Below are 133,286 nucleotides of genomic sequence, written 5' to 3'. Positions count from 1 at the left end.
ACTAATGTAAAAAAAATTTTATCATGGTTTTTATTACAGCAGGTGATCATTATCAGTCAGTATCTGTACATATACATTAAACCTTTTATTATTCTGTGATTGAGGGAAAACATGGATTTCTTTTCAAACCTCACATATTCCATAATGTCATTGAAATCAGAAAGAAGAACTCTTACACTTACTCTGGAATAAGAGCTTTTCACACATAGTAAATGGATTTGTTCAGGGTCTCCATATGTATGTCCTCAATGTTCTCATACTTATGGCAGAATCCTTTTGATCCAGTCCATTAATACGCGTCGCTCATGTTTGGCTGAATTGTAGAATAGACAATCATCAGGGTATAGTGCGTGTGTGTAAGGGTAATGACTGATGTAATGTAAACATTTACTACCTCTGTCAAGGAGGTCATGGCTTTGTTCGCCTTTTGTTTATCAATGTCAAAGCAAGATATTGGGATTACATTTTTTAACATTGCATGAATGTTGTGCGTTTGTATTTGTCAGTATTTTTGTCAAACACCTGATAGCTAAGACACCAATCTGAATGAAACAAATTTAGAAATGTGTATCCTTTTGATCGATGATCAACAGGTGTGCAATTTAGTCGGATCAAAATATATGCTCATAATAAAGGTCTGTTTGGCCTTGGTGGAGGTATGTACGGTCCTTTCAAACCAATTTCATTATGTATGTGCCAGGTGAAAAGAATTATGATCATGTTTTTGTGTGGCCTTTAACCATAAATAAATACTTAAGCAGATCTGTTGAAAATCATAGATCAGCAATTTACTGAGTAACTTAGATACATTCCAACCATATGTAGATGCTTGTTGCCTTATACTGTATATACTTCTCCTTTACACACAGTCTACATGTGCAAATGTGTGCTGAGAGTGTGTTGGTCTGGTGGGTGTCAGCTTTCCACAGGTATGATTCAGCTGTGAGGAGGTGGCAGGTGCATGGGTGGGGGCGGGGGGCAGGGGGGTGCAGCAGCAGCAGGAGCAGCAGCTATATTCTCCTGTACAATAAGCTGCAGTATAATAGTGCCATGGATTACCTCAATTGCAGGTGATAACAGACGGGCAGTGAAGCGAACAGGCCGATACAGGACACCCACTCCTGTGTGGGAAGCCGTATGAATTATTTCTTGTTTGCCCACAGACCCGTCTATGGGTGCCGGGTGGGAGGGGAGAGAGGGGGGTTGGGGGGGGGCGTCTATGCCGTGAATCAGTTTTGACTTTACGGTTAGAAAAGATGACTTTTGTGTCAGTTTCTTGGTTGCGTAATCGTTTTCATTTCCATGTTTTTGTCGATGCCGATACAAAGCCTGAAAATCCACCAAAGTGAATCGACCTTTTGTAATCATGAGTAGCTGCTACTTGGATTATATTTCAGATTTGTATGCTGAATAGATTCGCCCTTGTCTCCAGTGCTGCTTTAACACGTATCCCTGCTGTGCTCCGGGCTGACGTAAAGCTTGTCCTCCAGCACGTCACGTCTGTCAAATGCTTGCTGGGAAATGTTCAGTGTGTATGTGTGCGTGTCACTGTGTGTCAGTCACAGATACCTTATCAAGCAGGAGGCCCGCTGCTGCTGCGCTCGGTGCAATGCAGTATGCAGGATTTGTTGTCAATGGTGGAATCATGCAGGAAGGTGATACCTGGTTGAAGCATGATTAAATTGACACCCCATAGAGTGTCTCAGATACGTTTTTGTGCTCTTGATACCGCGGCGGCAGCTTATTCAACGCAGTCTCGCATTTAGTCTCACCTGTCATGCTGACATCATTGCATTGCAATTACAGAGAGTGAGAGGGTGAATGCATTAGGCTGGCACTGCGGGCAGTATCATGGCTGTGTTATCTCTTTGTTTCTCTGCATATCTCTCCCTTCCCTCTGTCTTTGATTTTAAAGAGCATATCATCAACCCAGCGCTGCGTTAGTTCTTTGTGTGAATTACAATCACCAAATGTTTAATTAAAATGGGTGGTTATCACATGCAAGAGAGCCTCAATTGTCTATGCTGCGTTTGTCTTCTGATGAAATCATAATAAAAATGTTGGTGACCACTTGCCAAAGAGCAATCGGCTCTTTACAACATTTTGTATCACTTTCTGCAAAGAGATACTTTGTAAATGGTTTATTCATTTATTTTACCTTTATTTTTTCAGAGAGCAGCAGAACAAGTTTGACAAAGAGTAAAAACGCATCAAAAACACCTTCACACAACAAAACACGGACAACAAAAACCGAGAATCCATGGAATTGAATAAGAATTTAGTAGATATACAACTAACTAAAGCAGTGGTAGCCTAAATTGTTCTTCTCAAAGTCCTTTAGCAGATACTGAACAGTACCATGGGAGAGTAATCTATCAATTTAAGAAACTTTTTGTTCCAGTCAGAGGGAGCAGCATACTTAAGAACTTTTTTCCTGCTCTGTACTTGCAGACCGTGACGGCAAATCCTGTCACAGTAAATATATTTATCAGAATGTTTTGGCAAAATATAGGCACAAAGATGAGGAGGAAGCAAACCTGAAGCAGCCTTAGAGATAAGCTCTAACCAATGCATGCAGCCGACCCCAGAATGAAGACAAAACTGACGAGATATTGTTTTACAAGTTGCTTTAAACCTTATTTATAACACTTAATTATCAGAGATTGGCTGCTCATGAGAAAGACGTTTGGATTGCCAGATTGTAAGATGTTAGTATCTGATCCAACCTATTGACTTTCACAGCTATAAACTTACAAAAATGCATTTTAGGAACATTGTTTATGATTGATATGATGATGGACCATTAAGACTTAAATCCACCTGGCTTATAGAGTACGAAAAGTTATCTTATATTAATGTTTTACAAGCACTGATGCCTTAATATAGAGAAACCCTTTGATGATTTATTAAACAAAAAGTCACCGTCGATTCTATCTTATCCTATCTTATCTAATGTTAATGTTATCTTATAAATAAATAGAGCTGGACAAGGACCTACCGGAGAAACTGGCAACCCCAAACATTGTGGCTTATTGGTAATTTATAAAGCATAAATAAATATTTTTTTTTAAAGGAAACATTAATTTTGATGATTCATTCATTTTAATTCATTCATACTTACAAACTGATTGAATGCCAAAACGAATGTGCGCTCATGCAGTAAGAATAGCCCTACTGTATACATGGCAGCCTTCCCAAAGTGACTCCTCCTCTTCATCATCATCTGTTGAAGACTAAGACTAACTTCCTGAACATCTGCTCCCGAGATCAGAGCTCTGCGAGACTCGTTTGGTGTTTGCAGTTGCTCAGAGGTTTGGAGTTCATGCTCTGTGGCGTATTTATTATTTACATAATTCACATGCAGACCGTATTTATTTTCGCTTTGTTCCCTTCAAATGTTCCCTCATTCTCAGGGCACGTGCTTCCTCCTCAAAGAAGACTTCACGCTCGGCGTCCAGCTAAGTGTGGGATCTTAGCGTCAGACCAACAGGTAGCAAGAAGGTGAATGTTAGGAGAGAGAGAGAGAGAGAGAGCACTAGAGAGTGAAGAAGAGCCACAAAGAGGAGCTTTGTTTATGGCCGTCGCTCTTGACCACACACGGGGCTTAGCAAGAGAGCATTTCCTGTACTGACTCATTCTCCACTGTGTCATTTGTGTAACTCAACATCTCTGTTAACAAAAGGAAGAAAATACGTCCGCGGCTGCACGCTTACCTGCATGCATTTTTTTTTTTTTTTCCGCTGACCTTCTCGTGTTGCATGATTTGCCTGCCGTCCGTTTTGATCTCTCTGACGAGTTATGACTCACCGACAGCACAGCATAACGTCAACGCGTAAGGACAAACGCTGCTTATACGACAGTGATAACCATCAGCCGCACACTGCAAAAAGCCTGCTTAGTTTAAGATTTTCCACTCCGTTGTTTAGTTTTACAAAAAGGAATAATCTAGTAGCTTTTACACTACTTTATTAGATTAGAAGTGAATTGGCTTCTCTCCATGATTGGGGCTTTGAACCAACCCACTCACCTGATTTGCCCCCACAGAGTTTCACCTCTTCCCAAATGTCCTTGTTTGGCCTCAAACGTATCAGGAAACAGGAATGAAACCCTTTTAGCATCTTTGGCAGTCTCAGGTTGGAGCAAGATTATGTTGAAACGTTTTGCAGATCAACTCACTTATTTCTACACTTCCACTGCGTATTTAAAACCCTATAAGCTTAAAATTCAATTCTTAAATACTAGTTTTAAGGTAAGGTCTTTATTGTATTATCAAGCTGGTAGATTTTACCTTTACTTAAAGAAATCTCAAGATTATAGAATCTTGAGCTTTGTTTTTTGTTTGTTTTTAGTATCCAAAAAACAAATGGATAAAGTCTTCACATATGATCAATTCTAAAACCGTTATAGGAAGTTTAACACTTTAATTTAACACTTAAGGGTCAAAGGAGCAACAACAAAAAGGAAATATAGCAACCAGCAACTTCTAAGAATTCTTGTTGAAAGATCACATAGCTTGCAAAAAAATTAAAGAGCTTATATTATATATTATGACAAACGCTGAGCTTTATTGGTGAACTTTAGGACCTGGCAGGTATGCAGGTCCTAAAGTTCCTTTTAAGTAGATGTGAATCTGCTCGTTTGCAGTGAGGCGAGCGTGAAAACGTGCGGGCCAGAGGCGAGTCAAGCTTTGCTCCGTCTCTACATTTTGGCCCAGCAGGCAGTGTGTCGCTGCAGCCTCTGTGTGTGGCCTCCTTGTTTTGTCATCATTTTCTATGTGTTTAGGATTCGTCTGCAACAATCTGACCACAGCGTGTCATCCAGTGAGTCAAACGTGGAGCAAACATACACGTGGGCCGGGTGCATGTAAACACACACGCACACATATGAACGTGCAGCTCCCTGGGTGTGTTTATGAAGGGAGGCCTGATATACAATAATTGCTTTGGTTACATATGGAGCATCACAGTGTTTTGGCGCCACATGTGAGTGTTGTAGCCGCTGCCCTCTGTGCTGCCGTCAGTCGTCCTCAAGCCGTTGAGGGGAACACCTGAGCTGTTTCCATATGATGCCAGCATCGGTTGAGGGGGGGAGAGGAGCGCACCAGGACATCGGCGGCTGTCTTGCTAATGGGACACTTAGATGTCTGGGCTTATGTCATTCAGTCCCAGCGCGCTGCATCCAATCACCCCCCTATCGCAGGGATCCAGCTCCGCCGCCATCGATCTGCGGCTAGCCTCCTCTACCCCAGCGGTCACGACTCAGGCAACCGGAGCCGTCAGGGTCCTGAGGCGTCCCTCTAACCGTCTACCTCCCCCAGCCCTTACACACACACACATCGCCGTCCCACTGCCCCTGCATCTCCTGGCCTGACCTTGATCTGCCTCTGGAGAACCCAGTAGCAGCACATCTTGAGTGCACAGACACAAGCATGAAGACTCTGATGAAAGTAGAGACAAAAGGGACAAATTCATTCCAAAGTCAGGCTGAAGATCATCCTGGAATTCATTCTCACTCATGTATGAGAGGCAGGTGTGTCGTGCAACCAGTGATGGAGTGAGAAACCAAGGAGGTGACTGACCTGACCGTGTTCTGACCTCCACCATGTATGGAAATAAGTTAGATAGATACTCAGAAATGAAGCACTGATTGAGGACTTCTTTTGAATTAAAAGGCCAGCATAACTTTTTTTTCTGTTTTACAGAAACACACAAGTAATCTCCATAGTTTTACTCTAATATACAGCCACATTTGCAACACAGGTACATATTGTATGCATGCACAGAGGTCTGCAGGTTAATTGGAAAGTATGTTATTACATCTACTCAAGTACTGTGTAGCCGGATTTGAAGCTACTTGAATTTAAGTTTAAATGAGCGTCACATCTTCTCTCAATGTAGTTTGAGTTTCTATACGCTGTGACCCCCCCCCCCCCCCCCTCTTACTGTGTTGCACCGCCATTGGTTATGCAAACCACATACCTCTTCTATTATTCATTCCAACAATACACTGCAGATTATTATTTCATCTCTATCAACAAAAGTTTTAATCTACGGGTCCTGACTTGCCATGACAGTCCAGGTCATCTGTCATGAGTCATAGCTTCTCATGTTGCGTGGATCTCTTTGCTTTGACGTGAACAGCGTATTGTGAGGGGAGGAGTGTGTGTATGTGTGTGTGTGGGGGGTGTATGAGTAGCCCTCCACCTTTTCCCATCATTGTCATCTAATATTGATGCCGTGTCTTCCTAGCTAAGCTCCGGTAATGAGGGGCTGATTTGAGATCAGGGCGGTGATAGTGATGATAATCTGCATATGCTCCTCTCATGAAAATGTAGAAGGGCCCTCGTGAAATAACCCTGCATGTCCGCCTGCGTAACCTTTCAGCATAATCAGACAAGAGACAGATATGTTAGGTGTGATTGGAAAAATAAAACTGAGGTGATTCCCGAATGCATCACTGTGACTGAGGGCGTCAAAGCGTGGAGGCCGCTGGAATACGTGACGGCAACGACACAAGAAATTAACCAAAAGCTGTTTATACTCATCCCATTTCGTGTATTAGTCATGTGTATCCTCTCTCACACACACTAACTAAACACACTTTGAAATACAGGATGTGAATTTGCTGATCCAAACCCAACGTTTGTTTTTTGTCTAAATGGAATATTCAAAAGACGCATTCGCAGTCACAGTGTTGTTTAGAAAAATAGAAACAGGCACATAAAGTGTGTTGAGTGGCTGAGGGAGGCTTGTTTGCAGTTTGCTTGTATTCTAATATCTCCTTTATGCAAAGCCTCACTGAAACACTGTGTGTGGTCCACTTGGGCTCAGCCTGCTGAGCGGATGGCCGCGGTGGCCGCGTTGTTGTCTTTTTGACTTCATTTTTTCTTCAACATTGGCCAGCGTTGCTTATAATAAAACCGGATTATGAAAACATTTAGGGATCCTGACGTGCACTGACAAATTCAAATATCAACAGGGTGATATGACAAAAAGGGCACCCAGAGCTCTCTGCCAATGCTCGTGTAAACAGCATTAGCACGTGAATTAAAGGTTATTGTGACATTCTTTGTCTATATTTCATCATTCTATTCTCAGGTTTGCTCTATAAACAGCTGCAATTCCACACTGAGCCAAGGTGGAGGGGTGGGGGAGGAGGGGGGGTTCAGGTTATTCCCAACTCTTTCTGTCAGCTGCAGAGTACGTCATTGATTCTGGATTTCCTTTTTTTTCTCCACACAACATAGGTAAGCTCTCTTTTTTACTCTCAATCTCACACAACATGGCAGCTAGCTTTGATTGTGGTTTGCAAGACAGACGGCATTGAAGACGCGGCCCTGATTGCGCAACATGACATCTTTTAAGAGAAACAGAAACAAGTATCTTTTGATAATGAGGTTTGATTCTCTCATTGGGTTTTGTCATTTTATAAAGGAATTTTCACAACCGCAAAAAGTGCTGCAGACTGAGATTCAACTGCTTTCCATATGAAAACATGTAAAAAAGGATGAACACCAAATGATTGCTTTGAATCAATCAGATTGTTCTACAGTTGGACTATTCAAATCTAAGTCATCTTTCTCCGCATTGAATTTTCCTCATCACCTGTTGCAGGCCTGTATCTCCATAACATGTCTGTCCTCATCACTCACTCCCTCACTCCACTCTTCTAGCCTGGTACTGCCGCTGCTCCTTGGGGTGTCTTCATTGCCTCCACCCCCCTCTCCCCAAACCTCCGACCGCCGCTCAGGAGAAGTATCACACTGTTGTGGGTGCTAATCATGTTGAGCGGTTTAGCCTTTCATAAACAAAGAGTAAAAATTAGGCCACACTAACAATCTGGTAATTCAGTAGCGGTCGGCGGACGTTGCTGCTATTCCATTTCAGGGCGGATTATGAATGCGTGTGCAGCGCCGTTGCCCTCTTAATGATGGCCCTGTGATATTACAGCTGCTCACAATTAGCCAGGACTCCCCCCCGGCCGCCACGGCTCCCCTACGTAAATAAACGGTGGGACTGGGGAGGTTGGGCACAGTAAGCACTGAAACAACACGGCTGATTTGGACATCTGGTGTGGTAATAGAAACGTCTCTTCCACACTTTGACGTAATGAATAGAGATCAGAGTCCTGCTGGTTAAAAACTGACTTGTATAGATGATGGAGACACAGCGTGCTTCATACATCACTGTTTATTCTCATGCATGAAGAAGGGAGGAGGGGGCTTAAACTCTGAGATGTTTCACTGTTTGAGCCACCCAGGAATATTTGATGAGTCTGTAACAGGGCCTGGCTAAAATAATGGAAAGATTACACCACAAAGGCCTAAATTTGAAGTCAATGAATCACAAACGCAGCTAAATTTGCAAAATGTGTAAATTGGAAACCAAGCACCTTCCCATCATCATGAGACAAAAAAAAAAGGCAAAAAACACTAAAACGTTGTCTAGCAGATCAGCAATGTGGTGAATATGTAATGAAATAATCTGCTAATATTCATTAGGTCTGATGATTGCTCTGTACGATAATAGCTGTATAATGGTCGAGGAGTTTGAGTCCATTCAAAGCACCCTAGGGTGCAAACACTCTTTCCTCATAATGTTCCCATTTTCCTAAATGATAATGTCTTATATACTGTGGCCGATACTGCAAGAGCAAATGGCAGTTAGAAAAAAAAAAAGTGCAGTGTGCAGCACCAAATGTATTATTATTGTACTGGAAGGTTCTCAGATGAACTTCAATGAACTATAAACAGGACAAAAAGAACAAAAAGACAACACATACAAATTAAATACACAAATTAAAAACAATACATTTAAATGTTTTTGAATTACATAGGTGAATTTAATGTACTTAAATTCAATTGTTGTCCAAATCAGGTCTTTTGTTGGATCAAACATGCCAAAAATGTGTATTTATTTGGTAAATCTGACAAATAAAGTAAAGCTCTTTTAATTTCCTTACAGTTGCAGATGTAGATGAAGGCCCCACTGTTAAACATTGAATCATCAGCTCTTCATATGTGTTCCTGATATTTTGTCCACCTTACATAAATCAAATCTGAGGCTGATTGTGCTTGACCCTCTCTGGGTGGCTGCAGAGTATTTAGCCTCAGCCTCTCTTCTTCAGTCCGGTGATCAGTAATCAATCTGCTTGGATACATTGTTTCGTAACCTTGACTTCCAAGATAAAGTTGCACCTATCCATTGGAAAGGTCAGAGCCAGATGTTAATTAACCAAGAGGGAAATTAACTAATGGGGGATTTAGAGTGGCATTTAACAAGACATCTAACCCCATGGAAAGAACAGTCACAGTATCACATTTTTTATTCGGTGTACAGTTCCATGTACGCTGATGGGAGACAAACAATTGAGGTGTTAGACATCTGAAATCATGCTTGTTATGCTGTAGAGATTTTGCTCAACTCTACTCTGTTTGATTCTGGGTGTGCTGATGGAATAGAATAGTGGGTCTTTACTTCTTTTTTTTCTTTTTTTCCCCCCATGCAATGATATCTTGATCATTGATGCCTCCTGCTGTGAGGATTGACCAATTTTACCTGTTGGCCGCAAGGAGCTTGTGTGGTTGAGCCGCTAACTGTTGTGATTGTGTGCAGTCAGCAGAGGAGATAAGTCCCTGTTTTCACCTTAAACCACTGCAACATTTTTCAAAATAAGAGCATTGATATCTGCCTTTGTCCCCTTTTAAATCAATCACACAACAATCACATGTGCAATCAAATGATGCTGTAGCCTAAGCAGAACTCTGGAAATTCCGCAATTTGCATCTATTTACTTTTGGTAAGTAAGTATTGTGCTTGAGTTCGTATTGTTTCAGACACAGTGTTTTTGTCCTGATCATAATCAGACCAATTTTGCTACAGCGCTGATGGGTGTTCTCTCCCACAGTAACGGCTGCTAAGGCTCATGGGAACTGTTGCATCAAGAGTCATCCACCATAGCAGCTTGGTAGGAAATGATTGCTCAGAAACAACAATAATATCAAGTACTGATGGCTCAACATAATAATATAGTGTTGTTAAATTATTTAGTAGACCTGTGTGTCTCTCTGTTGAACACCATTTGGCAAAAATGCTCATGACACTCAGCTACATATAAATGGGAGTTTTGAGTTTAAATTCAACCAGGTTGTGAATCATTCAGGTCTACATCATCTCTAACAGTGAACAGCAACAGTGAACTTCCCACTTAATGTTCCTTCCACTGCCTTACACCCTCCCATCGACTTCAAACAGCGAACATAACTCTCTGTGGTTTTGATCACGTTTCTGCTTCAAGAGCCATGACTGTTTCTGCATGTTGTGTGTATATGCGATTGTATATGCAAGCGTTTACCCCCTGGCACAGAGTTTACACAGTGTGCACAGGCTTTGAGCGCTAATGTGGCATGAAAGGCACATGTTCTCAATAGGCCGTGTAGGATTCACAGGGAAGTGGCGATTTTATAAGAGCAAACTCTCCCAAAGCAGTCGGCCTGATGTCCATCATGCTGATTCCACCGACACCTGTGGTTTCCTTTTTTTGCCATCCACTTGCGTATTGAAATGAGGCTGCTATTTCATGGTGTTACATACAAACAGACTTTTGTCCTATTCTCTTATCTTAGGTTTTTATCCCCCCTACCCCCTGCCTCCCTCCTCCCCACGGCTATACACGCATGACCCTTATATCACCATCTGGTCCGCATTGGGGACTGCCACTGTCATCTGCTGATAATTACTGTCACCTGCACATTGTGCAGTGCGATAAACACTTGCTGTTACCAGTGGCGAGCCGCGGCACCGCCACGCTTGTTTAGACTGCCGCAAAGCTGGCGGGAGGAGGGAGGTGGTGGGAAACAGAGGGAGAGAAGGAGAAGGAAAGTCTTGAAGACTGAAGTCAACACCCAAGGGGCCAATGAGAGAATGTGCCTTTTCACAAATCTCCAACATGACCTGGTGAAAAGAGAGCACCTGCATCAGGGTCTGTTGGATCTAAAGGGTTTATTATGAAGCACAAACAAAGCTGCTGCGGATATGCCTGACTTACACGTCTAATATTGTCTCTCTAACCGTAACAAACAAGAATAATCACCACGGTGATATTGCTTCATCCCATTTTGTCGTTACTGCCGTGACAGAGAGAGTTTCCCACTTGCATGTTTACACATCTAAATCACTGACCTTTGCTTGCACAGGAAATCCATTTGAGCTGATATACAGTATCTCTCTGATAAATACTTCCCTTCAAATATTTATAATAGGATCAGGAAACCACAAGAACATTATAGTTTAAATTAGACCCATCAAAATGCGAGTGGCTCGTGAGACAACATCCAATTTTTGAGGTTTCGGATACCCTTTCACACGCTGTGGTGGGTAAAGAAACAGGAATCTAGGGTTGCAATCATAATGATTTTGTGATGGCCTTCTTGTCTGCAGTGCTGTGTAAATCCTACCAGCCTGGGAATATAGCACTGTCCCCTTTGGTGCTTTATCCTCAAATGCTTTAGCCTGTAAATCTGCTGTGGACACTGAAAATCATTTGAGCTTTGTGAGAAACTAACACAAAAAAAACACATCTATCTATCTATCTATCTATCTATCTATCTATCTATCTATCTATCTATCTATCTATCTATCTATCTATCTATCTATCTATCTATCTATCTATCTATCTATCTATCTATCTATCTATCTGGTATTATTGTTATCCATTTTCCATCTTCACCCTCCTCTGCATCAGGGTGCAACCTGATCAGTCCAGTAGTATAATAATGTATTTTCTTTTACAATTGAAGATTGGTGGAGAAAAAAAAGGAACGCTCCTGATTGGAGTTCCTAAACTGTCCCCAGTGGCCTGAGAGGAGCTGATAATTGTGAGCGGGATAGATGTGTATATCAAATAGTTTACAAAATGAAGCCAGCTGTGTTTCCCCTGCATACTGTGGCTTCCTGACACGCACCATTAAACCTTATTAGCTACTTCCTTTAACTGAGATCCTCCTCACCCCATCTTACACCCCTCATATTAACGTTTTTCTGTTCCTCCAACTGGAAATTATTTGCTTTATTGTAGAGTGTCAACCTCTCGCTGTAGTTTTCTGACGCGACATAATTGGCACTTTAGAATATAATCATGGATGAGAGCTGTGTGATTGCGGTCTTTTATGCACAGATTTCAGCAGATTGTTGATCACTTTGTTCTGCCTTTGGATTTTTTCGGCGTACGTCTCGTCTCTGATTTCTCCGTCAGTCTGGGTACCTTCTCCCAAAGGTCCTCTCTTCACAGCGCCTCTCACAACCCATTAGCTTTGAAATGACTCATAAAGAATCAATTGAAAATGATCACAATAGGAAGTGAATATCAGAGGGGATGCTGTGTGGCTCATGAACAGATGTCTGCATACACGCTGCATGTGCCACACATTATTGCTTTATACCCACATTACCACCGCAGCCAAATGGGAGAGATAATTGTAGTGATGTTTAGATATGACAATAATTTCTTGGAATGAGAGAAAAGGAAGAAACAAAGTGAAATGACTCTGGGTAGTTTTACAGGTTGCTTGTTGAGTACTGCAGTCTGGATTCCCAGATGAGTCAGCCAATGACAAATCATCATATGCATACGTGTACATTAAAGATTATTTGCCGAAGGTTGCCATGTGATGCTCTAGACAAGCTGTGTACATGACATATGGCTCGGATGGGGTTGAGAATGTTGATGTAAACCAAAGTTACTGAGGTAATTTCTTATTGTACCTGGGTGGTCCCAGAGCCAATAGAGTGCATGCTACATATGTATGTTAGGGGGTGGGAGGGCGTTAGGCTGGTGAGTTGTGACCTTTTAAAATTGATAGCTTCCTATGTGGACAGATATAGCTACAGCAATTGTCTGATAATATAAAATTGGAGTTGTTAACCCCTGCAGCGCTGCATTGGATTGATGGAAACTTCTTTACAATGGGGCCCCTATGCAAGGCAGGAAGTTCAGGAGCGAAAGAGTCACAACACACCAAGTGATTAGTTATTACACAATTACAGGTTTTCAGCTTTTTAGATGAGTGGTTTGATGAATGATATTTTACTGCAAGCACAAATGCAACATGAGCAGCATTTTGGTGGGACTATTGATAAAACATACTAGGGTTAGGGTTAACATACTAAATATCAGACTCGAATTGTAGGAATTTAAGTTTTTCTTTACACATATACACAAATGATGATGTGTGTTTATTCAGTGTAGTGTGTAAAGTGTTCAAATGTAATGCAGAGTAATTCCTGTAGTCTATTTGGACAAAATCTGGAGAGTTGTATTTATTTCCCAAAATGAATTTCTGAGTTCATTTTCTTTTCAATATACTTTTAATGAATCACTTTGTCTTGTTTAACCATTATTTACTGAAGGAAAAGTCTGTAATTATTGATGTAAAACACTTCAGTCTCCATATTTAGTTTACAAAATTGAATTGAGGATAGTTCTTTGATGAAGCATCCATCCTTCATTTCAAGGCAGGAAAACTCAGTGCCTGAATGATGACAATAACATAAAATAAATGTTTTTCATAAAAATTCAGCGTGTATAAAACTACATGATGGAAGGCTTCTACTAAATGAAATCCTTTCATAACCATGGTGAGGATAAACTGATCATGGTGCATGTGTAGACGTAGTTAATATTATCATTTAATAAGCTCAAATCTTGCTCAAATCTTATCTACTGTAATAGATAAACAGAACAAAAATAAAGAATTGCCGATTGTAACATGAAATGAGGCCTTTATCTACATTTCTGTTTAATATAGGGCAGCAGATTAATGTGTGGCTCCGGTTGGAAACAGATATTTCTTCCCTTTCTCTCTTAGAGGAGCTCCACGTGTCCTTGAAGCTTTGCAACGTGTGATTTGTAAATGAGATCGGCGAGTATTACAGACCCTTGGTATTTCTCCTGGCGCCCTGTGATCAATTAAAGAGCGACAATAATAAATGTATACATTTAGAGGGATTTCGCTGTGGTGACAAATGATTTTACCCTTGAGCTATTGACATTGTCTGGGAATAAGCTGTGTCTGTCCCTGTTGTGTATTCTGTCTGAGGGTCCCTTCCTCTGCTCAGGGAGTCTGAGGACATGGCAGATGCATATTCATCATTAACATGTGAGCATGGCCACACACACACACACACTCACACAGGCACAGATATCCTCCAGGCGCACACACACTTGCGCATACATGAACATCCGCTTGCATGTTCCCGCTCAGGCGCCCTCTGCAGCTTGGTTCTCCATCTCTTGGCTCACAGGTCAAAAGAAAAGTTAGATTTAATCATTGTTCCTACTTATAATGAGATTTGGAAAGAAATATTTGTAGGGGTTTCTTGCTGGCTGATACGATCTTTAGATGGAGGTAATTGGATCGCCTGTAGTCAACTGAGTGATGATTGTGTGCTCTCTTATTAAGTAGAACAAGAAAATTGAAGACAGTGTGGTTACATGTTCTTTATTGCACAGTGGCATTTTCTTTACTCATTAATTTAACAACTATACTTTCAAATGTTTGTTTCATTACTCCTGGAGATTAAGGTGAAGACCAGGACGGCCTATGCTGCTCACTTCTTCAGACTTCAATTGTACATTACATCAAAATTGGAAAATGCATCATCTAATCTCCCTCTGATTTTATTCATGGCTTTGATATCTCACCTAGTTCATATGATTGATTGGTTAAAGGGGGTGATAGAATGGTAGTAATAGAAGTCATTAAGCTGGTGGGAATCTAATATTACCAATCTGCTAGCCCCTGAAAGATCCATCAATAGGTGAGATATTTTCTCCGGGAGAGGAGGGTGACACATTTAACATATTTCAATAACGTAATTTTCATGTGGGGCAGGTCAGCCTGTGAGTACAAAGGGCAATAGTGTTGGAGTATGTGAGTTGAATCGGGGCGTATGCTAAGCAAATCAATAAAACATTAAAGGCAGCATGCAGAGAGCAGCCCATTTGGTACCTGTCTGCCAAGGGCAATGGTCCAGCCACTCAGAAAAGAGAGAAGGATTGGAGTTGCTGGGCTTGAGGAATGCTCTGGCACTAACATAATTGGAAGGTAGTTGCCTTATGACTGCAAATTGGGTTTTTGCGCTTCATCAATAGGCATTTTGACAAGCGGCGTCCATCAAGGCTCATCTCACTCTTGCCACGCCAACCACAGAAAGAAGTGTCTCAATAATTACATTAAATCTCTCCCTCTCACCCACCCCCAGCAACCTTCCTTATTGTTGGACAAGAAAAGCAATATAGTATAATTAGGTTTGATTGGGGTGGCTGCGGTGGGAAGGGTGGGGGTTAGATACGTTTCCGGTGAGATCTGCAGATGAACAAAGTTACCATAGCAACGAGCATCTGTATCCACTAGTGCGTAAAGCATAAAGCAAGGCACGTGGGCACGTTGGACAACACAAGACATCTGTTAAGTGAGAGCATGCCAGGCGTATTGACACTGACCCGCTGCGCTAGATGAACTAATGGGGCCTAAATGCAGATTTGCATCGGTTATACATGATCTGCTGGGTGCATTTTAATCCTTCAGGCCTGCCTTTATGTACAGTGGTATAAATGTTGATTTGTGGGGTAAAATATGGCAGCATAAAGGTTTTAGTTAACATTTTAACCATGTAGTCCAATGAGCTGAAGCCTGGCTAATGTACTGTCTTCTTTTCTTTTACTTAATGAGTTGTTATAGCTTTTACATGCAACCACGCCGGCGTACATGCACATTACAAATCCTACAGACAAGATTCTATCAGCCTTCCTGTGTTCATTCCTTTCTTTCCTAGTGTTTTCACATTTGTAACGGCAATAATACCGTTATGGTATCGGCAAACTAGTGACGTCACAGTAAGACGTGCATATCAGCAGCTGGAGCCCCACGCCTCCAGCTGTTGATATGGGCTTCTTAACATAATAACATGCGCACTTGTTTATTGTCTGTCATAAAAAAACGTTGATACAGAAAAATGATACAGCGGCGTAACAGTAGCGCTCATAAAGTCAGCCAACTGAATTAGAGACATCAGTTAAACAGCAAACATCTAAATAAACACGGTCACACCTCACCGAGCTGATCTACGCCTGTGTTTGTTTTATTGGTTCTAAATTAAATTTTGCACTTCAACGTGGCGTCGCTTTAATACATTTTTAAAATGGCTGTAAATCAGTATTTCCCCTCAAGCATGTAAACACACAATCATCTCACAATCACCGTAAGCAATGTGCATCTGCTTACCTGGTGTGCTTTACTCTCTTATGAACCCTGCAGAGTCTGAAGTCATTTATAGAGGTTTACTTGTTTTTTGAATTCATTTGGTTTTCATTTGTCATATAAAATGCTGCACTGTGGGGGAAAAATATCGTATTGGATTTTAATTTGAGCGTATAGTGGTTTAACACAGCAAAGTAGAAAGTTTTAACCTTGCCAATGCTAAACACATCAAGATGGAATTGGTCTTGTTCTAATATTATACTGAACCAGAGAGACTAAAATGACAATAATTATAACAATAGGCTTATTTTTTTTTATATACCCAGAACAGAACAAATTGCACATCTTGAGTAAATATGCCAAAGAAAATGCAGTGGTGGAGGAGGAAGAAGAAGAAGAGGAAGAAGAAGAAACTTTATTGGGTCACATCACATGCAAATACGTCAATCTGAAATTTGCCGTGCGTGCCCCTCTTACACGCACACACACACACACACACGCATGCATTACAGAGGGGTCAACACGGGGCAGCCATGATACGGTTCGCCGGAGCAGTTTGGGGTTTTGGTGCCTTGTTCAAGGGCACCTCAGCAGTGCCCTGGCAACTCTCCAGCTACCAGTCCACTTTCTTGGTCAATACAGGACTCAAACCAAACAAGCTGAGTCCCTATGAACTGAGCTTCTGCCGCCCCTGATAAACACGATTCCATCTTAATTGGCACAGTATAGGGAAGCGTCTCATCACACTGACGGTAGATTTCAATGATTGGACACTAGTTTGTGCAACAAAACTTTCTAACTGTACATAATGTTCACATAAAAGCGTTGTAAGTAGAAATCAGCCCTCATCGGTTCCTCTGGGAGGTGAGAGGAGGGAACAGTGGGAATGTTTCAACTTAACTGCCCACAGGGGAGCGAAACCTCAAGACGCCACCGTGTTGAGCAATAAAGCGATGAGATGGAATTCTAACAACACAGATCTCTTCTGGATGTCACTTAACATTACGTCGCTTTAAAAGGGGAAAACAGCTATGAAAACCACACAATCTTTAGTTCCATTTGAGGGTTATCCACATTTTGTCTGAAGTGCCAGGAACAGTCTCGTCTTTGTGTCTGCCTCTTATAAACACAGAAGTGGAGCAACAAAACAACAGGAAGTGTATGACAGAAAGCTCTGTTTGGTGAACGGTTTGATGTGTCATCACATTTGGTTTATGGATGTCTCTCCGCTCTTGTTTTTGTTTTGAAATTTTGTAAACTTTTGTCAGAGATGTACACAGATAAGCGAATGTTTGGATTTCTGCTTGTTTAGTCATTAGTCGTGTAGCCTTGCATCTGTTATTGCCGCAATAATGACAAACAATAATAGCAAATATCATTTCGGTCGAATCCCCTCTTGAATGACGTCACATATTCTTACACAAACGTGGCATAGAATTCCACTTTTTATCCTCTTCCCCTTATCCGTTGCCTCGGCTCAGGTTTCACAAAAGCAGGGTTTTGTTGTCATTTGTGATTTTACTTTGAAGGAATCGTCCGAAAGGAGTAAAAACAATTATCCTCTCATTTTGGAGGCATATTTCTTGAAAATTGGACAGTCTGGGGATGTGTAATAAACCTAAGTGCTGGAATGAAGAAAAAGTTCCTTTTAAAGCTGTCCACCTTGGGGAGCGTGCCACTGGAAATCCTCTGGCTCTTTTTAATACATCAAAGCAGCAAATTAATCCCGAATACAACACATGTACAGGCAGGTAAATGAAGACAAAGCCACAGTGGACCTGGGCTACATGCCTCTTATTACAGACCCTTGATAAACTTCACCTCAAGCCTTACAAATGGCTTATTGGGAGGTGTGGGAGGAACTTATTCTTAATAAGCCTGTCACTTTACAAGGGAAAGCAAGAGAAAAATGGAGGTCAGAAAATGGAGACAGTCTCGGTACGGGGCTGGCTGTACTCTTAGACTTCTGGCGAAAAAAGGGCATATTTATTCTATATGGAGAATTGAAGCTCTAAGGAGGAAAATACCATAAAGTAAACACAAAAAGAGAAAGAACAAAAGCTGATTAACCTTCACGTCGTGATTAAACGTCACTCGTGCCAGAAGAAGTCAAGAATTCCAATCATTTTCCACTTAGCCTTCCAAATAACCAACATAAAGCTCCATAATTTCACACTGTTCTCCCTGTGACTGAGCTCTTACTCATTGTCATGGCAAAGAAAAGCGAGCCATGAAGTGTTGTGGAAGATTATGGTTTGGAGCAATGACTCAGGAGTGGCTGACATTTAACACCAGGACGTAAGAATCATCAACAGGCGCCTAATTCCAGTTATTATTCCGTTTTAATTGTTGCATGATGGGAATCAGTATGGTCGGTTGTCTAATGAGGGATGTTTAACCCACATATTATGCGACAACAAATGGAAAGTTTGTGTGTAGGAAGGGAACAATATTTTTTCGACGTTATTGAGGGTAGAAATGGAGAGAAAGTAACAAAAGCCTCTTTAAAGCCACGCTTGGCAAAATGTCAGCAGCAGCAGCAGCGCAAACAGGCCGTTTTAAGATCATTCACTGTGTGGTTTCACTGTGGTCACTTGTAGGAAATTGTGATGAATTGAAACTAAACCGATCTAAAACTGCCATTTGAAGTTTAATCACGTCACAATACATGATTATTTACTCATGATTAGGTCAAATATGTACAAATGGAGTGTATTTATCTGGTTATGTGCATGATATGACTTAAACCATGACTGCAAAAAGGAGTTGTACCTCTGTAATGTTTACAAAATCAGCTCTGAGTGTGAAATTGGCACACAGAGGTCAACAGGCAAATGAATCTAACAGCACATCAAACATTTATACTTTAATTGACTTGAAGTTTGAATACTTATGGCAAACTTATCCAGGGTTGAAGACAGCTTGTGCCACGCTCAGTCCTCCTGTGCGTTATAATAATGTAGTATTTGACACCGTTCTCTATTTCTGAGTCATTATTGACACAGTGTTGCAGCTGAGGTGACGGGTTTGATTCCCCCGTAGGCTCTGAACACAGCATAACTCCCCAGAGATGACTTCCTTTTGATAGCGAGCTCTGAAAGCTTCCTGTCACTTAGTGCGTTTTGACAGCATCATCACAGTGACCATTGATCTGTTTGCTTGACTCTGCGTTATTAAGATGACAGCTGTGTGTGTGTGTGTGTGTGTGTGTGTGTGTGTGTGTGTGTGTGTGTGTGTGTGTTCCCCAACTGTAATGCATGTCTCAGATCCATTATAACCCGATTAGATTCCCCTCTCCTGGAAGCACCGCTCTGTGACAGAGAGCATAATCTTTAATGGAATTTGTGTGAAATTAAATTATACGAGCATCAATAAACATAACATAATTCAGAAGAGTAAATGGGCTTAATTTATTGGATGGGCAGGCATAATGGCACCGGTGTGTATAGAATGAAGATGTCAGGGAGACGGGTCTGAAATAGTAGGACAAATACATCGTGTGTGTGTGTGTGTGTGTGTGTGTGTGTGTGTGTGTGTGTGTGTGTGTGTGTGTGTGTGTGTGTGTGTGTGTGTGTGTGTGTGTGTGTGTGTGTGTGTGTGTGTGTGTGTGTGTGTGTGTGTGTGTGTATCTTAGCATGTGTGACACTTTAAGCAAGAACGATAAATGTTAACGATGAGGCATTGCAGGCTTTTCCCTGCTCTTATTTGTGTGTGTGTGCGGGCGTGTGTGTGCGTGCGTGTGTGTGTGCGTACGCGGGTGTGAATGTGAACTTGTGTGTTCAATATTCCGGAGCAGGAATTTGGAACAGCAGGAGACTGGCAGATTCTTCATCCACATGAGTGGGTAAAGAAAGTTCAACCTTTTATTAGAGAAGACTATAATTTAATGGGCAGGGTGCACACATGGACTGAGAAAGCCAAGTAAGAAATGGAGACAGAGGGAGGGAGGGAAGGAGGGACGGAGGGAGGGAGGGAGGGAGAGAAAGAGAGAGGAAGACAAAGATGAGATTGAGGGACAAATGAAAAGATCGCGAGAAAGCAATGGAGACGGAGGAGTCAGACAGGAGAGGGAAACGGGATGAAAAGGCCGGGGTGAAAACATATTGAGGGACGGGGTAATAAAGGAGGGGTTGAAGTGTGTGTGTGCGTGTTTGTGTGTGTGTGTTGTGGTGCTTTTGAAAGGAAGATTTGATGGAGTGGCTCTGCAGCTGTAACAGTCAAGTGTTTGATTATGAATCGTGTGAGGTTGTCATTTTGCGTCTTAACCTTAACAGGGAGAACCTCTCTCTCTCTCTCTCTTCTTCTCTCTCCCTTGCTCTCTCTCTCTCCCTTGCTCTCTCTCTCTCTCTCCCTCGCTCTCTTGCTCTCTCTCTTTTTGGGTGGGAGGTTAATAATCAAAAATGATCTGCTTCACTAGAGCAGATAAATAGTGTCAAACACAGCTGGGACAGAGAGGGGCTGACTGGCCACCACAGAGCTAAATTGATGGTTGTAGCTGGAGAGGAGACGGGGAAAAAGCCCCCTCGCTCTACTGTATGACATGAATAGACTTCTAGGTGTCGCGTGTGTTTTTTTTTTTTCTTCCCTTTTTTTCCCCCCCTCTTTTTTTTCTGCTCTGTCGTGTTTGTGATGAGCCGCAGTCAGAAGGCCGGGAGCCACAGATGTAAAGCGTGTGTCGTGGGGGACGCAGAGGGGACTGCAGCAATGCGGCGGCGGCGGTGTTGGGTTTACAATGTGACACAGAGGAGAGGGTGACACTTATTATTGTGTTTCTTTCCGCTGTCAGTCCGGTTGTGTGTATTTAAGAAAAGCTCTCTGCGTGAGGGATAATGTCATAATCAGACTTGTGCGTCTCCAACACACACACACACGCACTCACATGCACTCACAAACACAATAAGACAGCGAAAAGACCCAGGCTGTTGTTGACATATGTCAATGGCACATTTTTCTCTCTCCTCCTAGAAGTCCTGACTGCTTTTGAAAGATATACAGTCCACAAAAGCCTCTTCTTTCTTTATCCCATAAATCTGCTCGTGCGGCAGATAAAAGGAGATGGACTGAGAGGGAAAGAAAGCAACTCAGTTTACTTTATCATCTTTCACCCCCCCCCTACCCCTCCTTCTCCCCCTCCTCTTCCTCCTCTCCCCCCTCTCTCTCCACGAGCAGATTTGTTGGCCATAATCGAGGATAACTTACAGTATAATCTTGTTTGTTCCTTTCTTAAATGGAGCGATAACATCTCTCCGGATCATGAGCGGAATGGCCATGCGGTGGAGGGAGGTGGGAGGGAAGGGGAGGGTGGGGGGGTCACGGGGGGGTGGGAGGTGGGTAAAGGGTGACGGAATAGAGAGGCTGTTGCACCTCCTTTTCTTTATGTGGAAATCCTACAGCGCTGGCGTTTATGACCGGCCTGCTCGGCTGCTTCCACTTCAGGATTTATTGCCCCCTCAACCTACCCCCACCACACACACACGCACACACACGCACACACTGAAGGCACAGTGTTATCGGGAGAAAGCACAGAAGGACAGTAATAAATATCAGCGATATCAGGGGTCAGCAAAGGTCGATCAGCGTGGAAGATCCCCTGTCATAATTTGTTTAAGGAGCTTTATGCCACAGCTGTTTTGTGGATTGTAGATGCTACAGGGAGGTTAAATGCAAACAGTTCATTATTCAGCAGAGTGAAATGTCATACGATCTCGCAGCGAGGCGGCCATGTTCACTCGGATACAAAGTACTTACGATGAAGCAATGCAGATTGTTTACGGAAATGAAAAAAGTGGCGAGCTTGGCGCGACTAAATTGTATTATTTAGATCCGTTACTCGCAGGACAACAATGTCGAGGCCAAACGCTTTAAACAAAGAAATATATATTAATGCATGAGTGATTTAACATTTTGACAGTAAAGTATTTCACAAACATTTATTAAACAATAAAATTACCTCTAATTATTACTTTTATTTTGCACTTGAGTATATTTTTGTGGTAATACACTCACTTTACGGCTCCATCCTGTCAGGACTGGGCCACCTACAGGGGACCGGGCACAGTAGGGGGCGCTGTTTCCTGTCTCACCATTGTTCCACAGGAAACGACTTGAATTAAAGTATTTGTTTGATTTGAATAGATTTGTAAACAGTGGTATTTTTGTAGCTCAAATGTTCCCAAATCACATTACATCAATAGGGGGCGCCACCGAGACACGGCAGTTTCTTAGTTTGTTATTTCTCTTTCTCTTATGTATTTGAATATTGTTAATATATTACAATACTGACGTTTCATTGGTTGTTGCTCGTGTCCTTTAAAGCCTTTTGTCTCTGCTCCTGTTCCTGGGGGAGAGAGGGCGCAGCTCTGCGACGGTCGCAGCAGATGCATGTCCCTCCCTCATCAGGAGCGCTATAGAAACGTACGCCTTGTTAATTATTTAAACGGCTGCGCAGACTCAGAAGCTTCACCGATAAAACGGATCAGCGAGGAAGAGGGCTTTGTGCGCTCGCTGTCGGGTCAGAAATGTGATAAAGAAGAAGAGAAGAGGACCCCAGCCTCCTATGTTGCAGCCCTTATACCTTGACCCCCCCTCTTATACACACACTCACACACACACACATACACTTCCGACCCCCCCTCCATCACCATATCTCTCAACCCGCACCCTCTCCCCAGCTTGGACAGGTGGTACGAGTGTATATTTATTTATTTCCTTTAATACTCTTCTTTATCTCCTTCATTGTTAGTAGGCCCGTGAGATTGATCAATATTTAATTTCCTCGGAGAAGGAGTGGCGAGGAATCAGGGCTGCAGTGACACCCAAGGAAACCTTCCTCCACGTACCGGCTTCATTCTTTCATCCTCTCCCTTCCCTCATTTCTTGTCTTTTCCCATTCCTCCATCACCCTGACACCTACTTCCTGTTTCTCTGTTAACCCTCGCCTCCCCGTGCTGACGCAAAGGACCCGCTTGCTCTATTCTTTCCCCGATAGAAAAAAAAAAGGGGGGCTGAGGTTAACCTCTAATGTAATGAAGGATCATAAAGGGAGTGCCTGTGCCTTACTGCAGGACGGCCTTGCTCTGAACAGGGCCCTTTTGTGACCTTTGATCCCATATGGTCATTGCTCAGTGCTTGGATATTGCCTTTAATGACTGAGTTGTCTAATGAATGGATCATTTTTCACCCCACAGACTGGGCAGTCTCCCTTAATGCCACGAGCAGAGCAGGACAGTGATGCAGCAAAGAGGAAGAATAGGGGAGGGAAAAAAAATGCACGGCAAGAGATGACGCGCACGTGTTTTGTATCTGCCGCAGTGTGTAAAGACGCTGTCAGTTTGAGTCCGTTGAGTCAGTTAAAGCCACTCCGCAAAAACCTCCTCAGTCGAAGCCGCATCCGTCAAAATAAAGGATGAGCGGAAGCAGAGCAGAAATAGTGTATTGCTGTGGATGAAAATGAGAGAGGTGAGGTATTGGTCTTGCCAATAAAGCCCTGAGACAACTGCTTAGTCAGGTTCAACTAATCATGTCCCTTTGTCAATGGATTTGGAGAGCGAATTGTTGTCAATGACATAAGCCATTACCTTCTTGACCCTAGAGCCCTCTTCAGGATAAATAACCAATACATTTGATTTAAAGCAGACATGCTATGATGTTTGTTATTCTTTACTCCTTGTTTTTATTCTAATATAGCAAGGAGTGTGTTGAATGTCTTATTTGCAAAACTTTTGGTTCCTTCCTATGGTTCTGATTAAGGCCTTCACTCCCAACATGTTTTACATCAGCGGACTGATTCAGCTGCTCAATCAGAACAGATGATGCTTTTTGAGAGAGCTCCCTCAAGCCGGAGTATCTTAACCTGTTCTCACTCAGTGTGCACCGTGCTGCTGCAGCAAGGGACTATGAATCAGGGAGGTTTTTGCATATTAAAGCATTGCAAAGGTTTGAAAATGACAAAACTGACAAACGCTTATGCATCAGCTTTTTCTTCTTCTGTGTGTTTTTTTCCGACACACTTGACGCCAAACTCTGCTTTGTACGTGAAATGGTTTTAAAGGTTTCGTGATGATCGCTTTGTAAACTCACGTTAGCCATCAAAAGGAGCAAACACATGTTGCGGTAGAAACGGGCATTTTTCCTCTCCGATACCTCTTTAGTCAGGAATGTTAAATGGTTTTGTGCAGAACTGAACGCTCTCCTCACTAAGAAGATGAAGCATCCCCGTTTTTTTTCCTCTCCCTTCTCTGCTCTTTGTATTATCAGCGGCACTGTACAGTAGATGATCATGAAAGGAAACTGATAGCTTTAACTGCAGGCCATAGAGTCTCTTGCAAGATAGAGGGCAGTGCCACTACCACCCTCATTAACCCCCCCACCCCCACCCCCACCCCCTCCTCACCCCCCACCTTCTTGATAATCGCCACCAGAAGGGAGCAGGAATGTCTGCGCACATGCTGGCGGTTTCTGGGCTCGTTTCAACCTCTGCTTCCCATTTGAGCCGAGAGGAATTTAAATTTTCATACACAACGAGGAGAAATGACTCTGGCAAAGTTGTTTTTTTTCCTCCTCTCCCCCTGTCTCAGAATGTCTGGTCTGACTTTGAAATCTCCCCTCCTCCCTTCGCTTTGAAATCAAGTGATAAAACGTTATCAGGAGAGCAAAAGAAAGGGCCTTTTTTCCTTTTTTACGGCTCTCTCTCGGTTTTCCCGGGAAGTGGCAGCATCCAGTTTTAGCTCTTTTCTGTCTGTGATCCACATAGCTGAATAATAGTGTGTGTTGTGCACCATGAGTTCTCTGGGGCTTCAGGCCAGGTGTTGGTGTTAATGCTGGAGCCCTCACAACACCTGTTAGGGCCAGTGCCTCACTCCACACACACACACACACACACACACACACACACACACACACACACACACACACACACACACACACACACACACACACACACACACACACACGTCTGCTCTGGTGGACCTGCTTAACCAACTTCACTTACAGTCGCCGAGGTGACGTTTAAACCACAACAGTATCTCCAGATTTGGATTGAATGTGGTGGCGAGGAAGTGACACTCCAGGCCATAATTACCATCATATGCTTTCATTTCCTCTCCCAACATTTAGCAGTTCATTCATTCATTTCTTTTCTCTTTGCCTGGAATATAATCAGGACTTGTGTTATGAGTTGTGGTTTGTGTGGTTTCCTCTTCTCACACTTTGATTCCCTGTTTTCTCTTTTACAGATTCATTTTATTTTATTAGAATGTTGAGGTACTTTACTTCAACATCTCAATGTTTCAGATAGCAATGATGCAGTAGCTGTAGATACTCGAAAAGTACTTTAAAGTGTTTGGGGTAAACTGCATTTCAGACAATAAATCGGAGGGAATGATTAAAAAGAGTCTGTGTCTAAGTTTGAGAGAGCTGTTATTGACTGTTATCACTGTATTTCAATGGTTTTATAGATTTTAAACCAAATAAATCAAAAGCTACCAAAACCGGAGAAAAGACGTTCACACTTTCCTCATATGAAAACATCAAATCTATCTGCAGTTTTGGGGATTTATTGTATTAGTGCCAATAACATATAGCAGATCTATATCAATATCTGTAATATAACACTGTGGGTTTTACTGCTCGTGCTTATTTACCTTTACTTCCTCTTTAAAGCAGAACTTTCCGCTGAATTACTCTGTGTCCTGAGTTTGGAAAGGCCCTCCAAAATAAAAAGTATCGGTGAAATAACTCCTCCATATAAAGTAAAAGCAACTCTCAGCTTGTTCACAACTTTAAAACTAACAACTAAGGAAAAACCGCGTGTAAAGACTGACAAGGAGGGTGTCAAGGGTCATCTTTTGTCTTCTCCTTATTGTGTCATTTGGTAGCCGACCGCTTCCGCCTTAATGCAACATTTATTGCTACCTGTTCATCTTTTATCCTGCACTACTCGACGCTGAAGTGGTGCTGAACATATTTTATTTGAAGGGAGACTGAATGAGCTAAAAGGTCATTTCAGCGCAAAGGCTTTAGATGGGACGACTCTATGTTTTATATGTTTACACATTTGAACAGGCCGGAGAGATGAAACGGAACACGTTTCTCTCTCTGACAAAAGAGAAGAAGGAGAACTTCCCCTGTTGGAGAGAAATGAAATGAAATCAGATTGTGTGTGTGTGTGTGTTAGACCGTTGCGCTCTCTCTCAGGTGTCATTATATAAGCCTGAGCAGCCACCACACACAGCTTTATAAGATGTTATGACCTCTTAAACAGTGGCACTTTAAAGTATTCCTCTCCTACTCACTCCCTCGCTCAGTGGTCCACAGAGGCCACGTTCTTGCCAGGGATTATCAAAGTTAACAGGATTTTAATGGGTCCGGGGAGACTGGTAAAGACCCTACCAGGGCCAGGTAGTGCTGTTCTCCCGCTACCCCACTCGCTCCCTAATGCGCACAGGCTGTACATCCGAGCGCGAGCTAAATAATAAACAGATGGCCGCTACCAAATATAGCCTGGCCCGGTTCAGACTACAAAGGGACCCCAAAATGAAATGATAGGGTATTAAAGGCGAGATACAATTTGCAGGTCAAAATGTAATGGTAACCTTTCGCTGTGCAAATTGAAAATTAACCTTTGGTGCTTGCTGAATCATTCACAGCTGATGGCGCGTGTTACACTGCTGGCGTCTTGGCTGTGGCAGGGAGAGCTGTAAGGGGGAAATGGAGAGGCGGGGGGCGGGTCTGACATATTTCTACTATTTGTCTTGCCGCTCTTCTTTAGCGCAGCCAAGAAAACCATGAGAGAGGAGCAAGTAACTACGTATTCTTTTCAAGAAGTCTGTCTTTTTCCCACACACGGCCAGAACTCCAGGTATTACAACATGAAATTCCAGCAAAACAAACTGCCAATTATGAAATCCTAAAACACATGAGTCAAGGTTCAGTGTATTTTCCCCCTGGATTAATGCATTTATAGAAATAATCTTTTCAGTGTTCCTAGGGAATAATCCATGCCATAACCCCTCCAAGTAAAGGCTCATAATGCTAACCTTGTCATATTCAGCAGCTGTCAGCGAAATGGCCACTGTACCGGGCCAAGCCGGTAAAGTGGCCTATTCATTATCCTAATCTCATTAGTTAAGATCTGTTAAGTAGAGACTGGTTTTAATGCTTGCTTTTCCCTTTTAATTATTGACCATAAATACATTGGAGTGCATTAGGGTCTGAGGGCAAAGAGCAGAGCGGCTCCTAATAGATTAGGGGACAAGCACATTATCTAAATGTACATATCTAACTAATCATGCATCAGCCGTAGCCATGTGAGCATTGTGACATTAATTGCAGTTTGACATTTGACCCCTGCCGTGGCCTCGCTCCTATCCAGTCACACAGAGGTCTGCCATGCTGTCCGTAAGAAAGAGGAGAGGGGGGAAAGAAAACTGACGTCATGATTGCAGTAAAGCCCCAGAATGCAACCCTCGTTCTCCTTTTCCCATCATGGTGAAGGCAGTTTTGTTATTACTGAATGCTAAGAGTATTTCTAAATTACTCCACGGTTAATCGTGTTACAGATTAAATCATTTGGGGATTAGTTTTGAATACATGAATAAGCGCTGTGTGTCTGCCAGCAGGCCGGTGATCTCATGTTGAAGAGAAAAAGTGGGAGAAAGAGAGAGAGAGAGAGAGTGGGAAAGGTAGAGAGAGAGAGAGAGTAGGAAAGGTAGAGAGAGAGAGAGAGAGAGAGCCCTTTATCTTCTCTCACCTTTTTGCTGCCTTTCGCTTTTGTCAGTTTTTCTTCCCATCTGTTTTACACAAGCATTCTTTCTTCCCTTCTACAACAAACACACACACACACACACACACACACACACACACGTACACAGAGTCATTCTCTCAGTGATGAGCGGTAGGAGTGTGCTGTTTGACACACAGAGGGGCTCTCTTACAGTTGTGAGAGGCTATTGTGTTAAACAAGAGCGACCATGCTGCATGGAAGTATCATCCCAGCTGAAGATCATCCTTGTCTTGTGTGTGTCTGTGTATGTGTGTGTGTGTGTGTTATTCTTTATTCACTGTCAGTAAGCATGTGAACAGTCCTTTAACATAGGACATTTAGGCAAACATCTTTATTTTGGCATAAAATGTACGGTGACTCAAGATAAGATGAGCTTTGAATGCAATGTTTTGTCAAAGCAGAAATGAGTAAGAATTTCCATCATCAGGCATCATAATGAGCAACTGATGTGAGTTTAAAGTTTAATGACACTACAGCAGCTTTCGGGAAAACTGCCAGATTTTTCACAACATAACATATTTTTATGGGTATTGATTTTTCTTCCCAATGTTCATTTCTTGCCGTGTTTTCTTTTACTGGAGCGTCAGGCTACAGAGCAGCTGTTGAACTCTGCAGGACAATCCTCTGTGTACTGCACGTCCATTAGAGAGACACAGAAAAGGACTTTTGTCTCGCCCATTAAATATCTACAATAGCATACAGTGTGTTTGTGTGTGAAATAAGAGCCTCAGTGTTACTTAGTGTAAATGCCTGGATGTAGAAAAAGTGTGTGTGTACAGTGTACGCGTCCACTGTCTCTCTGAATTTGTCTCTGTGTTTTTTATTCACAATTTCAGATGTTATTTACATGTTTTTGAAATAGTTTTGCGTCTTTTCAATTATTTTCCCACATCCAATCCCTGCAGGATTTGACCCCCCCCCCTCCTTATACAGTAGCATGTGTTCTTTAATGGTAAAGCATGTGTATGGTTAATAAGCTGCTTAAAAGGATTACGTGTTTTCAACATCATTGCACACGCAGATCTGTCGCTGAAATTACTGCGCATGCAAAAATAATTACTGTCTTTGTCTGCTAAATGCAGGTGATGCCTTCACTGTGTTTCCCTTTAATCCACTTAACCCTTAGATGCATAAGTGGGTCAAAAATGACCCGGTGAGGTTGTTTTCTTGAAATATCTTCGTAATGAAAAATTGTTATCATTTCATATTCCAGGTATTCCTCAAAAAACATGTTTTTGATACAATGCCATTTACATTTTTAACTTACCTTTTATACATTTTAAGAAATTGTAGTTTTTGTATTAGTACCCCAAGCTTCCATAAGTGGGTCAAAAATGACCCGCATGCATTTTCTATGGAATCCAATGGGAACCTTTGATTCTTATCACCTGTGGCTGTCAGGAATACATTAACTGTGGACCACACAGACTATATCAGAAGTGTCACCCCTCAGGAAGATTATTTTACACAGCAAGAGCTGATACGTGTAAGTATTATCTTCATATAATATATATAATATAATATATTTCTACAGTACATGCCAAGCAAGCCCGCCAAGTACGGCCTAAAGATCTTCTGGGTTTGTGATGCACGCATTCCCTATGCAATAGATGATATAGTTTACACGGGGAGACAACCAGGGGAAGAAGTTCAGAAGAATCTGGGGGAAAACATTGTCCAGCAGTTGTGTAGTAGATTTAGAAACACAGGTCGCAACATCACCATGGATAACTTTTTCACCAGTGTGCCTCTTGCGCAGCATCTCTTGGAGAAGGATCTCACTATTGTGGGGACTCTACGTCAGAACAAGCCAGACATCCCTCCTCTGATGAAGCCTTCCAAGTCCAGGGAGGTTCATAGCACAGAGTTTGGATTCAACGACAGCCTTACCATGGTCAGCTATGTCAGAAAGAAAGGAAAAGCTGTTGTGCTCCTGAGCACGATGCACCACGACAAAGTAGTGGATGAAAATAGCCACAAACCAGCCACAGGAAAGAAGCAGACAGGGCCAACCAAAGAGAAACAGGTGTCAGATCTGCCCAAGTAACAAAGATCGCAAAGTCAACAATAGGTGTGGGAAATGCAATGTACCTGTGTGCAATGATCACAGCCAGAAACAGGTAGTTTGTCTGAACTGCATACAGTGATTAGACAAGAAGGCAAAACAGGGAAAAGAGAGAGGAACTGTCAATGACTGGACAGTTACACACATACATACACACAAACACACACACACACACACACACAGACACACACACAGACACACACACACACACACACACAATGGATGTTCACATTTTTCTATTGCTGTTCTGGGTAAGTTTCTTTTTCAAAAATGTTAAAAAGTGAAAAAGAAACATGAAATCATTCTTGTGTGGTCCTAAATACAATACTAAATATTATACAAGTGATTATTCTTAACCAAATTGACAAAAATGGCATAAAAACACATTGATTCTAATATGGGTCATTTTTGACCCACTTCTGGAAGAGTGTAGGGTCCAGTCACTCGTGCATCTAAGGGTTAATTACCGTATGACAACATGTGTGTATGTACGCACGGTCTACATGTATGCGCGTGTGTGTGTGTGTAATTTTGTCCCACCCCTGCATCGTTAACATTAAGCCACTCAATGCATTATGGGCTAATTCAACTCAGGCAGTCGTTGCGTGGCCTAACATGTATGGATGTGTGGTCATAACAGTCATATGTATCGGCCATATTAGAGAGTCAATAAGAGCCCAGAGCAGGTTGATTTAATTACACTAGTGGCTTGATTAGACAGCGCTCCCTGGAGTGAGTACTGACTACATGTCATAATCATAACAGTGCAAATAATGAACATGTCAGGGTCGTAATCCTGTGTGGTTTGACATCACTAATCATACATTAGCGTGTTTTGATGTGTGTTTGCGCTCTGTGCCCGAGGTGCTGATTTTATTGGGTTTTTGACAAATTCCGACATGAATAAAAAATTACACCTGAACTGATTTGACCCATTTTTTTGTTCAAATATAAATGGAAAATCTTGTGTTTTTTGGTTCACAGGTGACAATGCACACTGGCCTGGTTACAGAACAGCCTGGAGCTCCGCATAGTCATATCAGTTGCGAGCACATGGGGAGGGAACAGAGGGAATGATTTGCCCTCCGTCGCGCTCGCAGCCTTAATGAAAGATCCCAATCAAAGCGACTTGACATTTAGTCTTTTTCTTCAAACAAGTAAACAAATAAATACAATAAGGTTCATGTTTTTTGTTGTAAATTGAGCATTACACCCCAAACCTGCAGCAAACCATCACAAAGGAATACAATTAATTTGGATATGCTATTTAAATATAATTTACATATAAATGTGTTTTTGTTTTAAAATAAATAAAAAATACACCATGGTGATAAATGATACCCTCAAGACTAGAATTACAATTAAAATGTTAAACGATTATATTCAGAGAACAATTTCTTCTTGACCTTTCTTCACTCAGAGAGTTTTAGCAGCACTTACCTCAGCTGAAATTTTGCATGTCTGCTGTTCCTGCTGATGTCCCGGTTCACTTTTCATTATGTCTATTACTTTTATATTTGCATGGAGTGAGTGCTGATAATGCAGTTCAAGGAATCGGAGTGATGAATGATGATTATAATAATTACACTGCGATAGAAATGAAGGCAAGCGGTACAAACATTCAGAAGGTTGAAGACTTTAATAGTTAAATAAAAAAAGCCGATGATATATTCACATAGTATATTCGTATAAGGTTTTGTTTTATAAAGTGGCATTTGAAATTACAATCAATCAATCAAATTTTCTTTGCGTGGCATGTTTTCTTACATACTGCGTCACAAAGTGCTTTTCAGAGACATAAGATTGACCCTGCAGGTGAAAATGGACAATGAGACCAATACACAGAAATAAAACAATAAAATAAAGAAGCGTCAAGCAATGAAATGGGGGATAGGAGTCACAAAAGAAAAAGAGTGAAATGTTTATTCTTCTTAGAAAGCTTGTCTGATATGTTCATCTCTGATATGGGAACTGTTCAAACTTGATCCCTAATAATGGTAATTGTACCTCAAATATGCATAAATGTAACTTCATTTGCTCTGGCTGCCAGTGTGAGGGTGCAGATGGACCACTGCCATCAACTTCTCAGACTCGGTTGCTTAGACGAGCAGATGTGTCAGTTCTTATCCACATGGTGGCAGCAAAGTAATAGACTTCTGAATTTGCATGTCTCCTAATACATTCTGTGTGTGTGGTTTGTGTGTGAAATTGGACGTGCATGCACACATGTATCTCATGACATGTTTGACAGGGCTGATCTGACCCATGCTAATGAACGCTGGCGACGTTGCTGACACAGACTGACACTGGGACAAGAAAAAGACCCTCTTCTCTCCAACGCCTCCATTTATGGGCCTTTAAATAGCCCCACATAGGCTGCTGCATGTTTATTAGTCATGTATCAGACCAGCAGCTGATGGACGCGGATGCTCATTACCAGTTAGTGTTGCTTCAGAAGAGACTAATCTGTGCTCTGTGAGGGTCGTCACTCACAAGCAAACAGGCCTGACAGAGGCATAACTTGAACTTGAATAGGAAATGAACTCCAGGAAGAGGCAGTTTTTTACTAAAAGGAAAGAGATCCAATCAGCCTGCATGGGGCGTAAGACTGTAGGTAGACTATGTTAACAGTACAGAGTGTTCCCATGAGAGTTTTGACTAATAATGATATCCCTGTCCTCTGTCTTACCCTCCTTTCCAGGTATTTTCTCAGCAGGTTGGGTTACCTTACATCTGCATAAGTACCACATGTCTATTTTTTTTGCTATATTCAGTTATCTGATATTTTGGCGGTTGTGCAATGTGACATACACAGGCCTGAGACAGACCTGCTCCACTTCTTCTCGTCCATGCATGACATCACCATGTCTGCTTTTAATTAAAAGGCACAAAATGGCAGAATGGGAAATATGAGCATAATATTTGAATTTCAACCACTATCACATTTCCTTCATTTCACACAGACTGCATCAGTGGAATGTGGCATACTGCTGTGGACCCAATGACGGAATCAGTCACTGAGCATTATGGGCCTGCGAGCTGAGAAGAAGAGGGAAGGCTGTGCATTGCCGTCTGTCTGAACCAACAGGTGCTTTTTATATATGTGGGTTTGGTGTGCAGTGTCAGTGACGTTGAGAGGCATTATGAGCCTCTATGCTGTCTAAGCTAAAGTTCACGGGGTTAATATAAAATCAGAGGTCACAAGTGCAAAACACTGAAAATTCATTGACTGAACAAACAATATTAATGACCGTGTTCTCCACCAGATGGCACAAGATACTCACTCTGTCTTTTCAACCCATTCTCCACAAATAAAGAAACTAACCATCTTTATTTGACTTTACATTTTTAAATGTCAATACCATAATACTGTCAAACTGTGAAAGTAGGTTTGTAGTCATAGGCAATCCCGATAGTTGTCTTATTATACTTAAATAAAATAAAAATAAAATAAACCTGCTGGTGGTTGTTACATGAGCATCTGCCCATATTTTGTACTGCATACATTCCTTTACTCATGCTATTATACGATTTTACAGACTAATATCAACAACGTCAGATAGAACACATTGATGAAATATAATAGGAAATATAATTATATTTGTTTAATTTAAATGTATTCAGCTGACTTTCATGCGTGTTTATGTAATACCCTTTAAACCCAGCAGGTGGCAGCAATAGCTCATAAACCAGGGTCTCTTCATCGACAGCTATATGGGCCTTGCAGCTGAAAACAGATGTAATACTTCCTTGATACCGTTAGTCAGATTCTGCCATCTATCAATCCAGAAGCCCAAACTTGTGAAGAACTCAGGACTTGTTTGGTTTCAATCCACTATCCAAATTCTTAGCACTTTCCCTCTTCTCATAACTATCCTGCTTCCTTTCTTCTTTTTCTTTATGTCCCAGCCACCGTTTTGTAACAGTACAAAATGGTCCATTGTCACTTCCTGGGATTAAATTAGAGGCCAAACCATCTGTGATGACATCCCTGACCCACAGAAATCCTTTTATTGTCATTTTCACAGTTGACCGCTTCCTTTGGCACATACTAATGTGAGCTATCTTAAATCTTCGCACATAACAGAATTCACATTTTCTGGTGGCACATGAGCTGACTTACTTTTACCAGAAGAGATGAATAACTTCCATAATAGCGCCGATGTCGTCCCATCATCAGATATACCATTACTAATGAAGTAAATAAGTACTATAATTGTATACGTCCACAAAATGAAACTGTTATTTTGTTTCCTGTGGTGAAATTGAGCCAAACAGCTGCCAAGGAAAACACATTTGTCAGAGGATAAGCGGGTAATTGTGATATACAGTTGCAGCAGTATTCCTTATGTAATCATTATGTGAAAGAGACGGAGCAAAGGACTCAAACAGACGTCTCTGGCCTGACGGGGATGTTTCAGGGAGATTCAAGTATGCCCAGATTCATGACACTAGCAGATGAAGAAAGAATTTGCTCGTCCAATTTTTCTTCTGCAGGTCTGAGAGAGACTGAGGCTGAAAATCCTTCTTTTCTTCATGATTTGCGCTTGTGACAGTTTCTGCTGTTATTCCAGTTTTCCTTGTATTCCTAATGAGTCTGGTTGTGATTTCAAAATATGGGATGCCCCTTGTTTGATTTGTTAAGCCTACACAATTCTGCCATCAGTTTGATACTTAAATCAGTTCTACAGTGTGTATGTCTGCGTTGATCGCCCGTGGGTGACACGGTGGCTCAGTATTCACATAGCAGGAGATTCCCGAGTTCCATTCCAGAAGTCTGTCTGAGTATTCATCTTTCTCCCAATGTCTGGATGCTTTCCCACCACCTGCAGGTGAAGTGAAATGGAAACTCTGAATTACACTGAGGTGTGAATAACTCTGTCTCTCTCTGTCTCTCTCTGTGTGTGTGTGTGTGTGTGTGTGTCTCTGTCTCTGTGTGTGTGTGTGTGTGTGTAAGCCCTGTGATAGGCTGGCAAAGTGTCCAGTGTGCACCCTCAGGCCCAATCAATGCTGGAAAGATGTGATCCTGCACAAGCTGAAAAATGTGTGAATGGATTCAGATCAGATTCAGTCAGTTCCCATCAATGGTTGGTATTTGTTGTTATCTAGGAACAGATGTGAACAAAATGAAGCCACAGAGTTGGATTTGTGATTTGATTCAGTGCTGGTGTCCAGGAGACTCACTTCTAAAATGTCTCTGATATGATCCCAGCTGATGATGTTGTGATTCAATCAAACAGATCTGATTTTATCAAGGCTATGCTTCTTTCACATTACTAGAGGAATTTTTTCAAGCCTTTAAGTAGTTGAGTTTGGGCTGCAAAAGCCTGTTTTTATGCGTCACAGACCCATCATAGCAGTTTAGTTGCCTGATTCTAATTTACAAGTTTGTCTGTGTATGAAAATCAAAATTTTTCATGGAAATCACTCCAAAAACCTCAACTTCTGTCTTCCCTGTTTGTTTTTGTATCATAAAAATCATGTGAATAAGTGTAAAAGTACCGTGAAATGTTTTTAATATGCACACAATCTTTACATTTCCTAGCATCTGGAGTGAGTGAACGATTACAGAGAAAGAAAATGTCATCGCTTCTCGTCCTTCCTTCTGGTATTCCCAATAATGAGGTAGTTTACAAAACACACAAGTTTTGAAGGAAAATGGTCACGTCGGTCTGTATTCTGGTGGCCAAGGAGGAACTCCATGTGTAACGTGGAACTTGAGGCTCCAGCTCCCTATGAAACCACATCATGGAACCATAACTGAGGTTTAATAACCTCTTTGCTGAGAGTTTCATAACCGTCTGGATGCTCTGACAAAGCCGCCGTGGCATTCCGTCTGCGCTTTCTACCTAATATGAAGCTCGCACATAGATCTGGCTCGTGTGATGATGTGTAAATACTTTCAGGGGTAATTTTCCACCTTAAGGATCTTGGGGCCCTGGAAATCCCACACGGGGACACACACACACACACACATACACGCATACAGAGAGACAGACGCAATGTGTTTTCCGAGGAGAGACCGATCTAAAGCCCCGACCGATGCAAAAGTGGGATTCTCGTCGGTCTGGAAGTCTCCCCGCTCGTACCCTGGCATGGCTTTCTGGGAAGTGCGGAAAGCCGAGGCACTGAGTCACTCTAGACGTTGGGTCAGGGTGGTTTCAGACGGCTGGAAGAGAATTATGTCGGAGGGGCCGCTATGGAGTGTGTATTCTCAGTCTGGCTAGCAGGGATTCCCTCTGACAAGACCTGAGATTTATTTTCTTGTGGGGGGGGGGGGGGTGCATGGGGGGGCGGCGGAGGTGGCGATGTGTGAAATTATATTGTCCAGACGTATTTACAATACAGCCACAATTGCAGACCCGTAAATGTTGGCACCCAGCCCCTCTTGACATGTGTGTGCTACGTGTGTGAGGCATGCGGCAGCTTTCTATGAACATACGGCCGCTTGTCCACGTGCATGTGTGTGTGTGTGTGTTTCTGGGAATGCGTCTTGTGTATTTATCTTTGGCACCGTTGCGACTCCCGATCTTCTCTTTACTGGAGGAAGGACGATTACGGGCCCAGGCGCTTTCCCAGAAGCTGTAGCTGTGTTGCATAGCTAGCTGACACATGGGAGATGCTGAGTAACACTGCCTCCTGCTGCCAGGGCTGACAAGCTAACAAAGCATGAAGCAGAAGTCCAGTGGGGGGGGACGTTATGTGTCATAACCCCTAATGCATGCATGTAGGTCCGATGTACAGTGTGGCTGTGTAACACCAGATGCTGCAGTGGAAGTGATACTAAACCCAAGGTTGTGCAATCCTCTACACAGTAAATGATGTCGTAATATCAGAATAAATGCAGCTATTGAATATATGTAAGAAGTGAGATATTGCACAATAACGTCTGTGGCACACATGGGACTCCACATTAGATATATTAGGCTATTATTCATCTTTATGCACACATATGATTTCACACTACAGCGTGTGTGGTCAGAAGTAAAATACAATGTCTGCTGCATACCATGTCAGTAAAGACACCCAGTGCCAGGCAGGTCCGGCTCACACACACACACACACACACACACCACCCTGCCAAATGGGGGTGAGTGCGTTGGGGGTTTATCCTTACTGGACACACACACACACGCGCACACACAGGACAGGAGCAGAGCATGGTGTTGTTGTTCCAGTGTGCAGACATTTGCTCTGTCTCTCGGCATAATTCTTCCCCGAATGTTTCCTTAATTACACAACATCCACTAAACCACAGAACAATCCGCACACAGCCGGCTTTTGATTTTCAGATGTGCCGTGTTTACGCGTCGGAAAAGAATTTGTGAATCATCCCATTTTGAGTCAGTCTGCAAGTAAATATGACAATGTTTTAACTGAAAATGCTGATTTATACTGCGGGTAGCAAATATGACTCTTAACATTGGCAACTTTAACTAAGGAAAACCTAAAAATGAATCCCAGAAGACGATCACTGTTGAATACAAAATGGTAATTTGTAAATTGAGACTATTACTTACTGAAATTGTGCTTTTATAATAAACCATATGCACTGAGAGGGCCTGTTGAAGAAAGTTATCAGCATGGAGCAGCAGCCAATTTTCCTACTTGTGTATGTTTCCTGGAGAGGGAACCCTCATTACACGATTATACTATTTGGTTTCAGTGTTGAGGGTCCAAACTGCAGCATCAGGGTATTCCTCCTGATTGGGATCACTGTCTGAGGTCAGGAACACCGCTGTCGGATTCAAGTGAAAAACACACCGACAGATTGGATTTCCAGAGCCTGGGCAGATGCTCAGGGCTGCAGGGTGGAAGGGAATGACTTCAGATGGATTCACAGCAGGGCAGCACACACTCTCCCGGTGGAGCTGTGCTTTATTATGTCTGGTTATATTTCAGTGTGTTTGGATGGACTCGGATTGGACGTTGAGTAAAGGAGAAGCGTCTCTGCTCTTTTCTTGATTTGATAGGAACTGTCAGTGAGCGTGTGAATATATAAAACACAGATGATAGCCTGTGTATCGCCCGAAATTGGCAGAAGTGATTGACTGTAAAATGACATATGTTGTGTCTGGCGCACTTACCAGATGTTTTGAGTGTGTGTGTGGGTGTGTGTGTGGGGGGGATGCTGTTAGACTTTGCCGAAGCCTTAAAAAGCAGATGTTAAGCTGGCATTAGTGCTATCAGTGCCCAGGTGATGTGAGAGACGTGAAGGTCAATGAGCTGCCTGAGCAGAGCTCTCCACACTCCACTGTCTCACTGTGGATTAGTCCTCATGTGAGACACGCTGGCTGTTGTAGTATCAGAGCCAGAAGGGAGTGAATCAAAGGAGAGGGCTGACTAATAATGCAGTGTGAATCATATTTAGAACAAAGTCCCGTGTGTGCTGTGTGTGTCCACGTGTGAAGTATGTTAACAATCATAACATTAATCTTACTTTAGATAGCACTGTAGAATCCAGAAGATGCTTAAAAGGCATTTATTATAAGTTTTTGGTGTAATATAGTAGGGAGCGTGTGTGGAACAAAACCAAAGATTCACACCCATAAAAAATAAGTCCTGGAGCACAAACTTATATTACATACTTTATTACAACTTATTATATACAAAACTATTATTCAATTATTTATGACACACCCACAAAGTCCAAGGCGACTCAGAGACAGAACCAAAGGCTTCATATAAGAGCATGGAACTGATTGTCCCTTCTACATTCTGCTTATTCAACTTGATGTACCTTTATATCTATCATATCTGTTTATATAACAGAAGGAAGTTTGTCTGTCATTTCTTTTATGTAGCACATATCTATGATACGCTCATCAGTTTTCACTTTTTGTGCCTTGCTTTCCCGCACGTTATCAAAGCCAACAAATAAACGTAAAAGTAAATCACCCTGCGCATATGTTGACCTCGTAACCTTGCCCCCCCCTGCCCCCTCGCCCTCCTCCAGTCACACCAATAAAAAGAAAAATCCCAACTGGACAGCTGCCATGGTTTCCAAGCAACCCACACAAACAGCAGGAAACAGACGAGGGGGGATCCCATCAGAGAGGCGCTGAAAAAGGAAGGCAGTGACCACAGACAGGAAGAGGAGAGAGGGAAAGAGGAAGAGCATAGGGGGTTTGTCCTGCATTGGACCAGGCTTGCCCCCTTCTACAGAAATGCCTAGAGGGGGGCTATTTTACTTGACTGGACTTCTGAGTTGGAATGACTGTCGGCTTATCTTAAAGCATTGTGTGACTTGCTGCTGCACTGTAAGCCAGGGGCAAGGCTATTTTTAATCTTTTTATGACATGTCAATACCAACACCAAGGGCAGGTCACAGAATCACAGTAACAGCAGTGTAAGTGACCTGCCTGAGGCCAGATCTGCCCCGCAAACTATACCGCCGCGCTGAAATCACCAATCTGTATTGACATCCTCCTCTGTCAGCTGTCACACATCGAGATTCTATCAACGATAGACTCGTATTTCCCCCGTGTTGGACTGGAGCTATAAGCAGTGAAGAATGCAGCACAATAACCTGATGGATGGGATCCTGTTTCAACTTGTCCCTGGAAATATTGCACTGCCTGAGTGGCCCTGCTTTGCCTGCTGCCATATGACTTTGATAGAAAGTGCAAGTGTAGCAACATTTAAGGCATTTTTAGGGAATCTAATTGGACAGAAGCATCAATCAGTGTGACGACACATCTAGTCTATATTTAGCCATTGCAGATGAGCCAGTTATAAACTTTCAGGAAGAGGCAAGGCAAGAGTAAACATGTTGTCCCTTATGAATGCGGATGTCCCCTCTAGACCAACTAGCAGTAAATATGTCACCTTGTGGGACAGGAATAATTAAAAAGGACCCATCACACAGTGGACCGCACCATGATGTATTTATTTATTGTTATTCATGGGTAGAAATGGAGAAGGGGCATTGGTTGTACCGCAGGCCTGATGGGTAGAAGACACAATAGGTATTTTGAGGTCACCAGAATTTGGCCGGATGGCGAAGATCAGTAAAGGTCACCAAAATCAATAGGTTTCTTCCTTCTGGGAGCTTAACTGTGCAAAGCAAATATTGCCTTTTTATGACTAAAAGCTCTGGAGATATGAAGTCATTTTAAAATTGAAAGGTTGGCTTATATGGTGGCACTAGAAGGTCATGGGGTCGCCAAAATCAATGGGTTTCATCCTTTTGGGAGTACGAGTATGGACAGTATGGGAGTTTAGGCCCCTGACAAACAAATAAGTAAATGGACCTCTGCTGTTTGTCTAAAGTAAAACAAGTATGTAAAGAATTATGAGGTCATGAAACCAGTCAGTAAGGTGCATTGATAGTACTGGAGTTAATTTGGTGGAAAGCAAAGTTAGGTGTTTGTACAAAATGTGATACCATAAATAGATTATTAGAGGATTTACTCTCTCTCATCGTAATTTGTAAGATAGCAGTGTGTCCTCAGATGGAATTGTTGTCCTTTAATACAATGATCTCAGAATTCATCCTTGGAGGGACTCCATTTCTATGGGAGTATTAATGGCAGCAGAATTAAGAATGTGGACACTGGATGGCAGTGTAACAGGGCAGTTCAGGACATATAGGTTTGTTATGACCGGTTCTGGACCAAGACCCATTTAGAGATTTAAAGTATTGTCACTTGGATTGGCTGAGCTCTTACATGGAATATATAGAAAGACATTTTGAAATATTATACCAAGAAATCTGAAAAATAACATAACCACACAGTAACATCTCCTTCAGTCTCCTTCACTGAGGTGTATGTGCTTAATGCATTTTCGACCAAAAAGCTTGACCACAGTGTTATATACTGAGGTCATGGTTTCTGTGTACAGTGTTGTGCCTGACTGTGTTTAACACACACTTCTTACTTCATAACACAAAACAAATGAAGAAAAGCTTGGAAATCTGAAATGTCCCCTTTAAAATATCAGATTTGAACGATGACATGTATGTATTAAATACATCAAAACAGGTTTAGCAGCGTTTGAGAGATTACACACAACAGACTAATGAATGATGGAATGATGCAGCATAATCAGTGTATTTATATCTAATAACATCAAATGCGGTGTGTGATAAATCAAGGTCATAAAACAGATTTCGGATTTTGCACCTTGTGTTGATTTTGAAACATATCACCAGATTTCCTGTCATGTCATCTTCTGGTTAGAGAGAAAACCCATGGAAACAATGGCTGCATGTGACACCTGGAGCCGGCTACGGAGGAGGAAAATCATCTTTCAATATTTAGTCTACAAAATGTTTCATGACATACAGGGCTTGAGCTCAGATTTTTCTTTTTTCTTTTTTTTGAGTGTCCATTTCACACCCACATAACCAGGACGCTGGCTGTGCTGGACTATATAAAGTGTTTTAATGTAGTTCAGCCAAAGCTGGAGAGCCGTGCAGTAAAAATGGCCTTGGCATATATGCCTGTGTTTAAATCACTGTAATGAACCTGGATGTGACAGTCAAAGGCTAGAAAAATGAAACCATCCACCCTCATAATCCCTTAACCATTAGAAGGATGGCAACTAAAATGAGTGAACACGCGTCTCAGTAAAGGGAAAAACACATTTTACCTAATGCTGTTTGTTTGAAACTGACAATATTCTCTTCCTCAGATGTCCTGCCTGAATAATTATCTGTGCTAAATGGGATGTAGGAAAATTGCCTCATAGGTCGTCTGTCTTTGACCTACAGAGACAGTTATTGGCCACAGGTTTTGAATTAGATACACATGTGCATAAGATACAGTACCCAAGGTGGAACTCTTATCACAGCTTTAGCTCACTATGTCAGCAAATCGACTTAGCTGAAGAAAACAAAACACAGTGCAATTGGTCATTAGTGACAGATAAATACTTTTGTTTTTCAGTTTCTGCCTTTACGACATTGCAAGGGGATATATTGCACTTTTTAATCAACCACAATTACAATATCTGGCAGTTACTAGTTGCTTTTCAGACAAAGACCTGAAGCCCAACGTGCAATTAATAATCTCAGCTTTCCTCCAGTTTAATGTTTTAATGCATTTCAGTTATTTTATCAAGACTATTAGAAATGAAATCAGTTGTTGGATTTGTTTGTTTCATTACTACAAATGCCCGGATAATCTGACATTTTTGATGTGTTTGTATATATTCTGGGTGTAGTTGCAGTTGTTTTTGATGAGTTTTAGGATGTAAGTGGTTCTTCACAGTAAAATAGTCCCTTGGACTGCAGGATATCTGCATTAATGGGGTAAAGTTAATATGCTTTTTTTTTTAATGCCAATTATCCTGCTAAAACCTCTATACTGGAAACAATTCTCCTCTAAATGTGTTTATGTATATCTTGTAAACAACTGTGATAAAGTCTTAACCTCCCAGAGTTCCTTCCTTGTTTTCTAACAGTGCTGAGGACTCAACCTTAGTCAATGACCATGTGACGATGACAGACGTGTTTCTTTGGCTTACAACCCAGACATGTACATTACTTCCTGTTCATAAGAGGAATCTCTGAAAAAACCTGTTCCTAAACATACAACAGTGTCCAGACATGCCTAATATAGCTCCAAGCAGTTCTCTATTGTGAGCATTGAAGTACGCACCTCCATACATCTAAATACAAACGCAGGAAAAGGAGAAGTGGGGAGATGTGTACAACCTTGGGCCTGTGTGTTTGTTACAGTCACCGTGAAGGAAGGAACTGATCTCAGCCATTCACAACTTGCCTGTAGACTTCATTTAACACTTCTCCAATCATATCAGACACTAATCCAACTGGCAGGAGCTGTTGTGCCGGCAGGAGTTCTCCACAACTGCCGCGGGGTTAAACATACTGTGTAGTTGAGTAATAAACTTGTATCAACACTGTGCACACAAATGAGTGTTTACAGCTATTAAAAATTGTCTTATTCAAGTCACGCCACATAGCAATACTACTATAAGTGCAGCTAGAAAATAGATAATAATAGGCTGGAGAATGCAAGATGCCACTGTGTACATGTGCCCGGATATGTCAAAGGGGAATTATATGTTGTTAGAAAGGGGAGGATTAACTATGCAGTTTTGTAGGAAGGGTTTGCAGCCTTGAATTGCACCCAATTGCAGTGATGTATCCAGAGTTGGGGACACTTTGCTAGGTGTACATGTCTCATTAGAGTCCATCTCCATATGTTTATGTGCCTCAAGCTATCTTTTCCTATTGGTAGCATTCCTAATGTCTAGACAAACAAATATGACAGCAACTAAGCCCAAAGCTCCTTCTCAGCTGGAAAACCTTAAAAGTGATTATTTATACCTGTCAACTTTTGGTCCGTGTTTTCTGTGTAAATCTTTTATGGGGAGTTCTAAGAAATGGTCCCCAGCCATGCCAAGACGTAGCCCGAGTCCCAGGCCAAAACCACTGGTAGTAAACATGATAGAAACTGGCATTAACCACAGGACTCGCACTGCAAAACTCTTGTCATTTATTATATCATCAGCACCACTGGCAAGAGCTCTAATCCCCTGACAGCCACGTACCACAAAGTAAGTAAGTTTAAGTAAAATAGACGTAAGTGTTAAAAGCTTCTCCAAACACTCCTCATTTAGATTTGGTCACATATTGATTTGTTTGTCTGCGACTGTTTGGAAGTGTCTGTGTGTGTATGCATTCACACACACACAGACACTTGTTGATGGAATAGACTAGACAAATACAAAGAGCAAAGAAAACCACAGCAACAACAACTCAACTCCATGTAAATGTTAAATCAGCGTGTGTCTGTTTACACAACGTGAGCGATGATCATTTTCTATGAAACACACAGATGAGGAGCAGGCCGCTTGTAAATCTGCGCGCAAGATATACTGCATCTCTAATGCTCTCTGCAGACGTGTTGTGGCTGTTCACCATGCGCAATGTCATTGAGCCAGATCTAGTAGTGCTATAAATTACATCTTCTCTGGAACTGTATGATTATAGCAAAGTAAATGAGGCCGCTGCTCAATTCCCTCTATCGAGAAACCTGTTTAAAGCTTAAACTTTACAGAGGATTTGCACCTAATCACAATTCTGAACCCTGCCAGGAGAGTCTAGAGCCAGAAACCTTCATGTTAGAGTTGGACGTTGGCCAAGAAAGAGATTCAGTGCCAAATAATGAAAGATTACCAGTAATAGCATGAGTGGTACATTATTACGTCAAAATCTGATCTGAGCTTACATATAAAGTGCAATAACTGGGTTTTAAAAGGGAGACAAAAGCAATAATCAGAAATATCATAAGGTGGTGTCGTGTTCAATTACTTGGCTCGTCTGCAATCATGAAACTAAACTTTGAGTCCTTTTTAACACAATGCTTTTGCCTAGTAGACTGCTTTGTTGAGTCTGACAGCTCTCATCAAATTCTGCCAATGATTTATATCGACCAAAGCCAGGTTTAGAAATGTATATTCATATTCAGTTTAAATATATTTTCATTATACAAAAAATAAAATAAAATATGATGATTTCCCCTTTTTATGATTGTATGTCAATTCCTGTTTTAACCATTTACCACATGCATATACACTACTGTAGATTCCTATTAAGTACAAATAGATGCTGCCAATGTCGGGGGATCCAAGTGCCAAGGCGGCTGTTATAATATGTTTATATGTAAATCAGGCCGTGACAAATACCCTGAGATGTTTCTTGCTTTTATTGTCAAACTGAAACTGAAACTTTGAAAACTGCTGTCAGCCATTTTGGCACATTTCCTTCTGCTCAACACACCTTTGAGAAATGTCCTTGCATTTATCCACCTCAAATTGGTGTTCAAATAATTTTTCACACTTGTGGATGAATTCAATATTGTTCATTTTCAAGCATTTTTTGATTTGATAAGTCCAAATTTGCATAAAAAATACTTGGTAACTGTTGAGCTTCCGGCAGCGAGTCGAGCATCTACACCCCTGTACTTTTCTTGGGAATTGATGAAGCCAAAACAGACCTAAAGGGCCCGCGAGTGGTAACAAAAAATCATATTAAGCCAATTTACGCTCATACAATAGGTGTAGAAACATTATCCAGTATTTCGTCACTTTACCAAGGATTTAAACTTAGTCAAATTACTGAGCAGAGTTAGAAGAAACGTTTTTACAAGTAGAATACATTTGAACCATCCATTTTTGAGATAACCTCCATTCTTTTTGCGAACTACAGAGTGCTTAATGGCTTAATGGCTACAATGTCTGTCGCAGTACTCTGATTGTTGTTGACACTGACCTAATGGTACTTCAGTCAGTAGCACAGAATCCATCAAGATAAGCCTTCAGACTCCCAGTGAACCATGCCACACTACATGGTTTCTAGTTGTTCACAAGTGGTGTGGGCCAATCTGACCGACACTGCCAATCAGACGTGCTGCTACTTTTTTCCTACCACTGCTTTGTATCATAATTCATCTTCTAAAGTATGTGATGCTGCTTTTTCATCTCTTGAGCTCACACGTGCACATCAGCCAAGCCACAGCTGACGCCAGAGAGCTACTGTAGGCAAAGAAAACACAGCGTACTATTACTTTCCCCTGTGCCGTCTGCTTACGTTTGCCCCATGGTCTGCCCCCAAAAGGCTGTCTGCTTCTGATTATGTGCGATCATCCTCAATGCTTAAACTTGCCAGCTACATTTCAGACTCACGGGAGTAGTGTTCTTTTTTTTTTCTAAACTTGAAATCTGGCCCTCGCTCAAAAGGAATTATGCCGTAGCTTGTTTAAGCCATTGTTAATTGCGCTCTCTGTGGGAGCCACAAGCACACAGTGTATTCATTCACTTCCAGAGCTTTTTCAGAGCTTTGGATTTGCCGTAAGCAAGTACTCTGTACTGTACATCATGCTGCTCATCAGGCTCTTTTAGCTCAAAAGGGCCCATCAAATAGCAAGACCATGCAAATTATAGCTTGTCATTCATCATTGTTAACTGACAGCGTCTATTATTTTGGTAATTGTTTCAATGTTTGTGCTATACATTTCACTCAATGTACTCATTCTGAGCACTGCAGTTAGAATTCATTTATAAATGCCGTAAAGTGTTTACAGTGTGATGCTCAATTGTATTTACCTTCAGCTGATCAGCCCAAAACATAACAGCATAATCCTCCTATGGGGACTCTTACTTTGATGAATAGGCTGCAATTAAATAAGAATCAAAGTCAAACTCAGTATTTTCCTTTTACATAAGCAAAGTTCAATGCATTGTGCCTATAGTATCATTGGGGATTACATGGATACATCATAGTGGAAGCATAGATGGGGAACACGGTCTGTTTGTGCTGTCAGTGGTTCACAGTAAAGTTATTTTGGGCAAAGCTGTGAAACCATATTTCCCTCAAACATGAGGAAAACACATTTGTGAATGAAATTTAATAGCATGTGCAAATTGATTTTTATCATGGGATGATGGACGGAATGTTTGGCTAATGCTAATGATCAAATAATAACAAGATCGCCAACATGAATGAGGACGGCCATTATAGTCATCAGAGCATATGTAGCATTATGATATGATATACTGTAATGTTGGTTCTGTAAGGAGCCCCTTTTTTACTTTGTAGGAAGTTCAGGGACAGCTTGGAAAATATAATAGATTCACTGAGAGGCTGCTCTTGGATTGTGGCAAGTTTAGAAGAAGAAGGATAAACTTTATTGAGTCAATCACATGGGAACACGTCACCATGCAAACATGTCAATCTGAAATTTGTCTTGTGTGCCCCTCTTACACACACACACACACACACACACACACACACACATGCAGTACAGAGGGGTCGGCACAGGGCAGCCATGATACAGCGCCCCTGGGGCAGTTTGGCGGGTTTGGTGCCTTGCTCAAGGGCACCTTGGCAGTGCCCTGGAGGCGAACCCGCAACTCCCCAGCTGCCAGTCCACTTTCTTGGTCCATACAGGAATCAAACCGTTCCCAAGCTGAGTCCCAATGGGGTCTGAGCTACTGCCGCCCCCGTTTATACCATAAAAGCACACAATCATGTAATTTACATAATTTAGTTTTTCCAGCTGACCTAGAAGCATCAAATAAAAACCTGTAATTAATAAGGAAAGATATGCTTTCATCATAAATATGTAGGCTGCTAAAAAAAGGAGCTCAAGGTTTAACCCTCAAGCAGGTCCAAAGCCAGCGATGAGGTCACCAAGGCCCAGACCTCAGTAATTATGTCAGAGTGAAAAATAAAAATCGTCTGTATAACCGTATAAATGGTCAGGAATTGAAAACGTTTCAGTTTAGTGTATGTCTGGCAGCTGTGTGTGGATGTGAGTGAGTGTGTGTGTGATGTGATTGAGCATGCAAACATGCAGCGTGCAGTCCATAATCCAGATCGCCGTCACCAGCTGAACAGCAAAGCAGAGAGAACCCCAGCAAATATGCGACTGATGCCCGATATTACAGTAAGACATGCCACATGCCACAGTGTCTATCTAACCTGGACACATCACACTCCATGTTCATCAACCTGTCTTAAATCACCACATATAATGCCTCAATTATCAGAATAATAGAAAAGGTTACATAGTAACTTATGTGTTTGGGTGGTAGGACTCTCCAAAAACCAGCAAACCACCACTGATCCCACTGAACTGGCAAGCTGTGTTCAAAATCAAACCTGTAACTAGTGCAAACCTCAAACTGGACAAGGAGAGAGAGAGAGAGACTTCCCAGGAGGATCCAGCTGTCCCTCCATGGATATATGTGTTTAGAAGATTAGTAAAACAATAATTCCCCTGTTGCCTTTGCACTAACTGATGTCATGCCCTCAACCATGTTCAATATGTTAACTGAATAATTTGGATTAAACATTTTGTAAAAGCGTAACACACATTGGTGGGTTAATTTAATTGTGAGGTTAAAAATCGACAGAAAATATTAGAAAACTTGAAAGCAGTACTTCTTTTGTAAGGATTTAATAATAACAGATTTATACAATGACTAATAATAACCTGTAATGTAATATGAATATGAATTTGAAAGTAAGCTGTTGAGGCAAACTTGTCTTTTCTGGGTGGGCTTACCTTACTCTTCATTTCCTCCGCCCACACACACACACGCACGCACACGCACGCGCACGCACGCACGCACACGCACGCATCCGCACGTACACACACGCACACACACACACACCTCCCACCTACTCCGATGGGATCCCTGGGTGGAAGACATCATCAGGCCGACCGGGAGCCGGCAGCGTCATCCGCGGATGGGCGGCGCACCGAGTGAGCGCGGAGGGTGTTTTCCAGCTTTAAAAGCACCGGAGCCGGTCTCTCTGACAAACCGCGCTGCGTCAACAGCCTGGGGAGACTCTAAGAAAGCCTCAATTAGGTAAAAACAGAGCCAGATTCACCTTAACCCCTCTCCTCATAACAACCCTTCCAAATCCACACTTAACCTTATTATTGTTTTAGAGCATTTTTTTTTAAATTCATTCGGTGCGTTTTCTCTCTATCTCTCTCTCTTTCCATCGCGCCGCGTTACCAAGTTGCACACTTCGCTTTGCCTTACGCGCATGACGAGTTATGCTTTTAAGTTTGACGTTGTGTGAGGTGAAGTAGCGCGCACACACGCACACACACAAACACACAGACGCATACACAGTGTCATCGGCGTGCACACTTCCAGTTTTGTCAGTCGGGGAAAAGTTGCCAGTCGCTTGTTGAATGCAGGATACAGGATTCTGCCTGAGCGTCAACCCCAAGTTCAGCTTTGGAGCAGCAGCCGGGAAGGAGCGAGGACTCCAGCTTCTTACCTCTCTAACCTACGACATGAAGTCTGCTGAAGAAGGTAAACCAATGATCCTGTACCTATTTAGCCTTTAATATGCCTTTATTCTCATGCTTCCAGCCAGCCTTCATTCATGGTTTGCTCTCTTTATTCCAGGATGTTTTTGTTTATAGCGGATGCAGTTTGTGGGATTATGATCTGAGTGCATGTAAATATGTGATATAAGGTGTAATATAACCATGTACAATGTAATATAGAATCATTGTCATGTGTGACCCCTAGAAAATCCCATTTAAATATGCAGACAAATTGCATCCAACACACAATATTTGATATGTGTGATCAATTATTTGGAGTAAACCACCAAACCACCAGTTAAGTCCTGAGTGCTTCTCTGATGTGATTTTAATAGATATGGCACCCGATAATAAGTTTTTGCTTGACTTTTTGCTCCCCGTCAGAGTCAATTTGCACTAAATCAGGGACTTGTTTTTATGTCCAAACCATTAGGTGTCTCCAGCTGTCTTTGCAGGTGCTTCTCATCAACTTGTGCAATGAACTAAGGTGTCGAGGTGGCTACATGTTGCGGTCACCTGCATATTGTAACACCTTGTTAGAAAAGGCAAAAAGGGTTTACTGTGGAGTAGTTTTTTTAGCGGTTGTCAAATTAAAATAATTGCAATGATAAATACAATGTGGTGGATTATATTGTTGCACAGGGAGCTAAGAGGTCAGAGGCACAGGCAGACTCGGGCTTTGTTAAGGATTCAGAGCCTTGCATGCTTTAGTCTGGGTTTACTATTTAAAAGACAGTCTCATTAGTAGAATATCTCTCTCTGTCTGTCTGTCTGTCTCTCTCAAACTTCTTCCATTGCTGATGTCATTGGCTTTTTGTGGATTCGGGAATTTCATTTTGTCTTTGAGGTTTCAGTCGGTTGCAGGCTGTATTATTATTCATTTCAGTCCCTCAGTCCTAAGCCTCATAATTGGTTACAGACGTGTGTGTGTGTGTGTGTGTGTGTGCGTTTGAGAGAGAGAGAGAGAGAGAGAGAGAGAGAGAGAGAAAGAGAAAGGGAGACCAAGAGGGCTCTGATCTGTCTATCTGTTCAGGGACATTGAGTAGTTTGCTTGACAAGAAGAGCAGCTTAACCGCACACAGTTCCAGTAGTATGCCGATGTCTGCTTTATTATTACATAAACTCAGACACGCAGACACACACACACACACAGTACACTGGCACTTCTACTAAGCCCATAGTCAGCCATGTGCGATAAGTGGCCCTCGGGTTCTTAGTTCCAGAGACTGCGGATGACTTCTGTGGGCGACCACCTATCTCTCCCTGAGGTCCCGTCAGTCTGAGCCCGGCGTAGACCGCAATCTCCGTGGATAAACCCATCCATTCTTTAGTCACGCTGGTTTGGTTGTGGCGAGAGAGTGTTTTGATCGTGATAGAATAATTGAGAAAAATTGTGGAGGACAGACAAAGTGCTGTATAATCTGTGTGATAGTCAATGTTTTCAAATGAACTCTGTTTACACCACATTTTGAATACATTGTGCTCTGCGAACCATTGTAGATTTTTTGAAAGTGAGGATGAATGATTTCATCTTATGTTCATATGTGTGACCCCCACAAATGAAGATATGGTTATTTTTGTTACTTTGACAGTCAAAATGTGAGTGTGTGTGTGACTCGGAAAAAGTAAAGTTTCAGAAGTGTGCAGCACACACAAAAGTGAAAGCCCCAGTATGTGTGTGTATGAGTGGGTGTTAGAAGAAAAGTGTGTTGAGGCACAGTATGCACTCGCACTCACACTCAAAAGGAAAAAAAATAAAGAAAAAATACCAGCTGCAACTCTAAGCAAATCAGTCAGGCCCCAAGTCAGGAGGTGTGTCACACCGGGTGGAGTGGGCAGCAGATTATCATCTGTTCAGCACTAGAAGAGGGATAACCAGAGGAGGAAGCCGTCAGAAAAGACTGAGCTGAAGACGGAGCTCCTTTTCTGATACTTTTTTTTTTTCAAATCACTCGCACAGAGATGAGTTTCCATCATGAAGAGCAAGAATTTGATTTCAGCTATGTGTTTGAGTACGGCCAAGGTGTGCAGCACAGGGCCCAGAGAGGTGAGTGCATACGGCCACGCACGCCATCTCTCCTGTACTGACGGGAGGAGGCATGGCTGTGTTGTGGGATCAAAATGTCTCCATAGGTGTGTATGTGCATGTGTGTGAAGGTGAGCATGTGCAGTGTTTGACTGAGGGGAACATTTCTAGTATTCATTACGCATAATAATGTTCATGTTCACTTAAATCCATTTAATGAGGAAAACTGTGTTCATCCTGTGATATGCTTTGATATCTGGCTGTGTGATTGGCACAGGCTGTGTATATGTTAAAGTTATCAAAGCTTCATAGGCTACTTTAAAGTTGCGGCATATTGACTTGTTGTGTGATACACATAGCATAATCACCTCTGAAAATAGACTGCCATAAACTAATTTTAGACGGCCTACCCACATATTCGGTGGTGTGTGACAGATTCATCATTTCATGTGATGCAGAGCGTTGTGGTTTACAGATATAGCACACTGCATTAAGGGGGAATGCCCTTCATTGGTTTTCTGATTGAAAGAGAGTCATTTTGAGAGAGTCCAACTACATTATCAATGAAGGGAGAACACGAGGGTTTACAATTCTTCAGAAAACCAAAAGCCGGCCGCAAGCTTGACTGAAGCTTCATACCTGCTGTGGGAGTTTCCGGTAACTGACGTTCTGTCATTGCACTTGTCTGTCTGTGATTTCATTGTGTGCATACTATTTCATGGCTTTGTTTGTGTGTGTAGCATGGATCCGTGTGTTATGCTGCAGCAAACTCTCTTTGACTTAATCACAAGCTCAGAGCGATGCAAGAGTGCTGTCAGTTTTCCACAGGGGAGGGCCTAATTCACTCAGTGAGTGATGCAATCAATCAAATAAAGCATCCATCAGCGCTGTTGGAGGAACTCCTGTAGAGTACATATGACAGCAGGGAGTGCCAAATAGAGTCTAAGATGAAAGGATCAAACAAACAGAATGTCTTGCAACTTGTGACTACACAGCAACCACAAACAGGAACTCTGCTTTGAGATCATTTCTGAGCTTCTCCAGATGTTCATATTAAGAAAGTGTGGCAGAACATATTGGTAAGATTTGTGTAGGGTTATTGTTCTAAAATGTAATTATAATTTATTACAACTGTAATGTAAAGTGTCCAAGTGCTTTGTTGTGTCATGTACTCATATATTACCATTATAACTCGACCGATATAAAGGCAAAGCAGATGTTTTTTGGGGAAGATATTGGCTTATTCCAGATGTATCAGTAGTCATGTTAGGAAACACGCAAACAGAAAAAGGGCTTAGAGCAAGATGGATGTATTTTTGTGTTTTGGTAATTCCTCTTATCTTATTATAGGTAACGATATGATGATGTATTTACTCTAATATTGGTGATGGCCTCATAAGTCCAGTATAGCTCAGGCTGTAATTATCCATCCATACTTCTAAACTTTGCATCTTCCTCCTTTTTCTTTGTTTTTTTTCAGAGGCATACAGCTACACACCAAATGTTAGCTTGTCCCTTCCACTGGGCATGGGAAACCCCTGTCTGGCCACCCAGTACCACACCTTGCAGTCCAGCCCAATCATCTCAGTTTCCTCCTGCCACCAGGGAGGCTACAACACCCACAATGAAAGCCATGCATCTTCAGGTTATTATGTGCCCCACGGCCTGAGACCCAATGGGGCTCCGGCCCTGGAAAGCCCCCGTATTGAGATCACTGCTTACAGCCAGTATCCTGAGGAGGAGGTCGAAGAAAGCAGCAGTGAGGACCACATCGTCAAGCGAGGGGTGAACTCCATTGTGACGCTGACGCTGCCTAATGCCGATGGCTACCGTGATCCCAGCTGCCTCAGCCCTGCCAGTAGCCTCTCATCACGCAGCTGTAACTCCGAGGCCTCCTCCTTTGAGTCCGGCTTCTACAACTACGACAACTCCCCGCAGAACTCCCCCTGGCAGTCTCCCTGCGTATCTCCAAGGGGCTCATCCTCCCTCCTGTCCTGCCCACATGCCAGCGGGCCTACAACCTCCCCTCACCACTCACCCTCCACCTCCCCGCAGATTGGGGCCGTGGCTGAGGAGTGCTGGCCCGCTCAACCCCGCAGCTCCAGGCCGAACTCACCATCCTGCAGCGGAGGTAGCGTAGGCAACGGCGGTGGCGGCGGTATGGGGAAGAGGAAGTACAGCTTCAATGGCACCACATACCGTCAGACGTCCTGCTCGCCTAACCAGTCTCCAACCCCGTCCCCACACGGCTCCCCGAGGATTAGTGTTACGGATGAGAACTGGCTCGCCAACACCAACCAGTACACCAACTCTGCTATTGTGGCCGCCATCAATGCTCTTACCACAGATGGGGTGGTAGATATGGGCGAGGGAATCCCAGTCAAGGCTCGGAAGACGATGCTGGACCACACCCCCACCATGAGCCTGAAGTTGGAGCCTGGGGGTGAGGAGCTGAGGTCTGAGGGAGACCTTTGCCATGAGGACTATGCCTCTCGCCTGGGAGTCAAGAGGGAGAGCTACTGTGGAGGATTCCTGGATGTGCCCCAGCATCCATACTCCTGGTCCAAGCCCAAGCCTTACCTCAGGTAGGTGGAGCTGCTCTGGCTCACTCGTGCTGCAAAATTAAACATGCAATTCCACAACACGGTGTGACTTCAAAGTTGATTGAACTAGTCACTGTAAAAAACAAACCGGCTTTATTTCCTCTAAATTGCCTTGAAATGAAATGGAATCACATAAAGGTGTTTACTTATTTAGACAGATTTATGGTCTCTAACATTCCCAAGCCCAAAGAGTACTTTAAGTGTTCCAGACAGTTTTCTATTACAAATTATAATAGTGTTGTTTATTTATTGTAAGGACAAGATTGTTTTAGTTTTAAGTCTTCAAAGGGCATATCAAAAAAATAAAAATCAGCTCATCCAAAAAAGTTCTCTTTGAAGATCAAAACTATTTCATAAATCATGTTTCACAGGGAGGAGATGCTCAGCATGTGGGTGCCCCTGTTGCTATAGTGATCCAGACAAAGAAATAAACACGCACACATACACAGAAAGGTGCATGCACACACTCACATGCATACTCACATAGTCACAAACAACCATCATTGATTTTTTTACTTTTGAGCAAAATGAAGCTTTTTCAACTCGTTGTTCCCCTTGTGGTATTTTTCCCCAAACCAATAACACACTTTCCTGTCGGAAATCAAGTGTTTGATTAAGATAGTGAGCAACAGGAAGTAATGGTGACAGGCCTGGCTGAAGGGGAAGAAGTCTGTGGGTTAATCAGCCAGCTTGCCGCTTTGCTGTGTCGCGCCGGCTGCCCATCTTTTTCTATGCAGCTTGCATGATGTCATGCACTGACTAGGCAGATAAAGCCCTGCAGGGGAAATCAGTTCGTTTTGGGTCAACAAACAGCCTGCAAGCTCCACAAAGATGCCAGAGATTGGTTTCATGCAAGCCACCCTTCAGGTCAGGGGTTCTGCGTTTACCAGGCATCCGGCACAGAGAAATATTGTCTTGCAAATGTTTGTTTTGGTTTAGATATCTCCATGGTGTTCACATGGGAAGCTCTGATTCTCCGTATCCAGAACAATGATGTTAAGGGAGGCCAGCTGAGAAAGAGATACCACGGTCTGAGGCGGGGTGTGCTACTGACCCTGTTCCATTGTCTTAAATACTAATGTGACCGTCCTGTATGATTTTACACTTATCAATTTGGAATGGACAATACCTTTATCAAAGAACAAGCTCATTACATCTGTGTGAGATTTGTTATTCTGTCCTAGAAATGTCTCCTGGTCTATCACTGCCTCAACTCCAAACTTCTGTCACCACCTGTCACGCCATAATGCAAAACACACAACACTCCTACCAGGACACATTCGTCTCTCATTTATTGTTCTTATGAAGGGACAGTAACTATTACACAGGCCCAAGGAATTACCCACATCAGCGAATGACAGTTCAGTTGATTTGATTAGAGACCATGATGAAATGGAGAAGGATCAAGCAACTTGGGTCACACTAAAGTATTCTAATTTAAAGATAATTTAAAGCAAGTGTATATGCTTTTTGATGTTGACTCTCTGGGTTGAGCTGCAATAACAGAATAATGCAATCTCGCAAATGCAATGTCAGTTTTGAGGAGTAGAAGGAAGTAATATAAAATAGAGTTGAAACAAAAACAAAAGACCAGACTAGAGACAGACATTTGTCAGCATGTTTTTATTCCAAACAAACTGGAAATGTAAAACACAACCCCTGCTACTTTTATCAACCAGCCGTTTGGTGTGGACACTTCCAGGAAGTGGATAAAAATCAGTCAGTACCAAGTTCCATGGAATGATGAAAGACTGTAACGCAACATGACTGTTACAACCAATATGTTGTGTTATTGCAGCCCGTCTCTGCCAGCTCTGGATTGGCAGCTTCAATCCTGCTCTGGCCCATACAGTCTGCAGATCGAGGTGCAACCAAAGTCCCACCACAGGGCCCACTATGAGACCGAGGGCAGCCGTGGGGCCGTGAAGGCTTTGTCTGGAGGTCACCCAGTTGTACAGGTAGGTCACTGACACTGTGATCAGACAACAGACCCCTGATTGATTTTCTGTTATCCAAAAAGTTTGTAAGTGGCCCATTATATCCTTTATTACTTGTGTTTACACTGTTTAGACATGAAACAAACAGCATATGGAAATGAGGAATTATTCCATCATATTCCATAAGGGACAAAATTTGATTTGTGTATTTGTGTATCATTTGCTGCCATTACGACATGAGTTGTAGCATGCAGACATGTGCACGCTGATTAATGGCTCAATTTCTGTCCCACGTGGCTCTTGACGTGGAACTTTGGCCGATGCGTTTGCAGCAGAAGGTCAGAGCAGCCATCAAATATCTCAATTAGTCTAGACACGGACATTCTCTTGCTTCTCACTTTTGTTACACTGCACTCTTCTTGACATAACAAGTGACAGCAAATGCGAGAATCTCATTTTGTTGCGGTTAGACTTGGCATTATAAAAGATATGATTCGGAGCAGGTTGCAAATTCAAAAAGTCTGCAAAAACAGTTTTCTCACTACCCAGTGAGAAATAGTATGTGACTCCAATCAGATATGCCAAAAAAATCTGATTTGAACTGCTTGTCTCCTTCTATCAGAGTTTGTATCAAAAACATTAGAAGCCATTAAAAGAAGCAAACACGTGTCTATTATTTTCCTCTCAAATAAAAGACAGTGTTCCATAAACATGATCATTGAAAACCTGTCAGGTTTCCCAGACCTCAAAAGCCTTTTGGCAATTTTTGACAGCATGTGTATACACACACCACAGCTGATGTCTTTCTGTGTGTGCCTGTGTGTATGCTATGTTATTAATGGCCCCTGAAGTCGGGAGTCAATCTACTGCAGCATAAGGTCGCTCTGACCAGCAGCAGCGCATACTGACTCAATTAGTATAGAGCAGGACCATCGCCTCTCTCTATTGTGCTTGGCGGACACATAAAGAGCATACGTCAGTCTCAGCACAGAGCTCCTTTCTCTACTACGCTGTCATCACACTGTGCTGACATCTTGATTTACTATAAGGTAAAGGATCTGAGCAACAATATGTGTCCTTAAATTTCGGGGGTTTATTATTTCTGAATCTATTCAAAGTCAAAATGAGACAGTATGGAACATCATGTCGTGACTGTATAGGATGGTTTCTTGGTCTTTGTCATGCAGAACAGCAGCCATACAAATCTGTTTCTTTGTTTTAATTAAATTGAAGGTAGGTGGTCCATCCCTCTCACACACTTAGCATTAGGTGTCGTTAGTGCCCCAGCTGTTTTGTAAATAGATGTTGTCAGCACATCCAGCTCTGCTCAATGTCAAAACCACTTGACAGCTGCTGGCCAACGTGGCGTTTTAAACAGGCCTGTCAGCCTCCAGGTTTTCTCTGTAAATACAGGTAATTATTCCCCTTCATTACAAACCTTTGTATATCAACATGCGGGTGAATCAACATTGTGCCTCCCTGTGCTTCAGCTAGACGCTTACCAGACTGATCCCACAATGCGCAGCTGGTGCCGGTCGAGGCTGGTTTTGATTTAGTTCAGACCTATACGGGGACAGGGTGAAAAGTAATGACTATGCATCCTGTGCGGCTACATACACACACAATGATGTCCAGATTTAGCTCGATGATTTGGTTTTGTTTATGTCATACCACTCAGACACCACGGCGAACCGATGTAGAAAGCAAGGCTGATATCAAATAAAGTACGTTGCCAGCTTTGAGAGAACGTTTTCAGGTCTGGTCGAGTATATCGAGCAGTAATTACCAAGCAGGAGTCATAGAGAAACTATGATGACAGCTGCTTTACTGCCTCACAAACACCTCCCTCTACTTCGGCATCTCTTATATTTTGCTCTTACTTTTTTGGAAGAGTGATTTAATGCATCTGATATTGCACATGCAACCAATTGGCACATGTTGAGGCTTTCATAGCTGTGGAAACCACTGTAAGCATGGCAGCTGAACAAAAGAGGCCTATGGGGATTGAGCAATCATGTATACACAGCAGAGGTTAACATATACATGAAGAGCAAGTAGCTTCAGGAGTTTGAGGAGTTTTTAGTCAAGGGTGTATAAAATCTTTCATAAATCTGGTCAGTTTTTGTCTCTATTTCTGCTTCTCTCTATTTGACCCCTTTTAAAATACCATCCCTTTATATGGATATGCTGTTGGAGTCTGAAGTAAGGACTTGCATTTACACCTTTACATTATTTGAGTTCTGCCTGTATTGTGATCGGATCTCGGTAGGTAGGTGTTTTAATTTCTCTACTATGTATGAGAACAAAGAGGATAAACCTTTTCTTCCTGTCTGCTATGTTTTCTAGCGACCCAAAGTGGTATTTACACCACTAGGGGGCAACGAAAAATGTCCAGACACGAGGACAACAGGTTTAAGTTGAGGATAATAATGTTTAAGGTGTAGGGAAGAAAATATGTGATGTCCACATATGAGGACGTGGGGTCTCAGAAGGTTACGGCAAGTTGCACCTCCTTGTTCTTATTTAATAACAGGAGTGCATGTATCTGAGGCAAGATGACATTTTTAACCATGTCTTTTTATTTTGCAAATGTGTCCTTGTCTTCGACATTTCACATTTTCCCACAATGCAAGCCAGACTACATCTGTGTGTCAGCCGATTGTAACACCATTGAACGTTTTGCCTGGTCTGGATAAAGTAGCTTGATACAGACCACATTTTAATACCATGTGCAAATGGGGCCTTTGCTTTTGTTGAAGTGTTTTGAAAACTTGTTTTGTTGTAATGTTTGAGGACCGGGCATGTTCTAGTCCCCAGTGCTGAGTGGTAATGAGTGGCAGGCATTGAATGGGTGAGATGCAGCCAAGGAAAATGAGTCAATAAGGATACAAGGGTATGAGTGAAGCAAGCAGCAAAGGAACTGTCTGTGTGTGTGTTTGTTACTTAACACCAGAGAGTAGAGGGAAGGAGAAAGAAGGCAGAGTCACCAGGCAGCTGGGGCTCGGGTCTGCTGCCCCTGGAGATGCTCTGCATCCTGCTGATTAGAGCCTGGGTGGCCCTGAAGTTGGCTGAAGATGGCTGTGGGTGGATATACGTTAGAATCCAAGAACCCATCAGATGCTGCCTCCCTTTTGCACACTCCGGCACCTCCCTGTGTCCCTGGGGGGCCTCCGCTTCACTGAGGATGTCGCTCCATGTGAGCCACTCATCCTTCAACCATCGCCTATTCCCACACCAGGCCTCCCAATCATCCACAGCACCATTGTTTTTGTAGCTTATGGCTGGTCAAGCACATGGGCTATGAGTAATGGTGACATGTGTGTTGGAAAGCAACAGTGGATGAAAAACAGCAAGCTGACAAACAAGACACAATGTGTGTGCGAGCCTATGATGTTCCCCGACCCCAAGAGAGTCAGTGAGTGACAAATAGAGCGTCCCAAAAAGTCTCTGTGCTTGTCTTATGAGAGGTGTTGTCTTGACTGCTGACAAACAACTTTAACATCTATGAGGTGGAACATCAACCTCAGCTGCAAGACGTCATCAACACCATATTCACATTACTGGCATCCTCCCTCTAAGTTGTTTTCAGGATGAGGGTGGGGGATGGCGGTGGTTGGGGGGTAAATAGGGTCTACACAGAAGCCATGCACCTATGGAAACCTCTAGATTATGGGTTACCTCGACTCATTACCCCTCTGCTGCTTGCACCGACTCTCCCGTGCTCCGGATTCCCAAATCTCCCTCATTTATTCTGGCCTCGCACTACATCCTCCACTCGTTCCCACCGCCCCTCCACAGCCTTTTAACCTCCTCTCTCATGATTGGTCCACTTTGTGACCCCCGCGGCTGCTTTTCCACTTTATTTACTGCACCAGACCACAGCGCCATTAAGGGGATCTAGGGTACTCCTCTCACGCCGCTCCAGACTCTCCCTTCTCTCACCACATAACTGCGGTGAGAGGGGAGCGTCTGCAGGATGATATTCAAAGCCATGATCAGGAAAAACCAACAACCTGGTCTACCTTCACACAGAGCAGCACCGAGACATTGATTGATGGGCTTTTCCAGGAAACACTGGGAAGAAAAGTGGAATTACACTGAATTATTTTGATTGAGAGTAGCGACCAAGGACGTGACCCAGCTCTGATCTTCCGCGTGGGTTCAGTTGAAGACGTCGCAATGCTTTTAGGTTCAAATTCTGTCAGGAAACGCAGAGACTTCCGCAAGGCTCTAAGTAACAGCAGGCAACAACACCTGTGGAGTATTAAAGCTATAGCAAAGTCCTGCATATGGCTTAGTGCGTATAGGATAATGACTGGCCTATAGGGCTTTCTCCCTCACACACACTCCCTCGCTCTCTCCCACTCTCTCATTAAGTCCAAAGCAGCAACAGACATGGTGTAATTTCAGCAGGATGTGGCCATCATCCCTATTAACGTGTGCGTGACTTAATACTCATCTGCCTTCCTTTGCAACTGTATGTAATGCACATCAAATTTGCTGTATGTTTCCTCCACATGAACATGAAAGACCTTGGCGAACCTGTGCTTTACATGTGTGGTTTCATCTTGGGATCCGGCGCTCGCTGGCTTTGTAATGTCTCAGAGAAGATGCTTGATCTACAGCACCCTATACTGTAGCTGCTAATTGCTCATTAAATGTGCTGCCACCGCTTGTTTGATATTCAAAGGCTCACCGTACCCTGTAGTGTTGTTAGAGCTTAGTCAGGGCCATTATTCTTTACTCGGAGGGGTACTTATGCCACTCTTAAACTCTGTGGTTCTCCATCTGTGGGGCTTCCCTTACACTGGTATTGGGCTACCACTAATTACCAGTGAATAACTACTGGAAAAAATGGAAGTAAATATGCATCGTCTCACTGGTTTGAGGCGACGACTAAAGAGCCCACAGATTTATGAGGCACGACACTGGCGGGTCGTCATCATGTTATCAGTGGGAGAAGTGTGTCACCCGGCCCGTCTTTTCTACGTATGGGATTATGTTTCTTATGGCAGGCTTTGCTGGTGACAAAACTATTCTTTTTAAATGGAATTTGGACCCTCGCTGGTCTAGACATGGTCTGGCACTTGAAACTTCGCCCTCAATGACATAACGCCGAAGCAGTCGGTTCAACACAAACGATGAGGGATATGGCTGTTTGGTTGCTTATGAAAAGATGTGGCTATTTGGCAGTATGGAAACCGAACAGAGTAAAGGGATCGAATATGTTGACATATGAGACATTGGAGACGTGAGGAGAGCGGGATGATGGAGAAAAGTCTGGAAGCAGAGACAACTTGGATGAGTGTAGATTTAATTGGGTACAGCAAAGACTGGCTATGGGACTGTCAGCACTTGACAGGCAGAGGGGAGAGCGTGATAATGGGAAAAAGCCTGAATCTGCCGTTGTAGTTCTCCTCCCCTGCCTCAATCTCTTCCCTCCTCTTTTGCTTCCAGACGTCTTCTCTTTTCTCTCCCAATTTCTCTGCGCCACGTGGACTTCTACGAGTCATGACATTTCTGCAGGCTCTGATGAAATCACTGCAGTGAGATAGAAGGCAGCCCACTGCAGGCCTGTAAAGGATATTCACACTCACTTTCCAGCCAGGCCAAATAAATCTGCTTTACTAGTCATCATTAGCTATATTTTAATCCTCTCCTTGAACTGTTGAGGCCAGCAGCAGTAGGAGTGGCTTCACTCCGATTCAAATACAGGGATACAGTTTTGTGAAAATAAAGAAAACAATATTTGTAATTTGTAAAATCATTATTTGATCACAATCCATTTGTTTGAGTGAAGCAATGGGGGCAGTAAGAATTGGAAAATTGTTACACACAGCTTTAGAACAGCCCTTGAAATTTGTTTAAGTGTTGATGGATCTGCAGCGGTCCAAAGGCGACTGGGAGATGAATGGTGGAAAGTGAAACGGGTGCACCCTCTGCTCCTTTTAGCCCGACACCCCTCCACATCATCACAACTGACCCAGACAATACAGCTGCTTACAATTACACAATTAATGCATCAGCTGCCATATCCACAATGTTTTATTTGAGCCTCGGCTATCACAATTGGCACGTGCTACAGTGGCTTGTGGTAGGAGGTGTAAATGGATATAGCTGACACAGTGGCAGAAGTTGGCACACAGAAACAGCTGCAAATCAGGCCTGGATTCAAATTTGGTTTAGATTATCTGAAAGATAAATATACGTGTGCCAGATAGGCTGTATTTACAGCTAGAAAAGCTCATCTGGTCAAAATTAGGAGCTCTCACGTCCAACCTCGGAGGCAGCATTATACACAAATACAAAGCTGAGGTCACAGGTGTGCGTGAGGAGCCTGTCCTCGGCCCACATTTAAAGTTTACGACGGTATCTCAGCTTTTTTTGTTATTGCACCTGAGAGAATAAAATGAAGAAGTAAGTTTTGCGCTCGGCTCGTGGTGTGCATTTTCGTGAGCAGCGGCAGAGTAGCGCAGGGGAGAATAAGGGGGTGTGTAGGATGAGGGTCAGGGGAGCACATATGGTAAAGGAATCGGGGAGGTCGCCCAAGGGAGACCAGACCGCCTTCCTTTTGCTGCTTGGAAGGCCAGCGTCACTGAGAGGACTGCCTGACCTCATTAATCACTTCCTCTCCTCCATGAGGTCACCATAGCTTTGAGTGAGGACGCCACCATCAGTGCGCGCTACCGCAAGACGAGTGAAGGGATAAAGACCACCTCTCCATCCCGTCTCTCTTGTGGCTCAGCGTATGGCCACGTGGCAGCTGAGGTAATAGCCCGACAAAGTCTACTGCGGGATATGTAGAAGAAAAAAGTGACAGATGACAAGGCCTCGCTACGCGGCCGCCTGTGTTTTATTAAATCATAAAGGAACGTCACGCAATTTAACGCTCGGCTGTTTCAGACGCGTACCTCATGCTTCGCTATAACGCACCCACGAGTCTGTGCGTTAGTAACTGGTAGCATGTGCAGCTATGGATAATTACCTCGGGTGACACCATAAGTAAAATATAACAAGCAGAGCGGGGTCTGTCGGTGAGATCACCACATGGATGAAGTGGTCCCTTGGGACGGCAAGACTTCAAGAAGCTCCTGACCCCGGCCTAACTCACTGATGACTAGCATGTGTGACTAGCTCACAGGTCAAGACAGCTGCTAGAGACACTATACGGAGCTGAAGAGAAAAATAGGACCGTTGGAAGCGGAGTTGAATGACAGCCCAGCTTTACCACTCCCCATGCATGATATCTGAATCAAAGAGGAAAGGAGACATTGTCATTACATTCAAAGCCAAATAACCACTGGTCTTTAGATTATTGAGACATATGGACATACTGTATGCTCGGCCCGTGACTAGTCATATCCTCTGTGAATTCACTCTAATTAATTCTGAATGTATAGCTCGCAATGAAAAGACCCACATCCTCCAACTCGTCCCATCTACAAAATCTCTTTCATCAAATACAGCCCAAAGGTAGTTAATCTTTACTGTTTATTATCAAGGAAGACAACTTTTACCACAGTATCCAGACAAATTTGTTTTCAAAACCAAAGACATTAGGTGTCCATGACACTGTAGCACTAATTTCCAGACTTCCACTGACGTAGTTCTGCAGTCCTCCACCAACCTTCCTCTTCCTCACATCCCCATCCCTGAAACCCCTCACAAAGGTAATTATAAACCCATTAATCAGATTATGTCATAGGTTACATGTGGTCTGCATTTTGTTATATGACTCAATCTGTTAGATAAACAACAGTGGTCTTTTATTCCATTCGACGGAACCGCTGTTTTTACTCGGATGGTGCTCAAAGAAAATTGGTTTGAAGCGATGCGCTTGTGTGTGCCGGGATAATTGACCAATTTGTGGGGTTTTTAGATGGCCATGGCTTGGTGAGACCTGTCTTGAGTAAGTGATCTCTGATGGTAAAAGTCACATGTGGTCAAGTAGCCACCTGGGTGGATCCACGGAGGTCCAGCAGCGCTCAAACACAGGAGTTAGCCCTTTCTGTTTTCTTGGCCTCAGATGGATTCTCCAGTTTTCTTAAAGATTCCAGGTTAGGAGGGAATTCCAAGCCCACACTGACATGCCCACATTCCCAAACAGCCATATGACCACTTTGCACTGTGAAGAGCAAGCACATCCTGGGAGGTCTGCAGGGCACCAGAAATCCACATTTGGTTGGTAAATTATTCTAGTCAGAAATCAAACACTGACTTGTCTATTGCAACCTTGGGTCTGTTCATATTTTTGACCCATTACCCTTTGCACAGTTGGTTCAGTCATCAAATTATGTTACTTCAGACATTGTTAGGCAATGATGCAGAGATGCTAAATATAAATTGCCAGTTAAAGGTTATTTTTCAAGCGGTCTTGACCTCAAAGTCAATACGCATTTGAAACTATATACCTATGGAGTTTTTTCTTCTTTTCAGATTTGATCTTTTTATTGGTGAGCAGTAGGGACTAATGGAAGCCTGCTAGAGGAAACAGGCCTTGTTTGAAGTGGTGGTTCTGATACAGGAGTCTCTTTCATCACAGTGGGACACAGAGTCTAAGTTTTAATGGAAATCATAATATATGTTCATAGCTTCCCAAAGGCGAAGGGGCCTGGATCCTGTCTGTGTGGAGCGCCATGTAGTTTTTGGGTTATTATTTGGGCGTGGGTTTTTTTCCCCCCTAATGTAATAGGTATTGTACCTGGTTAATTGGCAACAACAATTTTATAGCTGACTTTGCACACCGCTGTTTGGACATCTTTAGTGCTTTGGTCATAAATGAACTGATTTGAGAGCTGTAAGATTAAATGTACATGTAAATTAGAAAATTCATTGAAAAATTGGTAAATTTACATGCACACTAAAGTCCAATTTCTACTGTGATTAAGGCAACAAATCAAGTCAATGTTTTATTTTATTGAGTTGCATTGGATTGTGCAGGGTAATTTGCAATACAATCACAATCTCTTTGGAAAATCTACAGACATTTTTTATGCTTTACTAATGGAATATTAGCGTTTCACTGTAAGGTTTGCCAATGCTTTTGTTTTTGTCGTCGTTTCAGTTCCTCTTATCTATGAAAGAGTCTGTGTTACTCCTGTCACCAATTACATAAACTTCATAAACTGTGAACATCAGCCTTTGTAACAGGTCTGCGATGATTTTCCTGTTTTCTTATTTTGTCCCTGAATGGGTCACTTTCCATTGCGTCATCGTGGAGCGTTTGCCTCTCCTAAGGCACATTTTTATGGCAGCAGTGAGATTTTAATGAACAGTGAAGTGATGGGAAGCCAACCTCTCCATCAGCTTCCATGTCTGTCTACCCAGGAGATTCCTCCTCGAGACAGTCAAGACTTCAAATAACTTTTTTCACCCTCCCCTACAGGGAGGTAAAACTACTACAATAAGGAAAAAGGAAAAGCAAAGACAGCTAAAACAAAAACCTAACCCACCCGAAAAAAATCAACATGAAGAAAGGAGCCATTTTTGCAGCTCCTGCTTCATGTCAGAGCTACCGTACCATATCAAGACCCCTCCAACTCCCAGTAGCTGATGTGCATTCATTCATTGGCTAAATGAGGGGTCGTGTGTTATTGCCTCTCACCTGGGTCTCTTTGTTTTCCCTCCAGCTTTATGGCTACATGGAGAGCGAGCCGCTCACCCTGCAGCTATTCATAGGCACGGCAGACGACCGGCTCCTGCGACCACACGCCTTCTACCAGGTCCACCGCATCACCGGCAAAACCGTCTCCACCGCCAGCCATGAAGTCATGCAATCCAACACCAAACTTCTGGAGATCCCTCTGCTGCCTGAAAACAACATGAGAGCCATGTGAGTGCTCTTAGAACTCCACAAGTTTACCATCCATCTTTTTCTTTCCACACACTCCCTATTTCGCCTACTTTGAAATGCGCAAAACACACAGTTTTCCTTCTCTCCGCACCTTTCTCTTTACTTTAGCTCCACAAACAGAATACCTGATGATAGGCACTGTGCAACTCACACTTTTAAACTGAGGCCAGTACCTCTACTCCAACACACACACGATTTCTAAGGAAGTGCATTAAGTACCTTATACTTCTGTGTTGACACTGCAAACTACTTGGGTGAAGGGCTTCTGACTCGTGGACGGCTCCAGTGGTGAGAGGTATATCTGATCAGCATGTTAAATAGACAAATATGTTCAAAATAGTACAAAAGTAAGTGTAAAGGACAATGAAATGTTTGGCTGACGATGATGTCTTCAGTTAATAGTCCCGTGTTACCTTTTTTACTGTTTTATTTAGGAATTTATAAATTAGGGATGGTTTAATTTGTCATATTGTCCACATTACTAATGATTTAATAATTTCCTTTGAGTCTCTTGTAATCTTATGCTCAAAGATGCAATAGGTATTTTCCATTCCAACATTTTGTATTGAGTTTGTTTGATACTAGACAAGGTGATTTTCTCATCCAATCAGGGCTCCGCTCACAATGGGCCGCTCCGGTCGCAGCGCTGGAACTGAACTGTCGTCAGTTTGCGTTATGGAGATTTTGTTGTTCACGGTTTCAACGTGTGGTTAGCGTCACCAAAAGTACTCTTCCTAAATACTCCTGGTGTTCCTTTGAAAACATTATCATCCGTCTAATGCTGATTTAAATCAGTTTTGGCCTCCCCCATCCTCCCTGCAGACTTGAGTAATCCAAAGGGCTGAGCTCTGCGATGTGTCCAGGCAGTAGCTCCTGTCCTGGGGCTCCTGTCAGACTCGGCTACAGTGGGTTTGCTGGACTTTTGCCCAGAACTCTGTGTTATGGATAAAACCACTGCTAGGTTACATAAGGCCATTATATCCCCCTGCGCTTTTAGTTTACTCTTCACGTTTTCACACATTTAACAATATTTTTATTAAGTATTCATGAAGATTACATGCATCTCTATTACATTAGGAAGTACTTTAATAGCTGTTTAGACGTTGTGGGATATTACGAGGACATTTGGCCAAAGTCACGGGACATAACAGGCTCTCGAATGGAAACTGGCCCATTCTGACTGGGTATAGATGATTTTAACATTCATATTGCCTTACAGTAGTATTTTTTAACAATACCACCATACTCCTTATGTTGTATCATTTTTAGGAGAATCCCTCACCAATTTTACTCAATGGTTCCCTGAAGATGAACATGATATTCGAGAAATTATTCAAGAGGAAGTTTCTTTTCCCTCATGCCGGGAGTGGAATTGCTCTTATTTTCCTCTGACTCTCTGAAAGGTCAAAGCCTCTAACTGTCTCTTTCCACTGAGCTGTTAAACAGTCAACCTGATAACACGGCATCCATCTCTCTGCTCTTGTGCCTGTGATCCTCTGCTCACTGTGTGGGATGTAGACAGTCTAGAAGTGCAGTCAAACTTTCTGACACTTTCAATCAGTCATTCTCCCCTGCTTTTTTAGGGAAAGTTCATTTCACACACATACGGTAGTTAAACTTCAAATGCACCGGTGTGACCATGAATTTCTTCTCTAATCAGCAAAGTAACCAGAATGAGTTTTATGACTATAACTCACAGTTACAATGAAAAAGTCATTTTTAGCTCACATTGCCTCTTATGCCTTCTTACGTCGCTGTCAGAGAACGTTATCTGTCTCATCTAATCCAAACATCTCTAGATTTTACTGCCCCACATCCCATAAACCATGAAAAATACACTTAAATATGATGTGTGATGTCCCTCTGGTGCAGCTACATGACAGAACACATGCATGGCTGATAAGGAGCTTGTAGTAAGCAATCTCTTTTTTTGTATTTATTCAAATTGTGCAAACCAAAGTCAAGGGGAAAAATAGATTTGTATAAAACCTGACATTTACCATGTTCCAGGAATAGTGCCCAAAAAGCTACAATGTGAAATAATTGAAATGCCAAACCATATCCCAAATGTATTCCCTCACTTTTTACCAGCCACTCTTTGGTTTTATTTAATTTCATGAAAGGCCAGTCTGAAAATGAATGCATTTTTTCCACAAAGAGAAGGGGGAAGAAAATCCACCTCCCTACCCCTGAAATTATGAAATGAAATCAAATAAATAAAGACGGACAGCTCAAAAAAAATGGCCTACTGCTAAATCTGGTATTGATTAGTAGAAGTTTAACCCCTGAATGTATTGAACGGTGTGTGTGTGTGTGTGTGTGTGTGTGTGTGTGTGTGTGTGTGTGTGAATACTGTCTGCAGCCGCTGGAGAGTGTATTTCAGGTGGTTATCTTGGTAATGGTGGTGGGGATGGGTGCTTAGTCCTCAGGATTTGTCCAGACAACCAGCAATTTTTGGGCTGTTTTGACCTTTTAAACTGTCATGTGAAGTCATTAATGTCCCGTCTGTTTTCGATGACAAGACGGATTAGGAAAAACACAGTCACGCTCCACTGGACTTTCAGTGGATGAACTATAATGCCAGGGGAGACTTAAATGCTGGTTCCCATGTGAAGCAGCACAGTGACACAGTCAAGGCCAGTTAAAGAAAGAACTCCATTTCTATCTCAGGCTTTCTCTGTTTTTTGAAAATATGCTTTAAGTTATATCATAGCTTGCAGCACACAAAATACATTGTTTTCTTTGTTTTATCAATATCTGCCTTGAAAGCTGGAAATACAAGGAGAAAGCATCTATCACCTTGAATGTGCAGTGTGATCTTGATTGCATTAAATCTTTCCCCGTCTTGCTTCTGTGTGTCAGAATTGACTGTGCAGGGATCCTGAAGTTGCGAAACTCAGACATCGAGCTCCGCAAAGGAGAAACAGACATCGGCCGTAAAAACACTCGTGTGAGGTTGGTGTTTCGAGTGCATATCAACCAGCCGAACGGCAGAACGCTGTCCCTACAGGCCTCCTCCAACCCCATCGAGTGCTGTGAGTCACACACACAAACACACACAAGCTGGCATGCTCTTGGCTTGTATGAGTCCAAGGTGGCATCTATTGTTGTAATCCAATAAACCGACTTACTGTTTTATTACCTGCTGGAACAAATGGGCCTCTGCACCTAATAAGATTTATGTGATCAAAGCAATTTGCCAAGGCAATAGATGCATTGTACATGATGCCAGACACATGTGTTATCTATCCAAATACACATTTTATGACTGAATGCACAAGTTATTGTGGTTAGACTGCCCCATTAGCACAAGTTCCACAAAGGTCACTTGCCAGCCACACGGTTGGCTCCGCTGAATGAGTTCATTCAAAGAACCCTCTGTTATTTTGTTTTTCATTCGTATATTAAGGTGTGATGTTATATGCACCCAATGACGCTAAGTAAAGTGAGAGGGTTAGGCGGAGCTGGCACTGCTGTTTGTGGTCCAAGGTGGACCATGTTAATCTGTAATGGTTCATCAGCAGAACGTGCTTGAGCACTACAGCAGATCTATTTATATCATACCACCAAAAAATGCAGGATTATGTATGAAATGCATGGTCATGAGCTATTAACTATTACTATTACTAAATGCGGTGTTGTGTTGGCTGAATTGTAGCTGTCACAGCTTGCAGCAGTTATAAAAAGCAGACACGTGGCTACTTGATGGGAAATAATGATTCTGGGATCTGAGCATAGAAGTAATGTGTGGATCAGTCATCCTCTTTCATTCAATTGGCTTTCATTGGCTGAAAACCATGAGACTAAAAGTCATCAAATTCTCATTTGAAAGTTGGTAGACCTGTTTCCCCAACCAACCATTGCAGTTTTATGTGTGCAGCACTGTAATTGTGCTTCTTGGAGGTATCAGTGGAGGTCTTGGGGTGAATGGGGATCAGGTTTATGTGGGCTCCCGTCCACACACATCTGTATTGGAATATGCGGATGACTGCGTTTCCTTTCAATAGCACAACGCTCAGCACAGGAGCTTCCCTTGGTGGAGAAGCAGAGTGTGGACAGCTATCCTGCAACCGGAGGTAAAATGATGCTCCTGAGTGGACTCAACTTCCTCCCTGACTCCAAGGTGGTGTTCGTGGAGAAGGCCCAGGGTAAGCTGCAGTCACAAGACCATATTTACTGTTATTTTTCCCCTTTAATATCTCTTTCGAAGGTCTCTCCTTCTCTCCTTCTCTCCTTCTCTCTCTCTCTCTCTCTCTCTCTCTCTTGGTCGAGTTTGCTCTGAGTCTCCTCCCGTCAAAATAGAGCCGACCTTGCCAGCGAGCCACATGTGGTGTGCATTAAGGCACTATATTTTTAACCAAAGCGTATTTACATTTGCTGAAGTTTCCATTGCCTGTTCACTGATGCTCGCCACAAGTTCAGGAATGAATCACAACCAGGGCATGTGCAGTGTCTCTCTCTCACTTTCTCTCTCTGCCCCGCTGTCTCTCGCTCTCTGTCTCTCGCTCTCTGTCTCCCTGGCTTTCGACACTTAACCCTCTCTAGCTCCTTCCTCCATCCACTCTTGACTCTCCTCTTCCTCCAGTGAAGCCTGGCGCACGGGGCGATCCTCACCCAGGCTCTCTCTCATTGAATCACAGTTATTAAGCAAGGCCTTTTTTTGTCCAGATTTCGGCCATGCGTTTCCTGCCTGCGTGGGAGTGAGCAATGGTGAAAACACGGCTGATCAAGTTTGCAAGTTAACAGCCATTTCCTTGATTGCGGCCAATAAATCATAACAACGGTCAGCAGCAGCTGAAGCGTTTGTAGAATGATGAGCAATGACAAAGGAAGGACGAGGGAGACAAGGAAAGGATGTTTGTCATCTGTGATATGTCAGCAAGTATCCACAATTTATGAATCATTATTTTATATTACCTGGTGTTCACACTTTGACCAAAACATCCTGTTTTAGTCACAAGCACTCACCGGTCCTCCCCTTATCTACATTTTTAGATGATTCTTCACCAAGGCCACTATGAAATGGCTGCTCTGAATGATATGAATGTAAAATAATAGAAAGGACTCATCACTGCACTTTACCTAGTTTGGATTTTAATTGTTGATTTGCATGAATGTGGCTGCAAAGTACCAGTGACAACTGTAGAAAATGTGTAGGATATGCAGCCCAAAGCACTGACCCCACATAACCCCTCCATCCCCCATCAGTGGAAGGACAATGGTTAATACTATTTAAATAAAGTGCAACCTCAACATTAAAGAGGGATGAATTGGATTATTCCATAGCCCATTCTCCAAAAATCTGTAATATTCTTCAAAGAGATGCAATTACATTTCCTTCCCAGCCCTCTACCTTCCCTGCCCACCCTATGAGAGCACCCATGAGCCCCTCAGAGCTCCCTGGGCTTTAAGGTGAGGAAGTGAAAGGATAAACAGGGGTGGATGGCTAATGCGTTACAGGGTCCCCCCCTCTCCTGGCTTCACTTAGTCATGCTAGGGGATCCCCCGACTGAGGGAAGCCCTCTCATACAACACACCTTTGCCCACTCCACCCCCTCCTTCTTGCCTTTGCTGTGACCCCTTCGAGATTTTATTTCCTTTCTTTTATCCTCCTACACCCCCTCCCCTCTCTCTCTTCCCTTTCTACCTTCGCCACTCCCCCCATTTTCTCTCTTCACTCCACTCCTCTTACCTCTCTCCCCAATACCCGTTAAAGACATTAGCCAGTGTGGAGGGCTGTGCTGGTGGGATCTCCGCGCTCGTGCTTGCCATCGACATTTCAGTGGTTTGTTTTCCGTCCCGCTGGTGTCCAGAGACGACCAGAGACACTGAGAGATTAAAAAAAAAAAAAGAGGGAGAGAGAGAGAGAGAGTGAGTGAGGAGGTCTCTCGACTTGCTCTGCCTTTTTGTAAACTTTAATGACCCACCACTTCCAGGGTCTCCTAGGTCAGAAAGCCCATTACAGACAGATCTGCGTGCTCCACGTGCACATGTGTACACGTGCACGTTAGTGGCCCCTAATTATGAGCAAAGATATAAAAGTGGTAAAGTACTTACATCCCAAATATGCTGCAAAATACTGTCTTTTGACATTTTAATCAGAGAATCCTGCTGTTTCATGGAGGTTTTCAGCCTCAGAATTTCTACACTTGTTGATTTAGAAGGACAGAATTAGGATAAGGAAAAAAAAAGACCAATAAAATGATAATTATATTACAGATTTAGTCTATAACTTTGATTTTATTTTCCTTTGGAAAAGTTCATGACTAAATTCACCCGTGAAATCCAGAGCCCAGCACACTGCAATAATTATGACACACACACAGGGACACACACTCGCACATGTACAGCATAACACCAATCACTGCCGTTGCCACAGTGGTGACAGCCATTACAGTTGCTTCCATCAAAGGTCACGTCTGCTGCTCACTTTCCAAAATTGACTCCAATAAACACCTTCCAGAAAATTCCACAAATGTTAAAGAGGAACAGACAGTTTTTGCACGTCCAAATCCAACTCGTGTGAATAATTATATTCAGACGCAGTCACACAAGATATGTCACACGGAGATCACACACTGTACAAAAAACGATTAGCACGAATAAGGCAGTCATAAATCATAAACATGTATTTGTATAACTGTTTCCAGTTGTTTTCACACATTGAATGATGTCGCTGCTTTGAGCACAAACACAACCCGTTGTTTAAAATTTTGAAAATAGTGAGATGTGATGAAAAGCCATCGACTCAACTCTCTAATGAAAAATGACATTAGTCAACCGTCCTCTTAACTGATGAGAGCAACAAACCATGAGCATCCATTAACTGGTGTCAGGTCCCTGACAGTGCTCATCCATGTGAAGACATTGATGTGCAATATTTTGAGTAAAAATGACAAACTGGCATTCTGCTGCTAAAAGTGACAAAATGAATATTGTTTGATGTATGGGTCCGGGTTCCTTTTGTGGCGGTTGATTTGAGACTTTCTGAAGCAATTAAAACAATACTGTAGTTACTATTCTGGTCTCCCTCCTGCCAGTTCAAATGGCAGCATTGACCAAAAGTATAAATAAAGGACAGACAGATGATTCTGATGCCATTATTGTGTCTCAAAATTAGGGCGGTGATCAATGCGAGAGTCTCCCGAAACCCTTTAAATGTGTGTTCTTCAACCAAACCTCTTGGTCTGTCTGTCTTTCTCTGCCACTTCACCCTCCTCCTCCATCTGTGTTGTTTTGATTGTGTGTCTGTGTCCCCTGAGACGGCCCCATATCAAATGAGCAGAGCTCATAGCTGATGCCACTGTGGGAGACACTAATGTGCCTTGAAAAATAATTACATATTACATCTACTTTTCAAACACAAAATCCATCCCCACTGTTCCACTCCGTCACCCACAGGATAACTGATGCAAACATGGGTGCATGAGCATACGTGTGTTTCCTGTTGTGTGTGTGTGTTTATGTGTGTGTGTGTGTGTCCACTATAGCTGTTAGCCTGCGGGCCTGTTTGCGTGTTCAGTAGGAAGTGTTTTTAGTGAGTCATCCGTAAGGGATTCCCTGTAGAGGGGTGAAACGGAAAAGACAAGACCCTCAGAGGCCTGATGCAGCGGGGGGAGGAAGAGGGGAGGAAGAGGTAGAAAAAGCTAGGGTGTCTTTAGAAACCCTGCTTGTGAGACATCTCCTGCTGAGACAGTAGAGATGATTATGTACTACTGCAGCTGTTTGGTCTTGCTTTGTGATGGCATAATGTAAACTTCTACTGTTCTCAACAAAGGGATTTATACATAATTTATATATCATGTAACTTCTATAGGTAAACATTGTGCTCCATTGGTGGATAGAGCCTTGGTTCATCTCAGACCGCACAATGCAAAGAGAGTTAACAAGTAAACAATAGACTCTCTCAAACCTCCAAGTCTCCATTTTGTGTTTTTCTGCAATAAAAACATAATTCTCCACAATTTTACAGGATTTTTAGAAGGATCATTTTTTTGCAGTCTTTGAAAACAAGTGGCAACATTTGACCATTCAGACAGCTTCAATCTGGGCTTTTGTGAGACTTTCCATCTTCTCTCTCATTGTTTCCTTGGTTTTATTTTTCTGTTATTTTATTCTTTGTGCATGTGTGTGCATTTCCTTTTGTTGGGTTGTACGTATGCATGCTTTGGTTTTGGTTTGCTCCAACCGCTGTTCTGGCACCTCAGAAGGAAGACATACCTGGCGCACCTATTGCAGTGTGTGTTCTGGCTTGCCTTGCTTTCCATGGATGGAATGAGTGCTAGAGGCAGGGAAAAATATAGACAGGGAGAGGGAGAGAGAGAGAGAGGGAGAGAGCAAGGGAAAGCCTGCACTCTGACTCAGAGGGGAGGTAAGGGAATTCCCTGGTGAGCTGGATAGTTTTTACATCTGGCCGGATTGGAGCGTTGCCTGGAGCTCGGCAGCACCACACAGCCGCGGCTGCAGCAGGCAGAAGAAGTCTCGTCCCCTCCACCTCAGCTTCAGGCCAGCCGAGCACACGGTCAGGGCTCAGAGGATCCTCAGCTGCAGTATAATCTGTACTGCAGAGGCCACAACTGTACCTCAAGGCTGTTACATTTGTCACATAAAAACTCCTCGGTAACACACAATTATTTGGATTCTGCTAGTTGAAGGAAGCATACGGCCTCCAGACTGTGGACTGCTTGAGTTCACTCTGTTTAGACTTCCCTGTACACTTCTACCTCGGGCAAGTCAAAACATCAGACAAGTTGTTCGATGTGTTGTAGCGGTAAGATGTCTAGACTGTCCTCTGGCCTTAGGCTGGGATAAAAGCATAATCCTTGATGTTAATTTTGGAAATATAACAGCGTGAGGTCAAACTCACCCAGACTTTAGTCTAGAAGAGCACACTGCCAAGAATTAAAGTCTAATGCTCTGATTTGGGTGCTAAAAGATGAGATTTGAATCTACACAGCTGAAGGCAGTGGTAACAGAGGTTTACAATGAAAATGATGCTATTATAATATATAATTTGACATGCAAACCTTTATTCATAAATAAAGGTTTGCATGTTAAATCTATAATACATAATGGTTGTAAATTATTCTCAAAAGTCTATTTTTTTCTAAATGTGCAGTGTTATGTGAACTGTGAATGTAATACCACTTTTTAAAATCCCAACACATACAAAAAAAGACTTTAAAACTCTAAAACTCTGAACATATAATGTTAAGAATGTATTTTACTCCTGGACTAAAACAAAGCAGGCTGAGATGTGATGTTTCCCCCAAAACATCTTATCTTGTGTTGGATATTACACATGATTAGCAATAATTATAATAGTAATTTATTAGGTTAGCGGGGAAGAAATGACAATAATCTTTCAGATAGATTGTAGAATAATTAAATAGCAAAGTACAGCAAAAGTTATATTTATATAAACTGGTGCGCTTTACTGCTTTGACTGAAGGTTTTCAAAGTCAGCACTTTCCTTTGCACTTCTGTTCTATTCTCCCACACCGCACCTCTGCTGAGGGCACGTCTGCACATCCAAAGAGCTGCTTTAATCATGACAGCATCGTAACACTGAGATATTTAGATTGTCAAAAAGCCTCAAACCTTTTCTTCAGACGTGCCTGATCACGATGCAGCCAGAGAAGAGATACAAATCACTGTTTGCCCTACGTGGCACTTTAGAATTGTGATTAGTGCTGACATACTCTGATGAGACTTGGGTGAAAGTATTGGACTTTGTGTCTCATTGGAATTCCACTCTGAAAACAGTCAAACAAGTCTTGAAGTATCAAAATATCTACCTGCACTCCTCAATACCCAACATTCAGTCAGATGAAAGGTTTTGCTTTGACCCTCCCCGGGCACAATACGGCACAAACTGTGAAATACAACAAACATACCTCATCCAGTGCTGACTTCTACGTTTGAAGACAACGCAGCACACATACATACCTCAAAGTCTAGATGATCTTCCAGCATTCAGCTCTGGCCTGTAGATCATTTTCAGACTCAATCTTGCACAGCTGGAGGCCTGAATCAAGCAGAAAATAACTTCTGACTACCCAACACCATCTTCTTCAGTTTGCACCCACAGGTCAAATCAGTTTACGCTTTTCCCGTTATACACCGAGAATAACTCACTTCTGGGCTATAAAACCATCACAAATCCACTGTCAGGCCATAATTTCCACTAAAGCCTCTCAATCTGAAGCAGACCCACATTTCTCCGATTTCACCAGTCATGAGACTGGCAGAGGCCAGGTGCTGCAGACGGGGAAGCAGCTGTACCCCTGGAAGGGTCAGAGGGAACCCTTTTAGCTGTTTGGCTTTGTTCCTCCTCAGACCTCAAAGTAATTGCCTTGAAAATATGTATAAAATTAGTCCAGCATTACAATCCAGGTAGTGCAGTAGCAGTAGATCTTGCACTAAAATGGAAAATAAGCTCAATGTATATAAACAGAAAAGAGAGAAAATGCTGCTGCAAATCATCCCTGGAAAAGAGACAAAGCTGCAAAATATGGCTGGATAGTTTCACAAGAGAACCTCTGCAATTAAGCCCGTGAATCATATTTTCCATTCTGAAAACCACTAAAGTGAACATGTTTTGGACAGTGGAAGTTGTTGTACGCGAAGAAATACACAACGCCGCTGTGTAGAAAAAGAAAACTGCTCTCACTGCCGGTCGGACAAACTGAAAAACACATTTTATATGATCACTGCAGGAAGTTTGTCACAGATCAGCTCACTGAGAAGCATATGAAGACTAAGTGTTTCGAGTGGTTGTTTGCTTTCTGACTATCGTGACTTTTTTTCCTACTGGAGGTCACGACATCTGTGGCTTTGACAGTTTAATTTCCCAATCGATTCAGTTTCCAACACAAAAATGTGACAAATAAAATGATCCGTTTGCGTGTTATTTACTGAGAGAAACACTGTTGCTGTGTTATCACTATGTACACAACGATGAGTGTTGTCAAGAAATGAGAAGATGAGTCTAATCTTGGGGAGTGTGCAGTATCTAATTGCAGAGGCCTCACCCTACATGTGGTCTAATTGTCTGAAGAGTGAGTGTGTTGTCCTAGCTGTCTCTGTTGGTCTTAGTCTTTGTGGATTTCCTTTGCACAAGTGAGTCATGTGCAGAAATAGACAGGTGGCTAATATGGTTAAATCTGTGTGCATACACGCCTGATCTGTTCATTCTTGCACGTATTAATGCGCTAATGTCATTTTTAAAAATGTGAACGGATTACGAAGAATGATCCCAACAAATGGCCCCGATCTGGTCTTTTGTTTTCTGATTTCCCCTCTTATCATTCATACAAAAGGTAGAGGATACTGTTTCTGAAAGTGTGCGTGTGTCTGCATCTGTGTGTGTGTGTGTGTGTGTGTGTATTATGCGTGGGTGGAGGCTTCGTGAAGGAGGAGGTGTTGTCGGGAACAGAAGCATTTTGCAGATGTTGCAGGGAAGGACTGAATGGAAAGTTCTGCGGTTATCGGTGCAGCATCGTACGGCACTCTCTGACTTGCAAAGGTATGCCACATGTGGCACCTTCCCAACGCGCCCTCAGTGCTTAGATGTGCTCGCTCTGATACAGCAATCGCCCACTGTTTGGAGAGGCAGCGATTTAGAGATGAAGAAGCGATGTAGAGGAGATCAAAAGGAAGTTGCGCGGAAGGTAGAGAGAGAAAGAGAGGAAGGAAAGCTTGAAAAACATGTTTACCGCTGGAGGTTACGGGTTGATGTCGTAGTCTAAGGTTTCCCCTCTTGGAGTGTCTCCCAGAGCGGAGGCGGGTGAGATTCCCTGACGATTCCCCGAGACGTAACACAAGGAACGCTCATCTCTCTGTCTCTCCCCCTTTCCTCTGACCTTCTCTTATCTGGTGCTCACGACTCGCTCCTTTGCCACTTACGCATCTCATTCACCTGCTGCACACACAGACGGCCTCACTGCTGTGTGCCGGTTTAGAGGCCGATCTCCCCCTGTTTCCACCTGAGCTCTGCACATTTCTCCATATGTACCTGCTATTTCCCAGAGACCAAATCGAAGGTCCTTATCTCTTCCTTCCACCGTCTGTTTTTCTCTTTGTTTGAGTTTTATTGTGACCATTTTGAAAAGAGATATCTACTGATGTTTGCTCCCTGAATTATAAAACTGACCACCCGCCCCCACTAGCACAGCTCACCAACCACAACTAGAACCCTTTATTCTATGATGTGAAAAACACAGCGCTTCGGAAAAAACAAGGTTTTTACATCTTCCAGAGCACTTGATATTGATATCAATTCTTTGGAACCGGACTCTGAATATCTTACGTGATGGCTTCCTGCCTGAGAGTTGACATGCAGTGTTGCTGTGTCCATAAATGCACAGTCGATGCCATGGTACCCATTCCGCCGCCTCACACGATCACCCAGCCATGGTGTGCCACCGACACAAAGGCTGTTCTGTGTCACTTCTATTTCTGTCAGCCCTAATGACTCATTGGTCCTGAAGAGAAGAGAAAAAAAGCGGCAATGTGGTCGGCTCTGATTGCCCCAGCAGAACCCGAGAGCGTCTGTTCGCTAAGGTGTGGCATGAAATCACAGAGAAACCCGAAGAATGCGAGCTGAGCTTCTGCAGGCTCCCAACAGCTGCGGTAGTTCACAGGCCTTTTATTGCGTGGCAGTGAGGGAAACCTCCTCACCACAACAGGCTGGAGATGAGAAAAAAAGAGCGGATAAATGAACGCTGCTGTTTTATTTCTTCACAAAGACGAAATAGAATAAAAATAGAAATGAGAGAAAGAGAGAGGGGAAAAAGTTAATGAAGGACTGGAGGACACTGGATCAAATGATAAGTTGAAGATTAGATATTAAACAGAGATGGAGAGAAACCTCTAATACCCTCACTCCCTGCAGAAAAAGCTCCTCTTGCCGTAATTGTATCAATACGTGCGCTATGCTCCATTTAAGATCCGTCTTATTCAATAACAACGGCGTTCACAAAGCGCCATAACCACTGTTGTATTTTATATTTCCGTCAATACAGATGGGCATCACCTGTGGGAGACAGAAGCCAAAGTTGACAAGGACTCCGTCAAGTCTGTAAGTACACCTCCAGTCCCACCCTCCCCCGACACTTTCTCCTTCCTCCCCTCGCTCTCCTCCTCCTCCTCCTCCTCATCTGTCCTCCGCCATGATGTAATCTTTGCACAGGCGTTACAAGTTGCTGCATAGACAGCGATGATTAGCCCCATGCAATCCTGAATGGAATTTTCACAAAATCAATGCGCGCTCACGGAGTAAACAGCACGCCGTCATATCTAACACGCACACATAGATCTGAGAGCATCTGGAAGCATCAGGTCACACACTGGTGCCGTATGTGTCCCAGCACCGCCGGACACTTAGTTCATGGCAAGTTGTTGCCACGTAATTGAATTAAGCTTGAAAACTTCTTTGTCTGCATTGGGATCAAGTCCAGATTGGATTGAACCTGCTGCTTTTTTGCGAGAGAGCCGTAATGAAAAAACAAAACCGGCGCACCAATTTCACTGACACCCAGTCACACTTTCAGATTGTGTTAATAAAAGAAAGCAGTGACAGAGAATCGTCAAGAGAGGCACAGCCAATGTTGTTCTACGTGTCCTCCAAAGCTGCTCGTGCTCTGGAGTTAATTAGTATTTCACTGAGATTCGTTAGGTCTGTTTTTAATGTGGAGACACTACAGTGCATTGTCAAGTCCAGGGATCTGTTAAAACCTGTTTGCTTGTGTGTGAGCGTGTGTGTGTGATGACAGTATGTTTTGAATTGCTGATGGCTTTCATCAGCGCCGTCTCATCCTCCTCCTCCTCCCCCCCAGCCTCCCCTTTTTTTTTGTGTAAACTAAGTGAGGCAATTTACATTTACACAAGGTCTAAAGTAAACCACACGTCCAAATGCTGCAACTTGAGGGTGTTTTTCTCCTTGTTGTTGCTGTTATTTCGCTCAGGTGAATGACCCCGGTTGCATCAGGAGAGTAAACGTGGACTCCGATGTCTAATTGGCTCTTAGGGCTGCCTGATGTGCGATGGCTGGAGTCCCAGATGCTGGAAAAATTAGTGGGGGTGCAGGGCTCGGCCGGGGATGGGAGCCGAGGTCAACGATAGACAAATAGCAGAGTGAGCGTATTTGGAGGTCTAACAAAGAAGTGCGTGTGTGTGGGGGAGACGGTAACGGAGCACTGGCCTTTGTCTGAAGTCAAGTTGCCATCAGGTCATATTACAGAGCAGCAGTACAGTCTGCCTGTGTTTTTTACTGCTGTTTAGACTGTGATAACTTTCACTGGGAATGGGGAGGGAAAAGGTGCTTAACACAAACACACACACACACACACACACACACACACACGCTCGGCCACCTGCGTATTTCCTTTGTCGTCATCTGGAGGGCAGACCACGGCTACAGATGCAGACCATCCACCGTCACTCCCCACCCCCCCTCCCTCCCTCCCATCTCTCTGCATGCGTGCTGATGACCGACAAAAAGCTGCTTCCTGTCACGCCGGCCTCGCTCTCTGGCCTTTTTCGACCCCCACAAGAGAGACAGAGACTCATCCCAGCAATAAGACAAAAAGACTGACTAATTCGCTTCACGTTCCCTTTTGCCCCCCCCCCCCCCGCTTGTCAAATAGAGAGCAGCCCAAGGTTCACATCCGTCCCGACATGTTGTGGGATGGGGGCGGGTTGGGGGAGGGGGTGATAGTCAAGGTTCTCCACAGGGAGGCATGGCTGTGCAAACAAATAAACTGGCTACCTCTCGCCTCTGGTGCCGCGTGGGGACAAAGATAAAGCCCTGGGGTTTTCCTCAGAGACAAACACGGGCACTGGACCAACCTCATGGGCTCAACTACTGTGTCTACACAGTCCAGACGAGCTCATTTAGACCAGTTCACTCAGTGCAGGCTCTTGGAAACAGCACGCCCTAAATGCAGGCCAGCTGCAAAATAAACAGCTGCTGATTAATGGACTCACACTCCTACGATTTACATTCGGAGGTTGAAATGAAATCAGATGTGTAAATACAGCTAACTGATTCAGATGTTGTGGTATTATGAAACGGTCCTATCCTTTATTTATGCCGATTTTGTATTTATTTTTTAGAATTCAGTTGTTGTGGAGATCCCACCATACCGGAACCAGAGAATATCCAGCCCAGTGCAGGTCAACTTCTACGTGTGCAACGGCAAGAGGAAGAGGAGCCAATGCCAACGCTTCACCTACCTGCCTCCTAATGGTAATCATAAATACTGACAAAAGATGATATTATAACAGAATACCACTTCCACTTCTTACTGTTCCTCACCATTAAAAAATACTATAATGTCGCTCCATTTGCCAAGATGCCATATGCAGCGTGTGGGCTGTTCCTGGTGTCTTTTGAAGCTGTCGCCCATGAGTGAGAGCAGAAGATGTGAGGCGTGTTTATTCTGTAGTGAGACTGCGTTCCCCAGCAGTGAGGTGTACCTGCTGAGTGACAGAGCCCCCGGGCTGTGTTGATGTTGAGAAGTCAATCCCACGGCGACCTGACTTTCACACCCAAACTCACACAACGCCCCCTGTTCACCAGCGCACCCACAGAGACGCGTGAATGCACATGCATACGCAACTTGTTGTGATTCATATACACACACCCATACACACACCCATACACACACACACACACACACACACACAGATCTGCCAGGCGATGCCGTGCTCTGTCATTCATGTAACAACCTGAAAACCCAGGAATACCTCTCTCCTGTTTGTCATGTGCCCCTGGCCTCAGTGTTTAGAGATGGCTTTCACAGTGGAATTCTAAGAATGTATTGATGAAAATAGGTTTTAACCTCATATTTACAATAACTACTGAAATATCAACATTACCTTTGATCATCTGTTTCTTACATCGGGCTAGAACCTTATGTTATTTTGTCTTAATGTATCAATAGCTCAGCATAATGCATCCCATTGATACAGTATCACACACACAGCCCACAGAGCTGCCCATTATAGCCACAGTTCACCACGGACCATTATTGTTGATTATTGAGCAACACCGCTGAGGCAGTCTGGGGTTCAGTGCCTTTCCCAAAACCATGGGAACATTAGCGAGAGCAGATTGATCTGCTTCATTCCTGCCTGCGTTTTCCCTGTTGGGGGTGCATTTCCAAACAGCAGCCTTCCATTTGCGATCACTCTACAGAGTTCTACTGTACCACCACTTCCATTCCATTCTTTATAACAAGCGCGATCCATTAGATCAAAACAATGGTATCTTGTGTTCATTGATCAGTGTCTAATGAGCTTAATGCTGCTGGAACAGCATGTGTTGTGTCTAAGGTCTATAGCTGTTAATATGACGCGACATTTAGATTATCACCAGATGTATTTATGGCCAGAGGAGATAAGTGATTTGGATTTTGGACGAGGCTCTGAGAGAAAGTAGAGCAGGGCCCTATTTGGAGATGCTTGATTGTGTTGAATGCATTGTGGGTAACTGGACCAGTGCAGGGCTCACAGGCTGTGGCCATATATAGCATATCCATTCCATATACTATGATGATGCAGAGAAAGAGAGCGATAGAGATGGAGAGAGGCTTATCAGCCTGCACTGTGCATCTCAGTCATTTCCCTGAACATAAACATGAGTCTAATTAAAAGATGACTTGTTGTGTTCGCTCTTTTGCTGCCAAGTAAACCACAAGCACAGTATGGACCACACAAGCAGAGCCAATGTCTTCATGAAGGAGCATCATTAAGTCACTAGTATTAAAGCTACATAGCGGCTGTGAGTTCTATGCTTTTCTAGACTCTTATTGCAATTCACACATAATGTCTGTCCAAAAGTTAAAACATTGATAGCTTAGGCAGGTAATCTATAGTACAATATTACAACATAGCTGTAAAACCACCGAGACAGAGCTTCTATGGCGACAGAAGTTGTGGCATCAGAGTGAGGTCAAACTCTGTGGGCGGCACCAAAGAACCCCATTTTTTCTAGTTAAGTACCATCACAGCCATGATATTCAGACAACCTTGGAAATAACAACCCACAATCCTTTGCTGGGAGCTCCACAGGAGAGGCCATTGCTGTCAGGTCATCGAGTCCAACTGGCTTTGATGTGACACGTTGTTGCATGTGTCACACACATGAAAAGACTTGGTAACTGCACTTGGTGTCGCTTATTCAGACAAAAGAAATTACAAAGTCAATTGTATGTTCAACTGTACTTTCATGTGTTGCTTCCAATGCTTCCAATTGCAAAAAAGCCACAATGATGTCATCAAACTAACAACAATGTTGTCATCCCAATTAACCGTTGCACAACAGGGATGTTATCTAAACTACACAAACCTAGAACAGCAATGTCATCTCTAAACTAACAGTTACTGCTATGATGTCATACTTACTACTACTCTCTAGTTCCTCTTTAGTGCCTCTTACAGGTTTGGTGTATTATAATGTAATAATACATAAATGCGATTGTAAATTTATTCAACAAATACAGAACTCTGGTCCGTGTAACCATGCTGGCTAAAGGCATTGTGTTTTTGTATAACCCATTACATTACATTACGATCATTTGGCAGACGCTTTTATCCAAAGCGACTTACATTACCTTATATTACCACCCTTCGCAGAGGGGGGAGCAACTGAGGGTTCGGTGCCTTGCTCAGGGGCACCTCGGCAGGGACTTGAACCGGCAACCCCCCGGTTCTTAAGCGGAAGCTCTACCCACTCGACTACTGCCTCCCATCAAAATACTATATCAACAATTGATTGACTCGTTCTTAAGCGTAGATAATACTGTACAAAGGTCGTAGTCTGACTGTATAATGAGAGTTATACTGTCATGGTTTCAGGCAATTGTGAGGCAAGCCTGGTGTAGCTTGTTTGCTCTTGAGGGTTTCAGTGTATGTGTCAACACTGAGAGACACAACCAACACTAGGTAATGGGGGATGGGCTGGGGAAGAGGAGCAATCGCCACCCCCCCTCCCACACACACACACAACCCACCACACTCACACACAAACAGTTGTCATCACTTTCTTGCCTGCATGTATGAAAAGGGTTCTTCCGGCCTGCTGCCCCACTTCCAGCACAGTTGTGGTCACTGATGTTGTTTAGAAAGAACATTTCTTTCACACTCGGGTGTCTGCTCATCTATAAAAAGGCAAAACCGACACTTAAAATAGCCCGACTTGTTTGAAAGAGCGGAAGGACAAGGCAAACACCTCTGGGACGCAGATGCTAGTGAAAACCACCTTTATTTTCCATTCAGGTCACATGGCTGACTTGTTATTCTTTGACGCTAAAGCATCTGTGTGTGACTTTACATGTGGCTGACACTTAGTGTACCTGAAAGCGACTGGCGCTGATGCCTGCATTTGAACTCAACACAAAAGAATGAAAGAACACTTTGAGAGTCTTTTCTCCTTACGTTAAACAGACATGTTTCAATGGAGACTGTATTGTTATAGAGATGTAAACATGGCTGATTTGTATCTACTCTCAGCCTCACCACGCCTCAAACACACATTTAACATATTATTATCAGATGCGGCCTGTATTGGAAACATGCCTGCTCTCACTCTTACCAGCTGACAGATAGAGATAAGCAGCGTGATAAGGGAGCTGTGTTACTGTAGGCATGTTGAAACATTGCCATAATAATGCATTGTGTATAGACTTCAAACAGGATTTTGAGCATTCAGAAACATTGTCGATTATGCGAGTGAGCACACATCAGTCAAGCATCTTTATGGAAACAACTATGAACAATATAACTGAAGAACGTTTAGTTTTATAGACTGTATTGTTGAATATTTAAAGAGATGAAATGAAGACAATGGCTGAGGCAACTGGTGTATCAAACTTTTTTGCACTCAACTCAGATAGAGCCCTGTAATTCTAAGCTTGTGAGTTATTGAGTATGAGGTCAACCCACATTCAGCCAGTGGATCTTGAAGACATTTGCTGTTGAGATACACCATCAGCAGCATTTTGTGGTTAGGTACGTCAAGCCTAAGTGCTCGATGTTGAGATGTACATACGGTACAAGTGTCCTTGTCTGGCTCCCGGAGTGAGGCTCACTTTTCCAAGCTCCCTTCCAATCATTCTTGCGTGAGTAAAGACGTGACGTGTTGCTCTTCAAATAAGAAACAGTTTTCAGCGACCACATTAAACAACAAACACCGAAAAGTGCTGGCAATGACCAAGTCTCGAGCAAAGAACTTCTCGGAACCCCTATATTTTTACAGGCCATTTGGAGATTCCTCTATAATATCGAGTTCTATTCTTAACGCAACCGGGTGCTGACTCCCCCTCCGTCCCAATGGCTTGTGGTTGGGGAGGTTGGAGCAGGAGAAAGGAGAGTCAGAAACATGTTGTATGACACATGCAGGAAAATTCAATGAACCACACATTGTTCTTTTTTTTCTGTAAATATTTGCGCAGTCATGTTTCTGAAATTGGACAAAGACTGAACTGTTTCTGTCATGTCCACATATTTGGGCAGACTCACCTACTAAGGCCCACGGTATGCTGGGAGACCAGATTGCCCACACAGTGGGACACAGTGCACCAGGTACCTGTGAATTGATGAACTACCACCTGCTCTATTGCAAATGTCACTGCAGATCTGTGTTGTTGGAGGTAACACAATCATTTTCGAATTTTGTGCTTTGGAATGACCATGTCATATCACAACTGACGAGTATCGGAAATAAGAATAACAGCCTATTGTATCCCAGAATCCCCCATGGCTGCACACAAAGAGGGGCTCCTTTAAATGCCACTTTACAGGTCTATATAATCCATGTTTGCTTGCTCTCGCTCATCAAATACACTGATACTGACAGAGACACACAAAGGCACAGATCTATGTCCCTATTGCCATTCCCTTTAGGGGAAATGAGAGCTCACTAAATACCAAAATCAGGTCCAAAAAGTTTAATACAAGTAGACAGAAGGAAACTGCCAGAAAAGGGAAAACCATGTGCAGAGCATCAACTGTCTGTGGGCCATAACCCACAGGTTTGGAGGAAATAGAAGCCAGCTGAAGTTGGGACTCACAGGGTGAATCTGCTTTCTGGGCTCACATACAGAGTGGACTGGAGACACACAGATGGATCAAGCTGGAGGGAGACCTCTCCTTATGTCTGCAGCGGAGGAGAGGTGAATCTTAGGAAAAAAGGTTTAGAAAAACAAAAACGTTATATTTCATTTCATTTTCTGTTCCCCCACAGAAAAGGATGTTGCTTTGTTGAATATTCATACCTTTGCTGCACCAGACTAAACTTGTCTTTCGGTATGCTTACAACCATGAAGAGCATCCCATTCCTGCTAATTGGGACACAACTGATTCCCCTAATTACCGCAAATGAAATTCTGATGGTATGGTCAAGGAGGGGAAATTCAGAGTCATTCACATCAGATTTGTTTAATTTTCAGAAGGATATCCAGAGAAAGCCGGACTCACCAACATTAGCTCATTTGCCCTTTCATCCGTTTGGGCTCTTTTGCTATGAAACATCACTGACCACAACCGATGTCAGGTTACATGCTTTCCTGGAACTGAACTTGAAGCTGTTTTCAAACACTAAACCTCTTGTTTCTTGTTTGGTTGTGAAGTAGTGCAACTTACAATGCTAGTATCATACTTTCACAACACCCTGAATATACACCAGTGTATTTGTTTCACCCCCTGCTGCAAGGAATTCTTAAATCTGCACCATGTATACCCTTCAGGAACATGCCTTGTGCCCGATGATACTTGCTTGATGATAATTGCTTTGTCAGCATAACTTTCACAGAGCACAAGCATTTTTCACTAAACTAGGGTTATGACATTTCCACTTGACAGCTCTGTTAGTAGTGATGTCACACTGTCGCACCATGGCACCTTGCCACCACCCCTTCTGCATAAAGAGAAGGGAGAGAGGCAAGAAAAAAAACACTGGGGGAAGTAGCTGTGGATGTATTGTGCATCATGTGACTTGTTAGTTATTCCCCAAGCTGTAGAGAGAAGGCCCATGCATCATGGGACTCGCCTTACGAGGCTCTCCCAGACACCAGGCCTGGTCCCTGGGCTCTGATAGCAGACAGAGCTGACGTAAATGTGCTCCCTTCTGGGTATCACCGTGGCACAGCTCAGCACACTAGAGACAAGAGATGTGATAGTTAAGTTCTGTCAAATCCTACTACCACAAAACACATGGAGAAACAGGGTGTTTTTCGTATTACTCACTAATGCTCTGTATATTTGCACCCTTTGCTTTCATGGTTGAAAGGTTCTGTTGGGTACAAATGCAAACACAAGATCGAGACAGACATGTTATTCATGTTGACATCTGTTGGCCAGTGAGTAAATGTCAGTTTGAGCAAATGTAGCCAAAAACAGTTATGTTTGGCATCAAACACTCACCACACCCATTAACAGATTTTAACAATGTGCAGAAATAGAAACAGTGTGTCCATTGTGACTCAGACACCTTTGCTATGCATCTGGGTATCTTAACACAGCCCTATTAGTTTTGTGTTGGCACAGTATGTAGTTACTTAGTAGTTACTGTATGTAGTTGGACAAAAACTGGCTAGTTTAAGGCTCCCTCTCTCCCACCAGTCGTATATATGTCTGCCTGTGGGCCTTGTAGATTAAATGGTAAATATGTTGATTAATATATTTTTTCTTGTTTTTTAATAACTGCTCTTGATGACGAACAGGAAGCATGTGATGACTGTCAATCCACACTAATCAGGAAGCAGCACAGACGGTCTCTAAATGGCTTGAGAGTCGGAAGACTGGAGGCAGGGTGATCAAGTGGGGTCATTGCACTCTCCTACATTAGCAGAGGCCTGAAGCTCCTGAAACCACAGCCGTAGCAATGCCTCTTAAGGAGCACAGACTGCCTAATCAAAATCAAATAATCTCTCTCTGGCTCTCTCACTCTCTCTCTCTCTCTCTCTCTCTCTCTCTCTCTCTCTCTCTCTCTCTCTCTCTCGCTCTCGCTCTCTCTCTTTCTCGCCGTTCTTATCTCTTGGTCCTGAGAGCAACAATTACTTTTTGAGTGTAAAGGAAACCTCGGGGTCCCAGGCTCCTCGAGCAGCAGCAGCAGCAGCAGCAGCAGCACGAGCAGCAGCCCGTTGCTTTAAAGTAGTCTTTTATTGGATATCAGAGCTGGATGAGCGTCCAAAGAAAATAGGTCTTTTTCATTATTAGAGCCAGCTGTGGCTTTCCACACTGATGACTCATCCATTTTTCTTCCCCCTCTATTCTTTGGCTTTTTTCTTGGTGTGGTAAAAAGGGGTGGCGGGTGGATGGTGGTGGGGGTTGCTGTGTTAGAGGGCTCAGCCAAATTGACACAGAGCCCATATCCACTGGTGGCTGTTTGTTTGGATTCTGAAGGGTACCGTCACCACAGTTGTGCCTGCTCACTGCTTAATTTACCCTCGCTCATCTACTCACTGTGCCACGTGGAGCTCCTGCACGTTTTTAATTTCTCCTCCTTTCCCTCTCCTTCTTTTCCTTTTTTTTTGTTTTTTCACCAGTGGCGATAATAAAGACAGAGCCCAATGATGAATACGACTCTCTGGGGACCGCTAGGCTGCCCATGCATTCTAAGCCCTACTACAGTCAGCCCAGGCTCACTCCCATCATGCCTGTAGCGGATCCTGATGCCTGCCTGGTTGGGGTTTACCCTGCCTGCCCACCTCACCACGCTACCGTGCCATCGCCATCCCCCAATTCCAGCCCCACCCTGCATGACTTGTCCCCGTTGGCATATAACAATTGCCTCCCCAACAGTCCCACCCATGCAGCACCACCAGGTCCCATAGTTCCCACTATGCAGGAGAACCCAGGCCACCTCAACCTCGCCCACCCAGCTTCTCCAGACCACAGCTCCTCCATGGGTATGCTCCATTCTCAAGGCAGCCCCATTCACCTCAACAGCCCGGGACCCCTTGGCTACCATCCCATCTATGCCAACAGCAGCCCCTCGTCCTCCCCAGTGTCTCACCCCTCCACTCCAGGAGGTGCTGCAGAGAGTCCCTTCATGCAGTCCTACAGCCCCAGTCAGGTCCAGACAGCAACCAGCTCGGCCCATACTAGAGGGAACTCGCCCACCCTGCTCTGTGAGGATGCCAGCCCCCCCTCCCAGGCCATCACCGTCAAACAGGAGCCCCAGGAACTGGACCAGATGTACCTGGATGATGGTGAGTTGCTGTCTTCCCTTTTCCATCAGATAATAATTCACAGCAGCATGTTCTTTTTCTTTATGAAAACCTCTCTTTATGAGCTCTCTATGCATGCCAAAAGTTCTGTTTACATAGCACATCGCATTTATTTAACACCTTTTGCTTATCTGCATGCCACCACACACCACCGCACCCTGCTGCACCTCTCAGTATTTCCTGACAAAATTCTGGCAGCTGATTTACGTCAGATTTGTTTAATTTTAGACCCCAGCAGATTTATTTGCTTTTGGTGTAACGTGCGGTCCGGCTTGTGTTGTCCAAGTGGCTGCTTTGCTTTAAAACAGTAAATTGCCTTGATGGGATTTTGAAACAATCTGTCAAAACATCACAGCACTGAGGTCAGTCGGGGTGCAGCAGAACAAAAACAGTGGCACACGCGTAGCAAACCAAACTGTTGATACAAGGACTAATGAAGGAAGCAAAACAATGGGTAGGGGTTTCCTGAGCCAAGCGACCCCCCCGCCCCCTCCTCCTCTTTCTGGGAGGGATGCTGGGAGGCAGAAGCCAGAGGCTTTGTTTTCCCGTGTTCTCCCCGTGGAGCCTACACCACGCGGTTGTCGTCATCATGAGACTGTGGGGTCAGTGGTCTCCCTTTGGAAATGAGACTAGTCACACCCGAGGGACCATAGGGTTGGTTCACCCACAATCTATTGTGCCGTGTATCCACCTCACATTTTAATTATCCCCCACTCTCAGGTCACAAACCTGTTATCTCTGTGTCCACATGTTGTTATATTATCTACTTTATATATAGAAGACATCAGTGGGTCGGTGGGAGCATCAGTAAGCTCTCCTCCTGTGCACCTTTTGTTCAGAGTTGATATGGTGTTTGTGCGCCCATGTTTGTGTTTGTGTGTGTGTGCAGGCTTAGCCTCACTCAACAGCTCAGGGAGTAGAGGGGTGATAGGCATGAGGGGACCAGGGGAGTTTTGCTGTGGAACTGTAATTGAGATGAAATGCAGTTGTCAGCATATCTGTCAGTCCTGATGAGTCCCATTAGTCCTCACCTCATAAACAGACAATACAGAGACAAGGGGTATGTCTGTCTGTTATCAGCTCTTTAAAATGATTTCCAACTCTTCCCTTCTTTTCTTTTCTTCTCTTTTCTCTTCTCTTCTCTAACTTTGTTTACGCCAATACTTGGTCCTCTGGAAATTTAATATGGAGCAGCACTGACCTACAAATATGAAATTCTTTCGGTTTTAAATAGTTGTGGCAGGTTAAAGAGGGCTGAGTTTAACTTAATCTGTATAACCTGAAACTCTAGCTTTATTTTGCAGTTTTCAGCGGAGCTGTGAAGGGCTCCTTTTACACTGTAATATAGTGAAGAGTATAAAGATGTGCCAAATGTCCATAGTAGTGCTCAGGTGAAGTCACGTAACCTTGTTTCCCCTTCCCACTACTCCATCCTCTGTCACTTTAGCGGGATCTATCTTTCTACAACGTATGCAGTCAGTGATTACAGTTGCATTAGGGACGCGCAGGAATGTGTATTGATTGACCAAGGACAGTGAGGCAACCTCTTCAAAAGCCTCAATATCTCGCCATTTTGCATCACCTGACGTCTGTTCAAGTATCTGTGGTGAAATGCTGGAGTCCTGGTAAGTGTGTGGTGGTAACAGCATACTCCAAAGGCATCTGCTGCTCCCGGGCCCGGCCCTATCCCAAACCCCTCAAATGAGCCCTAAGCTAAAATAAATAAGATCGGAAGGCAGCTCAGAGGGCGTCCTGCTCCCCATCCGCATGCATTACCAGCGTATGTTAGTGAGCTGAGCGCTCCATTAGAGAGAGAAGACAAGCGGATGACCTCACCACAGCAGCAGTGATTTAACGCCAGCCATGTAGAGTAGCGTTCCTCCCCAGCAATTGGGGGCCGGTGATTTGGAGTCTGCGGGAGCGCACTTGATCTTCCCCCAGAGTGGAGCGCCTCCCACGCTCAAGCGCTGAGGCCTCCGGCTCTCATCAACCAGAGAAAATGTGTCTCTCTGGCCAGGCCCAGGTTTTACACAGCCCCTGAGAAATCACTCAACTTATCAACAGTGAGCTACTGTACCACGAGGAGCTTGGTTAGCATGGAGGGAATCTGGGATGTAAACCCCCCTGATTGCTATACACAGTCTCCATTGTAATCTACTAAACTTTTCCCCGTGCTGTGATAGAAGCTCACTAACTACAGTAGTGAGAGATTATGTTTGCGGTGTCTGTTCTACGGCTTGTGGGAAGGATCCTGTAGCTAAATTAGTTCTCTGATGAACGATGAATATGAAGCAGTTAGATTTATGGTGGAGCAGTGTCATTCCGGTTCATCGGCTTCGGTCTTACTTCTCACACCTGCAAGCAAAGGAATTGTTCACAAGGTTTCAGGGACTTGAAGCACGAGTTGAGAGTGAAGAGGACAAAAGGCAGCTATGCTGCTGGAAAACTCCACATCGGCTTTGTTGACTCATTGTCATAAACACGCATCACATAAAACAGAAGTTTCTCCAGACAGTTCATACTTACTCACAGCCCACTATCTCTAATTCAGCACCATTTACAAGGCACATGGTAGTGACTACAATACCAGTCAAATGACATGACAATAAAAATAACAATAGAACAATATAAAACACACAGCTGCAGCATTTACGTACGCCATCAGGCGTTCTAATTAAACTGTAAAACGAATGCTGGCATGCATGCTTTGTCACATGTCCGAAAATGCATCACACACTCACCATGCATAGAGTCAATATGAAAAAGCTTTTGATCTCTTTTTTTAATTTTCAAATACAGCCTGCATTGTGCTTTATATTACATCTTTAGGCATTTTGCTGTGAAAGTGTGAATCTATGTGTTTGTGTGTACAGTTTCTCTACGGCAATACTGCTGGCTGTGTGAGGCGTTTGGCCCTATGGGGCTGCTGCTGCTGTGTGTCCTGTCTCATTAGCTGCTGCTGCCACTAGTGATATCATGAAATGCAGCTGAACACAGCGCACAGAAAATGAACCAGTTGTAATCAGAGTCCAGATTTCTACCAGCTGGCTCTGCGGAAAACAGAGGGCCTTTATTCACCAAAATAAGAAAAACACAGCGTACCATGCAGCCTCCGCCGATTTCTGACACGTGACACATGTGCCCTGATTGCCGCGTGTTACGGGGCAGTTTCCCTTGTGATTGCTTCCTCCTCGACTCAAGGTTTGTGCATTTGAAACCCTGTTTTCTCAAACTGAAAACAGAATTGTTTTTGGTTCTCCTTCCCTCCTTCCCTCTCTCCAGCAACAAAAAGGTACTCGAACCTTCCTGAGGATCCCCATCCACCAATGATGCTTCTGAAGGCAACTCGAGGCTTTCCTAATGGAAACTTTTACACATCCTGGCAAGTTGCCCAAACCCCAGGACTCCGCAAAAACCCCTAATGATGATTGAGAGCGCGTCCGCACCGCATTGAAAACATGCTGAGTCGCTAACATTGGAGTGTGCCGCAAGGCTGGCTCTGGGCGGGGGGTGGAGGCGGGCGACTGGTTGAGGAGGGAGAGGATTTGGCAGGAGGGGGCGGTGGTGGGGGGGGGGGGGGGGGGGGGTTCATTAAAGTGGAGGTTGAAGTGTCTAATGGGACTCACTAAAGTAGAGCTGCTCCTGTAGGTTTGGACAATACATATGTGTGTCTGTTTCAGTACTGTCAGTGAGATATGGAGACCAAGTGGTAGTTCTTAGCTGCAGCCGGTGCTTTCACAACAATCCACCTTTGACCCTCTGGCCTTTTGGGAGCAGGTCAAGCTTCAGCTAATAGTAGGCAGAAGGAACTGCAGGGTTGTGTTTAAGTGCAATGCCAAGAACAGAGTCTCCTTGTAGACATAGTAATATTGACAGGTACAAGAAGAAGGGTGATGGCTTTTTTATTATTTATGACTACAAAGAGGATGTGGATTTTTTACTATTGTTGTTATTGCTGCCTTCTCATATTAGGAATCCTGTTTTCCTGGCAGACCTACACATGGTGAGGTATAAGTAAAAGTTTAGGATTGCGGGGAAGTTTTATCGTCCTAGGAAAAATTAATAGGTGGCTGTACTTGAGGATTGGCCTTTGAGAGTCATTGACCGCCCAGGCTATGGATCAACAGCAGCACTTTAAGGAACACCAAGACAAACACCAGTATATTAAGTTCAATTTCTTCTCAGCAGGATTAAAAACAATAATTTTTCATAGTAAATGAAGCCAAAGTGGTTCCCTCGACACATTAGCAGACATTACAAAGTACTTTGCGGTGCTTTTAACTTGTACACCGCTACATTTGTTAAGAGTTGTTCACATAGTCGGGTGAAAAATAATGTTTATGGTAGTGCATCAAGGACCAGTCTTCACAATAACTAATGAGAAAGGCATTTACCTCTTATTGTTGGATGTTGTCAACTAGATTTGTTTCCAGTTTAATTTGTCATAGGTCCTGAACTTTGTTGAGAGCTACACTTTTGATCAGTCCCTCCATAACTCTTGAGTTTGGATTTGAAATAACCCACTGATACACCAGGTTACACACACCCACGAAGTATGAACCTCCGCAGCAATGTCAATGATGCAATCTCCATTTCATCCGGCCTAATGGATTTGGGCCATGCGGGTCAACTCTATAGTCTTGGTTGTGCTGGGAGTAGGAGGCCGAGGCGGATGGAGGTTCTGGATTCCCGGCTCCCCCTCCTATCCTTTGCCCTGCGGTACTTCCTCCTACCCCAAGCATTTCCTGGCCTGGTGGATTTTGAGGCCGTGCAGGTTTGCTTCCTACTGATGCATCTGAAGGTCTGTCCATAGTTTTTTTAGGTAAAAAAGGTAACAGGTAACGGTGCTGACCCTTCCTGTCCTGTCTTTCCAAGCTGTCAACTATTTTCCCACTGGTCACAAACCTAATCCATCCCATCCCTTAGTGCCACTGACAGGGGTGCAGATAGATTACACACACACACACACACCAATCTATTTAATTTAGATTTTCATATTTATTAGGCCTACTGCGTTTAATTGTCATCTTAAAAATTACATGAAATAGAAATGATGTGGTAAATTACTGGTCTAACACACGCCTACTTTGCCACCATTAAGAGTCTCTCATTCTGGGTCAATCTGTCCACAGTCCCACAGTTGTACTTTTGAGTGTGAATTCAGGACATTGAGTCCAGTTGCACAAGCAGTCCACTGAAGTGTGGAGTCAGCTAATGTGTTGCAGTCCAGGGTTGTTGCCAGGTCAGGCCTGATAATGCTGACCCATTAGAACAGAACCTTCAAAAGATTGAAAACAGCCTGTTTTCACTCATTGTGCATTCATAGTTCACACAGCATGAGACAATAGAAGTGGATCCCTGTGTGTTTGATTGGCCTGGGCGGGGGGGTCACCCTATTAAAGTCCTATTTCAAGTCTGTTGTCTATAGCAGAACACAGTAAAAAACAAGGTCACCTATAGAGGGGTAATAAAAGAAGTATGTTGAAGCACATATTGCAATGACATGTACAGCAACTACATGTGACTGATATATTGGACATTACAGTGGGAGTAATGAACCCAGTACGTACCACATACTATGGCGTCTTTCGTAGTAGTAGAGGAAAACCTTTACAGTTGAGTGGAAGTCCTCTGGATTACCTTAGCCCCCTCTGTTTCCTCTTACGTCTCTTTTATCTCTGTCCCATTGGCTGGACTTGAGAGCCTTTAGATTCCTGGTTGTGATCAACTTTTTTTTAAATCACATATTATGAAACCTACTCAATTACAAAGTCTATTGTCCAAGATTGCTTGCAGTTTAGCAAATAATTGGATCTAAGTGGTTACATATGACAGTGGCAAGTGGGTCACAGTATTAGCACTTTGATTTTTAGCTCTTTGCAAAACCTTTGGGAATATTATTAGTTTTGATAAGTGCAGCAAGATGAATCTGTAAGAATTCAATCCATTCATTACCACAGCACGCTGGCTTTTATGCGTGTGTGGGTGCACCAGGCTGAGCCAGAGGAGCTGGTCTGGTTTCAGTCCCTCCGTCATAATATCCATAGTCACTGAGAAGGAATGCGTCTGCTGAAAAAGTGCAGCTAAATTATCTAAACAAATTGGGTTTCTTTTGTGTCTGCAGTTTGATACATGCACGCATTTAGACGGCATTAGACTTGTGTTGTATTTGTCTTACCCAAATGGCAGAAATGCATGAAGCGCATTTGCTACTGTACTGATCTCATCTGTTTCTTTCTACTATTATTCCAGCTTGCGTAGTCACACTTTGATTTGTATGGAAGCCGAACAGCAGAATGATCTTCAGTGATGTATGATTTTGAAAAGCACGAGTAAAGCCACAGCTGCTTCTCCATGTACATTTTTGTCTGTACATTCAAGTTATATTCCTTTTAGTTCACGATGTGTAATGCATCTCATATAGTTTCTCCTGACACAGCCGTTTAGAGGCTCGGTTTATGTGGCTCACATTCTGAGGTTTAGCAAACAAGCGCTGAAAAGCCACCGAGCCACGCGGATCACAGCGGTGCAGGATTCAGAGGGGCCCTGTGGCTTGGCTGGGATCTTCCTGTGTATATCTGTGATCATGGAGCTACCACCTCATGCCAAATGCTCTCATTACTGAATTATAATAGAACTAATGTCAATGTGGTTGACTCCTCTGACATGATGATCACTGATCACGGCTCTCTTCAGGTTGTGTCTCATCCCCCCAGTTGTTACCTGCTTATCGGTATCTAAACTTTTGATCATTTGCTTAATTATGCAAGGTGTAAAGGTAGAGTTTACGTATATTTACACCATGAAAGAACTGTGTGGAAACAACAACCCACCATAAAGGTTCAACAACAAGCTCTGATTCTGCCATGGCCCGATATGTGAATAGAACAGTTTGTGGCTGGGCTTTCATTGGCATTTCATTGGAATTCTGTGATCGCTGATCAGTATGAATATCACCCTGAAATCGGTTTGACCACACTCCACTTTTCCGCTGTAGGGATAACCTGTGTTGCTTCGGACACTACAAATGTGGTCCAGTGACAGAAATCATAAATTTGCTTTGATTCTGGAATAATTCCTTCTGGCATAGAATGATATGAGCACATGGAAAACTCATATAGACTCCCAGCACACAACAAAGCAACAAACAAGACCACTTAAAATTGCCAAAACAAAATGGTTTCATTTTCCCTCTCAACAGGCAGGTCAGAGGACAGGGTCAGGTCAGACCAGCACCCTTATGGGGTTATATGGATTAAGCGTCTTGCTCAAGAATACTTCATCAAGTCAGAGTTACAGATCATTGAACTTGGTATCTTCTGTTCATAGTAATGACCACACTTATGTACTTTGCGCTCATTCCCCCAAGCAGTTGTAGTGTTTTTGGTCAGAGCTTGGGGGATGTAAATACCTGTGGCATCAGTAAACAGGAGCAGGTCTCCATCCCAGACCACTTAATAACAGCTCCCCATCTGAAATTTGTTAGCTCAGTGAAATAGTATCCTGTAGCGACGGATGTCAACAGAGAAGTCTGCTCCAGCAGGGAGGGATGGGGAAAGCCGTGGGGTTTGCAAATCTTGGCAGAGTTTGCCGTCTCCTCTATGTGCAGATTAAAGGCAGGGAGAGATAGTGGTAAGGAGAGAGTGCGAGAGGGGGATGGGTATGTATGCAGATAGAGCTCGATCTTCATGCAGAGAATGAAATAAAGATGTTGATATAAAGCGCAAAATAGTGCGGGGTAGTAGCTTTTACCAGAATTAGAACTACAAACAAAGTGCTGCCCCCTGTTTCACTGTCACATTCCAATATACAAATCATTCTAAAGAGGCATTTAAACATAAAGGTCAATTGTAAAAGTTATGAATTGAAATAATACTCAGGCCATTCTCATCCAGTCTTTTCCCCAACTCATAGCGACCCCATTTGTTCTGCTTTCCTTTGGCATTATGTCTTTTGTCATGGCTCACGGGCCTCAAATGGAGAGCCAGCTATAAGGCATGAAATGAATTAGGAGGAGAGTTTGGGGTCAGCAGATTGTCATCATGACCTCAAATCCAGGAATATTCACCCAACATGTGGAGAAGCAGGTCACGCATAGACATAAAGGAGAGACAGACGCAGACAGGCAGACTGAGAGAAGGAGGAAAATGTGAGATGGAAGAAAGGAGCATGCAGTTTTGGTCAATTTCCCTGGCAGGTCCTCGCACTGCCCCTGTTCTTCACACAGGCAGACACTACCTCCTCCTTTCTGAGCTAAAGCTGCTAAATCCACAACAGTAAAAGTCTCAGAAAGATAAACACGGCCACATTTAAAGATCATATTTTCTTCCCCCTCCCTGTGGGGATGGCGTGCAGTGCAGAGACTTACCAAGCAGTGGGTGAATGGGTTTACTTCAGGGGTGGGAATGATCATAACCACTGAACTGTAAGTGTCCTACTGTTGACATATGACCCATGGCAGTTATAAAACTCAACAGGTCCCTTGACTCTCTGTATTGTACTCAGCTGAGCTCAGTTCTTCTCCAAACAACCTGCGGACAAACAGAAGTCTTTTCTCCACAAGTGCTGCATCAAGCCTTTATATCTTTTCATGCATATTATACTTTACTACTTATACTTTACAATACTGTATTATATTTTTTCTCTGTTCTGCAATTAAGGAATACACATGCATGTTATTGATTGCATTCTAACAATTGCTGGATATATGTAACTTTTCATAATCCAGGTCTATTGCACAGACCTTCATTTATGGTGATTTATGTTCACATGACATTTGAAAAAAGAATTGCCTCAAGCAGAAAAGGCTTGAAGATTTTACGTGTATGTAAATGTACTTTGTGCAAGGCTTAAAGAGATTGACTTAGGAAAAGCTACTCAATGTAATTCAATAGTTCAAACAGGTCGTTAATTGATTGCTGATTCAGTTTTAGGACTGAAATATTCCCGCTTCTATACAAATCATTAATGTCGGCTTTTCAAATGAGTCAAGTTTTTGAATTCGTAATTGTGTTTATGACTTGTAAATGACATTAAAGTATGAGTAGGTGGACACGTCGTTTAGCTCACACGGTAAATCAGCCACATGTTATGTGCTGAGTTGGAAAGCTCGGACCATTAACACCCTGAATGAAAATGTCACATGCATTTTTAATTTGATCAGGGAGATTTACTGTGTCAAAGAGTGAAGTAGCAGGCTGTTGTTTCTGTTAAGGTATTTATTTAGGTGATACGTTCCCCCTAAAGCCCCGGCAGGCATTGAAAACTGTAAGCCATGGAACCAGCCAGGAGAGAAAGAGGTGATTCTATGATTTACAGGTGACAGTGAATGTCTGTACACTATCCACTATCTAACACCTGTCGAGAAGTGGAGATGGCCCAAGTTTCAAGACAACTATACGGTCTCCATGGGGAAGAAAGTTTGTCCTCTATGAAAATCAAAGCGGGCTCTGCGGGTGTTGGAAAGCAGATAAGTAGAGCCTTTGCCAAGCAAGCCTCCCCTCCTGGCTCCAGACTTGTCTATGTGAATAAGTCCACATTGTGCCCTCAGGCGACCTCGGTGCTGCCTGAGGATCTCAGCAGGCGTGGATGATTTAGAATTGTAGGGCGGCTCTTAGTGTCAGCAGACAGAGTGTTAATCAGATCACAGGCAGTGTCGGTGCATATTCGTTGCTGCTCTCAGCAGTCGTGCGTAAAGAGAGGGAAGCCACGTTCTTCTGCACAGCTGGAGCTGCAGCTTGACTTACCTTCAGGATTCTAGTAAATGCATCTCTAGGACTAGCACTGAAACATGCAAAAAGGACAAGTCTGCACAGGATGCTCCTTAGACTAATACATCCTGTGAACTGCAATAACAGCACTGTCATAGGTTCTTTGCATGTCAAATTGTGTGAGAGGGGTCTAACAATATCTTGGTTGTAATCTCTGTGAGACTACCAGACATTATGTTTGAATCCTGTCAGATTATGTTAGGAATGCCACGGGAATTGTAGCTCTATGAAAATCAGGGGGAAAAGCCTTTGATGGTGAACTGGTTAATACTGTGAGAATTTCTGACACTGTTTCATATTATATTTTATTATAGTGCTAAACTAGCGACAATTCTCTCATCCCGGACAGCCCAAAACTGTCCAAAGCAGTCAGAGCCTTTACTTTGATAAGAGAATCTTAGCCTAGAGGTCATTGTCCTCCAGCGCATGCATCTTTAAAGGATTCCTCATTTAAAGAATATCAGACGGAGAGTAGAGCCAAAACGTTAAAACAGAAGGACATAGTGTGCCTACATACGTATACACACACACACACACACACGATCATACACACTAAAACAGGAAGGCGCCTCTGTAATCTGTCTTGCTGTGATGGATAGTGGACAATAAAGCTTACACTGAGGTAAGCCTTTTTGGACACGGACAACACAATTTTGCTATATATAAATATATAAAAGAAAAATATTCTGAAATCCCACATTACAATTGACAGGCAACAGGTGATTTAAAGAAGCAGAATACAAATGCTGTGATAAATCGTGTCATACGCAGGTGCACAGCCAAATTCTCACTCAGACGGCTGCAACTCACTGAAGTATGATTGTTTCAATATGCTCATATTTTTCACTCTGTGCCATTTTCAGAACCAGTGAGATCTGGAGCCGTCTGCAGCAGCCTCTGCGGGAGCATACGTTTCTAATTCTGAATCAATCACGGCGCGTTTATCAGATGGCTGAGTTATTTTACCATAAACCTGCCGGTAATGAGGCATACCAAAAGTTTTAATCTGTCTCCTTTCATATCTCAATCACAGAGACCTGTGTGTGTGTTAAACTCACTTTGGTATATTTTCAGACTTGGCTTGGTAATGCTTCACTAGGTCTTATGTGAAACTGAGCTTTTTGATCTTTCACAATCTGGTGATGTATACAGTCTTTATCTGAGAAAATCGTCCGGTCCGTATTTTTAGGTTTGGTTTTGATAAACACTGTATACGATACGGCAACAATACAAAACAATCAGAGTGGACTATGTCATTGGAATAACTCAGCTTGCTTGTTGCAAACTATTTTTGGCTCTACATCTCGTACTGATCATTCCGGTGTCGGCTCTGGTATTTCTGCAGTGCATTTGCTAGAAATTACTTGTCAATCATAGAATGTGGGCAGGACTGTGACATCCTCTGCCTCAGATTGTGTGCTGATAACGTTTCTGTCGGTTGAATCTGTTCAGTACACAGTAGAGTTGCTTTATTTGTGCTGCATGTTGTTTTCTTCACCACACATACGAATTGAATACTTTTAGAGTGCCTGCTGGCAGTATTAACTATACTTAATTTTGCCATTTTACGTATATTCTATGCAAATAGGACACAAAGCTACGAGACACCGGATGCTGACAAAATCAAATATAAAAGCTTTTACTGAATTATAATAGTTAGTGTTTACTATACCAGTTCATGATAATCGTATGCTATTGTGGCATAGAAACAGAGGGACTAATAAAATGCAAAATGAACGTGCTGTAATGTCGCCTGTACCACGTAACGCAGGTTAGTTTCAGAGAAATCTGCGGTGAGGGCACCGGAGAGCAGCTCTAACCATGTAAACACCTCCCCCTCATCCTCCCTTGAGAGCGGCCTCAAGCGATCACACCCGCAGCCTCCTGGGCCAGGGAGGAAATGAGAGGAGGAGGAGGAGAGGGAGGTGGTAGGCTCACAAAGAGAGACAGAGTGAGGTGAGACAGGGAGAGGCACAGCACACCAAGCAAGATCAAAGACAAAGGTTATGCACTGCTGGGGCCAAAACAAGCACGGCAGCGGTGAGGCTCTCAGTAAAAGTTGTTGTTTTTAGATTTGCTTTTCTAATTTGGGGAGCTGTCGTTTTATCACCGCATTTCTATGAGTTCTTTTGGCTTTGACTCTGACTCTGACTAAGTGATTTTAATCTGGACTGGGTATACGCTTAAAATCTCTTGGGCCAGGTCGTTTTGTTTGGCAACCAGTCAGATTCATCTGACTACAGAGGACCATAAAGTACGTCCTCTGAAAGGTGAGGCACATCAGAGACTCAGAGGGGGAGATTAGAGCCAAGCTCCACTTTGTCTCACAGGCTCTGCTGCGCCACATGAAGCATAAAGAGCATGTCATTGTGATTTCTCAAAGCAGCTCCTGCTCTCTTATCCAGCTGAGTGAGGAGCTCTCATCTTGAAACAACAGCGGCCATGCTGATGTCTGTCTCCTCCATCAGAAGATGTTTGAACTACTTTTTCATGTCACTCCTCTCATGGCATTCTTAGGCAGTAACTGCATCTTGAAAAAGTTTTATTTGTTGCTGCTGATTTCAAGAACTCTGCATGGCCTTGTACATTGACACATTTAGAGCCTCTATAGGTTAGAACTAAGAGAGGTGGTTGAACATCCTTCCTGAGTTCAGTAAAGCAAACACTCCAAAAGCTTAGTGTTATCCTGCATTTACGGCACTGTGCTCTATAAAGTTTTGCCTACATCGTCTGAAGACCTGTCTCTGCCCTTGCGAGACACTGACACACCTTTCTCTCTTTATTTTTATCCTCAAATCTTATTTCTAACTTGACTCTCCGTTTCCATGGCTCTACTTTTAAATCTGAAAGTATTTCATGTTGTTTTTGTTCACCTTGGCGGCGCGAGGAGATGATTGGCTGCGGCTCATGGCAAAGAAGTGCTGATGCGGTGCCACAGCTGCTGGAGCAGAGTTGTAAAACCTGAGCTTGGGTCCTCTTTGTAAACCCAGCTTCGTTTTAAAACAAATCCTCGCTCCCCAAGCTCTATCTCTTTTACTTTTTTTCCCCCTCCTATCTCCACTGACAGTTGTGGAGACTGAGTGGTTCCACATGGGAAAGCCCAGGGTTTCACACATTGGCGCAGCCGTGGGGATGAAATATGCTGTCTGTACATATCATCACATCATTAGGCCCAAAGGGATCCCTGGGATGGATTAGAAGCTGTCTACCTGCAAGGCTCAGATGAATTTATGAAGCACTTTATCATGATGAAGCATTAGTGGAACACTTTGTCTCTTTCCATTTGTGTTTATCTATGGGAATAATGATTGCATACGCTGCCTTTCTTTCATTGTCTTATAGCCTGTCTCTTTTTGTATTTTTTGTCATTTTTATGTGTGTGTGTGTGTTCTGACCTTTGGCCCTTCTTTATTTTTGACACTGCTGGCTATCAGCATAAGATAAGTGACGTTGTCCAAGCCTCTCCATCCAGCCGTTTCAGGCGCGCGTGGGAGGCAGCAAATTGTCCATTAAGTGTTTCTGCTGAGGCCGAGAGAAGATTTGATATAGTGGGGAAACAAAAGTAATATGTACCAGGAAATTCAATTGTATCTCTCCAGCAACTTTGAGCTTTAGATTGGCTTCCCCACCAAATCAATTTCACATAAATTCACAAGTTCAGATTAGGTCTACGTTTTCAGCACTTCATCTTAGACTGTGTGCAAGCTTCTGCACAAATTTGATGCCGGCGTCTATCTGTTTATATGAAAGAGCCCCTATGACTCATACTCACTTCCTCTAAGCTGCTGAGAGCCCGAGCACGACAATGGGAGGAAGCCACCTCCACTTTCTCACAAACCTGATGTGAGGCTATGAGAGTTACAAGTGTAAGCATAGGAAATATTTCCCTTTGCTACAGTGTGAAGGTCCTTGACCCAAACACTGCTGTGGTTTATTCGTGCAGTGAAAGTGACAGAGGTTCAGGAAGGTGCCCTGCTCTCCTTTGGTATCAAGAGACTCCAAGTGAGAACAGAAGTCTCTGGAAGGAAGCCTTTGTTACAGTTCCTCAGGTCAGAGGTCATGTTTTGGATCGTCAGCTGAGAGAAAGTGAAGTCACTCTCTGCCAGGTCATTGCCAGTCAACCCAGATTTGGCGGAGGGAGATCAGGTTACGACAGCAGGAACTCCAAACAGCTCTCAGGCTTGGAGGCTCTGCATTTCAGCCGACCGCAGGGCATCCTCTTCTCTCTGAGAAAGCCCCATGTTATTGAAACCCAGTGCACCGGGCTCTCTGCTAACAATGCTAACTAAATCCCCAGTGCAGGTCAGGTTCAGGCTCAACTCATACGGTCAGAGCGGCCAAATGATGTCATGAACATCTTAGGTCGGATCGCTTAAATAAAGAATAAGGTTCAATTTAAACACAGCTACTGACATTTTTTCATGCATTTCTATTTTTGTCCAAACTATTAAGCTTTTCTGAGCTGCTAACATGCAATAATTATATAATGCAATAGCAATGCTACTTTCCTTCCTCTTTCCTTTATCAACTTCTTGCCACTTTAATCAGACGGACATAGGCTCAGGTTTACTTGTTGTAAACTGTGCATACAATCTTTGCACGTTTTTTGACACATTTTTACTGCATTCATCCAAAGCATTAGCTGTTCAAGAAGTAGACACTTGGATGGATGCAATACTCCTCAAGTGTAGCGCCAACATTTGTGTGTGACCAAAGTAGTTGACGTAATATTGATCGTGATTGTTGTCATCTTTGTTTACACCACTGAGCAAAATCCGAAACTAGTTTTTTTAAGATTTTCTGCTGCAGACCCAACGATGCCTTGTGGCAAAAGTATTTGATCCTCTAGTTGGATGTTAAGTACAGAAGCATGTATGTCTCAGCACAGTCTTTGGCCTCATGGATTCAGTTGTTGCCCTCCTTTCTTTGTGAAATTGTTTTACTTTCATGGCCATAAGCTGTCTACGAGCACTGTATAAAGCTGTATAGAGGCAGAGGGAACACTGGAAGGGTTCCACTGCGAATCCTTTCTCGTCTCTGTTGATATAGACAGATTGTGGAGAAGAGGCCAGCGCTCATTCAGCCAGCAGCAGTCTCACACAATAGAGACACGGGCTTCCTCACCCTGCCAAGCAGCACCGCTATACCTCCATAAAGGAGCCCAGCTGTCTATTGCACTGTTTAACATTGGCCTTATACTAAAGCACAGTCAGATTTTCTGTGATACTCTCACACCTGCCGGAAATCGATCTCCCAGCAGCCCAGCCCTGAGTCCTGACAGGTCCAGCACTGTGCTTCACTGATTACACTGGCACTGCAGCTAATAAAGGATGTCACTCTATTTGGGTAAGAGTTGCAAGCCCAAGTTTTTTTTTCAGTATGGGAATATTTTGAGTTCAGTTTTCCGCTGTTTTTGTTTATTCATAAGAGGGTATCCTCCCATTTACAGCTTTCCATTATTAAAACATGCAACTGAGAAAAGAACATGTGTCCAATGCTGTTAAGAGGGAAGCCTGGCAACTTAGAGTTCACTTATATACAGAATATATCTCATAATAATGTATCCACACTGTTTCACAATAGCCGACATAGATCAAGTATGCATTTGAACATTTTACAACTAGTCACACATCTGACAACTTCCTCTCCTGCTGCATTTTTGTGGTTATCCAGTCGCGTGTTTTGAGGAAATAGTTGCTCCTAAAATCTAATTTGATCGCAATAAACTGACCAAACGGATGCTTGTAACACCTGATCTAAATTATCCATCAATAAGTTGATCAAAAACTATAACTAAACTACATTTTCTATGAGTTTGTGGAAAATCTAAACTAAAACAAACAAACATGTCCGTCACCAATACCAAGCTTTGTGTCCCAAAGATTAATCTCATGTGTTATTTACATTTATCTAACAGGTTTTTGTTGTGTGCATTGAACGTTGCATTTATGTTGGATGTGCTTAATGACCTAAGCCTGAGCTCTCACCTGTGTATGTGTTTATCCGTCATTCCGTTTTCCTCAGCTGTTCTTTAATTGTCTTTATTTCCCAGAAGTCGCAGCTAAATAGTACAGTAGCTCCCCTTTTAACAGCTATAAATAGCAGCTTGGTGTTGTGTTGAGGTCTAACCGTTTGCCGCATCCTGTTTCTTAGATTCTCACAATGACAACAGACTACATAGATGAAAACCCCAGTGGGCCATACCTTTTGTTTTTTAGCTATAACCAGTCTCTTCAGAATGGGAAATCACCGGGCATGACAATGGAAACTATCAGTTAATCAAGCACAACGAAATAACATCTTGGTTAATGTGTGGGTGTGGAGACGTCAGAATTTGGACTCTGACTAAAAAGAAGAAAGGAAGTCACTGCTTTTCCTCTACAAAACAAATAAAGGGTACACTTGTGGCTTTGCCGCCAAGCTGTTGGGTTTTCCTTTCCCACCAAAATCACCTGGAGCTGTTTTCTCAACTCGGCTGTAGAACAGCAACACTAAATTTTGATTATTAAATTGTTACATGTGCCTGCACTTCCTTTATGTCCTGCGAAGGCAGAACTAAAAATAACCACAGCATGTAAATGCCTGTTTTGCTCGGAGCGGAATTCTGCTGAAAACAGCCAGCAGTCCTGGCTCAGGCGGAATTTTTCCAATGGGAGTTCCTCCTGTTTAGGGAGGTGAGTCCCAGGCAACCTGTGTCTCTGTCTGTGTGTGTGTGTATGTGAGTAGGTGGGTGTTTGCATGCGTATGTTAAGCTCACCATGTTGTTACACCATATGGTTGTGGCCACGTCTGCAATCGATTATTTCCATCTTTTTTGAGCAGATAAGAAGTGGTTCGTCCTCATCCTGATCCCGATTTATTCCATTTAACGAAACCGGGTACTAGACAGTTTTTCGGCAAGATCATCATCATTAATTCAATGAAATGGTATCCATATCATCCCCATGTATAATATAGAGAGGCTCAGGGCACTAAAAAGAGCTTCACCTTGTTTTCTCTTTGTTGTGGCACTGATCAGGTTGTGTATTTGTCTTGATCAGCGCCGATGCTTTTCTGTTGGCAAAACAGTCTGCAGCGATAAAAGAGATAAAAGTCTGAGTTTGACAGAAATCGCTGGACTTTGTGGGTGGGTGGACTTCCTGTCTCAGCTCCTTGCAGTCGACAATGGTTTTACCAATCTCTCTCTCTCTCTCTCTCTCTCTCTCTCTCTCTCTCTCTCTCTCTCTCTCTCTCTCTCTCTCTCTCTCTCACCCCCTCCCTCTCGTGTCTTTATCACTGAGGGCCCTGAAGCCGAGGAGCCTCTTGTTTTTGCGTTGAACCATGGGGCTCGGGGTCCTCGCCATCTTCACAGTCACTTCCCCCTGTTGTGCCAAAGAACACAGAGCAGATAAAAGCAGGGGACTGATCTCTGTCTGCCCGACTGTGGGAAAGGCGCGGGCACAGGAACTAGCACAGGAAAGACAAGAAGATGACTTAAAAAAGAGATGTGTGTATGGGGCTGATATGGGATGTAAAGACTGGTGACATTGATGTATTTGGCATGCCGTTTTTGATTTGACCATTTCGATGCCAAAGGGGCTGAAATGATTGACATTCCTGGGGCCCAGAGGAACTCTAGATGGGGTTGTTTCTGGTGTGCCATTCCAGAGTCACACCAACAACAAAAGTATGCAATTGTTCCATGGTGGCCCTGTGTGTCAATTCCTAGAAAGGTTACGTTTTTTCAAAATGCAGATTTGGAAGCTCAATTCTACGCATAGTGATTGTAAAGTAGATATGATATGTTGCTGGTTAAGAGGTAAGTTGTACTCAAAGTCCCCCTCTTACATTCTGCCGGATTGTTAGGGGTTTCATTCAGAGAGTGCGATCCTACTCTGTGTCACCTCCAGGCTGGGTTTAGCTCTGAAGTCTCTGAAACTGAAGTGAGATCATCAGGGGAAATCAAATACTTGTCTGGACACTTGATGTGATGTCACTGAATTAAGAAAAAAAGTGTGTCTGCTTCAACTGAGATTCGCTCACATGTCCAGGGATTCAAACCTGCAGCTTTTCAATTACAAGCCTGCTTCTGCAAGTTCTGGACCAACCCGTGTTTTCTGATCTGAAGTTGTTGGATATGATCTGTGAGTAACAATCTCCCTCCTCCTCTCTTTCTGTTTGCATAGTCAATGAGATCATCAGGAACGACCTCTCCAGCATCTCTGTGCACACTCACGCGTAGATGTCCAGACGTCCTCTGCAGCACACAGCACACAGCACACACACATGCACACACAGCAGCAACATCAAGAACAAGAAGAAAAACCCGAGATCCAGATGATGAAGAATAAATTATTGACGAGGATCTTCCATCTTACCATTGTTTCCATCAGTTCCTCTTCCTCCTCACATTTCAAAGACTCTCTGCAGATTCAGATTGACAATCACTGGCAAGCTCCATTTGAATAAATAAATGAATGTTATAATTAGAAAAGGGAAGTGAAATCAGGGGCAGAGATTATGACTGCACTTGCCTTAATTCACAGCAGATGTTCCTCAGTGGACCAAACAGCTCAATGAGACTGAATTCTCTTCTGTGTTTGACAAATGACAATCTTCATTTTGAGTGTGATGTGTATGTAAATGCATGGACGACCTAATGGAACAATAGGTGTCGCGCTTCGTCGTTTCGGTTCATTTGTCTGTGCGGTCAAGCCACAACAACCCGAGTGGTGCCTTACAACGATGAGAGGAGCGTGACAAAAAGCAACACCAACAGCAACAATCACACAAATGCAATTGTTTATGGCTCATTGTAACCCAATGTGGAATTTTTTATAAGACGTTTTTATTATTTTGATTTGTTTACACGGAAAACTGAATAAAAGGCTGGAACATGTGTAGGGAGTATGTGAATAGGTTAGAATTGTATTTTTGTTCCGTATTATCTCATGGTTCATTTATACTGAATGTTATGTATGATTCTTTTGTATAAACAACATGTATTTGAAAATGTACTTATGTATGCCTTACGCTTATATCATGCCTTTTGCTATTTAGCTTTTTCATATGTCTTCATCTGTTAAGTTTGTACCATTTCTAGCCCCTCTGCATTGTGCTTCTCACCTTAGTGCCTATTTCTCTCATCCTGCCAGTCTTCCTGTCAGCCACCGAGAACACGACACAACAATGCGCTGACAATCAGAGAACATATGCAGTACATATCCAGTAACAACGCATCCTGGTTGGCAGGTGCTTTTAAAGGCAGACATCAGCTTCTTCTTCTTCTTCTTCTTCTTGTCCCCCAGCCATAGGATAGCTGAACAATGGTATGCTTACCAGCTGAATTTTAATGAGAATCCTCCTGGACAATATATATATATATATATATATATTTGTCTGTTACTTCTTGCACTGCAGGTTTGCATGTAAATAGGCACACGGATAATCTATGTAAGTATGCGACAGTCTCAGTCTTATTCATCTGTGGGGTTAAAACTGAGGAATTGGCAGGACTGTTACTTACTCCTGGCAATAATTGATCGACTTAAATCAAAGGATTTTATCTTTGGTGAAATTATTGTCCAAGCTTCCTTTTTCTGTCCGAGACTTAAGCATATGATGTTTCCCCCTACAAAAACAATATGCACTTTACCGTAGAAACAGAGCAGCTTCTCTTGCTTCTAGACCAAATATTGTAGATGGAATTCCACTGTAGTATGAAAAACCGACAAACTTACCTACATTTCTCTTCTTTGTGAGAGCTGCAGTCTTTTCCATATTATGTGTCTTTTTCAGCATGCACATCATACTAACGTTGGGGATAATTTAGCAGACAGTAGCTTACAATATAGCTTCCAAATGCATTTTGGATATATATATATATATATATATATACAGTATATATATAGATAGATAGATATAATAGCATGACTAAAATGTATGAATAAGGTTTCTATTTTGTGCCTTACTCTCTTTCTTGGCTACAAGATCATTGCATCTCTAATGCTTTTCTGCGTAGGCACAAGGTGAAACATTTTGCTTTAACATGAAATATTTATGAAAATTAAAATGGTGTTTTAAGTGCATTTAATGTGTTCTCAACAATTAATTAATAAATGACCTAATGGTGACCATTAATAATCTAAGTGTTCATTTTTGGGGTATTTTTTGAGTTTTGTTTTGTTTTACAGTTTTCAGAGTACACATTTAAAAGTGCTTTTATCATAAATTCTGAATATTATAATCTGATGCTTTTGAGTGTAGGGAGATAACATGTTTTCAGTATTACAATTCTGACAGCTGTACTGTCTAGTTTTCCGCTCTTCCTCCTCAGTTGATCCTGAAAGCATTTTTCACTATTCCATGCATGGCCCATATGGCTGTAGTTTAGTATCAAGGCTTTCTCCATAACTTGATTATGTGATTTTCTTGTGTTATACAGCCGGACTTTAGTAAACCATAGACTGTTCCAACCCCTCCTATATCCCTTATTGAAATGGAGATAGTTGGACCCTGACAAAAGTTTCTATTTTTCAAGTAGCCAGCACAGTAGCACTTTTTTAACAGATATGCATTAATTTTTTACTCGTTTTACTTCATTTACTCCATCAAGGATGCAGGCTTTTCACTTGTGTCTGTTAGTGTGTTTGATTGATTGTTTTTTTGAGGAGGTGATTTCTATAAATTTGGCAAATTCCTCAAAAGTAACAAATCAAGCGCAATTTTTAAAAACAGCCAGTTTTAACAGTAGATTTGGATTTGTCATGGATCTGGAAAAAAAACTAATTTCTACAAATACAAATAAAGTATTTAAGTCATTGTATCACTAAAACAGTTTATTTCTCATTAGACCAGTGCATTATAAGAGCCAGATTCATTTTGCCTGGTTTGGCCTTGGTAGGTGAATGGCTTATTTATTTATTTTATTAAATTACAATATTTATTGATGCAAATAATATATGGAGTCATTCTTGTGTCAGCAGGTGGCTGTAGCCTTTGTTTTTCAGTTCTGTTTCAAACTGAAACCCAATCCTATAAACAGTACCGCAGCATTATAAAGTGCAACAAGCTGCTGATATGCCAAGTACAAGCAGAGGCCTGTGTGTTTTCCAGTGAGTGTTGTTAGTTGTAGGTAGTTATGAGTGAAACAGCTCTTCGCCATGGGAGCTGTGCCACACTCCTGTGTACCACCTGCCAGTCCTCCAGACTTTTTCCATCCAGCAAACTTACAAATGGCCCATCCCCATAGTGACAGAAGGCAGGCCTAGGCGGTGCTCCCCTATACACGCGTGGTAAGCCCAAAATAGCCTCACTATTTACAGATGCAGTCACACCCCTTTTTCCTGGCACCCTGTCCTCACCTTAGTCCTCCTCTGACAGTGACATACCCTTTGACACAGTGGAGAAATGACTCTAGGCCATGGTTTCCATTGCCAGTGCAGCAGGTACGGGGAATAACCCGAGCAATGGAATATCCAGGATGTGAAAACAAATGGGAGTTACAAAATGTATCTACATGTTGAAAGACCTGCATATTTTTATCAAGTGCATGAAGCACAGACTATGTCTGCATTTTGTTAGTTTCAAGTGTTTCATTCCAGTGCTACAATATTTCCGAAACCTTTTTTTCTTTGTAAGAGAAATACTGAATTATGCATGTTTGAACATCGAAAGCTCTGGGTTCATCTGCTTATACTTTGCTGATATATGCAGGCGGTCTGAACGTTGGAGAGATTTCATACAAATCCTTTCCTTGGCTGTCCCAAAAATCTTCCATGGTTGATATGACATCATCATCTGAGGCCAGAAGGGTTCCAGCTAAAGCCTAATTCATGTTTCAAGAGGTGAAAATCTGAGGGATCAAATCAGGTGAGCATGGTTGGCGTTGAACTAGTTTAAACCCAAATCCGTGGCTGGTAGCCAGAAAGTACATTATCACTGCATGTTGGCCACTTCGTCCACCTCAACATCTCACATGACTGCTCCTGGAACTTCTCAGAAAAAATAAATAAATACTTTATCACAGACCAACACTACTCACTTTGTGACGTCAAAGGGTCAGAACTTACCAATCAGTTCTCATATTCCCTAAAGGTGGTTACCCGAATTAACCCATCTGTATTTCATCTGTTGTGTGAGAATGTCTTGCACACAGTTTTAAGCCAGAAACACATAGGCTGTACTGGACTGGACTCACTGACAGCATTGCTCTGGATTGGAGTTGTGTACAATAGGCTAATGTACTGGTGAGTAAAAACAATTGCATCCAATTTCTCATGCACACTCTGGCATATACTGTATACGGTGGTTTCATTTTGAGTGTGCACGGTAGCTCCACTACTTTATTGATACTTCACTGAAACGTCTTATATTGCACCTATTATTTGATACTGCTTTATGTAATTTTAGGTAAATACTGAGTAATGTGGGAGGAGAAATGTGCATTTCAATGATGTAAGATGGCTGTATGATGATGTCATGATTGTAAGGGAATGTTGATTCAATTGATATTATAGATTACACTATTTCATTTCACACTATTTCGGTTGCAGGGGGCTGGAGTATATCTCAGCAGCAGGGTTATACAGTAAACACTGTAGCTCACCTCTCATCACTGAGCTAAACCAGATAGAGAGACAGAGATACACAAACTCAATGATACCTGGCAATTCACCTAACCTGCGTGTCTTTGGAAGGGGAAAGGAACCCACACACACAGACATGGGGAAACCTGCAAACATCTCAACCCCAGACGGATTCAAACTCGTGGCCTCCTTGCTACGCAGCAATAGTACTAATCACCAAGCCTTGATCTCATGTTATTACTGGAAAAATATGTTCATCCATTGCAATTAAGAATTTGTGGTTACCATTTTCATAATTATCACTTTTACTGTGTTTGACTGATCTTGTGACTTCAAATGATTAACTGGTTGAAGGTCTTGCTAAATGTTTACCAACCTCATCAAAAGGTTTCTTAATATAATTCACCCAACAGCATAATTCCCTGGCTGCAGCATATATCAGGTGAAACCTTGAAACCCTTAACTCTGTGTTTGATCTGAGAGCAGCATCAGATTATCCAGTTCTACCAAAACTTGTACAAGTCCTCATTTTACACAAATAAAAAACGATTTAAACTTCTGACACTAATAAAAAACACACATATCATCAACATAAATCAAAATTGTGAGGCATCCTTGCCCCTTTAGATACTTTAAGTACAAACCTACTACCTGATTGTCTGTTAGCAGCCTGACCGAATGACCAACTGGCTGACTAAGTGATAACCCTCCTTACTGTCGCACACCACACTACACTACAGGATCGCAGCACGTGCCACTTTCTCCCTGGGGTCTGCACGCACCCTCCACCTGGCACAAGACAAGACTTAGATGTTTCATTGTGCAGATTTATAGTTTCTTTATGGCTCCACTTCCTCCCTCATTGTATTCCCACAGAGACCTTGATTTCAGCTTTTATAAAGTGAGTGCATAGGCACGGTGGTGCAGCTCCTGCCCTCTTCTCTCATCGGCCATCTGCAGGCAGTAAATTCTCAATATACCTCCTGTTATGAAGGGCATGTTGAGCAAACCATGGGGGTGGCTTTAAGAGATGTTTTAAGAGATAATTGCTTGACCATACGGGGAGACCTTTGATCGTTTTGCCCCATAAGATGCTTCTACATTTGATCTTTTGAGCTGGCATTAGTGATTTTCTTTGTCGAGAACTGTAAGCAGACTGTAAACAGGCAGTGTTATCAATAACGTTTTGGACAGTAAAGAAATGGATGGACCATATGTGTGCATATGTTTTTCTTTGCGGTTTTATAATGTGTGTGTAAGGTTTAGGGTGGGGTGGTTGGACTCTGCAGGTGTACAGAGACCGTTTCACATGTGACAGAACCAGCATGGCCCGCTGACATGGCCACATCGTCGCAGAGCCCCAGACAAATCACCTTTTTAAAAGACACTTTAAGGGACGCTCAAAAAGACAACCAGATGGCGCCTGGAAAATCTTGTGCCGTCTTTTATTCTCCATCTGCAATCATTCAGCTTGAATCACTTTTCTTTTGTGATGCGTGAAATGTGGTGCAAGGAATTATAAAATCTAGCGACCGGACAGATGTTTGAGCTTAGGAAATGTGAAAAGTGAGAATTATCTTCAACTGTCTCTTGATTTGATCACAACACGTGAGTTCTCTATCCTTCACATCAAAGGTTTCAGTATTCCTTTCTAGTACAATTTGAGAGCTCTGGTTCTTCATGTAATACAAACTTCAGACATCAGAAGCAATCATTCTTCTATTGTTTGCTGTAAATGTTTGGTACATATGCACAATGTTTACGTTGAGGTACACAGCACACATTAGGGATGCTCCTAATGGGCTACAGTAAAAGCTCTTGCTAGTCAAGAGTTCAGGCAGGTGCAGACTCTTACAGTAGATAAAGGAGCCTGGCACTGGAGATGAGTTCACGACAATCACTGTGAGGCTTTTAGACGCCTTCTCCAAGCTCAATCTTCATTTCCCCTGACACTGATTTTGCAATAAGGATCCGGAGAAAAGGAGAATGTCCATCTATTCATTTTAATGATCCCTCATTATTGACTGCTGGCAGGGAGGGGGCGGGCAAAGGTAATGATTCTTTGTCTTTGCTGGCCAATCACTCCTCTTAAAGGAATAATACTCTAAATAAGGCCACTAATGGATGCCCAATACGACCTAAAGCTGACCTCACACGTAACCCATGTGAACTAACTTCCTGACATGACTGACTGATAGTTTGTCCCTTTTTTACTTCTATAACAAGTTTTCTTTACCGATCATAACTGGATGTACGGGATAATTGAGATTATTAATGCCCACCCACAAATCCCATGTGGTCGGTAAATATTGATTTTAAAAATGAGAGTAATTTAATTGCTCCAAACCTCCACTACTATGAAAGCATGTCACTGAAGTTATAGCTACTACCTGAGCAAGCTTTGAATAAATTATTTAAAAAGTTTACCAATAAAACTTTTAGAATCCAAATATTTTCTCTGTACTCACTGCAGTACCAGCACTTGTCTCTTCCAACTGAGGCGGAGGAAGTATTGAAGCATTTTACTTAATTAAAGTCAGTTATACATGAATGGAAAAGTTAAATAGCAAACACAATTTCATCCTACATGTAGAATCTTACTAAAATTCCTCAAAGTTCAACATGATTTTCCCCCAAAAATGTTAATCACCCAAATCAGACAGTTACACACAGACATAGACACTTGGCTCAGGGATTGGAAGGTTCCTGGTTCGATTCCAGGCTCCTCCTAGAGAGCTTGTCGAAGTGTTCTTGAGCAAGATACTGAGCCCCTAACTGCTCCTGATATGCAGGCTGGTGCCTTGCATGGTATCTCCCTGCCATCATTGTCTGAATGGGTAAATGGGAGATCAATGTAAAGCAGTATATAAGTATATATAAGTACAGTACCCTATGAGGATAAGCGGCTATGGATAATGAATGAATAAATGTACAAGGTCTGATTGACGTGATCTGAGTCATGTCTCCTAGTTTTTCTGCAAGAAGCCCTTGGATGTTCAGAAATTCTCCACGGCTGATATGTCATCGTTATCCAAACAGGTTCCATCTAAAGTTGTTTCATGCTTGGGAAGCCGTGGAAGTCTGAGGAACTCTCACATCAGGGGAGGACGCTTGGCGCTGATCTACTTTAGAGTCAAATTATAGCAGCCAGCATGTACGGTACATTATCACTGCATGTTGGCCATATTGTGTATAATTTACAGACCCCTGGATGCCTCTGAAATTCATAAATCAGGATTACTGAGTTCGAAATGAATGTGGTTGGTGCACAAAAACAAGTATATTACCTCGGCAAAGATTGCAGTTTTTACTTTTGTTATGTGTCAGGCTCAACATTTATCAATCAACCGTCATTTCTTTCTGACTCTGTGTGTGTGTGTGTGTGTGTGTATGTGTATGTGTGTGTCTGTGCTCAAGTCTCTGCCAGTCATAGCTGTCATCAGTCTATCAAGGTAATGAACCCTGCTTTACTGCATCCTCCAACAGCTCTTTAAGGCTTCCTTCACACCAGTGAAGATATACACTCAGGTATAAGTTGCTCTGCCTAGATGTGCCTGTGGATGATGGGTGGGCGGGGATGTTATTAGGGGCATTCATCTACAAGGCTCCCCAAGCCATACTATACTGAAACTGACCACAAGACAACCCTATCATCCTCAAAGATTACCTGTCTCCTGCACTGTATATGAATGTTTTATCATAAAAGCTTTTCTTTTTGCTAAGTGCCTCCTTGAGTGTTTGCTTTTAACTTTTGATTACCTTACGTCTTGTTGCAAACAAGAAAAAAGGCCCCGGACCATTTGAATATAATGGACTTAACGGGAAAGCTTATCTCTCCTTGCTTCATTCAAAGGATATAGTGCGCTGCTGTAATCCAACTTAGTGGGTGTGAAAAAGTTTGGACAAAGTGGTCATTTCAGTGCATTGAAGTAAGTGTCAGCGTCAGACTAGGCCAAGCAGGTGGAGAGAAGAAAATCGTATAAATAAAACAGTATGGCACGGAAGAACAAAAACATATAGGATCCATATGTTTCCATCTGTCAGGAAATATAGGATGTCATGCATCAGAGTGTAAAATGATTCATTTACCCGCATTGAAAGCAGTCAAATTCAACATCTTTGCATTTGATGTGGTGGATCATATCTCATTTGGCTCCAAACGCTCTTTTTTTGAACATATGATAGGTGACTTTCTCCTGTATATAGTCTTGAGTCATTTAGGAGAAAAAATATTTTTCTCTCTTTCGGTCCAGACATTGAGGTTTCCAGCCCTCGGCCCCCCTCCTGTAGATTTTACCAGACGTCGCGTTGTGAGAGGGGAATGGTCGATTGCATAACAGCATGCGAGACTTGATCGTTCCTGGCCTTCTTGCAAAATTCAATCATTCTCTGCATACTCCAATCCCATGACGGCCCATTAAAGAGCAGCACAGGCTAGGATTTCCCCTCATATGTTTTAAATTGAAATTACGATCACAAAGTCTGCCATCTGCGTGAATCTAGGAAGACAAGGAGCCAAGGGAGAAGGAGATAGTTTAGTATCAAAACAGTTGTGGTGAAAAAGAGAGAGGCAGGAGAGTCTCATATTTGTCTGGTTATCAGTACATTTTACCCCTGATCAATTCACTTATTTCATATCAATAGTTTACCTAAATCAACCTTTTAACTAGTAAAAAGTTGATTCCAAACATGTTTGCACGTAGCACTGATCACCCCATTAGTCATTAAAGCCACAAGCAAAGCTTGGGAGAATAGGTGAGGTATGAGCCACCACGAGATTATGACCCCAGATGCTCACTGGAGAATCACTGGGATCTGAATCAGACTATGACTGGCCATTGGTTCCCCATTCTTATTTGTCCCAGAGGAAACCAGAACTGATAAAAACACACACACACATGGATAAGACACACTCTGATTTAGTGTAAAGAGGAAATGATGCCGACGTGACTCGAGAGACCTGGGCAAACACCCAGGAGAGATGCATCATTTGTCCAAATAAACAGACGTTGAGCAATATTTTATCGGTGCTTTTAGGAAATCGGGCACAAGAGTTATTAAAAATTGATTGAAGGTAGAGGAGAAGCTTCTTTTTATGCTTTTTGATTCAACATTTTTGTTGTAAAGCCAGACTTCCAAGATACACTTTGGATTGCACAATAATAACCGAAGCCCCTCTACTGATCCTTTTCAGTAAATAATCATAAATAGAACACATTTTGAGTCTTTTTTAGAATTCAATTTCTCTAAATCTTTTTGGGGAGACTGGAGCTGTGTTGAAGTCAGCCTCAGCCTCAGCCTCAGTTGTGGCGATCTATTAGGCTTACACTGACATCTACTGGTCAATATGAAGATGTTCACCATGCAACAGATGACGTAAGAGGTTGGGATTTAGTTCACAGCAAGTGCATTATTTGAATTTACACTGAAAAAAAAAGTCAATATCATAGTTGTTTTTTTTAACTTTATTTGTTTTGTTTTCTCTTTATTTCTTGAAATATTAGTCTTAGAAGTCAAATTTGCTCTAGGTATAGACAGAGGTATGTGCTCTATAGGTGACCTAATGTGTTAATTTATCACTAAAGCAGGTAAGAACACATGACACAATACTTTTTATTAGTTTATTTGAGCAACAATATATTTGTTTTACCATTCAACAAATACAAAGTGTACATAGTGTTTAAAACAAAATGTACACACACACACAATGACTTTAAGGCACATTAGAAAGCTTACAGTACCATATCACCTTATAAAAGCTTAGGGAATTTACAGTTCAAGTACAAAGGCTGTGACTGCTTAACTGTATTGTGCTACACTCAGCAATGAAACATTTTGGTTGCTTTTCGAACTAATAAGGTCCAGTATTTCGCAGGTGTTTTAAGGTGTTATTGAGCCTTGTATAGTACTCCAGAAGTCAATAAATACTATAGATGTGACTGTCACTTACAGAGTAAATATGTAAATATGTAAAGCTCATGAGTTTATCATAATATAAGTGCAGCATGACTAAAATCAGTGCTATTGATGCTGCCATTCAGTACAGCAGCGTTTCAAGTATTCATTCACTAGATTGGACACTTGGTGTTGCAGGGGTCTCCTGACCTGAAGAGTTCATAAACACTGACCAGTGGGAACGTGGATACAGCTCCAAACATAGAGCCCAACTGCACTACTGCTCCAAACCACACAAGGGCACTGTGGCCTTCATCCCGCAGGATAACTCCAATGATGACCTTCACATACGACAAGGACAAGACACACAGAATCCAGACCAAAACCTGCAGCAGAGAAAAGGAAAATGTTGTTATCATTAGATTGCAAATCACGATCAGTGTCAAGTGCCTTATCGCTACAAACGGCTCACTGCCACTATGAAGCATGTACCATACTACACACCTAAATGGAATCCAGCCATTATTAATGATTGCAATTAAATATGTGATGAGATACCTGTAACTTTGCTATGCCTTAAAATATCTAGGTACATTTCCAAGTATTTATAGATCTAATCAAATCTATTAAACAAATGTCTATGTTGTATTTGCGTAAATAAGAGACGTATTTCCCATTCAGAGTCTTACTATGACTGCAGTTCCAGAGGTACTGTGGACCAGCAAAGGACATGGACTCAAAGCAGCCATGGCCATGATGTAGGCACCAAATCCTGTCCCAAACATGGTTAAGAAACCCATAAAGACGAGAGACCTGAAAACAGAGACACACAAGGTAAAACTGTGAAGGTGATCATTGTCAAAAGGAAATGTATTGGAGTCTCCACCTGTACTCGGTTGGTCTTGTACAATATACACTTACCTTATTGGCATAAACATGGAGATGAAGCACGCCACTGGGTTTGCCACAGCTGCCATGGTAGCTGCTAGATGGTAGGCTTGGTTACCATAAGGCAGACAGGAGTATGTCTGCACGGATGGTAGGACAGCATTGGTCAGGGCATTTACCCAAGCCAGCACCACAAAGATGAAGACCACCTCAGGATTGCTGTAGGTCCCCATTCCAAAGAAGCTGTGAGGCTCCCTCTTCGCGGCTTCTTGCGGAGTGATCATCGGCTTCTGCTCTGGCGTCTGGGCTTGCAGAGATAAACCTTGTTCTCTCTTCCCCAGAGCCAGATCACCACTGAAGTACAGATCACTCTTTCTCTCCCGAGCCACAGCTGGATGATGATTCAGTAGGATGAATGCCACCAGGCATACTACCATCATGGCACTGAGGAACAGGAAGAAGACCTGGGCAGAAAATTTGGCTGGCTGGTAGATGGCATGCAGCTCTGTGCTTCCAGCCACAGGGAAGTTATCAGTTGTTTGATTGAGTGCAATTGCCAAAGTAACATTTTGACAGTGAACTACGCCAACACCTTGAATTAGAGCCACCAGTGCAGGCACAAGGCCGCTGAGCCCTTCACCCGCAAAGTATGTGGTGAGGTACTCCGGCCGCAGCCTCATCATGAACGGCAGAAAGGTGACCGAAGAGGTGCAGTCCACAACTGAAAGCAGAAAGCTTAACACTAGGAAGGGCAAACTGCGTAAAGAGCCTCTAACTGTCATAGTGTGCTTCCAGAAGAAGGCTAGCAGGAATGTAGCAATGATCCCCAATCCCACAATACAGTAGATAACTGGCCGCTCATCCAGAGCCCCTGGGCGGAAGCGGTGCATCAGAGCAACGAAGAGAGGACCAACGTTTGCCATCTGGATGAGAACTGTGAGGTAGGAGGGAAGATGCCAGCCTTCTGGGATCTCAGGGACGACTAGGGGGAGCTCGACCCACATCCCATTGATGGCCACCCATGAGCCCATGCCAAAGAGACATACCAGCACATGAGTCAGCAGAGACATGATGAAGGTCAAAATCACACAAATCAGGAAGTGTTGGTTTGCTCACAATCTGAAACGCATAAAACATAACGCAGTTAGTAACATGTAATAATAGGAGAGGGTCTTTACTGAAAATGTTTAGTTCACAAAATATTAAAGTTAAAAGCTGTTCATTGATTTATATAAGAAAGCAAATGTCCATCACATTTCAGTACAGGATAATGCTTATGCAGCATATGCAACATGAGCCCATGTGGCTGGGAATGACCTTCCCACTCTCTCCCTCTTTTCACGTATGATCTGAGGGCTCGCTGACCTTTCACACACTAACACACTACTTTACAACAAAGCCCCATGTGCTTGTGACATTCTCACAAAGACGCTTTGAGCTTAAGTGAAATACTGCGGACTGTGTATGAGTATGAGACTACCACACCAACAGGCGTTTGTTTCTGATCTTAGTCAGCATACATTGTGATTAACTGAACTAACTGAAATAAAGATGGAGGATGGAGGATAATTAAGGAGGACTATCAGCTCTAGGATAACCCAGCAACCCAATAACCTTTACACTCAGAGCATGTCAGCGTTCATCTTACCTCGTTGTGAATACTCAGGAAGAGAATGTCCTCCTCTTCCCCTTTTCTCTTAAAACCACTCTCTCCATTGTTATGAGAGTTGTTGTTTCTGTTACATCAGCCACAAATGCATGTGATCATGTATTCCCTCCCCCTTTTCTCCTACACACACATAGACATACAAATAGTATCCACGGATCCCTGCTTCCTGTCTCTACTGCACCTGATAGGGGTGGAACTACGCAGGCGCGCAGGCGCACATGTCCTCATGTCACCATGACACCAGCCATGACACCAGCCCTCAGCTATTGGACGCTGCTTTTAAAAGCGCGCAACCATGCTCTGTGCTCAGCACCCATAGGAGGAAAAGAAGAGAAATGGGAGGAGGCAGTGAAAATAGCTCCTCCTTTTCCTCCCCCAACGAACCAGCATTCCTTGTACTCTTCCGTTTTGTAAACACGTCTAGTAACCTCAAACAGACTGAGTTTTACAGAAATGCTCAAAGATAATTATTTAAAGAAATCCCTTTATTGTGAGATAATTAGTTTTTCAGCATGTGAGATATTTACTTTAGGAATTTATTTTGAAGTTGTGTGTAATGTGTGGCAATTTTGAAACAATGTGAAATGTAATGATATATGATACAGGAAAAAAACAGCATCTATTTGAAATAGTCTATCGAGTATTTTAAAAGTTCAATCGCATTTCGATTCAGTATGAAGGACCAGGTGAAGAATGAATGTTTTTCCTGTTCATTCCAACAGGTTTTGGGATTTTTGAAAAGGTTTTATATTTCAAAAAGACAGTTTGCTACAGTTTTTTTGTGACTATATTATTTAAATCTAGTTTGAGAATCTGCAAACATACTGATCACATTTACAGAACTCTCTATAACTCAATATATAAATTAACAGCCCTGAACACATTTCCATTAATCTTAATAAATTGCAAAAACAATGTCCCTTACCTGCTGAGAGCCTGGAGGTGCAGAGTTGCGGTGGAGAGTCAACACACTGCTGCAAAGTGTAATTCTGCTCAGATCTAGACACTACATGGCTCCTTATCAGGCCTGAGACCATCTGATGTTTCTACAAGGACGATAGATGCAGATTGTTTTGTTCTTGACTAGTCTCGCCCCACATCATATGACCACCGTGGGCTCAGGCAGGAATTCAGATTTGTAACCAGCAAGAGTGGGAGTTGGGACAAAAGATCAGTGAGAGACAGCACTGAGGAATTATTTTATGAAATTGATTAAAGGGAAAAGTGTAGCTACTGTACAACTCCCATTGAGTTCCCTTCAAACACGGCATTTAATACCAGCTCCCTTCCAACTACCTCTACTAATCGATTTGTTTGGTTAAAGCACAAACGACGGAAAACAAAAACCGCAGCTGACTTAAATTCGCTTGGATTTGTTCAACGATGACATCTTCATAAAACTGAAATTATTAATATCTTCCATGTTGCTCAAACACACAATACAACACACAATCACTTACCACACTCAGTTATCCGACTTTGTGCTATTTATTAACACCCCGTGACGTGATTTTGCCCCATAGTTAGCGTCCAAGCTGTTTGTCTTTGAGTCATTCTGAGAACTTATAAATATTGCACTCGGTCCATTCATCTTACTGTTCAAGTCGGGGTTGCTACGATACAGCGTAAAGCCCCGCCCCCATAGACTGTAGATGTCAAATAGGACGAGTGATGACAGAGTGACACGTCCAGGTAAAGTAGTTTTGAAAATCAGCATGACATCACCGTTTCTATGTTTATGTCATAGCTATTCAGGCGGTTCCAGTCGTTTATTATATCAAAAATCAAAAATCAGAAAGTCACAGCTCATACTTTGAGTGATATATGGGTCTAAAAGGTAAAAGATTAGACGTAACGCTATTCTAATTTATTTGTGTTATTCATCTCATCCAAAAAAACGTAAATTAGTTCTTACAGATGTTATTATAAATGCATTTTGTATTGACACATTCAATTGAATACTGTTTTTTCTGTCTACAGTCTCAAGGCCAATGATTCTGAAAAGCAACTCTGCTTCCTACACCCTTCAGCAAGAGCTTGGAGAGGGATGCTACGGCAAAGTGTCACAGGCACACTTTAAGAATGGAGGAGCATCTCAGAAAGTGGCTCTGAAGATGCTGAAAGTTAAAGCTGGCCATGACATAAACAGAGAGGTGAGTGAGTCAGAGTTCTTGCAATTTACATACTTTAAAACTTTCAGCATGCATGAAATGTATGTCAAATATTTAACCCTTTGTTTTTAACTCGTTCACTCCTCCTCATTTCACTCCAGGCATTGATGTATGAGCAAATCAGTATTCTTGACCCTGACAAGCACAACCTTCTGCGATTGTATGAAAGATTTGTGGACGGGGAACATACTTGTCTGGTACTTGAAATGTTGGACATGAATCTGCTTGAGCTTCTACGTAAGCTTAAAAGGCCATTGACTCTGGCTGAGATCCGGCCCATTGCTCAACAGGTATGATCACCATAAAAGTCATATACAGAGCAAATTGCAGAAAATGCAGACCTGCACAAAGAAAACAAACATACATAACAACATTTAAGCCTTGTTATTTGTTCCTCTCTCCCTGCAGCTGCTTGTGGCATTTGATGCGCTGAAACGCGTTGGTGTCGTTCATACAGATCTCAAGCTTGACAATGTAATGCTTGTCAATCACAAGGAAACGCCTTTCAAAGTGAAAGTTATTGACTTTGGCGAGAGCCGACTAAAATCAGACTTGAAGATTGGTATGAGGCTTCAAGCTCTAATTTATAGGTGGGTTCATCTGTTAACATATATAAGGTTTTGTGTTGCTATTGTAAACAGAGGTAATGTGATTTTTATTCATTCAATATGTCAGTTAGCTGATTAGTTAGGTAGTGGTAGAGTGTACTGTTGTCCTGTTGTCCTGTCTGCTCTTGGAATCTTTTAAAATCTTGTTTCCTTTCTGTTTCAGGTCCCCAGAAGTTGTCTTGGGTCTTCCCATCACCGAGGCCATCGATATGTGGAGTGTCGGCATCCTGCTCATCCGCCTTTTCACAAAAGAAATAGTCTCTATGAATTGCGACTATAATTTGGTTATTATTTAGATGTACAGCTACTTGCACATTGACATTTTTTTGAAGAATATCAAAATCTTAAGTGAACTGATTTGATTATATGTGTTCTTTCTCCAGATCAGATTCCATATGTATTTAGTTGGCAAGCCAGAGGACAAACTACTGAATGCTGGATTGTTTACCCGGAAATTCTTTAGGAAGACCCACATAACTGATGGTTCAAAATGGCAGTTGAAGGTATGTTAACCTTATTTTCATGTGTAACAGCTGTTTCTCGATTCAAATGATTCAAACAATAATTGATGACCTTTCTATTTTTTGTCATTGTTTTAGTCAGTGGAGCAGTACAAGTCTGAAAACTATATCAAGGATATAAAGATTGAATCGTTTGTCCGTCCCTCTTCTTTGGATTGCATACTAAAGGTAGATCATCTCTATTGTAGTGTTTGAGTTAGGAGTGGATTGTTGTTGATGGATTAACTGAGGTGCTATTCACTTTTTCCCCCCCAAATTTAGTCTTTCAACAGATCCATTCACGATGAGGACATGGTGGCATTTGCAAGCCTTGTAAAGCAGCTGCTGACCATTGACGCAGAACAGAGAATTAAACCCCATGAGGCTCGAAAGCATCCGTTTATTACCATGGAACATCTGACAAATAGCTCTGCATCTCACTGTGACAATTAGTAAGTTGTTTTCTGCCTATGACTATTGACACGATTATTTGTAGTTATAATTCGATTGAACATACAAGGTTAAATATGCTGCATGAATTATTTGATTCATTGATTAACATTTTATGTCTCTCTATATCCAGTTTGAAGAAGTGCCATAAATATATGGCTGTCTGCACAAAAGTGAATGCCAGTTCCAAGGGAAAAGGTGATAAGTTTTTATTTCTCCTCAAAGGCCTGTGCATCGTCAAACGGAGAAGAAAAGGCCTTGAAAACAAAAGCTGACCCGAATGGCAAACCTCAGCCACTGACACAAATGACAAATTCTAAAAAAACACAAATTATGCCAAAATAAGTGTTGTAGTACACTCAGCTAGAGATCTCTGGTGTTGTAGGTGTTGTCTGTGATTTGAAATCAGCTATTTCAGGTCGACCATTTATTTAATACATTTCACCGAGACAGGCATCCAACATAAAACTTACAGCTCGGACTCCACTTCAGGTAATGATGTCCCATCAGCAAGGTGTTGGAAGTGACAGGGTCGGGGTCTGCTACATTTGAAGATGTGTCGCACAAGGGCATAGAATTCAGCATCCACTCAATTTCAACCCGCACCTTTTGCAATACACTGTCTTCTATGACAAACTGGGCACAGATGACAGCTTGGAGTGCTTGTGTCAGTGATCCTACTTCCCTCTCTCAGCAGCCACCAAAGTGGGCTGCACTTAGTGGGTTGAAGGAGAGCTTGATCTGTTGAAGCTTGAACGACTTGTGAAATGAAGTCAATGCCTTTTGGAACCTCACATTCTCCACCTGCAGAATGATGATTATCATTGTAGAATGACGTCAGTACTGTCTCTCTGATGTCATGAGTGCTGCCTATACCAAGTCCCAGTATTCCAGTTGTCCACTGATTGTGTCAGTAGGAGGTCTCATGGCTGGTCTCAAGAAATCCAATGCTGTTGGTGAAGAAAAACCTTCATTCAAACCACCACATGCGGCATAGAACAAGAAAATGTCAATATGCACATCATAAGATTGTCAAATCACCCAAATGTTATGAATGTGATTCATTCAGTCCAGTGCAGAAAATGGTGGTGGTGATTGAGGATGATCATTCAAAACCTGTGAAAAGGGGATATGATCAGGTTGTTAGAGAAGCCCAGCAGGATGACCATGTACCTGAAATCAGTAATATCATGGCACGGCACTGATGTCATCACCTAGAAATCCATCCAAGATGTGTTTTTGGAGGGCGAATGTCGCACAGCAGGGAGAGCTAGTTGAACCAAATGGAAGGACTCTCCATTCATAGGTGCAGGGTAAATCATCATGGTTCATGTCTCTCCACAGGCTGAGCATATATTTATGCTTTTATATGTTTAACATCTTTATCTCAGGTGAGATAAAGAATAGACACCTCACTGGAAGCAACAGCATTCGCCATGCTAATGCTATTTAGCTTGTTGCAGCATGGCCACATAACCGAGATAAGGAGGTGGAATATAAACACAATATTAAAATGAATATAACTCAGTACAATGTCAATTACTACTCCTATGTGTATATGAAAATGCCTCCATATTCCAATGGACACACCACCAGCATGAATGGAATACTGTAACCTAGGAGTAAGACTAGGGCCACGAGTGATGGTCAGAATTGAAATTATTATATAGGCAGGATATTTCAAATATGCTGCTAATTCTACTCCTTCTAACAGTCAGACATCGCTGGATCTCGAGCTAGCAGCAAATTCTGATGCGACAGCCACTGCAACAACATTTGAGGGACCTGAAACTAACACAATCTTCCATGGGGGATATCGGGTCGCTACAACCAGCTTCTACCTCCACTAAAAGCAGACTGTGGTGACTGCGGCCTGTGCTGCACCCACGGTGAGAAGTGAAGAGAGAGTGAGGGAAGAATCGCCAACACCGGCTCCCAACACCGCTCCCACAGACACCGATTCCTATGACTCAGACCCGGCACCTTGGGGGTAAATGGTTGAACAAGTGCGGGCCAACTGGGCTACAAAGATTCCCTAATGTTGCCAAAACCAAAATGCTAATATGAGCACAACTGAAAACCCAACAAATCTTCTGAGTCTACTACCTTTGTTGTGGTGTTGCTGAAGCTTTTTGCTTGGGCGCACATCCATGGTTTCCCTGTCTCTAGTTCCTAAAAACCATCACAATTAACTGCATGCAGATTAGGGAGGGGTTAGGGTTAGGGTTACACTGTAAAGTTCACAGAGGTCGGACCTGCGGCTGGAGACACAGAGGCTGGGCGCTGCTGCTGAACGGAACGCTGACAAGCGAGAGTGAGTGGATCACACAATCCTGGAGCAGGATCAACAAAAGGTCCACTCCTTAAATACAGCGCAGCATGCTTGGCCCAACTAAAAGTATCGTGTCCAAACAGATGTCTCAGAACACGCACAGAGATGGAAACGAAGGAAGGACTGTATTGGAACTGAAACTCTCTGGCCAGTAATGGCTGGCTGACCTGGAACCTAAATACAACCACTGATTAACGCTGAATGGGCATCAGCTATGTGCAATCTAATGGCAGGAGTCAGGTAGCCATGGCAGCCAGCAGCCTCCTGTCAGGTATTGTTATTTATTTATTTATTTATTTATTATTATTTGACTTTATATTATTTTATTTATCTCTCTCTCTCTCTCTCTCTCTCTCTCTCTCTCTCTCTCTCTCTCTCTCTCTCTCTCTCTCTCTCTCTCTCTCTCTCTCTCTCTCTCTCTCTCTCTCTCTCTCTCTCTCTCTCTCTCTCTCTCTCTCTCTCTCTCTCTCTCTCTCTCTCTGTCTCTCTCTCTATACCTTACTGTCAAGGTAGATGGCCGCCCACTTAGAGCCCGGTTCTGCTTGAGGTGTCTTCCGGTTAAAGTCGCTGTTGCCAAGTGCTTGCTCATGGGGCAATGTTGTGCTTCTTTAAATACTCTGTATGTAAAGTGCCTTGAGGTAACGTTTGTTATGATTTTACCTCATTGGCAACAAAGGTGCGTGATTCTCCAAATGCATTGTGGGGATTTCCTTTCCTATCAGAGTGCAGTGATGAGCAGACTCACTGTGGCAGGAGTGTTGAGTGAGCAACCAGGAACTTCCAGGAGCTTCTTGCTGACTGGCACTCCCTCACTTCATGAGTTGGACTTGACACACAGTAGGATGTGGTATAGTGTTTTTAATGTGTGATGTGTTTGGCTGAAGCATGAATTTGGACACTGGACAGCTACTGGGTGTATGACTACTTTGTGCACTTTATATTGTATTTCTATGTTATATCTTGTATTATTTTTTTCTAAATAAATAGTATATAGTATAGTAATAGTATTTCCAATGTATTGTAATGTAAATACAGTGTCCTATATGGGTCATTCCACTGAATGTACAATTGGAACAAAGAGGGATTTGAAAAGAGTTTAGATTTTCAGTGCTTGTCCTGATGAATTTATGATATTCTTATGTCAAAGAAAAGCATGTAGACATTTAATCAAATAAAATAATGCTGAACAAAATCATCATGTTTGCTGCTTTTTATCAGGAGGTGGTTTCTGAACCTTCCTTTTTATTTTGTAAAAGCGTTGTTTCCTGGAGTGCTGTAGCTTCTGACAGATATCTAATTCATCCTTGTTTTGTCCTGTGCTGTCTATGTTGTGTCTTTTTCTGGGCAAAACAGCCCTCAGTGCAGCTGCTGCTGTACATGAGACTTTACCGCCCACCAGAACTTCCAGTGCTTTATTTTTAGTTGAACAACCTTGAATTATGTAATAGTTATGTTTTAGTGTGCCTAATTGTCCATATCTAATTAAGTCTTCCATGAGATTTGTATAGCTTATGCAATGTGCATTATCTCACTATTCATCACTGACACACAATCTGTATTTTCTTAAATAAAAGCCTCACTTCTCATATTTTTGTATATCTTTATCTCGTGTAATGTCTAAACAGCCTCACGTTGGATAGATAATAATGATGAGAAATACTTTGCTTTATTACAAAAAAGTTTATTATTTACCAAGTGATAGTAAAATGTTTGTGACATCCCTCTACAATGTCCCTAAATTACACATCAGACTGAGTGCTGGGTATAGAAACAGTACAGAAAGATTTGTGTGCATAGTAATAGAAATGGAATCTGGCTGTTGTACAGTACAGTAAATTACCAACCCTCTCTGACATGAACATATTGAGGCAAAGAGGAAAAGGTATTTTATCATGTAAAAACTTTTGGACTTAAGAACAAATAATTTCCGAGCTGCACAGACCCAAATGCAGCAGATATTATCTTCTGGTAGATCAGGTACAACCGAACATATACAAATAGAGTAACTTTACAATGTTGATAACATACTGTTAATATTTACTGTCCATTCATGACACCACAGTAACAAGCACAGTGCAACATTAAGCAGCCTGTGCAGTAAAAGAGACGACTTGCTTTCTCATTGTACACCCTTCTGAACAATGTTTATCCCATGTTGTGTGGTACAAGAGATTTTGTGTTTTCTGTTGAAGTCACAAAAACTACTATACCAATATGAGTTTATTCTCTTATTCATATTTGCCAAATTATCCTCTTTAACAACAGAAAGATCCACCTACCTTGCTACTTAGTCAGCAGTTGAACAGAGAAAAGTGCATTTTTTATGGAAACGTGCTAAACCAAATGATCCCGTGAAACAAAATGTTATAAGGAAATCAGGAATACATCTACATTCTCACAGTTGTGTTCCATAGAAATAAATCAAAAAGTAAAACCAATCCTGAGAAAATAATCTCTACAAACCAACAATGACCTGTCTACTTCAGTGCATTATTCTTTACATAATCGTCAAAATTCACAACATACTTACAGAGCATTAAAAACACATCATCATTCACCAATAACATGGTGTCAACAAGGTAAAAGACACAACTGTTGACCCGGCCAACATCTTCAGATAATGAAATAAAAAATACCACAAAGATGAAGGATGGCATACCCTTCACATCCTTATGCATTTGGTATTGTAGGTTTTTGGACTGTCCAATGTGTAATCAGAGACAGTAAACAAATATGTATGTGCATAACTGCTGACAGGACACACATGATTACACCATAACAACAATGACAGCATTATTGTTGGACTGCATTCCTAAAATAGACAGGGAAGTTGATATTTGTTTGGATTTTATGCTGATCTGAATTGGCAGTCGCTTGCACTACGTGAGACTGCTCATCTTTACAATCTAAATCAATTACAAGCTGCAAAAAAAAAAAATTTTTAACAGGACTCGGGTATCATGCGACAAGTATCCATGCAGAGCTCAATTCCTACTCTCAATCAGATATTACTGGATGACAAAAGTGTTTATATTGCATGTGGGCTGAACCACTGACACCCATATACACAAGGCATGGTACCTTCAAGCAGCTCTGTCAGAGATCCTTCAGCATCATCTCTGGACGACCTTTGCAGCATTTTACCTCCAGTGTATCATTATCATGTGACTTAAACACTGTCTGGTCATGCTATCAATCAGCTTCTGTTTATCACTCTGTTACGGGGCATAAGGCTGTGTTTGGGTTCACCATTGCAGCATACACATGGTGCTCAGAGGCAGAGGTATTCAGTTAGGTAACCTTTCAGCTTCATCTAAAACAGGGGAAAGAATGAAATTGAACATTTCTGTAGCCATTGTATTTTTCATCTTTAATATAGAATAACAAAATGAGGTAATTGTCATCAAGCTGACCTGATGGTGAGGGAGAGTTATCATCTGCTGTTGTGACAAACTGTAGATCAGACCCCAAAGCAGCAATGGAGCTCCTGGGACGGATGCAGCGATCACCTGAGAAACTCCTGCGGAGCAATGCCTACAGCAAAACACACCACACTAATGACTGTCTGTTATCTCCACACTAACCGTGTGCAGTACTTCTTGCTCTCATAGAAAGCAGATGGGTTATAATGTGTTTCTATGAAAAGATGACGTGGTGCTGATGGTTTTAGCGTCAGACACTGGGGGTGGCAACATACATTACCCTAAGCTTGACATTGTCATTTGTGTTTTCTAGTTAAACATTTAAAGGAACATTACCTTGTCTCAGCATGCACGTAACAAAGGCCGTTTACCAGATTTACCTCAAGAAGAAGAGGAAACAAGACACAACCCCCTCTTTCCTCATAGGTATCACCCAAGATGTGATACAATTAAAAATTCATTTCCTAATGAGGGTTCTTTAACTCAGAACTGGAATAACACAGTTGCAGCACATATGCTGCAAATCTTCTCAAGCTTACAGTGTAGTTGCATTTGTTTACTTTGTTTAAGCCAAGGTAATTACACAAATGTGTTGATGCGATGATGTTAAATGTGACATGTATCCCACATGTCTTTACATAGTCAAGCTGAGTAGAGATCACAGGTCACCTTGCGGGTCATGGGGCTGGTGGGGGCAGAGGCACTGCTGTAGAGGCTGAGGCTCGAGTTGGACCTGCTGACGCCCAAGCCTTTGGTACAACTTCCAGCAGGAGACAAGTACTTCTCCTTTATCTTCAGGTTGGTCCGACCTTTGACTGTTTGTTACATGCAACAGGGTAAAGTGTATATAGAATAGGATCATTTTCATAAATAATTCAAGGATTGCGCTTGTAATAACCAGGCAACATTGAACAATTTTCAACATAATATTGAATTTAAATGATTTAATTACCAAAGTATCTAATGCATGAAAGTACACATCAAACAACAGCTAATGTTATATATAAGTCAGTAGCAGAGCAATAACCTGAATATAATCTGACATCATATATTATTTTTAGTGGTTATTGTTTTGTTGACTGACCTCTACAGGGGTCGTTTTTGACAAGGAATTCATCCAGAGCAGTCCAGCCTCCTCCAACCCTCACCATCAGCGTGCTACGTAGGATCCGGACCATCCGCAATTGTCGGGAGTCCCCAAACTGCAGCAAACAAACAACAGGAATAACAAATGTTCTCATTATGTGATTGAGTCACTTTCTTCACTACCAAGTGTGTCTTCGAATGTAATGAGAAAATTTGAATTTCTGTGTATGAAAACCACTCACCCTGTATCTATTGGCACTTATTTGCTCCACCTGGAACCTCTTGGGACAGTTGCACTGGGAGACCTGTCGACTCACCTGGAGGAAGCATATAGACAGCAGCAACATCAATTTATTCAGTGATTTAGATTTTGCAAAATCATAAAAGAAATGTGACAAACAGTTCGAACCTCTTCATTGATTTGATCTGGATCCAGTGGTTTCCTGTATGGATCTCTGCTGGGGTGGAGAGCGCTCACAAACTCATAATAGTCAATAAAGCCGTCGCCGTTCACATCGAAGATGGTTGCCACGGCGTTCATCTCCAGGGAATTGGTAGGAAATTCTACAGCAAATAAACAGAATGACAATTGTACAGATATCGATGCAGCTTTAGATGTGATCAATAACCCTGCAAATTTAATGGAAACATAAGAATAAGCGACAAAAGGCTGTGACAATAAAATAAATCATATAAAGCTGATCTTACTAGAAGCAAGAACATAATCGATTAACTCCTTCTGGCTGATCCGACCATCCTCATCCCGGTCAATGCTGCGGAACACGTCCAAGATCCGCGACTTCAAGTGACTTATCCACTGCATATAACGTTTCCTCCAAATATTAAAGTCAAACTTTGCAAATTCTTCCATCTGTCAAGAAAGGCAAATTGTCAGTTATTATCTCAAATCAAATATCATCCAAGAACATTGTCTTAGAGCAATGAATGGTCTTTTTACTTGAATATTTGACAATAACCTCTTTGAGTGTTTGCTGGTGTTGTTCCAGACGAGTTTGTCTCGCCGCAGCCAGCAGCCAAAGTTTCTGCCAGTGGCTGACCAGCTGAATGAGCTGTGGGGTCTGGGGGTCAAGGTGCCCCAGGGGAACTGGAACAGCAGGCTGGACCTTCAGGGCGCTCCTTCTCTCTGGATGGACAAACAGAGACATTAGTGTATGGAAACAACTCAGCGAACGCGCCCTGAACACTGACGCTCAGAGGTTGTCATGACTTATAGTTACTATCTCAACTGAAGGTCAAATATAAATTTAGTTCAAGGAGGCTTACTTGTGAGAGGCCTTTTGCTGGGGGAAACTTGCTGTTTAGAGATGCTTTTGTGTTTGCAGGATTTTGTAGCATGGTCAACTTCTGGGAGCTTTTTGTTAATTTCCTCCATGAATACCTGTTCACAGGAATAATCATCACTTTGTTGGTACGACACTTATTTTGAATGTCAGTGGTAAATCACAGTACTACCATAATAATGTAGGTCACAGAACTGAAAAAAAAATCATACCGTGTGCTGCTCAATCAGTTCGACATTTTCCTCCATGGAGTCAGGGAGAGGCTCTTGGTCCCTGAGGTTGAGGGCTTCCTCTGCTGAGGAAATCCAGTCCAGAAGCCTCTGGACTTCCTCTCTTTCTTCCTCTAGAGAGGCTAAACTGGCTTGGATCCTTTGGCTCTGCTGCTGGGCCCATGTCTGAATCTGTAAACAGTGTCGATGAGAAATTACACAAGTCAAATCTGGATATTCTCAATTTTGGAAAATGGTCATGGGATTGGAGTGTTGCCCTGACCTTAATTGTTAATATGCAGGGTTGAGAGCACTTACTTCTTCATAGCGGGTCTTAGTGACACTCATCCAAGATTTCAGGGTAATTATGGAGTCTGGGTGACAGGAGGCCAGAATCTCCTCTCCCAGAGATTGGATGTTGCCTAGTTCAATCTCCTGGGCCTTCAAGCCATTCATTGACCCCTACAAAGGAGCAGAGAAAGAGGTTACACAGTCTTTTCTTGTTAAGGATGCAGAATCTGAAGAAGGAAGAGCTTTTAAAATGGCCTAACACAAAAAACACCATTGATATTTTTTTGTTAAGTGGTAGCCTGAGAGTACCTGTAACTTAATCAGGTTCATCTGAGTTTGCATATCAATAATACTGAGATATTCATTTGACCCAATTGCAATACAAATACATCCAAACTAGGTCACTGACATTGTTTACAACAAGTTATAGCATACTCTGGAGACATGTCAGGTTCACAAACCAGGTCTGCAGGCCTTTCTAAAGACAACTATGGATCCATGTGCTATGTCTTCAGCACGGTAAAAACAGCAACAAAAGCTTAACGGATCTTCTGGTTATGGTGTAATGAAGGTAATGACTTGTAAAATCTATTTTGTTTGGGCACTAGTTTTCCTCCATGTTGTACATCTGCATTAGGTTATGGGGTGCCATCATATAAGCTGCAAAACTGATGTAAGCCGGTATCTAAGCATTTGTATCCAACCAATCCTTCAGGTTCCACGGATTGTGTTGCCGAGCCTGACCTCTGAACTACCTGAAGGAAGTCAAGACAGAAATAAAAACTCTTCCTGTAGAGAGTGATAAATAAATATTATACTGACCTCGTGCTGTTTACGGAAAGCAATCAAGCCCTGCTCATCCTCCGGGATGACCTCATATTTCAGCACCCTCTCTGCTGCAGTGAGCCGCTCCATGAAAGAGTGGACAAGGCCGTCAAATTTTCCTGCCTGGGAAGGAGAAAGACAAATAATAAGGGTTAGATGTAAGGGTTAGATAGACTTTTATCAACGTATATGATCAGATGACAGATGGTGAATTGGTCTGATTGCATATATGTTTCCTCTTGACCACTGTTGCCTACAACCTGCTTTAGAGGAGCTGCGCACCCAATTCAAAGAAAGTCTCAAGAACATTGGTCTGCCTTTTGAAGTACAGTACTTCATAGTACATAGAGGCATGGCTCTGGGTGGTAGAGCAGTCGCCTAGAGATTGGAAGGTTCCTGGTTTCATTCTGGGCTCCTCCTATAGAGCCTTTCAAAATATTGTTGAGACAATTAACTCCTAACTGCTCTTGATGTGCACTTGCCCCTGCCATCAGTGTATGAATGGATGAATCTGAGGTAATGGAAAAGCACTATATAAGTACAATCCATCTAGTTATGAGCACTACCTGCTGAAGTGCAGCTTCCAGCCTGTCTTGCTTGGTCACTGACAGCTTACACACAGTGTCCCAACGGCCTTCCAATTCATCCATCTGCTCCTGCAGCCAGTGGGCATCGGCCGTGCTGCTCCTGTTCAGATCCCTCACAGAGCGTTTTAGGGTCC

General features: G+C 42.6%; 2 protein-coding genes across 3 annotated transcripts; one reads left to right on the top strand and one right to left on the bottom strand.

The window, feature by feature from the left end:
• The first annotated feature begins 48,289 nt into the window (after positions 1 to 48,289).
• LOC143001022 (nuclear factor of activated T-cells, cytoplasmic 1-like) lies at positions 48,290 to 108,043 on the top strand. 2 transcript variants are annotated; one of them, XM_076150565.1, is made up of 10 exons: positions 48,290 to 48,912; positions 52,436 to 53,540; positions 55,357 to 55,516; positions 65,125 to 65,327; positions 68,211 to 68,383; positions 69,356 to 69,496; positions 78,374 to 78,429; positions 80,466 to 80,598; positions 87,899 to 88,564; positions 106,518 to 108,043. In XM_076150565.1, the coding sequence occupies exons 1-10, from the start codon at positions 48,789 to 48,791 to the stop codon at positions 106,571 to 106,573; spliced, it is 2,817 nt and encodes a 938-aa protein (XP_076006680.1). In that variant the 5' UTR covers positions 48,290 to 48,788; the 3' UTR covers positions 106,574 to 108,043. The 2 variants fall into 2 exon arrangements, with proteins under 2 accessions (XP_076006680.1, XP_076006682.1); XM_076150567.1 differs by lacking the exon at positions 48,290 to 48,912 and adding an exon at positions 50,760 to 50,976.
• An 8,482-nt stretch (positions 108,044 to 116,525) lies between these two features.
• Positions 116,526 to 119,592, bottom strand: LOC143000763 (riboflavin transporter 2-like). The gene is made up of 4 exons (XM_076150190.1): positions 119,350 to 119,592; positions 117,735 to 118,820; positions 117,503 to 117,626; positions 116,526 to 117,199 (listed from the first exon to the last, which is right to left on the bottom strand). The coding sequence occupies exons 2-4, from the start codon at positions 118,769 to 118,771 to the stop codon at positions 116,987 to 116,989; spliced, it is 1,374 nt and encodes a 457-aa protein (XP_076006305.1). The 5' UTR covers positions 118,772 to 118,820; positions 119,350 to 119,592; the 3' UTR covers positions 116,526 to 116,986.
• Positions 119,593 to 133,286: the final 13,694 nt, after the last annotated feature.

Source organism: Genypterus blacodes, unplaced genomic scaffold, assembly GCF_046128005.1.
Source record: "Genypterus blacodes isolate CSIRO-AG114 ecotype Tasmania unplaced genomic scaffold, CSIRO-AGI_Gbla_v1 ptg000052l_1, whole genome shotgun sequence".
In the NCBI taxonomy this organism is placed as follows: Eukaryota; Metazoa; Chordata; class Actinopteri; order Ophidiiformes; family Ophidiidae; genus Genypterus; species Genypterus blacodes.
The sequence above is the reverse complement of the archived record's forward strand: the minus strand, read 5'-3'. Positions and strand labels throughout refer to the sequence as shown.

Excerpts from the sequence above, each read along its gene's own strand:
- LOC143001022 (XM_076150565.1), top strand. The coding sequence starts at position 48,789 with ATGCAGGATACAGGATTCTGCCTGAGCGTCAACCCCAAGTTCAGCTTT. Across the intron at positions 53,541-55,356 it reads AAGCCCAAGCCTTACCTCAG|CCCGTCTCTGCCAGCTCTGG; the intron begins GTAGGTGGAGCT and ends GTGTTATTGCAG. Across the intron at positions 55,517-65,124 it reads GAGGTCACCCAGTTGTACAG|CTTTATGGCTACATGGAGAG; the intron begins GTAGGTCACTGA and ends TTTTCCCTCCAG.
- LOC143000763 (XM_076150190.1), bottom strand. The coding sequence starts at position 118,771 with ATGTCTCTGCTGACTCATGTGCTGGTATGTCTCTTTGGCATGGGCTCA. Across the intron at positions 117,627-117,734 it reads TCCATGTTTATGCCAATAAG|GTCTCTCGTCTTTATGGGTT; the intron begins GTAAGTGTATAT and ends CTCTGTTTTCAG. Across the intron at positions 117,200-117,502 it reads CCTCTGGAACTGCAGTCATA|GTTTTGGTCTGGATTCTGTG; the intron begins GTAAGACTCTGA and ends TCTCTGCTGCAG.